This window comes from Zosterops lateralis (genome assembly GCF_965231275.1).
Source record: "Zosterops lateralis genome assembly, chromosome: 10".
NCBI lineage: Eukaryota > Metazoa > Chordata > Aves > Passeriformes > Zosteropidae > Zosterops > Zosterops lateralis.
The window spans coordinates 11,181,882-11,325,187 of NC_139770.1; the positions used below are offsets into that span (position 1 = coordinate 11,181,882).

At 45.3% G+C, this 143,306-nt stretch overlaps 3 protein-coding genes across 5 annotated transcripts in view; 2 read left to right on the forward strand and 1 right to left on the reverse strand.

The window, feature by feature from the left end:
- Positions 1-2,297, forward strand: part of CLDN16 (claudin 16) — a 7,536-nt gene extending 5,239 nt beyond the window's left edge. The window contains exons 4-6 of the mRNA XM_083869048.1: positions 947-1,138; positions 1,462-1,608; positions 1,687-2,297. Coding sequence (XP_083725174.1) covers positions 947-1,138; positions 1,462-1,601 — 332 coding nt within the window. The 3' untranslated portion in view covers positions 1,602-1,608; positions 1,687-2,297. The remainder of the gene's footprint in view (positions 1-946; positions 1,139-1,461; positions 1,609-1,686) is intronic.
- A 1,038-nt stretch (positions 2,298-3,335) lies between these two features.
- Positions 3,336-13,884, reverse strand: TMEM207 (transmembrane protein 207). 2 transcript variants are annotated; one of them, XM_083869047.1, is made up of 5 exons: positions 13,625-13,884; positions 11,757-11,794; positions 11,299-11,334; positions 10,706-10,842; positions 3,336-9,761 (listed from the first exon to the last, which is right to left on the reverse strand). In XM_083869047.1, the coding sequence occupies exons 1-5, from the start codon at positions 13,718-13,720 to the stop codon at positions 9,613-9,615; spliced, it is 456 nt and encodes a 151-aa protein (XP_083725173.1). In that variant the 5' UTR covers positions 13,721-13,884; the 3' UTR covers positions 3,336-9,612. The 2 variants fall into 2 exon arrangements, with proteins under 2 accessions (XP_083725173.1, XP_083725172.1); XM_083869046.1 differs by having other exon boundaries at positions 11,290-11,334; positions 13,625-13,881.
- Positions 13,885-37,254: 23,370 nt separating this feature from the next.
- On the forward strand, positions 37,255-86,169 carry IL1RAP (interleukin 1 receptor accessory protein; the record flags this gene model as incomplete). Of its 2 annotated transcripts, none has more annotated exons than XM_083869049.1 (11): positions 37,255-37,398; positions 54,299-54,366; positions 65,980-66,265; positions 67,013-67,205; positions 68,921-69,086; positions 70,028-70,099; positions 71,261-71,390; positions 72,315-72,463; positions 74,722-74,871; positions 75,730-75,873; positions 85,457-86,169. In XM_083869049.1, exons 2-11 carry the CDS (start codon positions 54,300-54,302, stop codon positions 86,167-86,169), a joined length of 2,070 nt encoding a protein of 689 aa, XP_083725175.1. In that variant the 5' UTR covers positions 37,255-37,398; position 54,299. The 2 variants fall into 2 exon arrangements, with proteins under 2 accessions (XP_083725175.1, XP_083725176.1); XM_083869050.1 differs by lacking the exon at positions 85,457-86,169 and adding an exon at positions 78,451-82,574.
- Between the last annotated feature and the right edge of the window lie 57,137 nt (positions 86,170-143,306).

Consider the following 143,306-nt stretch of genomic DNA (forward strand, 5'->3'; position numbering starts at 1 on the left):
AATTTTCTGTAGGAGGAAGGATCTTTATTTATTTGTATAATGCATCTTCTTCTGTTCACCACCTGCCTCAAACAGCACGTAGTTGATCTGCTTTCAGTTCATGTTTTGACCTGGTGTCTTGCCTTTGAGTTGACTGACTTCCATTTTCTGCTGTTTCACTCTAGAGCAGTTGAGGTTGTTGATATGGCAAAGACACCTTGCTGCAGGTCTCCAGACCAGTTGCTGAAGGACTAGAAAGTCCTGGAATCCTGGTTTGGTTTCTGGCTCAGTCACAGATTGTGTGACCTTGGGCAAGTCACTTAACAAAAAATCTCTGCAGCTTATCTCTAATAAAAGGATAATAACATGTCTTTCCCTTCTAGGTGATAAATACCCAACTAGCTGAGGTGCTTAGCTGTTACAGCCAGTGGGAGAATTTTAAATACAAAAATAAATACCCAACTAGGTACCAAATAATATAATTTGACTTTATGCCAATACAAAGCAGCTACCTCTTCCTCAGTCTAAGCAGATTTAGTAACTCACCTCAGCCACTGGGAGCACATGTAAAACACATCAAGAGGCTCTTTTAAGCATCTTCCATTAATTTCTCAAAGTTTGTCTGAAAAGCATCATACATGTTCTGAAAATCAAAGCACATCAGAAAATTAAATTCTGGAGACTACTGGCAGCTGAAAGGGCAGGAGCTTTCTACTTTTGCTGCAGAAACCTGAGTGCTGCCAGTGTGCTGGAGGTGTGTGTAAGTGCCAGGCCGTGAGGTGCAGCCTTTGCCTGGCAGCACAGGATATCAGCAGGAGCCGGGGTGAATCTGCTAAAGGCTGAGCACGGACAGGGCCCAAAACCTGCTGTCCCAGGAAGGTCTTCCCATCTTGAAGTCTGATCCAGTAGACAGCAGCTGTAGATTTGAACTTCATGGTTCTGTGTGTGGCCCCTCTGTCCCCTGCAGGTTTCCCTGGCATCACGGGCTCTGTGTGGTACGCCGTGGATGTCTACGTGGAGCGCTCCTCTCTGCTCTTCCACAACGTGTTCCTGGGCATCCAGTACAAGTTTGGTTGGTCCTGCTGGCTTGGCATGGCGGGGTCAGTTGGCTGCTTCTTGTCTGGCTCCCTGCTCACCTGCTGCATGTATCTCTTCAGAGGTGAGGAAGCACAGCTGAAGCACAGCTCAGGGATAGAGCCATTGCTCAGGGTGTGCTACAGGTGCACAGGGTGGGGAAAGTCCTTTGCCACGGTTGCTCATCTCCAGTGGTGATATTTTCAGCTGTAAAATGGGAATAGTCTTAGGCAGCTCTAGAAAGCACATCAAGGTCTTCATGTGGGAGCTGAGGTGTAAGGATGACATAAAATGCATTGTTATTGTATCATATCTCGGAGTGCTGCTTTCCCCAAATAATGAAACTTTGCAGCCAAAAGTCACCAAGCACTCATTAGCAGTTCCTATTTCTCTCCCTATGCCTCACAGAGACCAGTTCTGGAAGATTCCATTCTGCCTACTCCTTGAGGAAAGGCTATTCCTCAGCTATGACCGTCCTAACAAACACACATTTCCCGTCCTCGCAAACAGCCACCTCCAAAATGTACGCGGTGGACACAAGGGTGTGAGGAGGAGGTAAGTGCTCCAGAAAGAGCTCTGCTTTTGTTTGTGGAGGATTGCACAGAGACTCAAGCTTTTCTGGTTGTGATACAGATGCAGTTGAATTTCAAGGATCTACTGTATGCTACAGTGTTTGCATTATGAGAGCTTCAAAATACCTTTCCTCCAAGAAAGTAAACTCTGAGAAGATCCTGCTTTCTGGAATCCTCTTGTCCTGGGTGCTGAGGCCACTTGTGTGAGCATGGACTGAAATAACCAACACAAACTCTTTTCAGCATTTGTCTCAACACTATTGGTAGAAGTGAGAGAAATCAGCCATTCCTGAATCAGACAGCAGCGTCCTGCATGAAGATCCCCAAACTGCAAGATGGATCTGTTCCATATCTGGCAGCGTGTCAACAGAGTGTACAAAGGAGAAAAGCTTGGCAAACAGAGGGACTGACTGTCTGACCAATCTCTGGACCTGGTGCACTCAGCATGGGGTCTGCCCCTCTTACAGGCAGCTGGGGAGCTTTCCAGGAGATAAGAGCTGTGTTAAATGTCTGACCCTCTCTTTGGTCCATGAACCTCTGCACTGAGAAAAGATTATAAGTGCAGGTGCATTCTTCCCTGAAAAATACAGTCTTTCTTAGTCAGTGTTAAAAGGTACACTACAGATGCTCTAAACTCACTGAAATCTGGAAATTGCCAGCTTCATTCTGCTTAATAAAAACATTGCTTGGACAAAGTGAGTAAAGATCCAAAATCTGAACTTGTGCATTACAATATATCTACATTAGCTAGAAACTAGGGTAAATGATACTAAAATCTATTGTCCCTTTCCATCAAAAGATATTTAAACCTAGTTCAAGACTGCTGTTCCCTGCTGCAATCCTGGCTGCCATAGGCTGGATGAGGATAGACCCACCCAGGTCTTCACTAGGGTGGGGGAGGAAAAACCCTGTATGGCTTAACATGTTTCCTAAGAATGGATGTGAACATTTTTTCGTGCCTTTAACAGAGAGAGAAGTTGAGACAGAGTTTTCTTAGGGTTGGTAGGAACTGTCCAAATTCAGTTCTTTCTGACCATGGGTACCACACCATATCATAGGCACTGGGGGCTGAGAAAGGTCTCCCAGCACAGAGATTTGTCTGCTTAGGGGCAGTGGAGAAACAAAGGTGGAGTCTCAGCTGGGTGTGCGCAGCTGTGGGTGCTAAAACACTACCAGAGGTAGGCTTCCTCCATGGACTGCTCGATGGGGAAGCTGGATTTCCTTCTCCCAGACAGTAAGAAGTGAAACCTTATGTTATGTGGGCCACAGGGAGATGGGCTGGCTGAGGATGGAGTGAGCTGTATCCCAAGCAGCACTTCTGATAACTCCTATGATGGAAAAAGAAGGGCTGAGTCCTCTGATGGGTTATCCTGGGAGCAGCACCTTGTGCTGCAGCACAGAACTGACCAACAAGTCCAAAACATAACCCAGCCCTGACATGGCTGCAAGTGGAGAAGCACCCAGGGCTGGAACAGACAGGACAACAGCAGGTCTGCATGGCTCTGCTGGAGGCCCAGGCACCTCCACAGGGCTCAGACCACAGCACAACCATCTCAGCAAGAGCCCTGGTGGCAGCTCTGCTGCCCAGGCAGGGGAGGCTGGTGTCTGCAGAGTTTGTGCCTGCAGAGTTCATGCTGCTTGGGCTGGCAGACGTTTATGTCAGCCAAACTGAGAGCAGGTTACTGCCAACAGATGAGCTATATCAAACAGATGTAAACACAGTAGGAGAGGTGATGGAGGCTTTTTTACAAGGTCCTGAGAGACAACGAGTGCAAGAGTTATGAGCGATGTGATGAATTCACAGATTATACCAAGAATGCACAAAGAGATTTGGAGGTGACGGGAATTTTTGTCTGTTGTTGCAGGAAACTGCATGCAGAGCTTAGTGGTTGGTTTTTTTTTTTTCTTTTTGAACTTTTTAACAGCCACCTCAGAAATGTTTTCTGTGGGTCTTTAGGGCAGGAGAGCTGACACTGCTGATACTCTCTGCCAGGGCAGGGAAATTCTTGGAACATTTTTGGGTCTGCTTCTTGGGCTGTGTCCCTGCTCCCCTGCTCCTTCAGAGCCACACTGGGAAGGAGATGGAGGGTGAACAAACCCCAGAGGCAGAGCTGTGTTCAGTGACTGCTCCACTGCCCACATCGCTGCTCCTGCCCAGAGAGGCAAATGCTCCCTCAGCCTCCCTGAGGGAGGAGAGATGCTGCAGGCAGCCTCAGCCCAGCTCACCCAGCTCAGAGATGCTCCTGGGAGGAGGCACCCAGGAAAGACACCATCAACTCTGAATAAAAACTCCCCAGCCTATGCAGCCAGCACATTATCCCTCCCCACAAACTCTCAGGGATGCCTGCCAGCCTCTTGCTGCTGTTTCTATAGCTTTTTCTGAGCACAAAGGTTATTTCTTACTGGGAAGATTTATTTTCTGTGTAGCATAGAAGAAATGCAGGTGTAATTACAAATCTCACACCACTAATCTCTCTTGTTCAGCACTTGAGGAGAATTCTGTGCCTTTGTCCTCATGGCCTTCAGCTCGTTTTAAGGTGGTGGGAGCTGTTTTGTAACAAGCAACACGTGGGTCACACCAAGCAGTGGCTCAGTGGGCACTGAATGTCTATGCCCTGATAAGGGGCAAATATTAAGGATTAGTTTCTTTAGTCCCTCCAGCTCCTTGTTTCTCCTTGGGGAACACAAATAGAGCACACATAAACCCCAAATACTGCCTTAACTCATCTCCCTCAAATACACTTCACATGCAAAGAATTTATGTACAAATATGCTTTGCATATGAAGAAGAATATTGCGTCAACACTTGTGAGCCTCTCTTCTTCAGTATCTGTATAGAATAAGAGTTAATTCCTTAATCATACTTCTATTCTAGCCAAACTCTGTGGTAGGTTTTGAGGATCTATCTCCTGCACAAGACAACCAGGAAAAGGTCACAGCAACTCTTAGTTTTGCTAGGTTAATTTTTGTAACCAGTCCAGTACTGCATTGCTTCATTATTCAAATTCCGCTGACATATATCTGATGTTTTGTTCAGCTGTTAATATTTAATTGTTAATCCCTGTTTGATTTAATACTGTCACTGGTTTCATGACTGCAAGATTCACTCCACATTAGCTCATTATCCGGTCACAATGGAGATCTATTCTATTTTAATTGTATATTAATCAGCAAGAAACATCCCAGAAAGTAAACAGGACTTTTTTTCTTTCAAAATCACAACCTGTCCCTAAGGCTAAAGATGCATCAGGTGAGCTCAGTTATCAAGGTATTTCCTTTATACCTACCTAATTAATTAATACCTACCTAATTCCATTCAGCAGCAGCTCACTAGAAATTACAATAGACTGATTTTCCCCTCCTGATGGCCATTGATGTCTTACCAAGGCTTTTTGCTCAATCGAAATTTCCAGCTGAGCTGAGGCCCAGCATTTAATCCATCAGTTCCAATGGCTTTTTAGGTTTCTCCATATTTTCACCAGCTTACAAGGTGTATTTTTCTATGTTTGGGCACCTCAGTCTTCATTTCCCAGGGCATAGGGAGAGTCAGGGATTTAGCTGAGAGCTGAGAGCACCTTTTCTCCCTGTGTGCCTGTCCCAGGGTGCTTCCCTGAACTAGGACTCCCCATTGTCCTCTCCCCTGACAGCTCCGTGCACTCTGCCTGGAGTGCCTGGGATCTGTCTGGTTGCAAGTTGTGGAAAACAGTCAAGTGTTTAGGTAAGATCTTTGCTAAGTTGATTCCATGCCTTACAGATAGCTATTGATTTCCCATTTTGATACAGGCAAGTGAGGGAGACAAAAAGTGACATCTGCAATGGCTGTCCTTTTCTGCCTGCAGCATCTCGTCCTCTCCCGGCCTGGATCAGCCTTGCTCATGAGGGCTTTTAACATCTCCAGCTGTAATTAGTGCTCACTCTTACTGTGACCTTGTGAACTTGGCTATCTCCTACTTCACCTGCATTTAGGTTTTCCAAGATATGTTTTTCCTGCCTTTTCACAGACATTGACACATCATTTTGGTGAGAATTCAGTAGATCTGAACAATTATTATTTCCAGGAGGCAGGAGCAGGAGTGCAGAACTGTGTTTTTCTTACACATTGTAACATCAGTGGGATTTAATAAACACAATTGCCTTTGAGTGTCTCATCTCTGTAACCCACATCCAGGAGGTTTTGTTCCAAAGGTGTTTTGCCAAGTGACCTGCTTTGACTCCTGTGGGGGGACTGCTCTCCTGCAAGGATGCACAAAAGGCAGCAGCATAAATAAGACCAGCCCTTGGGCATGGGGGAGTGATTTTGGAGGCTCTCTAGACCTTTGCTGACAGCAACAAAGCTCAGACCTCAGCGTACACCTACAGCAATGCATCTTCAGCCACTGAAAACTTTGTCCCAGCTTAGACAAATGACTTAGAGTCATTTCATAAACGTTCCAAGAGAGAAAAGTAAAATTCCACCAAGAATGTGAGCTTTTCTCTCTCAGCTGGGGCTGGACTCCTACAGTTTTCTCTTCTGCATCTGTTAAATATTGTGGGCAAGTGATTAATGACTGAAATATTCTGTCCAACCGCCGTTACGGCAGCGAGAACAATTTTCTCCCTGCAGCTCCTGGGTTCCTGCTGTAAAATGCCTTTGAGCGAGGAAGAAAAGAACCAGAATTGTGCCATCTAGTGACCCAAAGAGAGCGGGCATCTGTCCCCAGCCCCGTCCTCATCCTCCCTGTGCAGAAGTCTTCAGCCCATAACGTAGAATTTTTGATGACAATTAAAAAGAAATTAATGAGCATATAAATTATTTTCCCATCTTTCATGTCCAGCTTTCCTGGCATTCCAAACTGATGTCCTGTTACGGCTCAGCTACTTCTGGTTTTGCTCTATTTTGCCTGAGAGCCACTTTATGACTTTATTATTCAGCTCTTCATCTGCAGAGGTGAAAGTCCAGCCTCGTGCCTCACCACATTCCTTTTGTCTTTTGCTTCCAGATGGTCACCAAGCAATTGGCTCCTCTGCACTGCTCCCATTTCCCCCCACAAGTCTTGCTAATGACAAGTTCCCCTACAAGCACATCTGCCTTCTAGTGGTTTTTGCTTTTTTCTAGAGCCATTTGCCATTTCTTCTCAAAGTCAGCAGGAAGTGTAAGTCAGAGGATGAGCGGCAGCCAGAGAGGCACAGCAGGAAAAGTGCTTTTCCAAGGTGAGCCCTATTCCTAAAGTGATGAATTTATAAGGAAATGGTTCTTTTTTCCTTGCAATTCTGGAAACATCAGCCAAACTGCATTAACTGCCCTCATTAAGAGCTGAGTGCTTATAAAATATAAATTACCCAGCAAAATCTGTGCTTGTGTAAGAAAGGGAACACAGGTCTGCAGAAACCTTTCCATTCTGCTGGAGAACACAGGAGTGAGGTGGCAAGCTGGGAAAAGCAGCTTCCATAGGGAATAATAGGTTGGTGGAGCCACCCAAAGTGGTTTTGTAGAAGGAAGAAACCCATCCTCTTCTCCATTGCAGTGATCAGGAAGCCAAGGACCAGGGCCCTGAGCCCCTTCTCAGGTTTCTCAGACCTTTCCCTACCCCAAGCCAGCAGCAATATCAGTTTATGTCCTCCCCAGAGTAGCCCTACATGAGCTCTTTTTTGCAGATACCTCCTGTCTTTCAGCAGTTTTTGGAAGCTCCTGTGGCTCCTGTCATGTTGCACAGGTACCACAGCACACAGGTTCTCCCACGCTGGTGGCTCCAGATGGAGCCTGATTTTGGGACAGCCTCTTGCTCGCTTTATCTGAGCCACTTGTCGCAATTCTGATGGAATAATTTGATCCTTTTTGTGCATAATTAAAACATCTCAAACATGAAACTGAGTGCACACGAGCAGCAGCGGAACAAACCCATTCCCTCGAATGTTTCTGTGTGCTGAAAGTCTTGCTTGCCCTCTGTTGGGTGGCTGGGGAAGGATTTTTCACCTCGGGAATGGCTGGTTCTTGAGAAAGAGGGATTCAGAGGGATTGGAGGCGTTGAAACCTGAGCAGTCCTCCCTTGTTAGCCTCTTCAGCCATCTGATTAGAAGGTGACATTCAGTGAAATTAAAGGCAGCAATTTATTTAGAGCCAAGCCATTAATAAGCAGGAGGCAGTAATGTTTTATGCAGCACATAATGCAGACAACCTGTGGAGTTCTCTGCCATGAAGGGGTCACCGAAGCAAACAGTGTGTAGGTGGGAATCAAGTGACAGCTGATTTAATGCCCACTAACAGGCTATGCAAGCTGCAGTGACAAACATAATCAAATCTCATGCTTCAGGGCATAAATTGAAGGGGTTGAGTGGTGGAAGCAGTTATGTACATGAAAGATCTGATCCTGAGAGATGCTGATTACCTGCAATTCTTACTAAGTTCAGCCAGCAAAAGGACACTCAGAAGTTGCTCGATTTCTCCCCTGGCTAAGTCTGTACTTCCTAATTTTCCTTATTAATAAATCCAGTAATATTTTAGTCTGCTGGCACAAACATTCATTTGGCTACAAGTAACATTTATTTCCTTTCACACAAGAGTCAATCATTTAAACTGCTTCTAAAATAAGATTTTAGGGAGATAATTTGCAGTGGTGCTAGCAAATATTTTTTTTTCTCAAAATATGTTGGAATTCTTTATCTAGAAAATGCAGTTATGTAGAATCATTGGGAGAATATGATAACCTTTAGTGCATTTATCTTCACAGTTTCCTTCCTGAGCATGGGAACCAGTGCTAACCTCACCCTACAGGTGCTCCATGAGGCAGGCTGTGGGCTTCCATTAATCATTTGGAATTCTAATCCCAGATGCACCATGGTGCTCTGGCTCCATGGGAGTACAGAGCATGGGACCAGGGGTGACATCACCTTCTGCAGCAAGAGAGGTCTGGCTGCACCCCCAGCCCTTGCACTGAGAGAGCAGAGGCAGGAGGTCAGGCAGGCAGAATACAGCCTCCAGTGACCTGCCCATGACAAACAAAGGGGAATCTTTGCTTTCATCTGGAATCCAGCTAAGGGGGAAATTCAGCATCTTTCTTCAGTAATTTGAGAACTAGTTAGGCCAATACCTCCAAGAATGACTTTGGTTGAGCTGATCCTGCTTGGGCACAAGGCAGTTTGGATGTCTTCTTAAAGTATTTTTCCATCCTGTCTGCAGTGATCACCTCAAAGAAAATGGCATTCTTTATCTTAATAGATTTCTGTAGCTAAGTACTAAGTACCTAAGCCCCTAATTCATGTCTGTGGGGAACTTCCATGTGCATCCTGGGCCATTCAAAGCCTTCTAGTCTGCAAAGCTAGGGAAAGAGTAGCTGAGCACAGTCGCCATGAAATTAAGAACAGCTCAAATGAGCAACCTCACTTTTTTTTAATGCTCTGTAACCAGCTCCTACCACTGCTACTCCTCCATGATTCCTCTCTCTTGTTTTCTCTTCCCTGGCCATAAATTTGCTGCCTTTTGCATGAGACAAATCTGATATGCTGTGCTAAATATTTTAAATGTGGCAAACAATCCTTCTTCACAGAGTGGCATGATTGCATTGGGATGTATTAGAACAACATGACTTTGCCAGAGGGTGTTCCTTGGCACAGTGCCGAGTGAAGGAGGCAGCCCAAGCTCCAGAAGTAACTATCAAGTAATTTATCAACATTTGGTCCTAAAATACAAGGGGTTGCACCAGCACAAGCAGCCTTAGAGAGATAAATCTAGAGGCTGAGCCAGAAACCCCAAATACAGACAGGCCTTTGAGGAAGCCTCTTGAAATCCAGAGATATCAAAATGTCAAGCTGAACTCCTGTGACAGTTTCAACACATACTTTTGCCATTTATTCTGTTGCATTTAGTGTTGTCTTTCAGGTTCAGATGAAATATGTGCTGCTTTTCAGTCTCCTGGCCAGCCTGTGGAAAGGGCTGATTTGATCACTCCTTTAGCATGATGGAAGGTCCCTGATGAACCAAGTAGGATCACTGAAAGCCAACATGGGGTGTCTAGAGCTTGTTTTCCTTCATAACATCCTCATAAGACGGAGGCAATTCAGTTCCCCCAAGGCTGAAGTGTGGGGCAGGAAAAGAGGAAATCTCTGCAGTCATGCAGGGGTTCAGGGATCCAGAGAATGGGCATGGAGCTGCTTCAGTAGCTGGGGAAAAAGCAAAGTCACAACTGTAGAGCAGACAGGCATGAAGGGCAAGTGTGGGAGTGAGAGGGGTGAGCCCAGGAGGAGCTGCCAAACCACTTGGAAACAAGAAAGGCATGGATGTAATTTTTGAAGGATGGCATCACAAAGTCTTTCACCACAAATTCCAGATACAAGAAGTTGGGACAGAGGAATTTGGGTGGGTTTGGGGTGGATCCTCCCTATGGAGACACTGTCTATGACCACCCAGAAAGCAGATAATACGTCCTCTGGGAAGGGCTCAGCCTAATGACAGGATTAGCTTTATTTTTCTTGGAGGGATGTTGTCTGGCTCAGCCTGCTGATGCTGCTGGCCATACTCCAGGTCAGTTCTGGATGCTACACAGTCATTACAGCCCAGTCCTCAAAATCTGGGTGCTCCTGGGGGAATGTTGAGGGTGGCTGCCACAATGAACAGCACCCACCAGGACAAGCTTTTGACAGACCCCTGGATGTATTAGCCAGTTGAGCTGGCTACTGGGGTGGCTCAAGTTAGACAGTTTTGCCTGAGTGAGAAATGAGGGACACATGCTGGAAAGAACTGCCTGACCCCAGAGCCTGTGGCTGCATGTCTGGGACTGCTGAGTGGGCTGGCAGTGAGGAGAAAATCCCACACATGTCCAGTGTTTGCCTGGCCAAGCCCCAGCTAGGCACCTTTGGGACACATGGACACACAGGGACAGCACCAAGGCATGGCTCAGTGAAAAGTGGATGTGGCTTCAGCATCCCAGCCATGGTCTGGACATATCCCCAAGATCCCAGAGCTGGCACTTCACTGCTCACCACCAGTACAGCCCCAGGCTGCATCCCAGCTCCCAATCAAGCCTGACTGCCTTTTACTGGGTTATGGATGGACCAGAGGAAGGGTACCAGGGCCAGCAGGATCTTGCAGCAGGGACAGCACTAACCACAAAAGGCATCCGAGCTGCTGAGGGCAAAGACAGCCATAGTGCGCCGGGGGAGGCTCCGCCGCTTCAGGCAGCACTGCAGGCAGCAGCAGATCCCGCAGGACAGGAGCAGGGCCAGGAAAAACAGCAGCAGGAACCTAAGGCAGAGGCAGCAGGGGAGGAACAGTACCGTCACCATCTGCGGGCAGCACCGACAGATGGCTGCACGTCTCCAAATTAACATATTCATTAACGCCTTTTGCAAATAGCCATTTAATGTTGCGGTTCCCTCACCAGCACACTGGACATGATCAAAGTCCCCAGAAACCAATGTCTCACTCCTGAGGGCTCAGCAGTGAGTGCTGGCTGGAAATTCAAACATTTCTCCCTGAAATCATCCATCGTTTTTTCCCCAGCTCAGTTGTCAGCGTACAGTGAGGAGGATATGGATAAATGATTTCCATTAGTTTGTAAAGACAGAACACAGGGACAGCCCAGGAGCAATGCTCTCTAGCTATCAGTCTTTCTTAATGCCTTTCTCTCCATATATCCATCAAAGAATATTATTTGCCAGTTTTTCCCCTTAAAGCAGATCCGAAACTTACCACACATACCAGCTGCTGAAGTTTTCATCTCTCTGTCCAACGCACCTAAAAAGGGAAGAATAAAAAGGACTTCCAGTGCAGCATGAGGGGGCTGCTGTACCCACCCCTGCACATCTACCAACACAAAGACAAGCACTATCAGTAAGCAGAAGATTGAGAAGTTTTCTTCCATGAAGGGAGCCCAGTAACAATTTCTCTATGTGGATGGGAGGAATGTAGATGATGCAATGTAGATGTAGATGATTGTTTGCCTTTCAACACTGGCATCGGCCACCAGTGTTATTGCTGAAAATCCAAAGGGTTCCCAACCTCCATTTCCTTCTTTGAAAAAAAACCCCAACCCTAAATGGCCTTTTCTTGGAAATGTTCATTCCTCTGCTGTGCTGGTGTGCCAGGGAGGAGCACAGCACCCCTGAAAGAGCCTGGGGTGGGGGCAGCCACGGGTGAGAGAATGAAGCCACACTCACCTCTCGCCAAGCTCACAGTCCGACCCAGAGTCTGCTGACTGAAAACACACATGTAAATCAGAGAGGGCAGGAACGCTTTGTTTTTTACAATTTACCAGTATAATTACTGTTCTTAGAGTGGGATGTTGGGGAGGAAGAGCCATGCGAGTGCTGGTCCTGCAGGGTTGAAACCAGACCTCTCCTTAGGGATCTGCCTCTGTGTGTCTCTGCTTTGAGCCAGCTCAAATCAAAACCAGCAGAGAGCCTCACCAAGAGCTCAATAAATTCAATAGCTTGCAGATGAAAGGTAGGCCAAGGAGAAAGCATTCCTTTTGATGTGAAAGAGGGAAAGACAGGAGTGGGGAAACACCAGCTGGAGTATGAGACCTGCTTATTGCACTAGTCTTTGCTGTTCAGATATATATGCTGAAAATTCCCCCAACCAAATTCTTGTTCTGTGGCTCATTTTTTGGGGGGAGCTAATTGTGAATGTAGCAGTAAATTGGAGCTGTTTTGACCAGAAGTGTGCTCTACCCAGCATTTTCCTGTTTTCAGATAGTAGTGGTGCATCATTCCCAGAGTCAGGTTTCAGGTATTGCAAATATGTGAACCTGAAACTTGTTTTTCAGGTATATTTTCTACTCCTAGCTCAAGCCAGTTTATTTTTCTAAGCCTTGTTGATCTTAGCCTCAGTTTCACATTATCTGTGCAAAAAGTAACCAGAGCAGTTCATCAGTATAATTGAATCCAATTCAATAGATTTTTTTGGCTGACTGGTGTTAGGTGTGTTATTACAGTTGCTCAATGTTGCTACAAAAGAATTCAGATCAGGTATAGAATTGTGATAACAGAGGAAAGCCAAATGAACAAGATAGAGGAATTTAGATTTATTTCTCAGAAAAAAAACCTATTAGAATGTAATTTGTAAATAATTACTTTGGATTTCCCTCTGCATATATCCAAAAAACTTAGGGATTTTTGACTTTGAGGCAAACTGGAAGGCTCTATTCTGAATTAGAAATTTGTATCAAATATGCATAACTGAAAGATCTCACTTTAAATCTCTAATTAACAGGTTCTTTTTGTTATGAAAAGCTCAAGCCAGTGTAAACAGAAAGAAATTCCCCGCCCCCCCCCCAATATCTCTAATATATCTGATCCTGTGCACACACTGTCTTTCAGTCCCTAGTTTCACCAGAGGTCTTTGGGTATAGTAAGTCTTTCATACAAAACATTATCTGTGAAATTTCACGAGTGGCTGAAACCCAAATGAGGAAGAATAGAGAAAAAGACAGAAGCTTCAACTCTTCCAGACACATCTTTTTAAAACTGAGCTAATTTGCCATGTCACACATGCACCCTGATGCACAATACTTTAATTCTTTTGAGTTTTTTTGCACTTCAACTGATTAGTAAATAACAAGTCAAAAGCAGATAGCTGATTACTGTGATTACATGTATCCTGAGTATTCTTCATGGCTGAATGACAACCTCCGGACTCTCTTTTATCATCCTTGAAACCAGCTCAGCAGAGCCACCTTAGCGTGGTTAAACTGCAGCAAAGTGCATCTGCTCTGAGGAATCTGTCAGAGCAGCCAAACACCCACCCATGCTGCTAAAGCCCCAAGCTCTTCCATTTCAGTTGCCACAGACAGAATAAAGGACAAAGGCAGTAATGTTTTCTCTGTATTAATTGGATTTTTTTTGTGAGCATTAAACCTTCCCCAAATTCATTAGGTTCACAAAAAAAAAATCCTTCACAAAGTAATAATAATAATAATAATAATAATAATAATAATAATCTGATGACTAAATTCTATAAAAGTTGGAATCTTCCCTCCACAAAATTCCTAAAAAATCAGCCTGGTCCCAGTGAAGGGTTTGGTTACCTGGAAGAAGGTTAAACACAGAACTCCAGTTCCTGCTGTGATCCATGAAGTTAAACACAAAGCTCCAGGTCTCCTCATTATTAGTGTGAGAAACATTGGGAGAGCTTTGTTTGCAGCAGCATTTTACCCTCTGTGATTTGGTGCTTTTAAAACTCTGCACATCGTGCCTGCAGCCAGAGAACACATTACCCAATGGCTTCCTGTGCCTCAGAAATTACCACGAGCCAGGGAGCCAATTTGGGTTTGCAGGGACACAAACGGCTGCCAGGAGTTAAAGGAACACTGATTTAAGGTCAGCACCTTGCAGTTGTTTCGTTATTTTCATAGCTGTTCACAAATTCCTGCTGCTGAAGCTTAGTTCCATATTAACCCATTTAACAGGATCTGCTACAAATAACAAGTCACTGGTGTCCGTGCAGTGGGGCCACACTTTCAGGGCTTGCTGCCTTCAGATGGAATATTGGCATTACAGAAAAAGCAGAGGTAGCCCTAACCATGTCCTGTGAACTGTGCCTACCACCTCAAACCTGCACCAAGGATGAGGAAACCCTGCCCAGCCTAGACAGCCACCACCACCACCAGTACTGCTGTTATGCAGCTGTCAGTGTTTGCCAGGAAAATGCAGCTGAAAAAACCCCATGAGTTCCCAGTGCTTCTTACAAAGGACACAAAATTTCACTACACATTCAATTCCTATAGAACCATCCAGGTGATGTGGTTAAACAGGGGTAGAAGATGGTTTGCACCATAGCTCTGATCCCCTCAGAAGGGACAATCCCAGTTTGTTCAGCAGTCAGTAATAGGTTGTCACTGAAGTTTACAGCCCGTGGCTGAAATGCACCATTAACTGTGGTTCTTCCAGATTTTAACACAAAGGGTGTTGCCATGAATATGTTTAGTCAACACTCCAGAGTTAAGCATTATGTTGGGATGCCATTACTCCTGTAATGATTGACAAAGCCCAGCTGCTCTTGAGATGTACCTCTGTGGCTTTGCTTCAGCTGAAAGGTCAAGAAGTCTAACCAGCTGTGATATACATGCAGAACACAGGTTTGTTATTTAATGTTCAAGTTTTGCATAAACCCAGGCCAAGCCCTGGTGTTCTCTAATGTTTACTTTCAGCTCAGCATTAATAAAAGACGAGCCCCTGAAACGATGCCAGCTGAGAAACATCTCTCATGATGGTGCTAAGTGCATGTGCTACACAATACAAATGGTCTGAACACGCTGTCCTGCTTCAGACCAATCCTTTCCAGTGTTGCTCAACAGTAAATTGCTAAACCAATTTCTTAGCTGTTTTCTTAAAGAAAAAGCTCCTGCAGTACAAAATTGTGCACAGCCTTGCTGGGAACTGTGTGACTCTTACAATTTCAGGCTTCAATGAGGTCATCCATCATTGAACTAATTTCAGTTTTCTTCCTCTCACAATTACTTCCCTCATGCCAGCACCCAGGGTCCTTTCAATTTAGAGCCACCAAATGGATCAACCTCAGTATTTCACGGGGCAGGTACCTCAATGAGCTCCTGGTACTGAAAAATAACATGTACCATCTGTTCTGGATCTATTTCCAGAAGGAAAGTGAAAGGATTGAATTCTATCACTGCTCAGTTCCTGGCCTTGAGGCAAACTTTGATGTTTTCTGCTGGTTGGATCCATACAGGGATTCCAAGGGATGATGGCAATTTGTGAAGCCTTTCCTGCACTCTCTGTAAGGATGTAAAGAGGAGAGAGAGTTGGCTTAAAGGGGGTCCATGAATAGCCCTGTCTTTTTCTTCAGGAGTGATTCCAGTACTGAAGAGAGCTGCTACTTCAGCAGGAAAACTCTCCCTGTCCATGATCAGCTGAGCAGCTTGAATACATGAATGTCATAAAGAGCCTCAGCACTTGCTCTAAGACAGCCAGGACTGGACACCAAAAACCCAGAGGAGTTTTGCACTGAAATTTATTGTGGGCTGGGTCCCTCCTGCTGCTCCCTGCCGGCTGTGGAACTGCTGCCTTTGGGTTCTGCAAAACTGAGACCCATCTTCTGGATAGCTCTGTGTCTGAGGGCTAGCTCCAGTCTGAGGGATTTCTACAGGCTTTTTGTCATCCTCCCATGAGGAGATGTATGCACACATACTTGCACACACACATGAAGATAACCTCTGCTCACTCCCCCTCTACTTACTGGATAAAAAGTTTGGTATGTCTTTCCTCCTCAATTATATTCACCTCATTGGTGCACTTGGGAGGCTGCTCCCTGATAGATGTTAACTCCTGGCCATTAGATTAACATGCTGTTATTTCCTCATCACCTTATGTCGTTGCTAGGTGACAAATGCATCTCCCAGGCAGCAACGGGAGCTACTGAAACATACAGCGATTTATGACTGTCCATTATCGCTTTCCTTAACCTGCCTGGGCCCTTCAGTGGGAAGATGTGCAGCTCTAGGATCACCCAAAGGGTCTTTTAGAGTTGCCACAGAAACCACCTCCACTAGGGGCTGGCTTTTGCTGGGTTTCATGAGAGGCATGAAAGGGAAGACAAGATAGGGAGACAGAGGAATTTGGGAGAAGCTGATTTACCTTGTCAAGTCTGAGAGGGCCAGGGTTGTGTCATGGGTCTGAATTTCAGGAAATGGGATCCAAATTGTATTTGCATGCACTAGAAGTGTTGGCCTATGTTTCATTTGGTGTCATACAAATAATTTTAGGCATGTTTTTAGATTGAGCCAAAAATTCAGGGAACATCCTGGGGAATTCTGGATTTTGGCAAGAGTGGGAGGCAATTCACTGGCAAACAGAAGCCCATGTGAAACACCTGGCATAGCTAGCAGCTTAGACTTGTCTCAAGCTTTTCCTAGGCTGCCTTCAGAGCATTTGGTGGTTGCTGGGGATGACTTTTGGGAAAGCAATTACCTTGCTAGATTCTGACCAGCCTCCCAGAACAGCCCAGAATAAGACTGTCAAAGACTCAGAAAGAGAAGAAGGAGAGTGGCAGCAGAAGAAGTGGGACATGGGACAGAATGCAGAACACACAGAGATGTGGAAGGGAGACAAGGAACATCAGGGCAGTCCCACTCTCTATATTAAGGTCAACTGACAAGGGTTAAGCATGTGTTCACTTCTTTATGCTGCAGTGTTTTCACATCACCACCACAATCAATTCTTGCTCCAGTTCAAGGCCACTGGGATCTCTCCTCTCCCTACCTGACTGCACCACCACGACCATCTTAGTCTCTGCTTTTGCAGCTACATCCTTGTCATCAAGGCTTGGTCAGGCTGCCACTATCCCTCCTGGCCTGTCCTGGGACAACTCAGCAGCCAAGTTCAGTTTACAGCCCAAGAGAAGAGAAGAGAAATGGGGAGGATGGAGCACTTCCTTTCTGCAATGGGAGAATTAAAGCAGCTTCAGTCTCATCCTCTGTAAATGGAAGCCACAAGGAGCTGCTCGTTCCCTACACACACACTGAGATGACTAAATCCAGCACTGGGGAGAGCTTTTTAAGCTAATGGCCAGTGCTGGCACGGGAACAAATGAGAGCAAACCAACCATGAATAAATTGAGGCTGAAAATGCAAAGAAGGTTCACCCCATCCAGAGCCGCAAGGTTGAGCGGCAGCTTGTCTGTGGGAGGAGTGTGGGCATGAAACTAAACAGCTCCTGGGACACAAGTCAGTGAGCTCCCACACGAGGTGTGACCACTTCAACAGGACTTTCTGACCCAGGCTGCCCTTTCCCCACCCCATGGAACAACCCTCTAACACCATTTGAGGTCCTTAGACCCTCAAACCCCTCCACGTGCACAGGAGTCAGCCAAGGTGGCCCTGGGCTTGAGCAAGTGAGGAAGGATGAACATTTTAAACCAAGCCCTGGTAGAGCTGGCACGGTCTGTTGTCTTTTAGAAGGATTATAACCAGTTGCTGGTCCCTGCTGAATGGGGCCCTTTGTGAGCCTGTGCGGGGGCTGCGCTGCACAGGGGGAAAGAGAGACTCTGAGCAGGGACTGAAATGAATGAGAACAAGGATGGCATTGTCCTGCTGCATCCTCCCCAGGAACCAGGCTTCAGAGGTCACTCCTCAGATCTGAGGCAACTGCAGCTACCTCGTTGTATGGGATGGTCCAGAGAGCCTTTTTGTGTGCCTTGGTGTATCAGTAGGGAAAATCCAGCAGAGAACGGGGTCAGTGAAGGTTTCAGCCTGGCAGGAAGGTGAAGAAAAAGGAATTTCCTCTAGGTTATGCATAAGAGATTTCTCCTACACATGTGTGCATATCCCATGCTGAGAACTACAGAAAACTGAATTCAATACACAGGTGTTCATATATTCATGGAAGCCAAAGCTTTAAAACTACCCAAAGTCCCAAGATTGAAGTTTTGCAAGAAATTGCTGTGATTTGTCCAAAACCTGCTGTTCCAACCTTTCAATGAACACCTGAAATAAATTCAATATTAAGCATATTTGTAATGACTGAGGCAGGATGTTTCTTGCTCTGGAGTTCTTGCACTTTGAGAATGTATATTTCCAGCAAACATTTTGTGTGTGCTGATGACTTTGGTGCTGGCTCTGCTCTCACCATTAAATACAGAAATTGGTGTGCAGTAATTTACTGAGAGCTGTGTTGTGGTGGGGCAAGGAGAAGCTGAAAGACTTTACAGAAGTGGCTATTTCCATTCCCCTTCCAAGTTGAGTTTTGTCTTTAAAACTTTAGTTGGATCCTAAAACAAAAAAAAAGGTGCCAAAATAACAGGATTTGGGTAAGCCTAGCAGTTGTTTCGTTGTGTCAGAATTCAGAGCTCAAAATTACATTTTAAGATCTCCTGCACCTGAGAAACAAAGGATAGTTGGGCTTCTTTTATTTCTGGCTTGGGCATGAGATAATTCTGAGCTTTGTCACTGACTTCCCAAATACCCATGTACATTTGCGTGTTACAGCCCACCTGGAAAAAGAGTTCAAGAGATCTTTCATGTCAATCTCTCCAGATACCACCTTACCTCACACAGAGCATGTTAGAAATCAGTTGAAAGGGCTGGATAACCCTCAAGAGTTAAGAATCAGAAAAGTAGAATTAAAGTCAAAGCTAATAATATTAAAAGTAGCTTGAAAAAAGAGAAAGATAAGGTATACCAGAAATACAAAGTCATCACCAGCAGAAATTTTTCTCTTTTAATTTCCTAATGTGAAATTGAAGCTGATTACAACTACTCAAACTCTGAAGCCTGCTGCTGTTTCTTTGTACTCCAACAGGTCCTCCCACTTTTAATCAGTTAAAATTGTATGTGGATTTAATCATTAAAAATTATACTTAGGCTTTAGTACTTTTTCATAATATCTCTTTTTTTAGTTGTTACTCAGTTGCCAGGGGCTAAGAAATTACAGTGAAAAAATTAAAAGCCTTTAGCATTTTCATGCCTGTAATTTACTTAGCTGCTGGATGTAAAAAGACAAAAGGAGAATAAATTGCTTGAAAGCAAATAGAGGCTTCATTTTCCCCTGCCTTTGAGTTACTGATATCACATTGGACACCACATGGGAGGTTTTGGCTGAGAAACTAGCATGAGACTATCTGGCACATCCTGAAACACATTTTCGAGGCAATTTTCCAGGCAGAACCGTTTAGTAATGAATGCTGAAATACATCGTGATGCTGGTCATTATCAGCTGGCACACGTGCTCCTTCAGCAGGAAACCCTGTGCTCCAGAGGTTTACCCTGCAAGAGGGGTCACAGGGACAGGGTCAGGAACATGGGCATGCCTCCTGTGCCCCCTGCAACACCACAGGAGCACCCTGTGCTGCATTCCTGAGTGTAGGCACCTGCTAACATTGCAGCCTAAGGCTTCCTCAGATGATCCAAATACTTATTTGGACCACACTCAATTGCTTACCAGCCTCCCATGCATCTTGAATTCCTCCTGGGTGCTCTTTCTGGGTTTATTTTGAATTGTTGGGGTCTCAGGTGCAGCCTGTCCCCTGCTTGGCAGGACACAGCCCACCTGGGCTCCTTGCAGGGAAGGGCAGTGATTTCACACCCTCATTCTTTGCAGGCCAAGTCAGTTCAGAGCAGGCTACAGCCACACTCCTGTGTGCCCAGAATTAGTGAGGCCTGATACCAGCACTGATGGATCCAAGAAACATGGGATCAGCAGGCTGCTCTCCAGCCTTCCTCTTGTGACAGATAACATGCCAAATGCTCTGCCTGGGAATGTGGTGAGCTGATGCTTGGGGTGAGATGCTGTGTACATACCCACCTTGTGCTCTCAAAGGATGTTGCAGCATCAGGGATCAGGGTAAGGATGAGACAATGAGGCTCCTCTGGGTTTGCTTCTCTTCCCCATGAGCCTCCAAAGCCCTGCACCATGGCCAGGCTGCCCTCTGGCAACCCAATTCAGAGCTCACCTCCTCTCCAGGCTGGTGCCAGGATGAGAAACAATGTCTGGAAGACCAGATGGAGAGCTTGCATCTTCCTCCCCACTCTGCAGGAGTTTTCTGCATGTATAAACAGAGAGAGATATGGGGGATGCTTCCAGGGCAGACAGGGATTGCAAATAAGACCACGCAATAGGAAGGCTTAGCTTAGCCCTTTCTCCCCCTCAACAGCTTTACTGTTTTACTTAATCTCCCACTTTTACATCTTCCCCAAGAATAAATCTGAAAAACACACTCCTGTTTATAATTTCAACACAAACAGCCAGGCTCTTCACACTCCTTTCTTTTAACTCACCCTTTGATTTCCCCACCAACTCCTGCTTCTGCTCTCTCCATTTCCCTCTGGCCAAGCAAAATTGTCCTAGCAACATGAATCTTCCCAAGCTCATTTCCCCTCCTTAGAGACCTGCTCAAATACACCAAACCCCCTTATCTTACTCTAAAGCAGATTTTTATAACCTCTCCATCTCCCACAGGTCTTTGCAGCTTTGGAAGCAAAAGGTGCAAACAGTCAGAGCTGCCCTTGGAACAGGTGAAGTTAATGTTGTAGGACCTGTTCAATAGGAAGGGAAAATTAACCCCTCGTCCTCACATGCTCTAATGATAATCTTTGTCTTCTAGAGCAAACAGACTCCAACTGACCAACTCCTTCCTTGTATTTGTGGGGTCCTTTTTGTGCTGCAACAGCATTTAGATGTGCAGGGTGCCATGGGCTGTATGAATGTAGGGCTCCTGATATATATGAGAGTTCAGATGTCAGAGAAGGGACACTTTCTAACTTCCACTTGGATGGCAATCACAATTAGATGCAGGCCTATTTTTTAAATCTCCCCATTACTACAAGGTATTACTCCTGCATCACCTCTCCACTGTGCTACAGATATTCATGAGCTCTAATCCTATGAGAGAGGAAGAAAATATTTATCTTCATTCCCAGTTGTGGTCCATGGACACATGGTTTGTGTGACAGAACAGTCTTCCAGGGTCTCAGTGGGAATGCTGGGGCTGGAATCCAGCAGTGCTGAGGTTCAGTTGTGTTGTGTGAAATATATCAGCTTCTATTCCTAAAAGGTTTCCCTGAGGAAGGTTTTCTAGAGGAACATCCTTACAGCAACACCAGTACAAACACTAAAAATCGCTGCTTACACAATCACCTCATCCCCTGTTCATAGACCTCTTCTTCCTTGATGTTCTCGTCCACACTCCCATGGTCTCCTTAGTCTTGCAAGTCCTGATGCCAGGGACAGAGACGGGCCATTAGGCCAGAATGGGCCTAATCCCATGAGATGCAGAGTTCCCAGAGCCTGCAGGTAGGGTGGATGGTGCTGGGTCATCCTTGGGGTGAAACCTGGGCAGTCCAGTCCTGCCAGGCAGGATGTTCCACCAAGGGCCCAGCACTGGTGCACAGTGGGCCTCGAGTGGAGCACGACCATCTGTGAATTTACTATTCCTTCTCAAATGCTAATTAGTTATTTACATAAAACTTTGGAACATTTTAATTAGTTGTGTTAATTTAGAATTCACAGAAGAGAGCTATAAAAGTCTATTATATGGGACGCTTATTCAAATGAAGCTTGAAATGGCACATGGTGATGTACTCACAAATCTCCTGCCAACACAGTGAGAAAAACGAGAGGGTGGCCAGGCTTTGAGTGAGACAGCAGGAGATTGGCATTTCTGATGCACTGGGTAAAGCTGAGAAGCTGGTCCTGGTTAGGGAGATGGTCTTTTCCCACTTGAGGTCTCAGTCTGACAGTTCCAGATTCATATTGTCCCAGTGTTGTTGCATATGATGTGTCCTCCTCCTCCTCAGGGGAGGATTAACAGTTCTCTCTTTTCTATCTTTTCTATCTGTCAAACTATTTTTTTTTAACTTGTAGGAAGTCATGATTAGGTTTGAGTTGGTTTGAGATGATTCAAATCAGGCTAAAAATGGCTGATGGCTTATGGAGCCAGAGGAATCAGATGGATAGACATCAGTTCATCCGTCATATATCCAAACCACACTGTTCCTTTAGGAGATTAGGTGATGCAAACTAATGCACTTCAAATACAGAGTTGCCAGGTCTAGAAGCACTCTTTGCTCTGCTTCAGCTCATACTCTGGGACACCACAAGGCAGCAAACATTCCTCCTGCTCTGCACAGGCTGTGACAGCACCACAGACAGCATTGCTCTGCCATCCCACCTGTGGGTACTGCATGGGCAATGAAGGCACAGTGTGCTGGTCCTGCCTCAGCTGGGCTTTTATTCTCAAGGCAGGTTGAAAAGGCTTTCCTTCATCAAGTTCATCTTTTTCACAGCACTAAACTCAATTAAAGCAAAGATGCCTGTAAGTGGCTGGACTGATAACTCTGTAAATCCAGCTATCTCAGGTTGCTACAGAATCTAAATTACCCCATCACCATTAATCCCGAGATAGAGAAATGTCCAAGCAGCTATTTAAAATGAGACACTCTGCCCCAAGATTTCATCTGGCAGAGAAAACCATTTTCTGTATAAAATACAGCCCACTTTACTTCTTGAGGTTTAAGACTTGATTCAATAAATCTGGAATTACGCTATGGAAAATCATCTTCCTTGATGGAAGATAAGTGCCAGCAACACATTCAGTTTAGACAGAGCTGCTGTCTGCCTGAAGAGCTTGAGGACAGCATGGAGCAAGGGAAACACAGTGGTCTATCCAAAACATTATGAACAGAATTCGTGGGTGGTGACATTAAAAGTGAGAGGAAACAACAAGCTCTTATGTGCTCCATGACAAAACACCTGTTTCTTGGTGTTCACAAGATGTCTAGGAATATTTTTATGTCATTTTCTAAAAAATAATAGAACAGTAGGAGCATTGCATTAAAACAGTTCCACTCCACTAAAATCAGTGGCTTAGCTGGGCTTCCTGTACTCCTCTGAGGGCCCATAGTCTGGTGTTTTGCAGACTGTTGGGCACATAATGCTAGAAAGGCCATGTTTTCAAAATGGAAAGAAGTTTTGGGCTGCACAGATTCCATGGGTATATATTATTCTGTGCAAACACTGAAAAATGTGATTCTGATAGCAGGGAGGGATCACAGAGGACTGCCATGAGAGGCAAGAGGAGACTGCCAGGAGCAAGTGAGCTGTTTGTTACCTAAGGATGGACTACTTCACCTGGAGATGAAATAACTAACCTGGAGATGTCTGATCCATCTCTGATGGCTTCAGGGGAAAGGATCGGGACACACCTCAAGACTGTGCAATCCCATGACAGTAATTTGTTGATGTGATGGAGGCCAGCCTGAGATTGTTCAGTCTTTATCAAAGAAGATACTTTGAGAATCATTGCCATTATCAAGGCAAATTGGAAATATTCTCTGGGCAAGAATTTGCTTGATAACAACAACAGAAGGGAGTGAAGCTGGAAGGTGCTGTCATCCAACTGGAAGGTAGTTCATGGGTGTCAAATCCTTTAATTCAACCTTTTAAAGCTCATTAAAAGATTTTACAGCGAGTGTATAAAAGCCCTGTGGAATCCAAGGCTGCTGGAAATTATTTAGGACAAGAGCCAAATATAATTCAGGAAAAAAATTGGACATTGCAATGGAAAATTTGCAGAACAATATTTTTTGGAAAGCTTTTCTGTTATGATGCCTAAACTAGATTCACACTAACAGAGGTGCAGAAGAAACATAACTCATAATTACTCTCTTACTTTCCTCTGGCTGTAGTGGGAGCCAGGACACCAGAATTGTGCTCAGCAAAGCAATCCCTATTTCCAGTTTTGAGCTCTTACTGTTTATTCAGAGCTCGCCCATTGACCCATCTTCCTGTCACAAACTGATTGAGTGCACATGTCAGAAGGATTGCCAGCAATCGACATCAATCACTGCAAAAGAAAAGGGAGCTGGAGGGTATAAATCAAGCAGCTTTTCACTAGTGACTTCACTGTGAAGGAGCTGGAAGTCCTGGCAGGCCAGTGGCACATGTCAGGATAGTCCAGAGGAAAGACAGAAATGATGGGGGAGCTCAGTCAAGAAAAAGTGCCCACAGCCCTGCCTCAGCCTGAGCATTGATCCTTTTCTCCAGGTTCCTAAAGGGAGGCTCCCAGGGTGGGCTTGGGATTGTGGGCACAGCATCACCTCTCTGTGCATGAGATGCACCCCAAACCCCACCCCTACTGCCACCAGCCCCCAGATGTTTGTCTGATTTCTCAGCATGAAAACCTGCATGGAGGAGCAGCTTATAGGAGGCAGGACATGCTGCCTGTCCCTCTGAGTGGATGGAGCAGGTTCTGCTCCATCATCACCAAAAAATGAATAGGCTTAGTCTCAGAGTCTTTCATAAGCTGGATTAAAACTGTGGTTTTAGTTAAACCAAGAAGAAAAGACAGAGGAGAAATGATAAAAGAGAGTTTGGGGTGTGGAGGTTGTGCTTTATTTTGTTTCTAAGTTCAGTATTTACTGCATGAGAGGAAGTGGCCCGGCATGGTATAAACTGTGCTGGAGTGAGTTTGTCCACAGCATCAGGGCTGTGACACCATCTCCCCATGTCCCAGCCCTGAGGGCTGATCTGTGCCTCAAGTGTCAGCTTTGACATCTCCCAGCCTGGCCAGGACTTCCCAGGACTGCAGGCAGGGTAAAAAACCCCAACTTTCATAAAGGGGCAGGTCTTTCCTCATCAGCTCAGAGGGATGAGTAGATCTACTCTACACTTCAGAAAACAGTTTTGTAAGTCTTGTGTACCCAGTTGATGAAGAACTGCACTTGGCAGATGGAAAATGCTCAACACATCCTGTAAACCTTTCCTAAAAGGCAATCACAAATTATTCACTCTGATTAAGTTCTTTTTTTTTATTTTTTATTTTATTTTTTTTTTTTTAGAGCATCATTTATCAGTTTAATTTAACGTTACTTCAGTTGCCAAGGAGCCATGATTGCAAACCTCCACCAAACAGGAATTATGAACACTAATGTCTGGTCATCTAATTGGAAAATATTACAAAACTCCAGCTGAGGTCTACCCTCTCCAGCCACACTGCTCAGTGAGACATGGAAATGTTCTGTATTATATATAATATCACTGTTTGTTAGTCAAGACTTGTAACTGTAGGAGAGAACAGCAAAATCACAAAAGGCTCAGTAGAAGAGACTTGCAAATTAGTCTCATTACTCTTGAAATTGAACTGCTTTCCATGCTCCTGGCAGAGATACCTCAAGGATACTGAGATTGCCTGTGTATTGCATTTCAGATCATGATCATTCTGCTTTACACAGTAATGTACTAAGTCTCCATCAGGCCAGTGATGGGAAGGGGGATGTTTACTTAGTGATGTGTGAAATGATGAATAAATCTTCAGGAATTATTTTGGGGGAGACGGCAGTGAGGGAAGAGCTTTATTACACACCCAGCTCACCACCAACTGCAGAAGTCCAGAAATTTTGCACATCCTTCAAATAATGAGCATCAAATGGAAAAAAAAAAAAAAAAAAAAAAAAAAAAAAAAAAAAAAAAAAAAAAAAAGGTTCAACACTGGTTCAAATTTCTGCACTACCAAAAATGTTCCTTCATTTCAATTAAATCTTGACCTATTTTTAATCAAAAGAGCCTGCTGTTTCTTTCTGCCTCAGAAGACTGACATTGCCAGCAGGATGCTGCAGTCTCAGGTCCAAGCTCCCTGGGGGGTGGTGGAGGCTTTCCCCAGGGCCACAGGGTGCGGGGAGGCTCTGCTCCATGGGGCCATGGACTGCACCCCATGGTGTCCAGAGCCCCTCTCCCCACTGCCATCCCTGCAGGGGACACCTGGTGTCACACAGGAGGGCTCAGATGAACCAGCAGCTGGAACCCTAAAAATGAATCAGGCCCTTCAGCTCCCAGCCCAGGCCGGGCACAGGCTGGGTCACTGCACTGGGCCCACTGTGGGATCACAAAAAGGGACCTGAGTTGGCACTGAGAGGGACAAGGCAGAGACATAGGTCAGTAATTTTTCTAGATGAATATTTTCAAAGAAAAAAAAAAAGATAGAGCAAGGGTTTGAATAAGCTCCTGTGACATAAATAATAAATAAGCACTATAAACTGTATATACAGACATATACACGTACATGCATGCATTATGGAGAGCTCTTCTTTACTCATTAATTCCCTTGGGAGTTAGAAAATCACAGCTAAAAACAATCATTTGTATGCAGAGATAGACTGCACAGAGAGACAGAATTTTCTGTTCTTACCAAGACAATACTTTTTGGAAAAACCCCAACAAATTAATGTGAGCCATACTCAATAATTTTGTCTAAACAAACAGCAGAAGAGATATTTTAAAAAAGTAAGGAAATAAAAAAGCTCTTGGATTTTTATATTCGTAATTTCATAAGCTTTGATTTTATAACAATGTTCTCAAGACCTGAGCAATTCAACCCTTGTATGATATTTCTAAAAAACTGAGTGTTTATTGCACTAGCATGAAACAGGGGCAAGTACTCACCAGAAAAAAAAGGGAAGAACTCCACATATTTAATTTTAAGGGTGTTTAGAACAATATTTCCACTTTTCTGGTTCATTACCAAAGCCAAAAGGTTCCCAGTCCTCCCAGGGAAACTCGTGTGTCTGACAAGTGGGCAGGTGAGCCCTGAGCCAGCAGCTCTGCTTGTCCCTGCCACTCCCTGCTCTCACCACCAGCCCTGGTGGGCACAGGCAGTCCCACTTCTGCCCCAGCTCTTCCATTTCAGGTTGCATCTTTAAACCACAAGCCATGAATCCTTGAGCAATAATATTTGATCTGATATAGCATAATCTGCTGAGCATATAAAAATTGAGAAGATTAGAATAGTGTCTACCACCAGGAGTTTGGTGATACTGGCTGATTAAAAAAACCAAAAAGTTATTAAAAATATATATATGTTTTCCGTGGACATTGGGAGGATGAGATGCTCCCTTAACACTTGATGGGACTTTCAATCAGTATTTCTTGCTTTTTCCTGGCTTTTTGCAGCATCCCCTTGACTTTATTTCTGATCTTGAACACTGAAGGTTTAATCAATCCTTGCCCCTCCTGCTTCTGGAATCTAAGTGGTTCAAAGCACTTGTATTTACTGAATGTCATTAGGCCATGGTGATGAAGTAGCTCTGTTTGGATCTTTAATCCACTCCCTGTTATAAAAAACCCCATAAGATAGAGCTGTCTTTATCTGGAAGCATTTTATCAATTGAAGCCCTGGACACTACTTGGAGGGGAAAAGGACTGATCTTCACATTTCTCTTGGCTAATCTTAAGGTTAATAGAAAGAGGACAACAGATGGTTTGTGAATTATTGCTTCACAAATTAAACCTCCTTTCTTTGTTGAAGGCAGGGCTAGGATGTTCCTTATTTTGTTACAGAAACCAGCAGTAGTTGATTTGATCCAAAGTACCACCAAATTTTATCTACTGCACACCTGGAGAGTTGTTTCAGGAGGAGATGACAGATGCTACCAGCAATAACAAAAGCACAAGCCCTTTGGATATGTAACAGAAATGCAAAAGACTTATTTAGCTTCTTCCAGAGGTACAAGCACACCTGGCTACAGCAGGAGAGGAAAATTGGAGAGCTGCTCCCTGGGGAATTGAACAGCTCCCTCTTCTGCAGGCAGGCATGCAGGAGGCCAGTGGGATTCACAAGCTCTGCTACTGGGTGTCCGTGCTCTGCTTTAGGCAAGTCTCTAGTAATCCCCTCAGCTTGGTTTTTTGCTGTATAGAACAAACCCCAGAGAGGATTTGAGCCATGGTTTTTCAGAAACCCAGTTCCACAGAGCCACAAAACTTCACGGTGCCAAACACTCCCATGTTAGGGCTTATCAGGAGTTAACTAATGATAATATCTGTCATAAATACTTTTGGGAATGGCAAAACATCAGCCTGCATTGCAGTTGTGCCTCATTCTTTGTAAATACATGATGAATATTTTGAACAAATAATTATTACACTTCAGACTCTCTCCTTCAAGATATTCCCCAGTGACAATTTTTGCTTCACATGGAAAGAAACTGGTTCTTCATTCAACAAATTAAATGTTTAACAGAATGGCATATTAAGAATCATAGAATGGTTTGAGTTGGAAGAGACCTTAAAGATCACACAGTTCTAACACCTCTGCCATGGGCAGGGACACCCTTCACAGGAGCAGGTTACTCTGAGCCCCATCCAACCTGGCCTTGAACACTTCCAGGTATGGGGCTTCCAAAACTTCTCTGGGCAACCTGTGCCAGATTCTCACCACTCTCACAGTAAAGAATTTCTTCCTAATATTTAATCTGAAAGAAAGTGGTCCCTCTATCTGCCCCTCTACTGCCAGGCCAGGTGTGGCTTTACCAGGTGGGTGGAAGGGACCCAACAGTGCATCAGGCAGGAACTGCCCTGAGGCTTCCCTGAACCCCCAACAAATAATCCCACAGTTGTTTTGCCTTGAACATCTGGAAAACTATTTTGTTTGGGCAAGTCACCAGTAAATGTTACCTTCCATATATGTACAAGAGCACTTAAACTTTTCCTTAATTTGCAAACTCCTATTTAAGGTTAAACTCATGTTTAAACAACAAGCAATTCTTCTTATTTTAATTAAGATTTATACAGGTTCCCATGTGTAGATGAAGCAATGAAGTCCTAATGAGCAGAGAGTCTAATTATGATCATTCTGTAATTGAAATAGTGGTGTGCCTCAGAATAAGACTGTTATGTTGCCAGATAATGGACTAATGAGCACTGAAGAAGTAGTAAAAAAGGTCTGTAAAATACTCTTGCAGTTCTTATGAGGACAGGCCTACATGTGAACCCCTCCATGTAGTATTCAAACATGTATAATGGAATATATAATGCAATATGTCCAAAGATTTATATCAAGGTGTTGGAAGTGGCTGAAGGTCAAGGGCGTACCAAAAGCAATGGAGTTAATTATTAATGTGAGACAGAAGAAAATAAGCCAGAGACAGCTGCATGAAGTGAGACAGATTAAAAATATAAAAAGGGAAGTCAGTGGGAGGCAACATTTGGAAAATGATCAACATCTACCACAATATTGGTCCCATCGGCTGAAACCAGCTCCCTCCATGTTCTGATTGATGAAATACACCAGAGCCCAATATTTTTTCTCATCTAAATGACCAGCTCTAATCATGAGCTCTACACATTGCTGCTTTCTTCATCGTTCAGCTGGTCAGGAAAGAAAAGATAATTACAGAATGTTTGTTTAGTAATTGTCTGCTTCTATTTTGGAGTTTGCTTGTGGTGCTAACGAATGCGACTCCATTATGTCATTTATCATGTGAACAGTCAGGTTGAGGAACACTTTAAATCAGGAACTATTTTGGCTTGCATGAGAAATAACCCCACAGAACAACTGACAGCATGTGTGAGCAGAAAAATTCCATGCCTGAGAAGGATGGGGTCGGTGATTTCACCAGATAAAAAGCATAAGGAAATATCTTTTCACCAGCAGAGCAGAGTGTTTATGGAGAAGGGAGGAGTTGTACCCCCATATTTTTCCTCACAAGATTTGAAGTTATTTACCTGGTTTGTTAGGTAACATTTGTTTTCTTATTACCTTTTCTCCTATCACCCTTTGCAAAGGAGAACTTTCATTTCGTTGGATGTGCTAAAAATTGTACTTTGAACCTGACTTAAGTACAGGTAACACAGGCTGTAATTATATCTCCGGTGTGGCAAGAGCAGAAAAGTGCAGCTAAAGGAAAGAACCAACCAGACGTTACCCACGGATATATCTGGAAAGCGATGGGGACTCACAGTTTATTTATAAACAGCTCCCTCCCCACGAACCTGTGTTCATATCTGAAACACTAAATTTCCAGTGTTATATGGTAGCACCAGGTACACAATGTTTTCCTGACTTAATTCAGCCCAATCCAGTGCACTTGTCCATTAAGGTGGGATCTCACACATATTTCCTACCCAATGGACAGGTGTAATTCTTGGTGAACCTCAACATGGTGGCTTGGGCTCAGTCAAAAGGCTACTAGGGGCACACAGCCATATGAGAACGTAAGAACTGGAAAGTTCCTCCAGGGGTATTTTTCAACCTCAGTTTGCTAGCTGACTTCACAACTGTGGGTTGAGAAATGCCTCTGAAGTGACTGGCCAAAGAAAAACCCCCATCCATTTAATAGGGTGTCCTCCCAGTAACAGTGGAACAGAAGTTGTTTGACAATACTTTGGGTAATGTCTTGAAGACTGTGGATGACTAATAATAGCAGCGCCTTTTTTTCCAGAAATATGAAAGTCATAAAAATGATGGTTTAGAAGGACCAAAACTATTTATAAACTGAAGAAGAATTCAGTGAAGAGTTTTGACTAAAAAGGAGTGGAGGGGAGAATTTTAATGTGCTTGAAATAGAAGTCAAAATCTTAAAGAAAAAAATGCAAATCTGAAGTATTTTAAGTGGTTTAAAAAAAAGTTGAGTGGCTCAAACATGAAAGGACACCTTTTGTTTCAGATCAGATGAAGATTTTATGTTTATCAGGATGAACAACCTTGATTCAGAATGTCCTCTAAGTTCAGCCTTCTCAGGATGGGCAGAGGACTCCAGCTCACTCAGGATCTTTCATCCATGCTACACACAGAGAAATGGTAATACAGAGAATGTTAACCAAAAAAAAAAAAAAAAAAAAAAATTAAAAGTTCTCAGGAGCATTGACTTCCATCATGGGGTTTATTGTTCGTTTCCTTTTGGCCAATTGCTCTCTTCAGAAATGTCTCCGGCATATTATGAAGAGTAAGTATTAAACCTGAGGAGGTCGTTTCACTTGCAGCCTTGTCGAGAACATCTTTACATTGCTGGTTAACGACTTGTGAACTCCATTGTCAGATGCTGCTCTGCGACTTTGCATCTCCCAGCTGATGGCTCTGTGCCATCAGCCGAGCAACTGCCGGGGCTCGAGGGCGCCTCTCGCCCTTGTGAAATTCGAGTTCATTCTTTTTCTGCTCCCCGCGCTTTCTCCCTGCAAATTTATGACTTGCTAACAAATGCGTTGCTCTTGATTCCCTCCTCTTCAGTGATCTTTAAGATCTCTCGTTTCATAAGGAAGAGGCAGGTGGGAGATCTGCTTCCAAAAAAGAGAAGTTTCCATAAGCCTGTCTTGCGGAGTAAGGCTGCCTGTATATCCATCCAATTTCCATTGACTTAATTCAGTCTTTTTTTGTCAAGTTGCATTGCAGTAATTAACTGCCCAAACCCAAGTGTTTTCCTCAAGATGCCCACATTCCTGTGAGAGCTGGAGCTTTTTACCCACACATGCAAGCAGCAGCCTTTCGTCATTCTCCATATAAATCGAATACTTCCTCTGCTTGCCTTTACAGCTGTTCTCTGAACACCATCCACAAAACTAATGCAATATTCCTGTGGCTAACCCATTCCTTCAAAAACCTTTGTCCAGGCATGTTTTAACCTGGGAGGCTAACAGTATTTTGTATTTTTTGCACCTTTGCAGTGGCACAGGGCTGCATTGCGCTGATCTGGCACCTGGGAATCAATAGCAGTCAGGGTGGGAGGAATTACAGCAGGAATTCCCAGTAATTGTGCAAATGCAAATTAATTACTCCAAAATCCTCTCTAATGTGAATCCAGTGAGGTCAATAGAGGTAGAGCAAAACTGGCCATTCCGCTTCACCTGTTACCCTCATTTCTATAAGGATGGATAGCAGCTATTAAGAGAAAGGAACTTTCAAACGCCTGGAAATACACTGACCTGGGAAAAGAGCTGCAAGGATGCCAGAAATCACTCTCTGTGCAGATGGGTATTTTGCCTAACCAGAGCAATCAGCATTGCCAAAAACCTCCACCAGTGTGAACTGCTACATCTCCATTAGCAGTGCTGATTAACAGGAGCAGAGGGTCCTGCCCTTTGGTTAAAACATGCCAGCCTGTTACAGGGGAATTCCCCATTTTGCCAAGTAACAACTTCTCCCTACATCAAGGTCTTGCTAACCTGCCGCTGCCCTTTCCAGAGATTGTGTAAGGTTTTCTGCAGTTTCTCGAGTTTGCTCCTAAAATCTTCTGTTGCTTGTGAATCTTTTTATGAGCGACACAAAAGAATTGTTTTCCTTAAGAAATCCTTAACATATGCACAGATAAACTCAGGGACTAAAGGTTAATGTTGCTTCATCACTGCTGAAGTGAAATCAAAGATTTTAAAAGTCATTCTGCAGAATGATCTTGCATTTTTAGGGGAAAATAAACTGTTATTGACTATAATAATAAGATTTTGGAATATGCTAATGAATTTTTTTCATTTACCACACTAGATGCTCTCTTTTTTCCATAACCATTGCAGTTTGTTATCAGACAGTTATCCAGAGAAGCTGGATTTTGTTCAGAAAAAATGACTGTTGAAAAATTATTGAAGCATCAAAACACCTGTATAAACTTATGTCAAGACAGGGGGAACCCTTACAAATAGGTAAGATAAAAATACACTGTATCAAGCCTTTTATCGCTTTTTAAAAGGTCTTTTAATTGGCTCCATTTACCCAGGAAAGACAGTGTGTTAATTCAGTGCCTTTTCCCTTCTGCAATGGTGTCAGCAAACCATCAGCCAGAGAAGCCAGGAGTTTGATATCATCTCCAGAGACCACTCCCTGTAGAAACACCCATCAGTAGGGAATTGCCTTGATGCCAAGGCAGTATTCAGCCTATCAAGCTTTATTAATCTGCTGACAGCTTGCCACTTCTCACTGGCATCACTGAGCAAGCGAGGTAAACTGCAGCCTAATTAATGGCCAGGCTAGAGGCTTTCTTCAAAGACTGACTGAGACAGATGCTGGTCTTGCCCAACAGAAATGCCAACACAGTTTAAGTGCTCCTGCAACCTCCACAGTCAGGCAATTTATACAAATTTGGTGTGTTTGAATGCACTGTGCAAAAGGATGTTCAGGCATCCTAAATACAAAGGGTGTCCAGTGTGTGTGTACTTTTGGGTCAGACACCTGCCAAAAGCCAAAGCCTTCACCAGGATGAGAAGATATTCCTCTCCATAACTGCTTTGAAATGCTTTAGTTTGTATGAAACACAGATTCATAGGACTGGAAATATCTCTGGCCTTAGGGTGTATCAAAACATGTGTGACAGAGATTTAAATGGACTTGGATGCAAGTCATATAAGGTCAAGTTTCCATTTAAGAACCATTTGCATTAGCAGCCCTACCACCGTGGTAACACAGGGGAAGAGACACTAACGATATTTAGCACATTAACATGGACAAAAGCTATTTGCTACATCCTCAGGAATAAACACAGACAAACTCATAACAAAGCTGTGCTTCCAATCCCTCCCCATTGTGCAGGGCTCTTACAGAGGCTCACACAAAATGTCTCACTGGGCAGTGAGATCCAAGATCTGGTTTGGACATAGTCAATACAGCAGAGAACACACAACCTCTGTCAGTCAGGGTCACCTGACACACACAGCTGTGACTCCTCCTGCACTTCGGTGAACAAGCAGCTCATACCTGTCTGAAAGCCACCCCTGCCTGCTCAGCCAGGCACAGGTTCCTCACTGCAAAATGGTCTCAGCAGAAAATGTTCAGCTCCATGTGTGGGTAACATCAGCTCCCTTGACAGAAGCAGATGGGAGGTCCATGTGCTGCTATGTCAGAAATATCTGTCATTCTCCCATTTTCTCTGTGTCCTGTATCTTGGGTTATCAGGCGTGCTCCTCTCAATGCCAGTTAAAAGGCAGGTGTCAAACACAGAAGGCACGTTCATTTATAACTACACAGACTATAATTATATGTAGTCTAGGGCTTATTTCTTGAACTAGGAAGGAGGAAAAATGGGTTAGGTGGGTGTGAGTAACAAGCAAGAACATGTCTTTTAGAGGTTATGAAACCACCTTGATCTCCCAGTATCAGAAATGCTGGCTAAGAACAAACAAATCAGAAAACTGTGCAGACTGAGAGTTGGGACAAAAACAAGGGAATTGGGAACTGACAAGGGAATAGTAACAGATTGAGGCTGGGAACTTAGTATTGCAAGCAAAAATGGAGGAGAAATATGAGGTCACCACTACAGCTTATTTGCAGAGAGATAAGTGCAATCCTGGGATTGCCAGGTGAGATATTTCAGTGAGAAATAGGGACTTTAATGTCAGTGTATGAAGCATCAGTGAGACCTCCTCCCATTTAATACTCTAACCACTTTTGGTAATCCATATGAACTTTGAGATTAATTGGAACTACAGCAGATGGAGGGAAGAGGTCTGAGGTGAGCTGAGAGTCATTTAGGAAGGAAGATTGAAAAGCCAGTCTTGTGTAGCTCAGCGAGAAGGGGGGACAAGAACCATCTCCATAAAAACACCTGAGTAAGGAGAAGTGAGCAAAACAGCTACTGAAATGAGAGCCAGTGCTGGTGCCAGAACAGCTGGGGAAAGGCTCCTGACCAGCAGGGACATGGACAGCCTGGGAGAATCTCACAGAAGGGTAACAGGCAAAACCACAAAATTGTTTCAAGTCATAGCATGGTCCTTTCATGGAAAGGACCATAAACATCATTATTCCTGGCACAGCAGGGAACTGGGCTCTGTGATCCAGGATCCTCCTGTGCTTGTAACTTTAAATTGCCTAACGGGACTAGAACAGCAGCAAAACAAAGCCTTTGGCCACTTGTTACTGGAGGTCTGTGGAATATTTTCACAGCAGTTGCAATGCCAGAACTCCAGTGTCCTGGCTCAACACCAACACATTCTTCTGCTATTTAAGTCCCCCCCGTGGTTTCACTTAGTAATGCTACTCTTTGCTCCCTGTCCAAAAATTGTGGAACAATTCTGCCTTTTTGAGCTTGAAAATGTTTTCTATTTACTGAATTGCTCTTCCAAACGTAGTGTAATTCACGCTAGGGTGTAACTGTGTTGCATTTTAACCTGCACAGAAATAGCATGTGCAAGTGTGGAGAGAGGATGGGAGAAAAAATAGCAACACAAAAATATCATTATGACAACACTGAGCCCAAGTGAGAAGTATTACCCTTATTTTACAGTAGGAAACTTTTGATTTTTTTAATACACAAACAAAAGGGTTTGAAATCTTTCCTGTGAAAACACAATAAGGTGTGGTTTGGGGCTTTGCTATCAGATGTAGCTTTTAACCAGCCTCTGGAAATTTGGTCTTGAATCTTATTTTATGAGCCTTTCAGTGAAGTCTAAAGTTGAATTCTGGCTTTTGATCAAGATCAGAGAAAATGAATGACCCTGGCCTGAAGACCCTAATTTGCAGTGGCAGGCTTGGAGTTTGGAACAGTATGAATTTCCCAGGGGGTGTGTGTCAGTGACTATTAACCTGCATTACCAGTATTGCAACAGTGCCTGGATCCTCCCAAACAAGAATAACGACATGTCCTGTCCCAGATTTGTATCTAAGGATGGCAGGTATTACATAGAACAAGGAATCATCATTATTATTATTATTAATTCTTGTAACAATCACCAGACAGCTGAGATACTCCCACAGCTGCATTAAGTATCATGACTAAAATATGCAACCCTTTTGTTATTTTCGTCTTCTATGAGAAAAGTGGACTGTCGTATTTCAACAGACCATTTTAAGCACATATTTCTCAGTAAGTATGTTGGAAAATACAGCTCATAAAATGTGCCTTGCTATTCCAGTTTTGTCTATATTCAGTATTGCAGCCAAGTTAAACAGACACCTAAAGTAGCTCCAGACAAGATTGGGTCCTGGAGCACTGCAGGTCGTATGGAACAAAACCCACACTAATCTACCCTTAGAGTGGAGCAAATTAGTCTTCACAGAGCTCTGCCTTAACAAGTTGCTTTAATATTTGGATGGAATTGGGTTAGAGATGGCTTGAGTAGAGCTGATTCTAAGCACAAGCCAAGTAGGCAGATTTTCAAGGACATTCACCACCAGGACACAAAAGCTGCTGAGATAAGAAACTTTCTGCCTAATTTTGCTGTGCCAGAAGCCTGGGAAGGGAAGGAGAGAGAGGTACAGGAGGAGAAGTTCTCCTGCTGGAGCTGCAGGAACAGCACTGGCTTCCCACCACAGCTCCTTCCCAGCCAGTGGCACAGCCAGGCTGCAGCTCCTCTTCCTCAGGGTGGGGGGAGCTTTATGTGTGCCCACCTTGGAGAGCTGGTGGGGCTGCTGAGGGCAGGGAGCCCCTGTCACACAGCCTTGTGTGCAGTGGTGCCTTGCAGAGGGATGGGGAGATGGGGGCTATCAATGCCCAGGATGCCTTGGCCAGACCCTGCTGCCCAGGACCCATTTGCTGCAGAGGAGCTCCATGGGATGGGGTGAAATTTGGTCTCCCAGATATCCTGGAATCACCTTCTGAGGATAACAACTGAGGTGTTGGCCTCAGTCCAGGTGTTGTAGCCAACAGTGCTAAGAAGTGCTGCAGCACTTTGAGCTGAGCAGACAGGAGTTTCCTTAGCACTACAGGCTTTGTGTCCAGCCATTTCACCCTGCTGTCAGCCCGCCAAGATGTGATAAAAGTACCAATAAGGGCAGGTTACTCACTGCCAGGATGGAAGAGACTCCAGGCCAACCTGAGAGGACAATGAGCTCTCCTGGGCAAGGGCACTCCCACACTAGGGGCTGCACTTGAGATCGCTGGCCAAATTCTCCAGGAGCAGGTGTTGGCCCAAATCTCTGCAGATTTTTATTCCACTCCTCAGACTCCCTGACACTGCCCTTGCAGTTTCAGGTGCCCACTCCTCATCCATCAACAATTTCAGCCCCATCAAGGCTGTATCTGTGCCAGTGACAGAGCAAAATCGGTGCCACTTCTCTGGAACGAGGTGGCATCAGAATGTCCAGGGAGACCTGGGAGGAGATTACCGGGAAGGAATCCCAGCACCGCGGAGAGAACTGGAAACTTTCCTTTCTCAGGGGCGGGTGATCCTCAGCGCTCAGGGGCTGCGGCAGCGGCAGGGCTGTGGGTGCCAGCCCGCTCCACCCAAAAAGTGTCCAGAGAGTCTCCAAAGGCTCTGGGCCGGCTCCAAGGGCTCTGGGAGGCTCCAAGGGCTCCGGACACCCCCCGGCCCCGGCAGCTCGGGCAGACGGGACGGCTCCGGCCAGGAGAGGGAGCCGTGGCCCCGCGCACCCGCCTGGCACCCGCCTCCGCCGGCCCGGCCCGTCAGCTCGGAGGGACAGAGCGGAGCCCGCCCCGGCCCCGCGCCCGCCGCCCCGGCCCCGCGCCCGCAGTGACCGCCCCGAGCGCCCGGGAGCGGCCGGGGAAAGGAAAGGGGCGGGCGGGGCGGAGCGGAGCCGGGGGCGCGGATCGGGGACGGCGGCAGGAGAGGAGGCAGGAGAGGAGGCAGAGGAGGAGGAAGGAGAGGAGGCAGGAGAGGAGAGCGCGGCGCGCCGGGCAGAGCTGCGCGCTCCCCGCGTCCTCAGGTGAGCCGCGCCGCGGGGTACCCCGAGGTCCGCCCCTGTTCCTGTGGGCGGGGGCGGAGGCAGGGACAGGGGACAGGGGACAAGGGACAGGGAGCCCGTCCCGCCCCGCCCCGGCCCTGAACTTCCCCGCACGCGAAGGGAAAGTTTGTGTCGGAGGAGGCGGATTCCAGCCCCGGCGCGGGGGGAGCCGGGCCCGGCGGTGCTGCCGGCAGCGGGCCCCGCTCCTCGCCTGGCACGGGGGGAGCTGGGGAGGAAAGAAGAGGAACCGCTCGGGAGAGCCCGAGGAGCGGCGGGCGAGGGAGGACAGGTGGGCACGGGGAGAGCGAGAGTGCGGGCCGGGGATGGGGAGCGGGGCCGGGGATGGGGAGAGGGGCCGGGGATGGGGAGAGGGGCCGGGGATGGGGAGCGGGGCCGGGGATGCGGAGCGGGGCTGGAGATGGGGAGCGGGGCCGGGGATGGGGAGCGGGGCCGGGGATGCGGAGCGGGGCCGGGGGCAATGGTGCCGGAGCTGCCCCGGGGCCGGGGATCCCCGCGGACCTCGGGGTACCCTCGGCCGTGCCCTCGGTGTGCGGGGACCGAGCCGGGCTGCGGGACCGCGGGTTTGTCCCCGGCGCTGGCCGTGTCCCCATCCCCGACATGCGGAGGGATTCGCTCGGATTCGCTCCCGGGGATCTGGGTATCCCTGGCTGGAGCGCTGCACGCACCGAGAAATGCAACTTTAATTTTCATCCGGATTGCAAATTCTTCAGCCCTCTGGTACCCGCTCTGTGCTGTCAGACGGGTCTCTGGGATGGAAGCGGGGAGGGAAAGGCGTCAGGCTTAAGCCGTAGCAGGAAATAAAGTGGAAGAGACACGTCCGAGAAAACAGACTGGGAGCGATGAGATGCTGGCAGCAAGATGGCCTTTGCTGTGTTTGTTGGGGGCACTGCCCCCTTATGTGAAGCAGTTTGTGGAAGGGGGTGTAATCTGGAGGGAAACTGGATGGTTTCCTGGAAAAGAAGGGAAAAAAGGAAACCATCAGAGCTTCACTGCTTCAGGTATCCCTTTTCTGTGCCAGTGTCGCTCTCCCCTGTTACAGTGGCAGTGCTTGTTCCTCACTCTGGGCTGGTTTCTTGGAGAGTGCCTGTACAGTGCTTGACACAACCCAATCCTGATCTTGGGCCCTTAGGATGTAACAGCAAACTGGATTATAAATGCCCTCTCACATGCACACTCTTTTCATCCTGACCTCTGCTTTGTGAATAGCTGGTTACAGTGCTCGGATAAAACTCTGGTTGGCTTTACAGATCTTTTTTCTCTTATAAAATGATGGATTTTGCTCCATGCATTCAGCTTTTTGTCCTAGGAAAGGCTTTTCACTTCTGGATTTGGGAGGTTGCAGCAAGCTCCTTATATTTAAAAGAACCCCTATCTCCTTTGTAATTAAAAAGTGTAATTTTCCTGACATTCCATTTTTAACTGTGCCCCTCTTCAGCAAGCAGAGCTGTCACCCAACATACACTTCCATACCTAGAAGGATTGTGAGGTGTTATTTATTAACTGTACTGTGGAGAGTCCATATCTCATAACTTAGAGGGTCATTTATAACAGGTTGCTTTTGGCAGCTCTGGAAGATTTACTTGCTGTCATGTATTCCTTGCAGGAAAGGCATCCCTTTTTTTCATGGAGAGCATCACTCCAGCCCACAGGCTCTCGGGTGGGCAGGCTTGGTGCTGGAAAGGGTCCTGCTTTCTGTCTCCATTGCCTGCCTGTGGTGAGCAGGAGAGGGCAAGCAGAGAGGATTAAACCCTAATACCCAGATATTCTTCTTCCCTGGAAGCAGGCATGGTGTTGTTGCTGGGAACACCTTGTCTGGAGGAGCAGTTAGGGATGTAGGGTAATGAGGGACATGGAGAGTTAAGCTTGTGAAGACTTGGGGTGGTGGAAGCCTGCAGGGCACTGCAGTGGCTGGGAAATGTTAGGCTGGGAAGGTGGGAGCTGCCACAAGGAGCTGAAGGAAGGGGTTGGGGGGTGTGAGCTGAAGGAGGTTGTGTTTCTAACTCCATTCTCTGTGCCAAGCAGAGGGCAGGGCTGCAGCCACACAGCCCGGGGATTGCTTTCCATGTCTCTGGTTGTATCTCCAGTTCAAAGTGTCTGCATATGATATGATGCTTGCTGATGTCTGTCCATGCCTCCCCAGAAGCAGAAGGTCCTCTGATCTTCCAGGGTGTGGAAGAAAAGCTTGTGTATGAACACTTCTGGGTTCTCCCCTTCCAGACTCTGTTGGTCTGTGCAGGTATTCTGCATTTGAGCATGAGCACAGAGTGCAGTGGGGATGAGCACTGCCCTGATCTGGGCTCCAGCAGCCTCATCCCCAGGGTCAGGCAGTGCTACCCCAAAGCACACACAGATAACAGAGACTTAAGAGGGTAGAGAGTGGTGTAGCAGCAGGCTGGTTGGTGCCTGGATACTTGGAGGTGTGGGAAATGCCTCCCTGCCGGCTTCAGAGCTGTAATTTTAAGGTCTAAAATAAGCATTCAGGAAGAATGAGGCAGAAAGATTTTGTCCCAGCTTTATTCCTTTAAGACCTGCATGAACCAGATGCCAGCTCTAGGGAGGAAGTATTATACTCCTTCAGAATAAGAGGCCAAAATTTGAGATTTTATTCCTTCTTCTCACTTATGTTTGAGTTTCTCTCTTGGTTATTTTGGCAGCCTCATGATTCATATTTCTTTCCCCATCTGTCCTGGGTCCCCTCTCTTGTCAAGTGTCCTCCCATTTCAGCAAGACTCTGACTTGCAAAAACTTGCCACAAAGCCCTTGTGACTGGTGCTGTGGGAGAGGAGGTGCCCCAGCCTGGCTCTCAGAGTGCAGGTTGCATTGGCCAGGTGGACAGTTAGGAAGATTATATCAGCATGGGAATGCATTCATGTCTTCTTTATTTTTTTTTTTTTATCATACAGTAACGGGGACTGCTTTGGGAATAAAAATAGAAATAGGGAAAAGCCTATATAAGCTGAAATCTGTGAACAGCGCCACGTTATCTGGGAACTAAAACACGTCCTACAGCGGAGCTCTGCTCTCCTCCTTCCTCCCCTCTCTTTCTCTTGACACAGCTCACGGATTTCAGTGCCCCCATGAGCAGAGCCTGTCTCCCCTGTGCTGCCAGGCTGGTGCAGGCTGGCTGGTGGCAGCTCTGTACCTGGCGGGTGGGAGCTGGAGCATCTCTGGCTGGGCAAAGTGGGACAGCTGCAAAGGCAGAAGGAGGCAGAGCTGGCTGTCAGGTGTGCCAGCCTTGAGCTGACCCCTCTGTACACCCTGTCTGCAGGTGGGGCTCTGCCATCCACGGTTTGTAGCTGCTTTGTTCCGCTCCCCCATCAGCAAAACGTGCAGCTCAGATTCACTGCTGAACTGACAAAGCAAAGCAGCTTCTTCTTTTGGGAGGTATTTTAGGATTTCTCCCCCTCCAGCAGTGCTTTTGCCACGCAGAGGGCTAATCTGACGTCTCTCACTCAGCCACAGCACTGGCCCGTGTGGGGTTCTGCACATGACTGAGCCAGATGAGCTCAGAGGGCAGGGACAGAACTGGTTTGGGGAAATTACTTCAAATGGTGCCTAAGCTTTAGGGAATTTTGATCTTAGCCAGTGTGTTTACTGTGTTCAGCCTCAGAGATCCCAACAAGACACATGCACAGAACATGAAAATCATAAACTCAGAGTCTCATTTTGCAGAAAATGAAATACAGGAAAAATGCAGAAAATGGATGTACAAGGTGTATGTATTTTGTTATAGGGTTCTCTAAAAATAGTTGCTTGTAAAATGGTATCTTCACTACAAGTCAAGAATCGTGTCTTTAGTCAGTCCTTTGTTAATTTAACAACTCCCAGTTTCATCAAATGGGACTATATCCCTAGGAATTCCTCTGACACAGGTTTCCCCTGAGTCTGGATGATTATCCAATTACAATTTAAAGAAAATTACAGCAAGGATAATTGGCTAAAGATAGAACTATCTGAGAGCGTTAGGGAAAGAAGGAGAGAGTGAGAGAGTGAGAGCTTCACTTTCTCATATGAATAAATGAGAATTATTCCAGTCTTTAACTTTTGCAGTGAGTGGATTCAAGGTCCCTGGTGTTTGGATCTCCCTCCCTCTTCTCTCCCTTCCTCTACTCTGTCTTGTTATGTGTCAACTTGATATTTAGATGAAAAAGTTATATTGATTCTCATGGAGTCTTTTTCACATTTACATGTGTTAACAAAAAAAGACTGTTAAATGCTCTATTTGCAGCAGGGAATAAGAGATTTCCATGAATCCTGGGCTCAGTCGGGGAAGTGGTAGGTGGCTCCTTCTCCTGGGAACACTAGGAATAAAGTGCCAGAGAGCCATTAGCTTGGAAATCCCACTCAGAGCAGGGCCGTGAGGAGCTCCCAGCTCTCTGTAGGTGCCCACAGAAGGAGCCCATCACCTTGGGGCAGGAGCACTGCACAGTCCAGCCCTCCCACCCCACACCCATCACGGTGTTGAGAGCCTTGAGCTGCCATGGCAGAGTTTCCAGTTGGTTCAGAAGCGTTTGAGGCTGCCTTCAAACCCACTCACTCTTTCTTTCTCCTTGCTAACAGCTTATTCAGGCAAGGCTGGGCAAGCTCTGCTGTTTAACCCTTGCAGTGCCGGCTGTAGCCGTGGGTCAGGGGCTCTCTGGGTGAGGTGGCAGCTCCAGGTGCAGCCTGGCAGTGCCAGGGTCAGGGGATGGAGTTGGGCTCCCCATGGAGCTCCCTGGGCAGCTTTGCTGTGCTGCAGCTGGAACATGAAAATACAACGTGAATCGTTCACTTACACAAACACTTAAGAAGCCTCTTCAGCTTTACTAAGCCAAGGTGTTATCAGAATTAGAAGAGGGCTTTAAAAAAAGGGTAAAGAAAAAAGAGGTTTTAATACCTCTCTCTTTATCTGGGAAGGCTGCTGGGTTTGCTTTTCTATTGTTTGTTTGTTTTCCTCACAGTTTTGTTTAATCCCTCGTGTTACTGAAATAAAAGTGTAGTGGACTATCTCACCTCTCTTAGGCCTGATGCTGTTTATTTAGAGGGATGAGAGATTTTCCCAGTATTCTGAGGAAGATCTTAGATATTTGGTCAATTTGTGTGTAAAAGCTTGCAACACTGTGACATAAATGTTTATCCTTATTGCTGACAGGATGTTGTAGAGTTGTTTAACTGTATATTTGTAACAATTATGTTGCTTGGCAAGAAAGACATGTTTTCCTCTCAGAGGGAATTTTGGTTGTTTGTTGTTTGTTTGTTTGTGTTTTTTTGCCTTTTTCTGCCTGTGAGTTGTGGTTATAGCTGCCTTTCTTTATCATTTTACTTTTTGTTTTAGATGTAAATAAAGAGCTAATTACAGTTAATCTCAGTGCAAAGGAATGAAATTTTAAAGAGTGAAAAATAACTCCCATCTGTTGGATTTGCAGTAACATTTTGGGGTTTGCCTTCTACTTGGAAGGGTGCCAAAACTTATCTTGCTCAATTTAAAGTTTTCTTTGCACTATTTAAACTGGATTTTTAATAATTTATAAAAACAAACAGAAACGGAAATAGCTTTTCAAATTATGTTTGGTCATGTTCTTTATGTGGTGGTTGCTAAAATGTGAACAGCTCTAACTGAAATGAGTTCAAATCCCACCACCAAGTTCTATAGGAACAGGTTGAAGACCTTCTGGAAAAGCATCTATTTTTCATGTAGTGTATTGCATTTATCTGTTTCCTGCCTGCTGGGGCTCCATGTGCCCAACTAACCAGCCCCAAAATTACTTGTTCCATGGGAACTGTTCCTTAAGTAGTTACTATTTAGGATAGGCTCAGAACCCCAGTTTTTTGTGGTGGGTATGTGTTACTTTTAGCCCCATCAGCTCCAATGACTGTTGAGCTCAGGGAATTAATCCACACTTTGCACTCATTTGTTATCTTTCATCTCAGCATCTCTAAGCACTTTAGAGATATTAAGATGCACTGCTGTGGTGTGAGATGGGGAGAGGCTGTTCTAAATGTGGCTGGGGAAACAGAGGCACAGATTTCAGAAGCTTCTACTAATGCACTCAGTTCAGGGGACAGCCATTTATAAGTTCTCTAATGCCTGATTATCAGGGAGGCACTACAATTTTTCATGCACTGCATTTGGTGATTGATGCCTGCATACAGATTTCATGTATATTAGCCAGAAACTCATATTTCTACCCTAAACTAGAGACTGTTTTAAAATCTTCAATTTAGAGACTTAAAGGAGCCTAGTAAATGGCAGTGTAAGGAGTCCAAATTCCTAGTTATTTTTTCTCAGGTTAGTCCTGTTGCAAAAAGTAAAACCTCACCTCCCTCCCACCATAGTAACATCGAGGGCCCCACATACATGAATTTATTAGCAATCTGTTGAGTCAAACCTCTGAGATGTGTAAAAAATACTTAATTTGTCAGTAAGAGCCATGCAGATTCACCCTAATACAAATAATTGGATTTGTTCTGTTGAGAAATGGCCCCCTCTTCCTTCAAGCACAGATACTTCCCAGCCCTTGTTTTTAAGAAGGGATCTGGTTAGTGGGAGGAGGATGTTGCTGTCCAGCTGGCAGGCTGTGCAGGTCTTGAGGGCACCCAGCCTCTCTGAATGAACAAAGATGTGCTGCTGGATCCCAAAATGTGTTGCTCTAGCAAAGTGTGCTGGTTGCATTTGAGCTTGGGTGAGTGAAGGACAGAACTCAGACTCCACTGGAATAACATCCTTGTGGACTGGGATGGGATTTCCCCCATATCCATTCTCTTGAAAAAATAGCTGCAGTCTCAATGCATTTACCTTTCTACTCCTTCCTTGTCCTTTCTCATGTTGTTATGTGGACTTTTGGGAGCCTGTTTAACTCTGTCTTCTTGAGAGATTTCACACACACAGACTCCCTGACCCTAGGCCATGGAGAGATTTTCTCCAGGCTTGTTGCGTCTTCCTTTTCTCCTATTGCACAGGGGAGCTGTACCTTGCATTTCAGCCCTGTTGAATACTCCAAGAGGGTAATGTTTGCCCCTTAGGAATTTTTTTTGCCCCCTTATCTGACAGGTGCAATGACTCTAGTTGCTGACATGAAGTCTCAAAGAGCAGGAGGGAAACTCAGCCCAACTGTGTTGGTTTTGCACAGCCTGGCTTTTGATGGTGGTTAGGGGGCCACAGAGGTGGCTTCTGTGGGAAGCTGCTGGAGGCTTCCACCATGCCCAGTGGAGCCAGTCCCTGGTGGCTCTGAAGATGGACATGCTGTTGGCCAAGGTTGGGCCAATTGGAGAGGTTGGTGGGACCTCTGTGATAACGTATTCAGGAGGAGGATCAGGACAGAGTGGGGCGGGTGCAGCTTTTTCTTCCAGTCAGAGAAGAGGAGGACGTGAGGATATGTGAGGGAAACAACATGGAGACACCAAGGTCAGTGGAGAAGGAGGGCAGGAGGTGCTCCAGGTGCCAAGACTCCTCTGCAGGCTGTGGTGAAAGCATGGTGAAGGGGCTGTGCCCCTACAGCTCCTGGGGATCCACAGGGATGCAGAGATCCACCACAGCCCCTGGGAGAAGTGCCCATGCCAGGGCAGGTGGATTCCTGGAGGAGGCTGTGATCCAGTGGGAGACCCAGTGGAGAGAGGGGGCCCTGCTTCCAGGGACCGGCCTGTCCTTGGAGTACTGCACCCCATGGAAGAGTGACCCATGCTGCAGCAGTTTTGGGAGGGCTCTCTGTCCATGGGAGGGACTCAGGTTGCAGCAGTTTTGGGCAGACTGCTGCTCATGAGATTGGAGCCATGCTGGAGAAGTTCAGGGAGAGTTGTCTCCCATGAGAGGGACCCCATGGTCTCACAGGGGAAGGTCTCCTCTCCCTGAGCAGCGGAAGAAAATCCTGGTGATAAACTAACCCAAAAACCCCCATGCCCTCTCTCCCTGTGCTGTTGGTGGGAAGGAAGGAGGGGGGTGGGGGAAGAAAGGTATTTTAAGGGCTTACTTTTGTTTCTCATTATTCTCTTCTGACTCTGCTAGTAATAAATTCACTTTGTACCTCTAAGCTGAGCCTCTTTTGCCCTTGGAATGTATTTTCCTGGTCCTTATCTAAACTCATGAACCCTTCATTATTTTTTCTCTCCTCTGCCCAGCTGTGGCAGGGGAGGGTGAGCAGCTTTTGTGGGTGCCTGGCATTGAGCCAGTGTCAAACCGTGGCACCGACTTCCCAAAGACACTCAGTGATTACTTCCTCTCAATGCAAAGATGAGAGCCAGCCCAGGGCTGGGGTCAGCACAGATTTGAGAATAGGAAGGCATCTACTTCCTGGCATTGAAGGTGCTCAGAAATGAAAATTTCAGAGGCTTTGCAGATTTTTGGCCCATCGCAGCAGGACTTTAGTGCATAGCAGTATTTCCTTGTGTCTCTGCACCTCGTAGCCTTTGGAAATGTCAGCAGTGCATGTATTGCCTTTTGTTTGTCATTCAGCTGGAGGAATGAATTTCATTGCCCTTGTGAGATCAATCATATTCTCCCCAAATAATTAATATTGATGGCAGTCACAGCATACTGCTGCCTGCAGCTCCATCTCTGCCTTCCCACTGTGTAGGTGCTGTGGGTCACAGAGCAGACTTTCTCAAAGGAGGCTCCTGGACTTAAAATTTCAGGGTGCTGTTCTTTGAAGGTTGAATTTCAAGCTGCATTGATGGGGCCAGTGCAGGCAGAGCCTGAGCAAGTTCCCTGTGATGGTGCAACTGAATATTTGCAGAGGGAAATGTTAGAGCCATGGGGAGCAAAGGGAATACACATCACAGGGGGGAAGGATTGTCTCACTCTTACTTCTTTTCCTCCTTTTTTCTGTGTGAACACAGCTTTTTCTAGTCCCCTTTGCAGAATGCAACTATACTATGCTGACCAGAAGGGAACAGGTATGCTCTGATAGTCACCAGGAGGACCCAGTGGGTGGGTTGGGAATGTGGAGGCCTGGAAGGACCTCCAGAGAGCTGCTTTTAGGTGAGGGGCTGTCTTGGGGGAGGCTGGTAGCTCCTGGGCTTTCTATTTTTATATTTCTTTAAATTGATTGATGTGTAAAGCACACTTAGAGCAGCCTGTTTGAGCTGCAGGACAGGGATTGAAGCATCTTGATGTCTTATTCTTGTTTGCTTTTACTTATAAGGTTAAATGGGATTAAATTAACATGATTAATATAAGTACCAGGTGTGGAAATGCTGTGTAGCCCAAACTTGAAAAACTCATCTGACGTGCTTTTACCCTTGAATATGTTCCTCATCCCAGCATACCCAGAGTCACTTGAGGAAATCATTTTCTTGTGCCTCGGGAGGAGCTGGGGCTTCCCCACTAGCAGCAGCATGGGTAAACCTGATAGTGGTGCTGGAGACATTGCAGCTGCCTGAGGAATTTGTGGCACCACAGGAAAGCAGATTCTTGGGAAGTCAAAGACAGCGATGATGTGTTCTGGAGCATAGTGATGCTTTGGAGGATTTTTGCCTGTTGTACCCCTTTCTGGAGGAACAAGAAGGGAAGGATGTCTGAATATAGAGCAGCCATCCTGAGAATCTGGCCCTCAAGCTCTTAGTGCTGTGAGGGGAGGAGAAGAAGTGAAGGAGCAGGTATGTAGCTGCCAGCAAGGACCTGAACTTAAGAAAATAAACTCTTTGAGTGTTTTTGACACTCGGAGCCTATTGCAGGTGGTGCTGAGCAGGGCTGGGTGCAGCCCCTGGTGTGACAGGGGTGATGTGGAGTGGGGCTGCAGGGCACTGGTTGGACCAGGCTGAGCTTGCAAGGAGACACCTCCTGGGAAAGCTGCTCTGTGGTTTGAGTCCTGGGCCTGTCCTGAAAAAGGCATTAAGCCCATCTGAAAACCTGCTCAAATCTGCATTGCCTACTCTGGATTTAGAGATTTGCGCTGAGCTGGCTTGGGGCTGCTGCTGTGCAATCTGTGGATGTGCTGCTGTGTCCACTGGGGCAGTGGAACAACCTCCTAGGGAGGGTAGTGGAGCTGCTTACATCCTAAAACCATTTAAAAGGTCAGGAGGCAAAATATATGAATTAAATGCTTGTTGTCAGATGTCTCCAAGTGTTCCATGACAGTTAATTGGAACTTTTGCAGTGACAAGGGATCTAACTTTGGACTCCTTAAGTCTTCTCAAGGTCTTTGAGCCACGCTGATTGCAGATTTCTTTATTTCTGTGCAAAGATGAGTTTCTCAGTTTATTTTGTGGTAGCACAATATGTGTGTGTTTCTCAGAACTCTCCCTTCACTATAACATAGCCATCCAAAATAGAAGCATTGTGTCTGGCTTCATGGAAGATCTCAGCTCTCTTTGAAGCACGACTGGAAACTTTTCATTCCCTGGCTATTCACACATAAAAAATAGACTATCCTAGCTGGATACCTTTTGCTTGAGCATAGAAGTGCTCTTGTAGCTTAGTGTTTGAACTGCTCGGTGGCCAGCATGGATCCATTTGTAATCTGTGCTGTTTGATTTTATAGCTGTGGCTCTACTTGCCCCTCTCCAGCCCACTCCACAGATCTCTAGGCAATAGTCCCAGCTGCTTATTTGACTTGTCCAGGTGTGCATATTTTGTAGAGGTGACAGAGAGCTCGTTTATTTTCGATGTATGAAATGCAGTCTGCTCTGCCTGCTAAATTGGTGGCAGAGTATAATCAGTGGCACCCTGGACTCCAGCAGAGCAGTGTGCAAGATCTGTAGCATTTCTGCTTTTCCAAGTCCTGACAGGACCCCAGGAGAACTGCAAAGGGAAGCAAGGGATTCCAAATTTCTTCAGGTACATTTTAAAGCAACCCCTCCGCTTGTCTCTGCATGCCTAGGTTGAACTTTTTTCTTTTGAGAGGGGGGGAAAAAAGCTACTTCCTCTGAATTCTCATTGTTCGTGTTAAATCTGCTGAGCCAAAAGGATTCCAGGACATGGTATCTAAATGCCAATAGCAAAGCACGAATTCCCTGCCTGGAAATCTCGCCTCCATGTCCCAAACATTGGCACTGGCACAGGCAAATCTTGCACTACCAAGGAAGCTCCCAGGAATGACTCACTGTGAATGAAAGTCTCCACACTTTTCCCCGAGCCTCGGAGCTTGAGGGGAGGCTGCTGCCAGCCCTGCCCTCGGGAGCTCTTGGAAGGGCAGCCTTGCTTCTGCAATTTGTGCTGCTCTGCTGAAGGAGAAATAGCTCGGGATCACCTCCCATGGTGACTCTGGAGCATCACACTGCTGAGCTTGTTCATCCCCATGTTGGGAATTTTTAAAAATGTCATGATTAAAAAGCCATCAGGCTGCAGCCTGGATGTGCAGGCAGGGAGCCAGGCAGGGGCTGTGGTGGGTGACAGGCAAATGGAGCCACCTTGGATGCCTGGTGTCATGTCCTTGGCTGGCAGTGAGCTGGCTGAGCCACTGCTTAAGAAGACTATTTCCAGATTTCCTTGTTGTGTGTTTAGTTTTGGTTTGGTGTTTTTTCCCTTCAGGGTACTCAGTAGCCCTGGGTGTAAAGCTGTGTGCCAATGGCCAGGTCTGGCCAAGCAAAGCAGAAAATCCTCTGTGCTGGTGACAGGAGACAGCTCTCACCAGGGCAACTTTCCATCTGACTCCCACTAGTTTAATTTCTTTTTTCTCTCTGCAAAAAAAGGTGTGTAATATCTGTTGTGATTCTAGCTGTTGAAAAGCTTTCAGGCTGCTCAGATTTCAGCATTTCCTTTGGTTCTGATGACATAAATTACTTCTGTAATAGAAACATTTCAGAACAAATTCCTTCCAGCTCACTCTGCTGTCAGGCATGGTGAGTGCAGCTATCCTGGCTCAGGTGGGACTCCAGCATTGATTTTAGAGGTCCCTGCCTTAGATGTGTCACCAATAGATGCAGTGGCTGGGTCACACCTATGGCTCCTGTGATATCCCTCATTTCAGGGCAGGCTTCAGCTCTGCTTGATTCCTGCTGAAATGTGCCTGGCTGTTTGGGAGCTGCTGCCACAACAAATCGGGCTCCCTGCCCTCAGGAGAGATGTGAATGTTTTATCTGAGGACAGCATTGGGGGCCCTCTGGTCAATGTGCCTGTGTTTGAAGTGATGAGTGTGGCGTAGCATGCACGAGAGCAGGGAGAGTGCTGCAAGCTGCTTTTGGTGCTCATCATCAAACTGCTGCTGGATTCCTCCCTGCTCTGTTCCTGGAAGCTGTCTGGGGATGAAAATTGTAATGAATGTGGTTATTCCTCTCGGGGAGTAAAGGCTGGACTTCCAAAACCCATGGCCTGTCTTTCTGCCCAGGGGTCACATTCTGTTCCTCTGGATGGCTGTCCCTGGGACTGACCAGTTCTCCAAAGGAGGGGCTCTCCTTTGGGCAGGACAGAGAGGAACCATGGACACCACAGCCAAGGGCAGTGCCAGGCAGTGCCCACGTGGCCTCTGGAGGAGATGCAGGGTCAGAGAGACACTGTGCAAACCCTGGCTGAGTGGCACCAAGATGGTTTATGCTACAGTAATTCCTCCTTTTATCTGACTTACTCCTGCACATAGTAAAAAGCAAAAGTGTTTCCTGGAGGGCTGAAGGGCCTTGTCCCATTTTCCATTAGTGTTTTTACTGTTACTTTTCTGCAGCTGCTTTTTCAGGCTTCCCTTTGTCTGCCTTTTGGATTCTTTGAATTTATCTGAACTGTGCACCTATTTTTCCCCATAAGAAAACCCAGCAAACTCTTGGAGCAGCCTTCCCCAGTGCTGCTGTGTGGTGATGCAGGGACCCAGGGCTTGTGGGCACACTGATTTGGAGCAGAGAGCTGTGCCCCTTTCCTGAGCACCAGCTCTGCTCTGCAGCCTATCAGTCAACCTTCATCTCCAAGTCCATGTGGCACAGAACCAAAGCATTTCCTAAGCTGGCCCACTCTGGGTTTTGCCAGCCTTCCTGTGTCTGCATCCCATTTATTTGGGATCTCAAATGCTCTTGAGTTGAGACAGAACTACAGAAGAAAAAGTAGTATGTAAAACCTGCTTTGGCTGAAATTATTTATTTCCTCTTTCCAAAACTGCTTTATTTTACATTCCCTTTCAGTCAGAGCACTTAGTGACAAGGTTCTGAAGGGTGCTTTTGTTCTGCAGGCCGTAATGTGACTTCTCAGTGAAAAGCAAAAAACCTATCAGCTCTCCCTAGAGGCCTGTGCTTAGGAGGGACAAAGGCATTTTTCTTGGAAAATGCAGCATTGTTCTGTAGAATTGGTACAGTGTCTTTGAGAATAGGTGTGCAGTAGTTACTTTGAGTGCAGTTCTCTTTGTTAATTACTTGACATCTGTCTTTGGTTTTATAATTGCTTAGAAAGTGCGTGGGCTTTACAGGGTCCATGCTGCTAAAGGCAGGAGGGAATGATGCTTTGCTGAGGTCTCTTTGGCAAGGGTATTTAATTAAAATAAATAAGGGTGTTTTATATAAAAATATTCTTTTTTTTTTTTTTCTGAAATAAAGTCCACTTGTAACCAGTGCTGAAAAAATCAAACCTCTCCACCCCTTTGATGTTAAGAACATGAGCCACTTCCATGACTGTCCTTCTCTGCACCCTGTTTTTTTTTGCTCCTCGGTAGACAGAAGGTGAAAGTTTGAAGAAAAAAGTGCTTGCGAAGGAAAAGGGACCAATTTCTGATTTGAAACAAAGTGAACATTTCAAGTGAAGTTCCTTAAAAAAATTTTAGCAAGGGCTGTGATGGATCATTTTCCCTAACTGCTCCATGAATTATTATTAACATGTTAATTTATGGAGACATTGAGAACACCTCGGAGTATATTGGTCTCGTGAGAAGTTCCTGGAGTGCTGAGGATGTATCAGAGCTCTCCAGCTGTCTTCTGGCTGCTCTGATTTCCTGCTTTCTAGCTGAGGTGTGATTTCTGAGCTGGTAAGCTCTCCTGCTCACTGATTTTATTCCTGGCTTCCTTTAGCATTTCCTTTTATTTTTATTTGCACTGGGTGTATGCAGTTGGGTGAAGCCTTCTGCTGCAGCCTGGGTCTGCACTCCCTGGCCCCTGGCTCATTCAGTTTCAGCCACAGAAACTGGTGTTTTGGTGCAGTTCTACAGAATTGCACAAGAAGTTCATCAGACACCACTGGAATTGCATCATGGACAGGAAAAATGGCAACATGCTCTCTCCTGTCACGAAACACAGAAGCAGGTTGCTGGGAAAGGTTGAGAAAACTCTTCTGTTCCTGGCAAGACCAGGGTGGGTTGTAGTCCTGTGGTGTCAGGTTCTTAAGGACATTGCAAAACCCACCCCTCTCTGCAACAGGATGCCATGCTCTTCTCCTGTGTCACCACAGGACTGCTGTGGGAAGACCTTTTTATTTGGGGGATATCACAAGTTTGGGGCTATTTGGTTTTTGGGTTTTTTGAGTAATCATGTGCCACAGGAATGGAGCTGGGCTGGCAGATGTTGGCATGGTCAGGGCACCCAGGGAGTTGTAATGCCTCCCCTTGACCAGCCCTTGACTCTCTGTGTGTCCCTTCCACGGCCCCTTGCATTTTGCGTAGGGTGGGAGCAGCCAGGGCTGTGGTCAACTGTGTCCCTTCTCTGTAATGGAGAAGTTGCTGTAATCTGACAGGCTCTGTGTCCCTCTGTCTCCACTGATAAGATCTCTGGAAAGCCTGGAATGAACCAGAAGTAAATCACTCTGCTTATAAGCCTTCTGATTTTATAGCTGGGTAGAGCAAGAAAGAAAGGATTTTCTTACTAGTAGGCAGAGCTTGGAAATCTTGGTTACCTTGCTCACGGGAACAGAGACCTGGTGTCTCTGTGAGACAGTTGAAAGGAGCATGTTCCTGTGAGCATAGCTAATGGATGTAAATATTAGTTCGCTGCAGAGTTCATGTATCACCAAGTGAAATGTAGTAGTTTATTTTGGCCTCAGGCCACACAAATGGCCTTGCTCAATACAAGGCAAACTCATCCAAAATCTGTAGTTTTGCCTGCTTGCTTCAGGGCTGAATTCAGTCTGATTTGTGCGAAATAGAGGAGAGAGTCACTGGAAAATAAGGGTGAGTTAGGACACGCTGTGCATTTAGCTAATGACAAATGGAGAGGGAGCCATGAGGGATCTTTATTATGGGAATGATTCCCCACCACTGTTTACACCCCCTCTCTTCAAGCATCTCAATTACCAAAAGTTCCTAAATTCCTACCAGAAGTGCAGCATGTTGGATCTCTCTGTCCAATCTGATGGCATAAAGATGTTTTTATCATTCTTCAGCATTTCCAAGGGGTAGGTGTACTTAATGTTGTTTCTTCCCTATGGAGTCTCAAGTAGCATTGGAAACTGTTGTAGGTGGCAATAGAGAGGGGTTTGATAAGCAGCTGGCATTTCAATTTGGAGGAAGGTGGTAGGGGATGATCAGCCCTCTCAGCTGGACTCCAGGGAAAAGAAACAAAACTCACTTTCTTCCTTGTTTCTTGACCATTTTTGAAAGCCTGATGGCTTCAGAGGCAGTGTGCAGCCCTTTCCATGGACTGTGCAGGGAACAACAGGCATGCTTCAGCTTTCCTTTGTCTCTTTGAGATGAGCCCAGCAGAGGGAAGGCATCGCACAAAGGCTTTTCAGATGTAAGCACTGAAAAGGAAGGATTCAATATCCGCTGCTGGGTTTTGAGTAGTGCAGTTCACGTGTCACATTCTTGTTAATCTCTGCAATCTGTGCAATCTTAGGTGTTCTCTGCTTATGTGCAAAGCCCTTCTGTGTACTGCATATATTCTGGACAGGTTTTTGAGGGACATGTTTAAGGGAGCTCTGTGGCTTCTCCCCCCACACTTTTAATGCACCCTGATGGAGCAGGTTTCTCTGTCATCTCATGAGCACATTCCTGACAGTATCACATGCTCATTACTGCATCTGCCTGGCAGAGCTGAGATGCTTTGATGAAGTTCAGCCTTTTAACCATCTCTTCTCCCTTTGTGATCTGACAGCACCCAGGAATATCAAATGTGACCTTAACCCCTTTAATAAGAGCATCTAGTAGATGTCAGTTTTCATGACTACCAGCTTATAAATTGCATCCTGAAAAACCTAGAAACAGAGGGGAATTTAATTCCAGTGAGTGAGCAGCTCTGAGAGCCAAATGCCAGATACTGGAGCGGGCAGCCAGTGAAACTCTGGCAGTGTACATTTATCTCAAATTACAGGAAATTGTGTTCTGTAGCGGGAATGGAAAAGTTTGGGATTGTTTTTTGCTTATCACTGCTGCTTAGAAAGTATAAGCCCTTGTTTAGATAATTTCTGAAAAGTGTACAAACCTGGTGCTTGCTTACCCCTGCGAGTTCCAAGGAGAGTTTGACTGGGAAGAGCTGGTGAGGCCCTCCTGTCTTGCCCCCACTGCCTGCAGGAGCAGGCTGAGGCAGGCTCTGGCAGCCAGCCCCTTTGCAGGTGACAGGCAGCAGACCTTGCCAGTTGTGACTGCTCTGGTGTGGCTGTCCTGCCAAGGTGTCCAACACGTGTTCAGTGCAGATGTGCCACAGCCACCGCGAGTGCTCTGTGCACTTGTTCTTAGAGGTGAGCAGAAGGAGGTCTTGGCAAAGGACCTTCTTTTGGGAGTCACAGCTTGGGATCTGTAGCTCCTAAATGTCTATTTGACTCCTTGTGCTCCCTGATCTAGACTGTCCTGGTGACTGAAGTCAGTGAGCTGGGCTGTCCCCTTCAGAGCCATCCTCTCCCAGGCTTGGCAGGCTGCCTGCAGGCGGAGCAACACTGCTGTGCCACTGCTGTTCTTAAGGAATCTTAATGAAATAACACAGGGATGTGCCTGTGTTAAATTAAAGGATAACTGGGTGGATGGAGGGATAAACACATGTACTCAGAGTTAAAAAATGGCCTGCAGTGATAAAACAGTGTCTAATAACCAGGTCTGTGTGCTTTGTCTCCCAGGATGAAGATGGTCAGTGTCCTGCTGGTTTCACTCTGGCTGTCCATGGTCACCCTTGGCAGAGGCTCAGGTAAGGACGTGGCATGTGGTGGACCTGCCCACTTACTGTGCAGAGAATAAAACTATGTGCAGTGAGTTTTGGGCATTTACATACAGTATTTCTGGATTAAATTGATGTGTGTAAAATACTTAAGCAAAATGCATGAACACAGTGCTAGTTCTGGAGGGGTGTTGTACAATGCTCTGTGTAGAGACAACCAGTGTGGTGTGAACAGGTGCATTAACAAATAGCAACAGCACCTTGACCTAAAAGTGCTTTGCAAACTCAAGCTATCCCCTTTGTCAGTAGCATGATTGTTACTGTGAGCAATAAGGGGTGAATCCAGGGCCTGGCCCATGGAGCTGCCTTGTCATTGACAAGGCAGGAAGGACCCAGGCTTGAACCTGAACTCTGCTATCCCTGGCTGGATCCGGGAGAGATTCAGCTCTCCAATTCTGACTCATGCCTTAGCAATGCAAGGGGAGAGGGGAACTTCTAGAGTAAGAGGAGCTCTGATACCCTTCTCACTGAGTCACTTTCCTGACAGGAAATATGTTGTCATGCTCGCAGCTCCTCTGGCACTCGTTCAGCCCAGCTCTTGTGAAGAGGCAGATTGTGCATGTCTCGGCTCCGGACTTCCTATTTGGGGGTGGAAGGAGACAGCATGATTTGCAGGAGGCAAGTGGAAAGGGGGAGGGAGGAAAGAACAGGAGCTGGTTTTATGGGGGGAAAATGTTCAGAAATAAGGGCTGTGCAGGGGTTTGATGAGTCCCCCCATGAACTCTTGTCCCTCTGCAATGCTGGAAAATAAGCAGTTACAATACACCCCGAGCAGATGAACAGCTCTTCTGTCATTCTCTCTTGGACCACACTGAATTATTGTGGGCCAGATTCACAACGTGCACTTCAGCAAGGTTCATCTCAGTGCAGTGTTCATCACAGAGGCTGAAGCCTGAGAGGTCTTTCTCCTTGGGCTGCCCAAGGGCTGCAGACACTCACAGTAGGCTGTGATCTTTAGTGGGTGATATCCCATCCTGGCTAACAGGGGCTGGGTGGAAGTGGTGAGCAAAGGAGAAACAGCAAAGAAGGAAGAACACATGGCCTGGGTCTCCACTAAGCCCTAGGTAGTAGGAGTGTGTGGGGAAGGAAGGACCCAGCGACATGGATCTGCTGCTGGCTGGGAAAATCCCTGCTTTGCTTGTGCTTCTGGACGAGCTGTTCTGCTCTCCACCAACGCAACATCCTCCTCCTGCTGAGGCAGCATTACAACACCCCACGTGCAGTCATCCTGGCCTTTTGCAGAAATGGGAGGTAGGTGCAATTGAATCAGGATTGCCCAGGAAATGTTAGAACAGCTCTAAAAGCTGACGCAGTTGGCTGGGAAGAAGCTGATTTCAGTCAGGTGAAATGAGCACCCTGGCATTTGGGTCACACAAGCTCGTTCCAATTGATCTGGCAGAACCAGAACCCTCCATGCATTTCTGCAGGACATTTAGTACTTTTTAAATATTTCTCTTTTAGCAGAGATTTGCTGGACAGGGTGGCCAGAACCCTTGTAGAGTGCTGCGAGAGTGTAAGTCAAGGGGTGATACATGAGACACATGATCAGTTAATATACACCTCTGCAAATCCCCTGCATTTAATTTCCTGCAGGTCTGTGGGTGTCAGACACACTCTTCAGTTCAGAGCTTCCTTTTTGTGCCATGGACTTCATAAACCGGTTTGGGCTGTCAGAATGTCCTTTGTTATTCATAATGGGCTTGGATGGCTGTTTGTACTTGGATGGAGGGGCAGCCGTCTGTGCAGCCCTCTGTTTCACTGCAGGGTTTCCTGGGACTGGCACCAAAAGGAGACTGGAGCTCGTTTCACCCTTGCAAAGTCATAAATACCAAGCAGTATGGGAGACTGGCCTTGTTCTGGAAATGTTACAGCATTTGGGCTTGCCTTTCTTTCTTGCAGCAGGGCATGTAGGTGGGGGAGCAGAGCTGAGCTTATCTGGAGTGAATGCAGAAGGGCTGTGCACAGTCTGCAGCTGCCCTGGTGGTCACCTAACATACCTTGGAGGCAGGTAGCTCTCACTGGGGAACCTGGCTCCTGGGATACTTAACATGTGTGACTTGGTAGGGATTTGTCATTTCAACTGAGTCTTTTTCTGTGCTTTGACTATTAAGTTGTGTAATGCTGTATTGTTGGGACCAGCTCTCTCCAGCCCCCAGGCTGGACTGAGGCAGGCTGGAGGCAGGGATGGGAGTCTTGTTACTGCCACTTTTCCTGCCTCTGCCATCCTTCCCAGTGGAGCAGTCTGGTCAGCAATATGACCAGGGACTGCCCAAGCCAGGGGTAGCAGCTCTGCTGAGTACCAAGCTCTGTGAGCTTACAGTGGAGGTGAGGAACCAACACTTGCTAAATTTCAGTTCTAAAATACCAGCACTGCTCTGGCTGCAAGTGGCCTTTCCATCCAGTTGAGCCACTATGGCTGTCAGTCTCTCTGGCAGTGTGTCAGAAAGCTTTAGCATTATGCTTCGCCCTGCTTCCTACTGGAGAGGCAAACCCACAAACTTTATTTCCCCTCCAGATTTTGCCTACAGCACTGTGGCTCTAAACATCTGTTCTCGGGCTCTGCTGTTTCTGCTGCGTATGGAGGCTGGTGCTGAAACAAAATCAGTTGCTGAAAGGGAGGTGCAAGCTGTACGAGAGGAGAAATGTGATCTGAGTAGTGTAGAGTAAAAGGCGTGGAACCTGAGACTGAATCGGTGCCTGAGTCTTCTGTTGGCTCACGCTGAACGTGTGGGCAAATCTTTTCCTATCATTGAGATTATACATGATCGGCAGGGCATGGGTTTGAATTCCTCACCTGTGACATTTTGGGTCAGTGTTTGCAGTGGTATTCAAGGTCTTCTGCTTTCCTTGCCTAGCTGAGCCATCCCTAAGATGGAACTCATGTTGTAGGATGCTTAATGAACCCAGATGTTCTGACAGCCGGGGAAGGATAACAAAAACTGATGGACCCGGGTCTGGTCATACAATAGTTTCTTTGGCACTACTGAAGTCATATAAATATACACTGGCTTAAAAGAGATGAAAAACCAGTCGGACAAAGAACATAACAACCATTATGAATACAGAATAATGCTATCTTCTTGTTTCTGAACAAAGCTGGCCAATGTTAGATACTGACTTATAAATAAGATGTAGCTGTAATTGTGCTTCTTGTTCCATTTTTTTTTTTCTCTCTGCCAACCAGGCTGCTCTCTCATCCTCCAAGAGTTCTGAGTTTTTCCAGGGTGAGGACTGGGGAGAAGACCGTGGTTGGGAGTATTTTCTTAGGCAATTGCAAAAGCAGAAGAATATTGCTGCCAGGAGAGGAGGAGCAGCCTCATGCTGATTATCTGACGGACCTATGTAGTGTGAGCAGGTACCTGCTGTGCATAAATAGCCCTTTGGTGGGGGGAATCATCATGTTTGCATAGGAAGTGTCTCTCTAGCTCCCCAGGGGGCTATCAGACAGGCTGTGTGGTAGCATGAGCCCAGGACTGGGCCAGAATGATACCTCAGCATGGCAGGTAGTGGCTGGAAGGCAGCCAGGAGCTTCTCCCCTGGGAGCTTTATTTCAGGCTTTGCTGTTATTTCCTGGGTTGTGAACATGTCTATTTACACTCCCCCATATCAGAGGCTTTCAGCTACTTTGGTTTTGTCTGCTCTGAAGGACTCCAAAGTGCCAGATGTCAGCAATGCTTCTGGGTTGAGGTGGTGGCTGGAGCAGTGGAGTTCTGGCTGCAGTGAGAAAGAAACAGAGGTCTGGCTCCAGAGGTCAGAGCCACTGCCTGCACTGTCTCTCCCCAGTGCTGAACTGCACAGTGTGTGTCTCTCTCATGCTTAGCAGAGAGGCAGAACAGTTACTTTTGGCCAGGGGAAATTTGCAGATTAATAAATTACTGTCTGTAAAACACTTTGAAGATGGAAAGCCCTGTGCAGCTCCTCAGGATTATTACTATATGGCTCTTATTCTACTGATAGGCTTCCAGTGGCCATATTTTCCTTATGATTTGTGACAGCCCCAGAAGCTGAGAAGCTTATTTTAGTGTGTAAAGTCAAAAGAAAAATAGATTAAACTGCATTATTGTTTTCTAAAGAGACTAAATCCCTCCCCCACCATCATCTCCTGGGATTTCCTGACTTCCTCCTACTCTTCCAATCTCAGCTTCTTGCTGTCCTAATTTAGGACGTGATTTTATAACCATCCATACCCATCTGTGAGCTATTGTGGTTGTAGAAGTTTATGGCACTTGGGGGCATGAAGTCATTAGACACTGAGGGTGTTGAAAGGTGCACAGCCCTGGGGTGGATGGAGATAAAACTGTGGAGCAGAGCTGACCTGGGTGCAGACACAAGCCTCCCTCCACACCAGCCAGAGCCGTGCCCGCCGAGGAGATAAAACCTCACGTCTGCTTCTTGTCAGCTGAGGAAATGGGTTGTGAGGGGTGAGCTCTGTGCTGGCGTCATCATGGTGTGACCTATCTGCATAGAAGTGCAGGAATGTGTGGAGGAAAGCAGCCCTTTTTTGGGTGTGTTGCTGATACGGTATTGAACAGTCACTTTTGCTCCCCTGTGTGTATCAAATAGGGCAATCAGGAAGCTGTCATGTCCCCCTCCTGCAGCTGCAGAGTTGTGCTCTCACTGTCAGATGTTTTGTGGCACCCAGGTGACTCAGCTGGACTCTTGGACCCTTACAGTGCATTTTACTGCCTGCTGTGTTTGTTTAGCTCCCATCCTTGTCTGAGGACAACTGCTGCAGCATCTTTGTAATGCAGACATCCCTGTGGGATGGACAGGGAAGAATTGCTGACTGTATTTTAAAGCAGGCAACAGAGCACCTGGCTAAGTGCAGTAACTGGGCTGTGTGGGTTTAGCTAAGCAAGCCTGTAGGCAGAGCTGGGAGTTTAGTCTGGACCTTGCTATGGCCCAGTGTGGTGTCCCAGGCACACAGGAGTCCCTGCCAGCTTAAGCACAGCTCAGCAGTGATACTGATCAGGTCATGCTGCCTCTCCTACAGATGACTTTGCAATGGGGTGTTCCATTTCCTGTACCTCTCCTCTTCCTATGCTGCTCTGCTTTTTCACGTAAAAATTTTTCTCAATGAAGTGAAATGGAAAGTAGCTGTTTGCTCTTCTTCTCCTTCAGGGAAGCAGTTCATGCCCCTACCTTTATCGTTTTGATCTCAAATTTAAAGAAAGCCTCCAGAAAAATATGTCAAGCTTGCTAGAGACATCTGAATGTAATTTTTTTTTTCTTGGCCCAGTTGCTGGAGGTAACCAAAATACTCTGCCACATGCAGTAAACAGTTTTATGCACAGATAGAGAGTGAAGCCACAGAGCTCACTGTGGAGGAGTTCTAAGAGACACAAATAACGACTACCCCATGTTACAGGCTGTGCTTGATGAGATAAGGCAATTCAGAGTCAGAAGCTTTGGGCTCCATTACAGAATCATCATTTTTTGGATGTCTTGCTTTGGCTGCTTCCCTGAAGCCAACAGAAGTTTATGCAGTCAGCTTGTTTATCATGACTTTGGCAGAGGCAGGTTTTCACACCTGTTTAAATTAGACATTCAGGGTCTAAAGGTAACCAACTGCAATGTACAAGTGCTTTTCAAAACAAGAGCCATTCTGCAACAGAAAGTCCTTTTCCTTCTTCTTTTCTCAGCTGTCCTACCCATTCAAATGATAAAAGCACTTGGGGAGAGAGAGACTCCATCCTAGTGTGCAGCATCCAGATGAGAGGCTTCTGTGGGGGCATCACAGCTCAGTGGGAACATAGGATGAATATGATGGAACTTGGGAGAAGTGTAAAACCATGTCACCAATGCCATCACAGCAGAACTACATGGATGGGGTTGGGCTGTGTAGGAAATTTGTGCCAGGACTTCTTCCACTTCCTTTGCTCTACTGGAGAGGCTGTGGGAGGAAGGCAGTGAGGTTATGAGAGGCCTCTTTGGATGAGTTTCCACTGGAAGTGAGATTATAAATTTCTGCAGAGTTGGCACAGCTTCTAGGCTGAGCCTCCAAGGCAAAATTCAGCTACAACCAGTTTTTTAGGTGTTCTGTGGCCCCTGTCACTGCTGCAGAAATAGTGAGAGCAAACAGTGAGAGCCAGCTGATCTTGGCTGGGCCTCACCCAACTTCTATGTCATCCCCGCCCATCTCAGCGTATTTTGGTTTGTGTCTCTTCTTCCAATTAAGGGCAGAGCTTCTCATTTGTTTTGTTCCATTCTTCTCTCCCTCTGCCCTGCTGTATGGTCATATGGGATACTGCTGAGCAGAGAACAGAGCCAGGGAGCGGGGAAGGATCTCGTGCTGGGTGGAAAAGGCAGAGTGCAGACATAGTGGGAAGAATGGATGTTCCTGGCACTGGCATAAATGGGAGATGCACCCATGTGTGGTGCTGGCCACAGCTGGTGCCTCCTGTGCTCACAGCATGGCTCCTCCATTTAGCCTGGCTTCCTCTGCTTCCTTCTCACTGACTGAGCCTCAAAGATGGTGGTGAGGAATCTTTTTTTAAGGTAGTAACAATTAATTCTGGTTTAATTGCGTTGTGTGATCAGCTTTCTCTGCCTTATCGATGCTGATCCGTCCATCACGGTAACGGGCTGGCCTGGCTGTGCCCCCTGGGTGGAGGCTGACTCATACCAGCTTTGCTTCAAGTAATACAGCAGGGACAGATAAAGAAAGTAGAAGCTGTTGAGATATGGCTTGACAGCCCCAAAAAGCCAACTGTGTCCTGGTCACAGCAAAAGAGTGTGGCCAGGAGCTCAAGGGAGGTGATTCTGCCCCTCTGCTCTGCTCTGGTGAGACCCCACCTGCAGTGGTGTTCAGCTCTGGGGTCTCCAGCACACAAAGGACATGAATCAGTTGGAATGAGTCCAGGGGAGAGCATGAAGTTGATCAGAGAGCTGAAGCACTTCTGTGAAGGCAGGCTGAGAGAGTTGGGGCCCCTCAGCCTGGAAAAGAAAAGGCTCTGAGGAGACCTTCGAGCCCTTCCAGTACAGAAAGCTGCAGAAGGATTTCTCACAAGGGCGTGTAGAGATGGGACAAGGGAGGATGGCTTTAAGCTTAGGGAATGTAGGTTTAAATATATTATTAGGAAAAAATTCTTTGCTATAAGGGTGGTGAATAGTGGAACAGGATACCTAGAAAAGCTGTGGATTACCTGTCCCTGGAAGTGTTCAAGGCCAGGTAAATGAATCTTTAAGAAATGCGGTCTAGAGGGAGATGTCCCTGCACCCACAGCAAGGGTGTTGGAACTGGGTGATTTTTAAGCAAATCATCCTATGATAGTACAGCCCCACCTGATGCTGCAGCTGAAGTGTGAGGAACAGGGATCATTCAGCTGGCAGCACTGATGGCTTTGTCTCCTGCTGCCACTGCATGGTCCCACTCTGCATGCAAGGCAGGCCCCCTCAGGGCACATGAAATCAAGGTGGGCATCCTTATCCTCACCCTTCTGCTCTGCCTGCACTTTGTCTTCCAATTCTGGAGATGGGTGTTTCTTTCTACCATGCAGCCTCCCTCTAGCCTGTATGGTCCTTACCCCTGTTCCTAAGCAGGGCTGTGCAAACAGGAACATTTCTTGCCTTTTTCCTGCATTGGCTGTCCCAGGTAGGTGTTACGGTCACAGGCTGCCTCGCTGTGTAATTGCAGAGCATTCAGCAGTAAGAGGGGTCAGGGTATCTGCAGTGCCTCTTGATTGGTGCTGAGGACAAGGCTTCTTTCAAAATCGTTTTGCAGAGGCATTTTTAGGAAGGTGCATTTCTGGGATGGTGTATTTTTAGAGGATTTTACTCTGTCCCTCAGGTGTGTGTGTAGTGCTCCATTTGCTGCAGCATAGAACAGACATGGAGTTGGCTGTAGCTCCATTCCTCACTAGTTTCCATTTGTTAGGGAACCTCTGGAGTCACAGCATGAATGTTGATCCCACTTGATTAATCAGGAGCTGCTCTTAATCCAGCAGCTGTTTTGTGCAGGAAACGTTTCAAGAGAGAAGAAACTCACTTCTGAGGCTTAACCAGTGAAAACAAGTGTGAGTTACTACAAATGGGCACAGCACCACAGAAGTTACTGCTGTTTCTCACAATTAGAAATGGGTCCTTGCATCTTCTTTCCACAGTGCTCCCTCAAATATTGTTGCTGGAATCGAGATATATCAATGTGTGTATTTTTTTTTTTCCATAGTGGAACTGCTTTATGCCAATGAAGGTTCAGTCATGCTGTTTTTTTCAGGGTATCTGCAGTTTAGACTGACACACAAATAGTTGCGTGCTGATGTTAGCAGCAAACAGGCTCTGAATATCCAGTAGAGCTTAAAATAGTGGAAGGAGCACAAAATGTTGTGGGGAGCTGTTGGATGCAAATAAAATTATAGCAATAATAATGTGGGTTTCCCTTCTACTTAATGGATGCGTGTGGCCATGTTGTCCCATCTGCTGGGCTCTGCTGCAGAAATGCCACCACAGCAAAGGTTGCTGTTGTCACAGGGAGAAAAGCACCACCACAGCTGAGGAGGAGGCTCACAAAGGTGTGTGTGAGGGGTTCTCACACACAGTGAGGTTCTCACACTCTGCAGTTCTCACACATTATATCAGGCAGAGCCTGGCTATCCTGGGAGTAAAACACCCCAAAATGTAGAAATAGCAGTGTGACTGTCAGCATGGCACAGGGAGGAGGGAAGCTGTGCAAAGCACCATGATTTCTGTCCTCGGTGTTTTATGGGTTAAGGACATTTTGCTGCAGCCTGTGGTGTTCCTGCTATCTCTGCTCTGAGTGATGGGTCATGGCAGAACTTCCTGAGCCCTTGGAGTCGTGCAGGGTGGCTTTGCCCTGGCAGCCAGGAGGAGTCCTTGCCTTGGGAGGGAGGCACAGCCTGGATCTCACACTGCATGGCTGCTCCTGTGCTCTGGGTGTAGCTGTTTCATTACCAGCAGTAATGTGCTGTGTCTGGGGTTCAGCTCAGAGCTTGCAGCACCCCAGGGCAGGGCACATGTGGGGAACCTTAGCAGCACCTGTTTGCTGTGACTGTGTTCCTGAAGCCAGGCCAACTCTGAGACAGAATCTCCAGGTACAGCTCTTAGAGTAAAACAGTAACAGTCTGCTCTTCCCAAGCCAAGAAGGCAAAGCCTGGGCATTGTTTTAGAGAAATGTAGGAAGAAAAAAAAGAAAATAGTTGTATTTATTTTCAATAACTCATTCAGGGTGAACGGGTAAGTAGTTTTACAGTGCTGATTTATGGGCTGTTGCAAAATGCAAGAGCTGCTCATGATTGCAAATTTCATTGATCTTGACTCCAAGAATTTCAGTACGGTAATGTTTTATATAGTTTCTTCTCTCCCCAGTCCTGCCATTTGAAGTAATAAGGATGATTTGCCTTTATGCAGCCCAAGAGGAGACGCAAGTCAGGTGCTGGGAAGAGAACCTGGGCATCCTGATTTACAGACCCAGGTCTGCTCCTTTCAGAGAGAAAGCCTTTCTTTACAGAAAAAAAATGCCCTGTCTCCATGAGTAACAGTCCATGCTTTATCATGCAGTTAGCAGGCAGTCTCTGCAGGCTCATTTGTCTCATTAGCACTCTAAGGACACTTGACCATGCCTGGTTCATGGCCACACTGGCATAAAGCAGCATGCTGGTTCCAGTTTGCCCTGATCATGGGGGTGATGGATCATTATGCTCCTTCCCATGGTGTGAGGCTTCCGACAGCAGTTTGAAGCCTCTTTGATAATGAACCTCAGCACTGCCTGTGGTAGCAGCCATAGTGTGTGATGCTGTGCACTTTTGAAAGATCTATATGTTTTTAGATGATGAGCACTCTCCAGATATTTGGGGTTGGGGTTCCTCTGAACAAATGCTTGTGTTCTGGGTAGCTTCAGTGCCTTTTCTTAGCCCAATTCATTCTCTTCTTCCAGAAGTATCACTCTGTCATATGGGTGTTTGGCATACTGCAGGAGGAGCAGTGCAGCTTGCATTTACATTTATGTGTAAACCCGCCAGAAAACATTTCTATTCTTACTGGCCCAGATTCCTCTTGCCCATAACTAACCATTGCTGAGCCATAGGAGTTAGCATCACTGCCTTTAAGTGCTGCAGGCCTGTCTTCTCAAAGGTTCATCTCTGCCTTTTTTTAATTAAGTATGAATTTGGGGGCAAGCTACATCCCACTGTCTATTTAGGGAAGAATAAATGCCAGAAATTCTGCTTTGGGCCTGTGAAGTCAGTTCAGAAGAATTCAGAAGAATTGGGCTCAAAGAGCATATTGTATTCTGTTTCTCTTCTCAGTCTGAGTTCTTCTAATATCAGCAAATGGGAGAGGCTTTGCAGTGTCGTCTCTGGTGAGCCTTTGTGTGATGTGCTGAGACACTGCTCCCAAGGACTGCTGCAGGCAGCACACCCCTCTCCTGTTTGACTCATTTTGGGTTCTCAGACGTCAGGCTGCCCTAGCAAATGCCTCCCAGCAGCTCCAAGAGAGGCACTGGGAAGTGTGCCATGCTGTCCTCTGCCTCGTCAGCGTGGGGAGACAGGAGGTGCAGTGACAGCAGCTCCTCCATGTGTCTCAGTTGGCTCTGACAGTGCAGGGTGCTCTCAGGTTTGCTGACACCCTGGTACTGTGCCTGCTTGCACCGAGCCCCTGCCTGCCTGGACATGCTGATGGGTAGGGGGAATGGAGTGGAAAAGAGTCCTTGGAAGAGAAATGAGTTTGGACTGTGCTTTTTGTCATGAAACTGTTCACTAATAACAAGATTTTTTTTTTAAGTAATTAAAGAAAAAAAGCTCTCTACAGCTTTTTCTTATGCTGGCTGGTTTCTATGTCAGTCCAAGTCTGCTGTGAGCCACACTGAGCCACTGCCTGTTGTTGAACTGTGCTTGGGGTTTGCACCTGACCACTGCCTGGGAATACAGGCATATAATAAGAGAACCTGCTGCTACGTCCTCCATACTGCCCCTCCTGCCCCCCAGCTTCCAGTTCTAAACTTCACTATCAACAGTCTTTCTGTGTCATTTATTACTGCTTGTACTCATTCTGTTATCCTGGTGTGCACAGGTGTCACATGAATTCATCACAAGAAAGACAGTCCTCCCTTCTGGAACCCACAGTCCAGTTTCTTCTGGCAGGGAAAATGACCCATAGCTCTAAGGGAGGGTTGATGTTTGAGTTCGTTTTTTTTTTTTTTCTTTCTATTTGAGCACAACTGTTTCCATCTTTTTGATCACTGTGTATGGATGCACACACACCTCTGGCACTGTTGTCATCCAAATTTCATCTTCCTGCATAAGACTTCTGTGGTAAATTTTCTTGGAGCTCTCTAGGAAGCCTTTTTTTATGCAGGAATATTCTATTCTATTGTCCTGATGAAAGATAAATAGCTTGGCAGAAATGTAGGAGGTGTACAAATGAAAACAGAAATTTCCAGGTTCTCTAGAAATGAACACAATGTTCTTCCTCTGTTTTATAAAAGCCCAGTTTGCTTTCATTGAAAACACTATGGTTTCACCTCTGATTTTAATGGGGGCAGGACCAAGAGCTGTGGGGAGCATGGGCAGAACTGTTTTCCTCCTGCAGACTTGCAAGCCTAAGGCACCTTGTTCTTCCTGTGTGCAGAACGCTGCGATGACTGGGGTGTGGACACCATGAAGCAGATCCAGATTTATGATGGGGAACCTGCCAAGATCAAATGCCCACTTTTTGAGACCTTCTTGAAGTACAACTATAGCACAGCCCATTCTGCTGGCTTAACCCTGATCTGGTACAGGATTGCTCAGGACCGGGACCTGGAGGAGCCCATTAATTATCGTCTCCCTGACAATCACATCAGTAAAGACAAAGACACCCTTTGGTTCTGGCCCGCTCTTCTCAATGACACTGGGAATTACACCTGCATGCTCAGGTAGGTTGTGTGCTGCAGTTTCTGTACACCTTCAGTGCAATCAAAGGACTTCTTTGGAGGTGGGGAAATTATCTGTTAGCACCAGATCTTTCTGTGGGGAGACGACCATTTACATAAGCATTAGTGGGAAAAGGATGTTACAATTATAAGACCGCTCAGTGCTGAGCCAATTTACATGGCAATAATGCTTGGAGCCTTGCAGACACTAATGAGCATGGCTCTTCTTGCTGCAAGTGTCCATGAAAATATTATTGCTGAGCCCATGGCAAAATCCACGGGTGCTCACCATTAAGAAGTGATCTGCATGTCTAGAGTAAAAATAGTTTCAGATGCAGGGGTAATGTTTTGACTGCACGCTAATTTGGCAAAGATTCATGAGATTCAGACTTCTAGGAAATTAAAAGCGTCTCTAACTGGTGCAAAATGAACATAGCATCTGCTATGCACAAGAGCACTTTTTGATCTTACTCATGTTGTCTTTTGTCTGTGTCTTTGACCTTATGATCTGCTTTAGCAGCGGGGGAGTGGATGTTGCTTGTTAGTCATCTTTATAGGCTTTTGTGAGCCTGTGTGGCCACCTCTGGTGGGGTTTTCTTTCCTATTTATAAATGAGTCAGCTAAGGCTGTACATACCTCATCAGCGCTATGATGCTCGTTATTGCAGATGTAATTTTTATTTCATTTCACTCCACTGCTGTAGGAGTAAACAAGTTTCAACTAATCACTCCTGTTCTCGCCCACCCTTAGGAACACAACCTACTGCAGCAAAGTTGCTTTTCCCTTGGAGGTTGTTCCGAAAGACCAGCACTCTTGTGTGAGCCATTCCATAAAACCCACAGAGGAGATGTTCTACTTGGAGCACGCCAATCAGAAGATCACATGCCCAGATATTGATGGGTTTTACCCTGCCAGTGTGACGCCAACTGTCAAGTGGTACCTGGTAAGAAGGACTTACTTGGGCAGCAGGGAGATGCAGTGGTGTCTGTGAAAAAGCAGGGTTGGCATGACAGTCATGGAATTGCATTTCAGAGTGTCCCCAGTGATGATGCTGGCAATGAAGCTTTACTAATTTTAAGAGCTCTGCTTCCATTGAGTTCAAGGGTATAAAACTGCTCCTGGAAAGGAATTGAGAGCTAACACTGAAGCTTTTTTTTGACCAGTGCACACAAGTGAAAAATACTCCTAGGAGGGATTTAGGTGGCTCAGTTCAGTTATGGGCAGTGTGCCCTGACCTGCTGTGTGTGAGCCTCTCACTTTCCTGCAAAGGAAACTGCCATTCTTATCCCCTCTTTAAAAAACCCCACCTGTAAATGAAAATTGCATCCTTTCCAAAATCCTCTAGGGTCAGGAAGTGAAGTTGTACATCAGGGTCTGCAGGGACAGTGGGTGTCCTGTTTGACACAATTCAGCAAACCTTTTCTCTGAAGACTGAAACATCTCTACCCTACCCTCTATACTTTTCTGGGTATTAGACTATCTCCAGCCATCCTCAGGCTCTTGCCTACAGAATTACTGCTCAATTTTTTAAATTTGATTTCACTCTTTCTCTCTAGGTGGATGCCTTTAGTCAGTAGAGAATAAGAAGTCTCAGGGGACATAAAGTCTGAGAGTTATGGGAATAAATTCTTTAATGACATCCTATAAAGTGCTTTTGTGTTTCTAGAGAGAAGATTTTATATAAATGAATTAATTAATAAGGGAAATTGTAAACAAATGTATCTGGTGATTAAAAAAAAAAGGACCCAAAAGGAAAACCCCACCTCTAAAACCCTTCAGGAAAAAAGTTCTTGTATCAAGAGGAGCTGTTTCACTCCAGTAGTTTAAATGCTTTACTTGTATCATTCATTGAAATTCACATCTCGCCAATCAATTAGCAGAATGAAACAAAAAGCCCCTTGGAAGTAATTTTTCAGGCAGCAAGTCATCCCATGCCTAATAAAAATCATTAAAAATGTTATATGACCCCTGTCTTAAACTACCCCATTAGGATGTATCTGATTTGGAAATGTACCATTCAAAAATAATCTCTTAGAAAATGTGCACGTCTTTGCGTTTTATGACAATCAAGATGTTATCTGCATAACTTCTTTCTGAAAAGGGATCTCCGGCTTGGTATTTTGGCAGTTTTCCTGCCTTGCCTGACAGAAAGAGAGGAGTTATTAAGGTTTATGTACTACAGATTCTCGTTTGCTATTTGCAAATTCTGGGGCCTCATCCCCAGCTGAAGTCAGCCGGGAGAGCTTGATTAGTCCCAAAAGATGGACATCAATGGGGTACATGTCCTTTACTCTTAGTATCCATTTGTGAATATGTCATCCTTTTCTTCTTATCACTTTTTACTTTTATTCTTCACTCTGCTGAGGTGCTCACTTTGATTGCCAAGGTACTTCTGGATCAGAGATCTCTCCTTTATAAAATTGTCTGTGTCTTAAGTGGGATAAAGCTATTAGGGTGATCTGCTTCATCACTTCATTTTCAAGGTGAACATAGCAGTCTATACTCCAACATGCTTAAAGTTCACGGTATTTAGGTCTGACCTACATCATGATCCCAAGTGTCATATTAATAGTTTAAAATCACATCTTTGTAGTAGCATTTAAACCAATAGCTGTACTTTTGAATCCCAAACTCAAGTATTTTTCTGCCTGATTCCAGGACTGCAACTCGGTGGATGGTTTCTATGAGCGATATCCCCAGGGGCCCACGCTTGTCATTGGCATTGTCCGCAGTGCGTATAAAGGGAATTACACTTGCATTGTGACATTCAAGGACCATGGAAGAACCTATAATCTCACCAGAACCATAAAGATGAAGGTGGTGGGTAAGAATGGCTTTAAAATGTGTAAAATGCATGTGGGTAACTGCAGAAAGTGGTAAAAACAGTGGTAAAAAACAGTGGAAGAGTTTGTTGTAGGATCCATTTGTGGTTGTATTCAACCTGTGTTACCCAACTGACGTGGTGCATTTTTTCTTGCTGGGGTCAGAATTGTGTGACTGCCCAGAGCATACTGCAGTAGAGGTCTCTCCACCACCATGTTAAATGCCCAAAACACAGACAGTGGCCTGGCTCAGGCTGGTGAGGTTCAGCCATGAGATGGCCAGGGGTACCCTCTGCTGGCATGTGAATGCATAATCTTGGCATTCCTGCTGGTGGTGTCCTGTGCCCTTTGCTCATCACTAATTTTGGGATTGTCACTTTATAGCCAACTGGTCATGATTTTCTTGGAATCCGAAAGCCATTTGTGCTGAGGTTGAGGCTGCTAATTAGCCAGGCAGAGCTCCAGGTACAAACTGCTTGTACACATCCATCCCAGGCACAGAGGCTCAGCCTACCTGCCAGGGAATTGTAGAGTTTAAAAACCTAGTGAGCTGTAGGATACATTCTGAGTTCCATGGGAACAGCTGTTTTAAGGGTCAAAATAAATAATGTTTGTATTTTGTTTTTTAGAAGCAGCAGTAAAAAAAAAGAAACTGGTGCAGGTTATGCCTTGTGGGAGATGAGAAGGTCATGGGGCTCTTCTGATGTGAGAGGCTAAAACTAGCTTACTTAAACTTTTGGGGAGGCTCAAAATCTGGATCTGGCCCTGAGTTTGGGGACCAGGATTAGATTTGTGTGTGCATGGAACTATGCAGCAGGAGTGCATCACGAGTTGAACTGGGGAATGTGCGGTGTGGCGCAAGGGCATTTGGAGCAAGGCTGCAAAGATTCCAGGTTTTCATGAAGTGTGGGTCCCCATGGGGGCTCTCTGTTGTCTCCTGCAGGATCTCCAAACAAGGCCTTGCCACCACAATTCATCTCTCCAAATGAGAAAGTTGTGTATGAACTGGAAGCAGGTAAAGTCCAACACTCGCAGCCTGCCAGTGGGACTGGGAGACCCAGCCAGGCACAAAGCTCTCCCCTTCCATTGCATCCCTGGTGCTTTCCCTCACAGAGCACATGAGCTGCCATGGGTTGCCTGGTAGATACTGTGAGATGCCAGCTCTTGATGCCAGAATAGGAGAGCACAGCTTTAAAAGCTGATTTTTTGCAAGCACAACTAAAAACAGCTAAGTCAGGCATGGAGATACAGAACTGCAGCTGCAGAAGCAGATGAAACAGGGACACTCAGCTGCTTAGGAGAATTCCTGTAGGACCTTGTCTCAGCACTGGCCCTGGCTGTGGTTTGCTCCCATCCTGTCTCATTCACCCCTAGAATAGCTTTTGCCTTCTAGCCAATTCTTGCTCATCTCCCTTTTTTTGGCTGATGACTTCCTAGTTAATGGCAGCTCTCCTTCTGCTGACCTCGCAGCACTGGGTAATGGGGTACCACACCCTTTCCCTCACCCCTTCTCTCACACCATCAGTTTTGCCTAATAGCTTTTTGGAGCAATTCCCTATATCAAATGGATTGTGTCCCATTACATTGCTGTAATAAATGTGGTGGCAATGATGATGATTAGCACCAGAGTCTTTACTTTAAAGAACAGCTCTTTTGGCTCAGAAGGTCAGATTTCATCCATAGTCCTCTGTAAGATAAAAATCACTTACAGTCTGATCACCAAAATATTCACAGTCCCAAATCTGATCTTGAGCAGAAGTCAAATTCCTGAAGAAGTATTTCCAAACCAAAATGCTTTTGTGGGGCTTGATCCTTCACTTTGTGGCATCTGTCCCCTGTGAAGTGGGATTGATTAGCACTGCTCATCTTTCCAAGGAAGTGATTGGCATGGAGCATGTTACTTTGGGTGGGTCACTTGGTGCAGTCAAGGAATTTGTAACACATTTGAGAAGGCAGGATGGTTTTTTCGATTTATCTGTCTGTCACAAATCATCATGTCCAGGGATGTTAAGCTGTTACTACAGTTCTTGTCAGAAAGTGGATGTTGGCCTCATTCCTTCCTGAAGGGAGGCAGAGCTTAGGCTGGTAGGATTTTGGAAAGCACTAAAGTAAGGGTGGTGCTGTTCCTGCACTGCAATACCTTTTCTCCTAGAAGAGGATGGTCCTTTCTTTACAGGTGATGACCTTATCCTGCGCTGTGACGTTTTCTTCACGTTCCTGAAGGATTCCCGGAATGAGGTATGGTGGACCATAGATGGGAAAAACACAGACGACATCACAGACCCCAAGATAAAAGTCACACAAAGGTAACATGCAACGTGAACCTTCATTTCTATTGAATCCCCTGGGTCCTGTGTGGGTGCAGGCATGTGACAATCCCAATGGAGTGTGTAATCTCTCTGCTAATCAGAAGCCCCTGTGTCTGCACCATGCTGTGATGAGCACCAGGACCTCCAAAAGGAGGAGGCCTCCAGACCTGGATAGTGTCATATTTTACAGATGGATTTGAGGGAGTTTTGTTAACCAGTTCACATCTTCATTTGTTCAGGTCCTGGTAGTGATGCCAACAGCTGCTGCTGTTGTGGGACTTCTAAAACAGGGGCAGACAATTCTATTTAGAGGAGTGTTCCCAAATAGCATAAGGGATAAAAGTATTTCAGAAAAACAGAGGCTGAAAATAAAAATGTAATATTATAATAGTATTGATTAGGAAGAATAGAGATTCAATCACATAAATAACCCAAATGAGGATCAAAGTCCCATTTTCTGGATGCTGAATTACAAGTGGAAGGCAGTCACTGCCCCAGTTGATTTGCAAACCAGTGCAGAAAAAGGAAAGGCAAAAGGAAATACTGTATCCTCATTTTGCAGACGGTCAGTTCAGGCAGAGAGAGACAAAGTGACTCATCGAGGACTGCATAGGGAATGTGACGTGAGCTCTGAATCTTGAGTTCATGAGATTGTCTTGTTTATAGGCAAGAACTTCCATTTCCTCTAAAAGGCAATGTGGCACAGCTGCATTGAGAAAATTATGAGTGGTAAATATTAAGGAAATCAGATAAAGGAATAGCTGCAGCTGTATTACAATCTGAAGTGTATATTGATTTGTAAATACCAAGTTATGTGTTTTGGTCTTTTTAAAGGAAGAGGTTATATCAGGAAAAGGAATGTCTGTCACTAAAAACTTGCTGCACTTTCACATGTGTAATGCTCTAGTTTCTGTTTTACAGTGAAAGTATTAGAGATTTTGATGACAGAAATCTGGTGAGGACTCTAACAGTTGCAAAAGCCACGGTGGAGGAGCTGAAGCGGAATTACACGTGCTATGCCAGGAATGCCAAAGGCGAGGAGCACAGCCAGGCCGTGGTGCACGTGAAAGGTACAGCACCTGTGGGGCAGGGAGGGTGCTCAGGGGGGCTCCTGCTGCTGCCTTGAGCCTTGCCCTGCAAAACAGTGAGGGAGCAAAGAATTCCATCAGGCCTTTCTGCCTGACACAGCCTGTTCTGTAGGCACTGCTGTGGTACTGCACCACAACTTGGAGGCAGGGAACAAAGGGCCCTTCCACAGGCAAGTTCCTGGAAAGAGAAAGGGCAGATCTGTTGTCCTTATCCCATCCATGTACCATGTCCCTCAGCACAACTGATGGGACAGGCTGTTTGAAATGATTTCAGGTTATTTGGTTGTGTGAGGGTTTTGCATGACACAACAGCTGCCAGCTGGCATCCTCCAGAAGACAGTCTGCACTCGTTGGCATTGCTCAGGGAGTGAGACATTCACACCACGGTGCTCTCTGGTTTTACTCATTGCTGTCATGATGCTGCAGTCTAGATACAGCCACCTCAGCATGGATGGCATAGACTGATTCAGCTCTGTTCTGTGTGGGTTTTTCCTACGTCTTTTTTTCATCAAAGATTTTGTTCCTGTTTCCCAGACCCACCTCTCAGTAATAAGAGCTATGCAAGGCTTCCTGATTAAGGCGGATTTTTCTGCCTTTTTATCAGCCTCGTCTCGAGCTTCAGCACCTGCTTTTACTGTGAGCCAGACCTCCCCTCTCCCACAGGGAATGCTGCCATGCCTTGTGTAGCTCACACCAGACACCTTCTTCCCTCTACTCTGCATTATAAGCATGGGAAGGCTCATAGAGGTCTTTACTGGAAGATCTTTTTCTTCTTGGTACTTGTCCTCCTTTTTTAGTCTCATTCCATTGAGACAAACCTTTTCTGGATTGTTAGGGAGGAACAATAGACCACACACATAACTGAGAAAGGCTGAAACCATCTGTCACTGTGTTCATACTCCATATATAACTCTTCTGGGGTGATAATATTTGTACATGTAGCAGAAGTGAATCTGAAATACTCAGATTCTTTCTCCATATATCAGTGACTAAATACTGTTTTCTAGTGGACCGATCTGTACTATCCTCCCTTTTCCTCCCCACATCTGTTCTTGGTTACTTGACTGGGTTTGCTCTAAGCAGACATGGTTGCCCACCACTCCTTCTTCCTGCTCTGTTCCACAGCAAAGTCCAAGAACCATTCCTAGCTGCTGCTGGCAGAGCAACCTTATGCTAAACTCAGTGCAGCCCATGCCACTGCATATCCTATAGAAGCATCAGGCCAGAACCTAATCCCTCAGCTCCTGGCTTACAGTTTTTAGCAAGTGGCTCTATATGTTGACTCCAACTCTTTCATTACATTAGGTCATATACATTGTTTGCTTTTTCTGGACGATTTCCCTCTCCTTCTCATGTACTTCTGCTGCTCATCACCTAATGAACATTGATAAATTCCTTGCATTTTCGATTTTGTAATTCAGCTTTATTATAAACTTATTAAATACTGGAATTTGGTGGTGTTTCCACTCCTTGTTGTTCTTTTATTGTGCAGTTTGCCAATTTGCACATCAACTGCTACCAACAGAGTTGCCCAGGGATATGGTTAGAATTTTTCTGTCCTTAGTACAAAGAAGCAGCAGTGGTTTGACAGACAGTGTATCAGTTGGAGGGGACCTGTGATGTTCTGGCTTGATGTTCACAGGTTGTCCTGTTTGTTTGCAAGCATTTCAGCTTTTTTGTAAGGAACTCTGATTCTTCTTTCATGGTGGGAAAGAATCAGGCCATGGCTAGTTGTATCCTGGGTGTCAGTCTGGGACAAGCCATGAGACCTGTGTCTGTTTGATAGGGAGGGAGAATGGTAACCACTGGCTTTATTTTGCTGCAGATGCTTTATCTGGAACTCTTAGAAGTCAGAGCAGTTGTGTTGCCCCAACAGTTTTTTGGTACTGCTGAGAAGGTCATGTTCATGTTCTGGCTTTGGACTGTGCAGGTTTCTACCACCAACAGGTTATTCTACCACCTGGCTGCTCCCAGGGGCTCACTCAGAGACAGAAGTCCAGCTATGGACTTGCTCTGCCAGCATAACCAGTCCTAATAACCCAGAATGGGGCTCCAGGGTGGCCACTCATCACATGTCCTGTCAGAGAAGCCTTGGCTTAGCCACCTTACCCTGAAGGGTCAGCTTGGCTCCTGGCTGTTCCTCTGTGGTGTTTGGCTGCACGTGACACAAGCTTGTTCCTGCCTAGCTGAAGGTCTGACCTGTTCTTCAACCTTGACCCCCTGTTTATTTTTGTACTCAGTTGTAGCACCCAAGTACACTGTGGAGCTGGCCTGTGGCCTGGGGGCCACCATCCTGCTCGTTGTGGTGCTCATAGTCATCTATCACGTGTATTGGCTTGAAATGGTCCTCTTCTATCGGGCTCATTTTGGAACAGATGAAACCATTCTAGGTAAGGAGTTAAAAAGCTTTCATTTATTTATCCTGCTGCAGGCCAGGCCCTTTGTTTTCATACAGTAATTTTCCTATAAGCTATTTTTAATCCTCTTCACAGCACGATGACATTTTGACCTTCCATTTCTCTATCTACACGTAGTTGTGTGGGTCACTGCTCATTAGAACAAGAGGAGTCAGGCTTTTGGCTCAGGGAAAAGGAGAAAGAAGTCCTCTGTATTCTCTGCAGAGCTGGAGCATGGTCATGCCAGGCTCCCCAGGGCCCTGCCCTGCTGATCTAGCTGTATCATCCAATCTAGATTGTCAAGATATGTCATCAGTTTTCAGTAAGTCCTTGATTTCCCTGGTGACTCCATGTAAAGGATTCATGCTCTGATCCAGAGTAATCTGCTTTAAAATGTGGGAAGGCATCCAAAAGGATGGATGTGGAAATCACCATTCTGTCCTCAGTTCTTCCACAGCTTCCCTGTGTTACTGGGAGTTCATTGCTAGGGACTCTGAGGTGAGATTTCCTCCTCTGGAGGAGGAGGAGGGTGTTTGAGCCCTTGCAGCTTGTGGTGTGAACCTGCCATGGGGATGCTGCAGCTCTCGGAGGTGTAGGCAGGGTGCAAGTCTCTGTCTAGTGGGGCTGCTTGTGGGGATAGACAGCGAGAGGGAGCAGAGTCAAAGATGCCAAAAGACAAAAGAAGCCTGGACAGAACGGGTTGGGCTGTGGAAATCTACATGCCTTAACCTGCAGTGCCTGGGCTCCAAGTGGGCCTTCCTACCTGCTTCTCTTGCAAGTGGAAGGCCCATGATGGGCAGTGTCACAGGTGTCCCTTGTGCCATTTGTGTCTCCCTGTGCTCCCATGCCCAGATGGGAAGGAGTATGACGTGTACGTGTCCTACGCGCGCAACGCGGAGGAGGAGGAGTTCGTGCTGCTGACGCTGAGGGGAGTCCTGGAGAACGAGTTTGGCTACAAGCTGTGCATCTTTGACAGAGACAGCCTCCCTGGGGGAAGTGAGTATCTCACAGGGGGCTGTGCTCCATGCACGCCCTCTCTTTATTGTTCTTTGAGGTATTGATTGTTGATCGCAACAAGCCTATCCACTATCCAGATTATCTTCTGGGTTTTTTGTTAATGAACTCTTTATGGTGTCTTCTAATTTTTTTTGCTTCCATGACAGTGTTGCAGATGCTCCAGGCCACCAAAACGGTAGCTGTGGGGATGGTGGTTGGTTGTTCCAGTTGCTCTTTCTAGAAGTGATGTGCAGGAATGTCAGCATGGGGAACTGGAAAACTGACCTTCATGCAAGCCCTCTGAGCTGCCTTAAAAAATGGGATAAAGTCAAAGCTAGAAGAGGCAGTGAAGTATTATACAGGATCAGCTCACAGAGAGTGAATCCTTGTAAAAACCAGGAGTGTCTACTTCAGGAGGGAGTGGAAGGTTCCAGAATTAGTGAGAAGATAATGTCTGTCCCATTCATCCTCGTTAATTAGGGAGTTTGTGTGTAATATGCCATACAATTAAGCTACTATTATTAAAAGTACTTTGTTGCAGGTAGTGACACTCATCTCTTTCAGTAAGATGTAGTCCTTTTTTACTGTTTTGAGATAAATCATACAAGGTACTAGACATAGTGTCTACTTCAGGGAGACACGGAATCACCAAGAAGTTTGTGAAGCTATTCAGATACATATACTTTCACACAAGTTCCACAGCAAGGGCACAAATCTAGACAACACTCTTGATTTTCAGTTTTTTGAAGGCTGAGTTGTCTGTATGATCCTGATGCCTATTAAAAGTTCAAAGTCTGAATTTCTGCCAGTGCAGACCGCCCCACTTTGAATTCATGGGCTTTGGCTCAGGACCTCACTGGTGACAGAATCTGTGCTGAGAAAGTCCATCGAGGGGTCCCTTTTGAGTAGGAACTGGAGGAACTGCTGGATTCTCAGCCCCCTTCCCTGAAAAGGAGCAGAATCATCTGGGTTCTGTTATTTTTCTCTCCTAGATTGTTGCTGGGATCTAGAAGCACCTTGAAGTTTGAGGGTAAATAAATATGTATGTCTCAGTGAGACAGCTGGAATCCTGGTGCTGTTCCTTCTTGAGGAGAGCCTGAATGACATGGCAGGGCACCTTCCAGGCTCAATGTGCTTGATGCCAGTGACATTTTCACCACATGTCCATCTCCCTCCTCTTCCCTCTTCTGACCCTGTTCACCTTTTGAGGGTGTCATTTTCCTCCTAGCACAGCTCTCCTGGGCTCTCTGTCCTTCCCCCTTACCCCCAAATGTTCCCATCTCTGCTGCCCTCAGTCCCTGCCAGCCTTAAGCCAGCGCCAGCCCTGAGGAGCGCTGCCAGAGTGGTTTGTCACTGCACTGCTGTCTGTGATGCTGCTGGGGCTTCCCCGGAGCTTCTTAGCCAGGATTTGACTAATCTCCTTCTCAGGAAAGCACGGCGGGCCAGGAAATAGCTTTTGGCAGCTGGTGTCATGCCTCCAGAGTGTGCATCTGTGTCATGGGTAGAGAGTTATGTTGTCCTTGATGAAGAAACAGTGGGAGATGGATTATCCCGTGAGTTAGCTGACAGGAACTAATCAAATGTGCTCGACAGCTAAATGAAGTTGTCTGTCAGCATTATTTTACTATCCACTGTAATTTCTGACCAGTCAAGAGTGTTCCCTTATCAAGGAAGTGTGGGAGATCCTGCAGCAGAGGGCACAAGCTCTGGGATTCACACTTACAAGGGATTTTCACATTAATTACAGGAAGGTGGCCAAGGACAGTCTACCTGCAGATATTAGAAAATGAAAGAGGATCCACGGTTACCATGATATTTCTCAAGCTCAAAGGGTGTCATTTTTTGGACACTTCACTAAAAGTCCTCAGAGTCGGTTCTAAAAATGCTCTAATCTGCTTTCATAGATGACAGCAGCAGGAACAGACAGATGAGTAACAGGAGTTAGGAGTTAGCATTACCAAAGCAAATGATCTCATGACGTGGGGCGGGTGTAAATACTTTGTGTGAGGAAACTGAGGCAAGAGGAGTGAAGGGAGAATCCAGAGTAATTCTGGACATCTGCCAGAGAAGAATGTAAGCACAGACATTCAGGCTTCCTGAAGCCTCTTCAAGGGGAGTCATTCCCTTGAGTTCATGTGTTATTCAGCTGGTAGTTTCCCTGCTTTGCTCCAGAGAGCCTTTTTCTCCTCTCACTACAAGGAAGCTAAATCTCAGCCTGACATCAGCAGCCCTCTTGGCCACAAGGCATCCCCACAGCACTGGGTGGTGTCACTGATGTGTAGCACAGTGACTTTTATGTGTAGCTCTCTTGGTTACCTCGGTGTAGCATGGGGAGGAGGAAATGCATCTATAGGTAGTCTGGAGCTGATGGAGAGGATGTCACTGTATGGGGTAGTGGAAACCAGTCCTGGTGTAGGAGGTTCTACCAGGAGTCACAGGGTTGGGAAGCACCAGTGTAGTCCAGAGAGGACCTCCAAGGGATTTACTGTCCCCTTCAAGAGGCACCTGGTGTCACAGCAGCAGCTCAGCAGCATGTTCTTGGGCATCACTAACCACCTCAATGTTTCTTTCTCCCAGTTGTCACAGACGAAACCCTGAGCTTCATCCAGAAAAGCCGACGTCTGCTTGTTGTCCTGAGCCCCAACTACGTCTTGCAGGGGACACAGGCCCTGCTGGAGCTCAAGGCTGGCCTAGAGAATATGGCCTCCAAGGGCAACATCAAAGTCATTCTAGTGCAGTACAAAGCCATCAAGAAGAGCAAAGTGAAGGAGCTGAAGCAGGCCAAGGCGGCCTTGAATGTCATTAAATGGAAAGGCGAGAAATCAAAGTTCCCAAAAGGCAGGTTCTGGAAGCAGCTGCAGGTGGAAATGCCAGTGAAAAAAATTAGCAGGAGTTTAAGCCTTGATGGGTTGATGAATTTCCCTGAAAAATGTTTGACACAATCAGAAAACAAACCAAAAAACAACACAAAAATCCACAAGTTAGGCCAGGGAGTGGGGAGGAACTCAGGGTTTTTTCCATGAAGGACCGTGTCCCAAGCATTTCAGAGGACAGTCACATTTTCCCTGCAGCTTTGATATTGCTCTGTCAGTAGAGAGACCAAAGACGCAAACACCTCCTCTCTGCAAATGTATATCATTGTTATCACCACACAAGCCCTGGGCTTAAGGTCTAAATTTGCTATCCAGGTGGGATGCATCCAGCACCTTGTGATAGCATGGCCAGTACTCCTAGATCCAGTTCCTATGGGACCTTCATTAGCATCCAGAACAGAGCTTCTTTCCACTCCTAAGTTACTTCAATCCTTTCTGGTCCTCAGTCCCTGTTGCAGAGGCTGAGGAACAATTTGCAGGGTGGCTCCTGTGTAGAGCCTTTCCTGCATGTCATGGGTCTGTAGTCCCAATCACTTTTGGGATCACAGACCCTTGCTGCACTGTGAGGAGCGTAGGCTCTTGAAGCTCCTTATCTTTGCTCCCCAAATTTCCTTTGAAGCAGATGCATCCATTGGGAAATGGCTGTTACAGAAGCATTAAAAAAAATAACCACAGCTTTACTGGGTGCTATTTTATTTTAGCACCTTCAGTAAACAGTGGTCAGTCTCTGGGACTCTGCAGTCTCACAGGTACCCCAGATCCTTCAGAGCTGATTGTAATCCAGGGAAATCTCTCATGAATACAGGCCATGGAGCATGTGAGAGATGTTTCTTTGTAGAGTAAACTCAGGGACTTTACAAGCACTACAAGGAACCCCAATATACTACTCAACCTGCCTACTGTCTCTGCCACTGACTGGGGGAAAGCATCATGCAAGGTGCTTCCAAGGTCTTTGGGATGACACTGGATAGAAGTCCAACTCAGAAGGACACCCCACAAACTTACTTGAACTTCCTAAAAACTACTAGTTCTGTCCATGTAGGTAAGACTACAAGGACAGGCTGAGAAAGCTGGGGATGTTCTCCCTGGAGAAGTCTCCTGGGAGACCTTTTTGTGGCCTTTCAGTGCTTAATGAGGGCTTATAAGAAAAGTGGGGACAGACATTTAGTAGGGCCTTCTGCTATTACCCCTTTAGGGAACAAGGGGTAATGGTTTTAAACTAAAAGAGGGTAGATTCAGACTATATTTAAGGAGGACATCTTTTACAATGAGGGTGGTAGAACACTGGCCCAAGTTGCCCAGAGAGGTGGTGGATGCCACATCCCTGGAACCATCCAAGGTCAGGCTGGATAAGGCTGTGAGCAGTCTTGTCCAGTTGAATATGTCCCTGCTTACTGCAGGGAGGGTGGCCTTTGAAGGTTCTTCCCAACCCAAATTATTCTATAGTTTAATGAAGACCCTGTCTTCAATGCCTGGATATGAACAATGTCGCCTTTTCTAATTCAAGGCTTAGGTTTAAACTGGCTTTGGCTTTACAAAGCAAGTCTCTCCCTATCTTTATTCCAGCCCAGAGCTGCAGAACAGAGGGTATATCTCAGCTTCTGCAACGTTTGTACAAAAGGGAAGCATAAAACCCTGCTGTGTAGGTGTCCTTGCTTCAGCAGGAGAGGGCATGGTGAGTAACCCCCCTCACAGAGTTCATGCTGAGGAGAGGAGTTTCCTCTCTCTTGTAGGACAGAGAGGAAAGCACAAAGCACAGTTGGGCCCTGGAATTGACTGGTGCTATGGTTCACAATGTTTTCAAATAAAACTTCAGGCTCTGGGGGTGTCTCCATACTCCTGCAGCTCTTAATGTAGGGACCTGCCCACTTAATTGTGGCGTTTAGTACTACATGCACCAAGTACATGCTTATTTTTATTGGTGATGCTTGCTCCAGAGTCATCTTTGACTCATGCATTTGTTCTGTTGGTGTCCAGTGGGTGAAGCATAAGCATTCATAATGGCACTATAAAAGCACTACAATTAGGAGTCTATGCACTGTTCACCCAGCTGAGCTGGGATCTTTGAGAGCATCCCAGTAAAGGGCCCAGCCTTAAAGGTGTGAGACTTAATCCTGGTATCAGGGAAACCTTTTGCCATTTGCATTTTATGATTACTAATGTTATTCCAGGGCTGCACGGAGCTACAGGCCCCATGCCCTTAGTCAGGTACTGTATGTTGTGTTTAGGAATTGTACCCCACATTTCAGTGCTCCCCCTGAAACCATGTGCCCCTCATTTTCCCCCTCTCCCTCCCCCTGCACAGGGCAGGGAGAAGAATGGGAGGCACAAAAAGTAAAGATCCTGCCGTGAGATAAGAAAAAATTACTGGAAACAGCAATGAGATAAGAAAATTAACATTAACAACAATAATACTGGTGATAGAGGGTACGAGAAATGAACGATTCCCATGGAAAAACCCTTGACATTTGACCATATCCAACCATTCCTTCTGCTGCACTGCACTGGCCCAGCTGCACCTTGCTGGGACTATTACTCTCCAAAAGAGATCCACTTCCTCCCACCCCTTACCAATGCTAGGTGGTATAGAATAATTTCAGTGTCCTGGACATGCCCCCTGCTGACTACTGCCAAAACTAACCCTGTCCTGGCCGGAACCAGGACACTGTACAAATGTGTAACAAATAAGGCTTCTTTCTTACCATCCTCTTCATCTTTCCCACCCTAAGTAAGCTTTGATTTAAGTAGGTAAAATTGCAGTCAGCTTCACTGGAGGCAGTGGAGCTCCTCATCTGTTAACAGGTGCTTAAAAGTTTTGTTATGAGCTTTTCTACTGTGGTAGTCTATGAAGGGACAGAGCTCCTTCCCACACTCCAGAAAACTTCATTTTTAAGAGATAACACCCAAACCTATGCTTGGCTTTGTGAACCCATTGCAACCCTGTCATTTTGCCCAGCTTCACCTTCTTGTTTGTGTTTTAAGCATCTCTGTAATCAGCTGCCAGATCTGCAGGCAGAGGGAAGGCCCTGAGGCCAAAGCAGAGCTGTGTTAGATTCCCATATGATTTAAAAAAGATTGACTCCCAAATATTCATAAATTGAATTGACATCCCAGACCTCACTACATCACATCTCACTTCTGGCTGAGTTACCAAGAGAATTTATGCTGATGTTTTAGTAAGTCTGATTATTTTAGGAAGTTAAATCCACCTCGTGTATTTTGCTGATTCTGTTGAAAGAGTTTTCCAAATAATTAATAGACCTGGACTTTGTCAGGCATACACTGCAGTGGCCTTTGGTTAACATTGCAACCCCAGAACAGGGTTACTGAGAAACATCAGCAGAGCACCCACAAGGCAAAAGGTGAGATGGTTTGGAAGGGGCTGAGACGTCAGAGGGAACAGTGTGGAAGGAATAGTCCTGGAGCAGGTTCCACCCACCCAGGAGCTTTACCACTGGCTTTGCTGGGGTCTTTCAGGCCAGGGGTAAACCCCCAGTCCCAACTGTAAAGCAGACCTGCAAGTGCCTCAGATACACCTGTCATTTCATTCTATGCCACATGCAGTTTCCATTGTGGGATTCTGTCATAGCATCCGTCTGAATCAGTTGATTCATTTGAGTTTCTGTGCTCTAACCTAACATTTATCAATATGCAGCTCATGCAAAGTTCCTCATTGTTTTTTCATTGGGAAACAGCGTGGCACAAATTGGAAAAAATATCTTCCCTTCCCGTGCTGTTTGATGTTGTACAGCTGTTTTAGAGTTTTCCCTTTTCTGTATGTTTTTGCCTTTGTGTGATTTGGTCTGTGAAGTGTCAGTATTATTTTATTTTGCTTTTCAATAAAACATTTTCATTTTTGCATTTCAGTCCTTGTGCATTTCTCATAAGTACCATCTTCCCATTACGTCTGCAAAATGCTGTTAAAGAAAGATGACTGTGTGTAGTCCAAACATCAAGATCATTTGGGGCTCCTCCTTGGAATGGGACATTTTCCTGGCTGTTTCATGCTGTGCCTGCAGAGGCACCTGAGTTCCCAGGGCTGTCCAAGCAGAAAGAGTGACACACAGCATTCAGATGTCTCACAGCAGTGGCCATGCACACACACAAAGTCTCTGATCGGAAGAGTGCTCACTTGGCAATCACAAGGCAGAAAGATGGGAAAGCAACATAATCTCTTTGCTTTAAAGATCAAATCAGAATTTTAGAAATCTGCCCAAACCACAGATATCAAACTGACTCTCAGACTACTTTGCCCATCAGCTTCTAGGTTCAGTCAGCTTCAAATTTTCTCATCCAAGTCACTTTCTTGCCCATTTCCCATGTTTGCCTGCCCACAGGTAAGTTGAGATACAGCCCAGCACTTCTAGACCACTAGCAAAATGAATAGCAGTGATAGTCTATGGATTTGAGGTCTATGGGTATGAGATCTGTGACCATAATCCTTATAGTCTCTTACATCTTTGGGGTGCATTGGGGAGACACAAGTAAACCAATAAAAATATGCGGTGTCTTTTGCAAACAGTAAAATTTTTTTTTTCGTAAAAAGCAGATAACCAAGAGTATTGAATCCCCATGCCTCTGCAGTGTTATTGCTGCCTGTCCCATCCAGTGCTGTTTCACTGGGAGGGAAGATCCTACCTGTATACTGTGAAGTGTCTGCTCAGGATTTTTCCTGAGCTGGGTAAACATTGCAAGCTGAACACCCCAAGGTATCCTGGAGAGCCTATTCTAAATACACCCCTTTCTCAAAATCAAATATATATTTGGAAATTTGAACACCTTCCTTGCCAAAAATGAGTCTCAAAAAAACACGACTCAAAAAAAAAAAAAAAAAAAAAAAAAAAAAAAAAAAACACCAAAAAAAACAACTCAAAAAGTGTTGCAAATTCGAAATTGATAAAACCAGCACTGTCACCTCAATTGAAACATTTCATTTCAGCAGCATCAGAGTCATTCATCTTAATTGAACCTGGGCTTTTTAAGCAGGCAGGTGACCTCTCAGGGGTTGCTCCTGCTTACATTTTGCTGTGGTTCTGTGATTCCAGTTTCAAAAAGAAAGACCTTTCAAATCAGCAAAAGAGCTTTTTCTTTCACAAACTATTGAAGCTTAGCTGTTTTCAAAATAGATTTCAATCAGTTGTAGAAAAGTTTGAATGAGGTCTGGACTTAGTAAATTGGAGATGGCTGCCAATTCTTTATGCCTTTGAAATAGGGTGGTAAAAAAGTGTCGCAGTGGTAAGTGACAATTTTGACAGAACTGATTATCATCTACTTTTGGTTGTGATGAATCAGTGTTTTCCTCTATGTGTTGGGAGTAACCCTTTCCCCCCCAAACTTTTTATACAAGAAAAAAAACCCTCAAAATAATTTGATTTTAATTCCATTATTTTGTTAACCAAACAGTGCCCTACTTTCTACATTAGAATATTACTGTACGATCATTTTTTCCTATCTTGGTTTCCAAATAATCTAGTGACAATGAGTTTTACAGCTAGTCACACTTCTTTGAAAAGTACTGCTCTTATATTGAAATAAGGTGCATCCAGATCCAACACAGTACACCTTCTGCTGTGAGATAAGAGACAGCCAAGTGCTGGGAGAATTAAGAGGCATTGCCATTGCAGGGAAAGAACAGTATTTTTATTCATATAAAAGACCAGTGTTCCACTGTCAGGGAAAGAGGAGAGTCTCCTCAAAGCCTGAGGAATGTAGGCTTCAGCAGTGTGAAATGGAAGGGAAGCAGGAGGTATCTCTTCTTCCCAGAACAGCTCTTTGAAAGGCATTCCTAGAGGCATTCCTTTCTCTCTGAATGTGCAAGAGCTCTTACTGTAATGATCCTTGTCCTGCTTGAACACCAACTTGTCCTTGAGTCCCCTCTCATCTCAGGCACCAGCACTTAGTAAGTGTGTGGGTTTTAAAATTGTTTTAGTTTTATTACTCAGCTTTTGTTAGATTGCTGAGTGCCATAGACATATATTTCCCATCCTTTCCACTGCTCACCCTTTAGCCACTACACCTTCAATATGCTTTCTGCATCTCAAGCCACAGGTAGAATTACAAGGACATCCTTCAGGTTTGCTGCTTTTCAAAATTCATAATAAAAGAGATGTTGCTCCTGCCTGGCACAATTCCAGCTAAGCTTCTTGCTGAGCTTTACAACTTGCAATTAATCCCAAGAAATGCTTTGAAGGACAGTGTTTCCATGTCCCATGATGCCTAGGGGAGCTGGTGGAGGGGTTTAAGGCTGACATTCTTGCTTTCTAAATTTGGAGGTTTTTACTTAAAGATGAGAGAGCCTGACAGGGGGCAGGTGGGTCAGCCCCTGCAGTTCGAGCTGGGGCAGGATGACACAGTTGCTCTGATCCCCTGATGCACAGAGTTGCTCGAGCTGTGGGCAGGTGGTTCCCAAACAAGAGCAAATGCCTGCAGTTCCCTGGGCATGACTGAAGCTGTGCAGGGCAGAAGTCAGAGTACAGTCATGGCATATCCTGGCTTCTCATTTACCACCTCAGCCTTCTCAAAAACCCACTGCACGGCAAAAACGTTGCCAGCAGGAGTGTGGGCAAGTTGAAGGTCACAGCGCTTGTGCCAGGTTTCCCTCTGTGGGCAGAGGGATCTGTGCAGGTGTGCCACCAAACAGCTTCCTGAGCTTTTCTCTCCCCACTCCCTTCTCCTTGTGCACCCCAATTCCTCTTCCCTTGTGCTCTTAGATACCACTGAAGCCGTGTTCGACTTCATCCAGAGGAGCCGCAGGATGATCGTGGTCCTGAGTCCTGATTACTTGACAGAGAAGAGCATCAGCCTGCTGGAGTTCAAGCTGGGCATCATGTGCCAGAACGCCATAGCCACCAAGCTGATCGTGGTGGAGTACAGGCCACTGCAGTGCACCCACCCCAGCATCCTCCAGCTGAAGGAATCCGTCTCCTTCGTCACCTGGAAGGGGGAGAAGTCCAAGCGCTCCGGCTCGCAGTTCTGGAAGGCGCTGCGGCTGGCCCTGCCCCTGCGCAGCCTGAGCGCCAGCGCCGGCTGGAACGAGAGCTGCTCCTCGCAGTCCGACATCAGCCTGGACCCCGTCCAGAGGAGAAGGAGCCGCTTGAAAGCGCAGCCCGAGCCCCGGGGCGCCACTCCTGTGACTCTCACTCGCGGGGGGACGGGCTCGGCCTCCGAGTCCAAGGCCAAGCACCGAGCCAAGCGCTTCCTGACGTGCCGGTGTTGCGGGACCTCGTGCCCGGGCGGCAGCAGACACACGCGGGCGGCGGCGGCCGAGCCGCGCTGGGACAGCCATCCCTGCGCCCCGGGCCGGGCCCCGCCACAGGCCCTGCAGGGCCGCGCTCGGGCCGAGCCCCCGCCGGCCCCGGCCCCCGCCCTCGCCCTCTGCCACTACAGTGACCTCTCAAACAACAACGACTTCTACGTGCTCTAACCCGCAGGGCTGAGGCAGAGAAAGAAACTCACTGCGGCCTCAGGATATTTTTATGGCCACAGGCCGGCACGGTGCCATGTCAGTGCCAGGCCCGCATGGAGGACCGCGGCAATGCCACTGCCGGTGACCTGAGCCAGGGACCCGCGGCCGTGCTCAGAGCGGCGGCTGGGGGCTGCCCGCCCGGGGCTTCTCCTGAATTTAAATTGCAAAGTGGAGCTGAAAATGTGTTTCTCTGGCGTTGCTTTTCCCACACCGTGGCTGTGTTTGCAGCAGGGCTGCGCTGGGGTCGGTGCAGGAGGGCAAATCCTCGGCTGGGCCTGGGCGGGAGGGAGCGGGGAGAAGCCGTCCTGCAGCAGTAACCTTTGGGGAAAGGCCAGCAAGCCTGCATTTTGCAAAGGCTAAAACTTTGCTAATGAGGGTAATGGGAGCCCCTGCCACTGCAGTTATCTACTGTGGTCTGAAAGAACTTGCTCAACAGTTTTAAGACGAGCCCTTTCTCTCTAAATAAAATCGATTTCTTTAACTGGCTGTTGTAAAAAGTTCCATAGGAACTGGTAAATGGTGTAGCACTGTTCACCAGGCAGTGCTTGGAGATATGGTCTGCCCAAGCTGGCTGAGGTCTCCTCCTGTTCCCAGAGCTTGCAATGGGCTCCTGGGCTTGGTCCCTATCCCTGCTTCACCGTATGATGGATTTGTTGTGTCAGTTGAGTGGCCTTCCACACAGCAGGAAAGAAAACCATTACAGGGAATATGATTAAAAAAATTCTCTGAGTAGTCAATGAGCTCAGGGATAGGAGCAACACCTCAAATGCTCACAGAAAACCTCCGGTGCTAAATCTGAGGGGTCAAAACTCAACCACACTTCATTAAATAACCAAAAGAGTCTTTGAACAGTCTCCCTGGGGCTGCTGTTTCATCAGTCTGTTGAGCTGGCTGTCAGCAGTGTTTCCGACTCCTCTTCTGCACTGAAAACTTCATTTGTCTCATTCCACATTGTGTAAGGGCTTATCTCCCCACCAAGGAAGGGTGCTAATCCTGGGAGTCGGTTGCTTGCCTTCAGCTGATGCTCTGGCATGACAGACCTGCTAATACACTGCATTTCTTTTCTTTCCCTGAGACCAACAAAGGTCTCCTTCACCACTCTAGTCAGTCTAGTAATTGTGTATAAGGTTGACAAGTAATTATTTTTCTTCTGCCTTGAAAATATGATCTGAGCCCTTGGGGTACAGGGTCTGGTGGCCCCCAGGACCCCAATCTGATGGCCTCAGGTGACCTTGCTGGAGCTGTGAGGAAGGAGGGGGCCACGTCTCACTCATTTTAATAGTGCTGAAGTCCAGTTATAATTCATGTATCACTTTCCTTCCACAGCAGACCCTCTTCCTCAGTTTTGCCCTGACTTTTTTGATCCTTTCCTTCTGAGATCAAGCACAGCTGACAGCTCTCCTGTTACAAGCCTCTGTGAGCTGAATCCTAACAGCCTTTGCAACAGACTGAGAAATAGAAACCAAAAAACCTGGTGCTGAGTCAATATAAATAAAACAAGGGCAGCAAAGCCCTACCAACTCATAGGAGTTAAAAATTCCGACTCTGGAGAAGTTTCCAGGTGTGAGTTTCTCTTTAATTTCTTTCAGAAACATTGTAAATTGCTCAGAAAAGCTTTGTCCAGATGTGGCCGTTCTCAGTGATCAGAGGAGAAGCAGGAATGAGATATTTGGAAAGCAAGCTGCTACATTGCAGGATGTGCTGTAAGACGTAATCAAAATGCCATGAAATGACTCCAGTTGCTTACAATTAAATGTGAAATGGTACTGTCAGTGAGTCTGGTAGTGCTGAAAAGTGCAGCTACAAAATATAAACAATTTGTAATCAATCAGCCTCCAGAGTCAGCATATTTGTTATTTGTTGGCATTTAAACAGCTTTTATTTACAGACTTTGCCTTTATTTGAGTGTGGTATTGTCTCGGTCGACTACAACAATGCAAATATAGAGGAAACAACAGCTGGAGCTCCTCACAGATGCACAAAATGGCCAAATGCAGCCTTTTGGGGCAAAGTGTCATCTCTTCATGAAAGAACAAATGCAAACCATTGCTTTTCCTGATGCTTCAAAAGAGCCAGTGCTATTTTACCACTCCTTTTCTGACCCATCAAATGGATCCAGGGTCTTTTTTGCTCTCGTAACAAATACTGAGACATGATGGATTCCAGGGTGTGCCCCCCAAGGCCAAGGTCTCAGAGGCCAAAGGCACATCAGGGATGTCTGAGCAAGGACATGGGAGCAAACCTTAGAACCAATTTCCATTCTGTTTGTCTCTTATGCTAAGGAAGTTGTTAGAAATACTCCAAGTCCCAGCTTGATGCCCTACTTTAGGACCAGAACAAACTCGTTGCAGAGTTGAATTCTGCTCTCCAATAATCTGTTAAAATCTGTTCATGTCCCATCTGACACCGACTGGTGCAGATGGACTGCAGTCACTGCTCTTTTCTCTGGTACACGTGCATTTGCCAGTTGAATACAAAAGTGTAATAATTTCCAAAGTTAACTGGCAGCACAGTATTACAACCTCCTTCACCCCACATAGTTCTTTCAAAAGAACAGTTCAGCAGGAGCAGAGTTAATATATATGTAGAATTTTTACTATATCTTAATATAAAAACATTCATACAAAGTTGAATATCCTACCTATGGCATGCAAGGGTAGAAGGCTACCAGGTCATTATGTGCAGAGCCATTTGTACAATATTTCCATTGCTACCTAGAAGTTTTTAAACTGTGGAAGGCTGGTGCTGTCAGGAAGACACTGAACACGGGTAACTAAACAGTTAGGGGACACAGACAAGTCATGGTCCATCTGAACATCATCCTGTCTTCATTTTAATGACTGCAAAGGTCTGGTACCTAAGAGGTCTCTCCCTAGCAAGTGCCACTGGACATGCCAATAATGGGCTGCTCCTCACATCTGAAATGCCGGATGAATTGCTAACCTGCAAGAACTAAAAGAAACTCTCTTTCTAACATCAAACAGATTTTTTTTTTTCTCATCTGTTACACTAGATGCTGATCTCTGAGCATCTGATCTAAGTGTATTTATAGCAGACATTTTCCCAAACAATGACAAGATTGTGAAGGAACCAACAGATGCCAGAAACAGGGGAAAAAATGCTTCAAACCTTTAATCCTTGCTCCACATTTATATTTTATCTTGCATGGCTGATTCACCACCAGTATCTATGAAGAGCAGCACTGCCTCTAGGATGATGTTTGCCCTGTGTGACACACCCAGCCTAGGAATATAACCCAGAACCATGTCTAGCAGGGGAGGGCAGACCATATGAGGGTGCATAGGGGGATATAGGTGCTCCCTGCTCACTACCCAGGCATTTGGCCTCACCTGGCACCCAGAAAAATGTTCTGGAAATGCACAAGTTATAACACTATGGACCAAGTAGGCAGCAACATAAATGTCCCTGCAACTGCTTGCCTAAATCCATGTGAAAGAGGTGCCGGGGTTTGACTCTTGTCCACGTGGGTACCATCACTGGCCATGCTGGGGAAAGGCTGTGAGTCTAAAATAACATCATAAATCCACCACATGGGCTCCTTTTGCAAAGATGTTATTGACAAATAAAGATGCTGCAGAATGGTTTACAGAAGAATATAATTTGAATCCTTCATAGCACCAGACACAGTAATGGCCACACATCAGGGGAGAAAGCATTTACACTGATAGGCCTGTAATCAGGCTAATGATTTGTACTTCACTAAAATGTATCTGTCACAAAATCATTTGGCTTGAAAACACCAAAGAGTTTTCCAACTCATCAGTATTTGTTCAAATGAATAATCAGCCTCAGCCTTAATATTGTGTCTGATTGTTGTGTAACCTGGTTTTCCCAGGTGGGGTAGTGGTTCTACTCCTCTGCTGCTGCAAAGAGACTTTTCAGGTACTTTTCTGTCTGTGGGAGTACTTGCACACTATTGCCAAATCATCTGACAATCCATTGCCCACGAAAGAATTGTTTTCCAAAAGGTTTTCTTCCTTTTCTTTGCTATTAATAATTTTCAGACCGTAGGTGGCAGAGTCTCTCTTCTGTTGCCTGGGCTGCACAAGGAAGTGAAGTTCCTGACCTGAAGTTGTTCACTGCTTCCCACTGACCCTCTTCTTCATCCCACTGCATCTCAGTGGGAAACTGGACTTGATTGCTTGTTGCCTCCAACACCTTTCCCAAAGAAGTGCTATGGCTGAGGTGTCTCCCAGCATTCCACTGGCATACTCTTAAATGAATTTTTTGTTGCAGTGCACTGTGCCTGCTTGGGGCCAGTTCATCAGGCAAGGCAGATCACGTTGCATGCTTGGTGAAGCGGGAAATAGCAATGACAGGCAATCCTTGTTCCATCTGCTGTGGTTATTAGCAAATGATGTTTTATTTATCTCCAGATCAGCCATGAAGATACTGAGACACTGACTCCCATCAGAAACTTGTTCAATAACGAGCTCTTACCTTCTGAGATCTATAGGTTAATGGATGAAGAACCAAAACCCTGCTATTAATGTGTGAAGGGTGATGCTTGCAAAACATTACCACATCTATGTGCCCACAGTTACCAGCCAAGCTGGAAGTACTATTGATGGAAAAAGGTCATTTGGGAATATCTGCTCCCATTGAGCCATTTTCACTGGCTACTTTTGATTACAGTGACACCTTGAAATTCCACATGTGGGCAGTTCCATATTGACCAGTCTGGGAATGAGCCTGCAGTGAGCTACATAGATTCACAAAGAACTTGAGTTTTCCATTCACAGCAAATCCCGTTTCTTTGATGTTATTTTTTTTCCTCCTCTCCTGTCCTCAAGCAGAACAAAATCAGCCCAAGACAACATCAAAGTTTTCCATGAAAATGGAAGACGTGTGATTGCTATTTAAAATTATATTTTATTTAACATAAACATGTTTTGAAAAGTTTTTAAACAGGCTCAAAATGTGCTATACCCAGAGTGTCAAAATCAGTCTGGTATTTCACTTCTGTTTTGCTTACAGCATGCTTTGTTAAGACTAGTGCCTTTTAAAACATTTCAACTTGAATGAAAACAACATTTTCCTTTGGAAAGCAGATTTCATGATAAACACATCAGATCTGCATTGGTTATCAAAGTTGCCCTTTTCTGCATATTGGCCCAGCACTCTCAGTTTTCAGTATTTGCAGTTTCCCAGTCTGCTGATTTATTAAAGATTTAGGTCAGTGATGTCGCGAGCTCCCTAACCAGCCCTCTAGCAATTGAAAAGCCTCAAACTATATTCTTACAACTTGCTGGAAAAAAATCAACATGTTTGCATATCAGATTGTATCAGCTCCTCAAATCGCACTCATGTTTGTGTATCAGGTCCAAGAACTTGGCTGTGGATAATACCTTACTAGCTCTCTCCTCTGTACACTGCCAACACAAATGGGGATGTCTCTGCAGACAGCAATCCATGCCTTCTGCTTTGCTCTCACTCCTTCCATGTATACTGTTGCCAGTGAAAGAAAATTCTGCTCCATTCATGCTTACATTTTAATTGCATGCTCCTTTCTGGAGGCAAGCAAGAGTAACATCTATCATTTTGTTTCACATCTCTGCCTCGAAAGCATCTGCTCCATTTGGGGATGCAGGAGAGAGCAGCTGCTGGCTCCCATTCAGTGTCAGCCTCCCCGGAACATGTTCGTTTACCTGCATTTAACATCAAACAGCGTTTCAAACTCACTCACTATCCATTTCAGATCTGCATACATGAAGAAAACCCACCCCAACTCAGCCAACAAATATCTGGTATTTCCCCCTGATACCCACATCTGTTTTGGCTGGTACTGTCAGAGTTCTGTCTGACCCAAACAATAGTTTTGGCTCATTTGCCACCAAGCTGGACCTGAATGAAGAAAAGTGAGGGTATCTGGGCTATGTCAACATGTATCTATTACCCAGCTTCTGAAATAACCATCAGGCCCCTTGCTAGGCTGCTCTGTTAGTTCTGTGTCCTAGTTTTCTGCTGACTTGGCTTCCTGCTCCTTTTTCCCTTGAAGACATCAAGGCTACAGTTTAATAAATGCCCACAGTGTCATCAGGACCCATTCCTATCACTAATTTTAAGCATTTATTATTGCTTTTTGGAGGGATTAGATAAAAAGATCTAAGTAACTGGGCTAAGTTACCCTTTTCCCTGGGGACACCTTGCATTTCTGTTTCTTTTTTGTTATCAGTGAGCCAGACCTCTCCCACATGCTGCCTCTCACTCCTGCCAAGCTCCTACACACAGACATAATTGGGAAGATGCCCAGAGCTTGCTCCAAAGTTAATGCTTTGCTCAGTCCAGCTCAACTGCTTGCAATTCCTCTGACATGAATTTTATGCCAAGGAGGACCCAAGGTCACCACTTTGTAAAACTAGATCAAGATGATTTAGCTTCCCATCTCCTTTTCTAATTTAGCTACCCCTCTGTCTTGCCTGTCTTAATCTGAAGCTTCCTGATAACCATTGCCATGCACACAAGCAGCATCCAAATATTTCCAGCTGCTCTGCACCCTGGCCTGACTATTGGAGAGAGACAGACTTAGCAGGTGGCTGGGGCTCACCATCTGGCTGTACTCCATCCCAACCTGCTTGTTTGCATTCTCTCACTTATTCTTCCCTGAAGTACAGCAGCCTGTGTCCTGCCCTTACACCCCTCTCCTCCATCAGTAGCCAGATAATCCAGTCTCCAGCATATTCTTCCTCTCCATCCTCCATGGCCAAGGAAGTGTGTGCCAGGTGCTACACAGATGTCAGGGGACTCCTTCTCTAAAGAGGCTCTACTCTTATTTTGTGCAATCCCAGCTGTCTGAGAGCACACTTCCTCAAGGTACACTAAATTTGTTCAGTTTGGCCCTGCTTCCAGTGCAGAGGTCAACACAACAGAAGCTTTGGGGCACTGACTTCATCAGCAAGCCTGGCCCAAGTCTGTGTGCAGACTTCTGTCTGCCAGTTACCAGCAAAATGCTGTTTCTGCTGGGTGAGTGGCTTATATTTAGTCTCTAGTAGGTGATCTTATGAAAGGATATGGGACAAGGAAAGATGTGGCAGAGAAAGTAGATCACATCATTCTAGTTAAAAAAATGTATTCATCCTGGCATTTCCAGTTGTACATTTATACTTCATTTATACTTTTATTTATGACAGGGTTATTTCTTTCTTTCTCTCTCTTTTTTTTTTTTTTTTTTTTTTTTTTTTTTTTTAATACATTACTTGGCAGGCAAATAGCAGCTCTCTATTATGCTACTACAAAGTGAAACTGTCAGCACTCATTCCACAGACCAAAGACAACCTTTATTATTCTCTGTTTAGCCAATGCTTTTACAGAAACTGGAGTAAGGAGAGAATTGCCCAAAAGCAAGCTTTAGGGCTTTTGTTGAGAATTCCTTGCTGCCTGGCTGACACCTTAGCAGCATTCCCCATTGTCACCTTTATCACTGAATTGGACTTACTACTTCATTATTTGATTTTTGTTGCTTTCCTCTCAGGTTGGCATTTGGCCTTTCTTTCAAAATAGCTTGTGCTGCAACCTCCCTCCTGGTATAACTAGGGAAAGTTTGAAGCTCTTGCTATCTCTCATTGTCTGCAAAAGCAGAGCAGACTGGATTAATATTAGATTAGTTACATTAATATTTTCCTTCATTTTTGAAAGATAGAAGGCACCAAATAATTAAGTATCATTGCTAGTGAGTGCCAGAGAAAACCTTTGCAACAAGTCCCACCTGCAACAACTCCTTTACTGCCTCAAGCAGCTGTCTTCAGGTCACCCCATTAAATAATCAGTCAACGTTTATTAATCATATCAACTGTGTCTGATGAACACAGCTAGACAAGCAAAACCTCACAGAAATGTCTGAGGACTGGGGATGGATTGAGATATATTACCAGAAGGTCACCAGAGATCACTTCTCCTGTAGATCACTATGGTAAATTATGACTTATTACTTCCCTTGATAAAAGGTTCTGAAAGGTGGATATTTGAGTGCTTCCAGATCCCTTAGTCTAGGTAATTGCCCCTGGTTACAATGCAGTCTTCATAGCAGAGAGAGAATTTTTTGCAGCCATTAAGCTCAGTTTGAAATATGACTTCTATGTTGTCTCTGTGGAAAAACTGAAGGAAAATATGCTGCTGCTTCCCTGCCAATTTCAGAACAAGCTCCTTTGGGTTTTGGGGATCCAGATTCCCAGGAGCTGCACTAGACAAGATTGCTCACTCACGCATCCTCATGTCCTATTGCATGCCAACTCTATATTTTAACTAGTGAGCTTAACAGCCTTCAGTGTTCTTGCTCCCTCTCTGTGTTTTTGTGAAGTTAACCCTATTTATGAAGCTCCCCTACACTAGCAGTTGCAATGCACAGTCTGTGCTGGACAATCCCAATCTGGATCAATCCAGACCATTTCTTTTCCTCTCTTGATCCCCTCCTCCCAGCTTTTTACTATTCCTTCTCTCCTGACCTGTTTGATGTTGAAGAGATATACACAGAATCTTGCCTGGCACTGCATTCATGACTTGGTCGGCACAGAAATAGTCAGAAGATCAGTAATTCTAAATACATGGAATCCATACCAGTGGGCACCTTCCCCGCCATGCCATCAGCCATAGCCAATGTCTGACACATTGCCAGTGCATCACACTTTCCTGAAGTGCCTCTGAGGTTGGAGGGAAATTGTGAGTAGGTTACTTTGTCCTGATCTGCATTTTCAGGGATGTTTGGGCTTCTAGTGTAAGGATTAATGTATGAGAGTGAAGGGTTCATTTTGTTTTTCCCTTGTAGCTGGAATCTTCTAGCAACTGTTCTTCCCTGTTAACCCTTGCTAAGTTTGCACTCATCTATAGAGATTAGTGGTGTTTTCTACAGCTGGGGTCAGGCAGGGCCCTTCAGGTGCAGAACAAAAGGCAGGTTATGCCCACAGGGAACACAACCAGCAGTTCCCTCTGCACGAGGCCCATCAGAAGGTCAGGAGATGCCTTGGAAGTGGCCCTTCAGGTAGGCTGGCAGCTCAGGGATCATCCTGCTCAAGGCACTTGTGCTGGCATCTACCTCTTGTGTGCACTGGGCTCATTGATATTTCTGCCACAGCACAGCATGCCTTGCCACTCTGATAAGGCAGCTCTCTGGGGACATCTTGCTTGCTCTGGACACTCCTGGGTGGAGGCGTCAGCTCTGGCCGCGTTATCGTGCACATCAGGAGCGCTGTGATATTTGCTCTGTGCTCCCAACAGGAGCTCTGCTGGCTCCCCCCACCTCCTTCACACACAGATACACACACTTCAAGCTGTCCAGTGTATTTCAAGAGAGCAGAAAGTATTTGCTAAAAATATTTATGCAGAAGTTATTTATGGCCTGGCCCACATCAACCCTGTGGCAGCCGTTACACAACGCGGCACAAAGGAGCCCTTATCTGGAGAAGCACACAGCCAATTTTGCAGTCCACAAGTCACCAAGAAGCAATTCCAGTGGCTTTTCAATCAAATCAAGAGGCCTGGATATTCAATTTAGATGTCAAGTCTTGTCAAGCAGGCTCTGCCAAGCTGCTTTCTCATGCTTCCCAATTTGAAGGGGACTCTGGTAAGGGGGATCAGAAAATGCTGCACCATTTCAAGGTATGGCAGCTTTTTCTCAAGAAGCTGGAGGTAGGCAAAGCAGATCTCTTTAGATGGAATTTGATTCAAGATTAGAATTATTTTCTCTCTCTTCTTGCTGTAGAAAACATCTCAGTAGCCTATAGAAGGGAAAGGAGACTTCCCCCTTTGCTGACACTGGGCACGTACCCACAAGGCTGGGCAGAGAATCTAGTTCACAAATGCACTCTACTGCTAGAGCAAGAATTTAGCCAAGGTGGCTTTTGGTTAAAACCCTAATAAAGGTACGGGGAGTTTATAAACTCCCTAATTTTTTAAAAAAATTACTCAAAATTCAGTGCAAGGCAGATCCAGACTTTTGTCCTGAGCTATCTCTACCTTCATATAGGTTTTTTGGACTAAATTTATGATCTGCAATGGCCTCATGGGTGCTGATTTTTAAAGATCCATACTAAAACTCCCAGCCTCATCTGTTATGGTGGGGACATGAGACATGAGCTTGTGCAGGTTACAAAGCAGGAGATGCTCTCGCTCTAATGAAACTGTTTGGATGCAAATGTACCAGAGGAATGACAGGAATATCAGCACTTCCCTGCACAGCTGCTCAGTGCCATGAGATAGAAATGATTACAGCCCAATTCCTCAGTTAACTTATGAGGAGGAAAATAATTGAAAGCCAGGATCTCAAATTAGGATCACACACATCAGTTCCCTCTTCTCCATCAGGCCACTAACCTTCTCAAGGAATTCAGATTCATTTGACATGCTTGTTTCATCAAACCCCTGGTGCCAGGTCCTTATGGTTTCCTTGTGCATTCAGTACTAATGATGGGATGCTCTGTAACCACTTTCATGTCCTGGATCTTGGAAAGGCTAATCCCGGAGCCTCTCTTGCCCTCTTCTTAAGATAAGTATTTTGCTTGCCCTTTTCCATTCCTTTGAGACCTCTGATGCTGTCTTTGCCTCCTCAAATGCAATCACTAATGGTTCAGAGGTTTAATTAAGCTAATTCTTTCTATAAGCACTCCAGGGGGAATTTCAGCAGCCCTTGCCAGTTTGAATACATGGAGTTTTTTAAAGTCTGGATATTTCTTGAAATTATTCTTTCACTGTGCTCCTTCACAGTAACCTATTTCATTATACAATTTGCCTTGTTGGAATTTACTTGTTTGTGGAAAATAGAACAGGATTAATTTTGAGTCCTTCAGTTTTAATAAGCTTTTTTTCAGATGTTTGCTCTTTTCCCCCACAAAGCAGTAAGTCAGTAGCATCTTTTGTCATAGCCTATTCCTCTTTCCCTTGCATCTTCAACTCCCTACTTTTGGATGACCAGGCCAAATTGTTGCCTTCTCAGGACTCTCATTAAAAAAAAAAAAAAAAAAAAAAAAAAAAAAAAAAAAAAAAAAAAAAAGGAAAAAGAAAGAGGGACACAAAGAAACCTTCAGAGTCAGAGAATCAGGTGAGATATACATGCTGAAAACACCTGTCTACTCTTGGGAAAACCTTCATGGGACTGCAAGAGTTTATCAGCAGCACTTGGGTACAGGTGAACAACTCTGAAGAGAGTTTGTGCCCTCTTCGGCATTTACTAATTTTCATGTTGTTAGATCTGTCTTGAGAAGATTTTAGCAGTCTGACTAAACTTGTCTCTGTGTGTTACCTGGGTTCCCCAGGCTGAGGGGAATGGCATCCTCGGAGCTCCCCCCAGGGAACCTCAGTGCTGCCTCAGCTGTCTCCAAGTCTATCCCGTGGCTCTGCAGAGATGGAACTGCCTGGCAATACCCATGTTTTTGCCACAAAGGACACAACTCTACATGAAATGGGCATGAAACTGACTCACTTAGGTACAAATATGGGAACTCAGAGAATAAATACTTCTGATTAACCCATTCTGTTGCTTCCTGGCACTCCTGAGCTGGTCTGCAGGAGGGCTGTCAGCTGTTGCTGTTCTGAAAAGAACTACACCTTCTCTTCCTGATGGTTTTTCTGCCTCTTGGAGGTGTCAAGAAGAGCTAAGAACTCTGATCCATGAAAATCAGGTGATTCCATTCTAGCTTTTCAGGTCTAAATCAGTTATGAGCTACTAAGATCAGTAGCAAACTAACATGCAATAACAAACTTTATTGCCAGAGACTATCAGACATCTGCTGCTGTGGTTTTCCTTCCTCTGAAGCACTTGGTTATTATCAGAAGCAAGATCTTGAACGCTTGGTTATGGAGTTAGTCACACCTATGTCTCTAAAGGGTCAAAACCCAAGAAGTTTTTAAAAGCCTCAAAAATCACTGTTTTAGCCTATCAGCATTTTCCAGCTGATCTGACTTTGGAAGGGCTTGTCTGCATTCCTGTTTAGTCCTCTGGGACGGTAAAGCCAAGCCTGGATAGACACCTGCATGTGCTGTAGATGACCGTGAAAGCAGGTAAACAATTTGCCCACATGAGAGCAGCCCATGTGTTACAGATACCTTTCGGGTGTGCCGGTTTTAAAGCCGGTTTCTAAGTAACCTGTGAGAGCAGGACGCTGCTCGGAGGAGGCACAGCACCTCTCTGCAGGCCATCTGGTGGCTGCTGCGGAAAGAGCTCAGACAGTAGCACCGAATTCATACAACAGCCCGTCTTTTGGCATGCAGGCATTGCAAGTAATGGTTATTCTTGGAGTAAAAAAGTTAAAAATCAGGTAAGACCGCTCTTAATCATCTACTGGCATGAATCAAGCCACTAAATCCATGTCAGACCCTGGCACAGACATGTCAGCAGAGTTTGGGCAGCTGTAGCCTGGAAAAGCCTATCAGAAAACCATTTGTGAAAGTGATTTTGGTGTAGAAAAACAAAGAAAAGGAACATCCTTAAAAAACTACAGATGCTAAAGTGAAGCTCTGAGTATCCAGTATGGACGTGAAGCTGACAGAGAGTGGTTTCAAACATGATTACAGACTTTGTGTGAGTCTTTCCCAGTTTCTTCTAAGTCCTGCAATATGTCCAAGCGATTTAAAAACCCAAGCCTAACATTTTTCCTCTGCCAACACTATCCCAGCTGATGACATGGCTTTGCAAAAAATCCTATTTAGGATTGAGTTCTTAAGCACACTGTAAGTATAGTAATAGTCTAATGAAATATGTCTAGAAAGCAGTGACTGAGCAAGTCATCTAATGCAGCCTCTCCTCTTTCATTCACAAACTAGCTTTTGCGGATTTTGTCCTTTTTTTGTTGTTCTTGTTTTGTGTGTTGGGTTTTTTCCTTACTCTAGTCAGTGGCATGAGAGAATGCTTCCAGCCTGCCTGAAATATTCCTGTTAATCAACCTTTGCATAAAAGCTCAAGGCTATTTCTGGGCTTAAGTTTTCTGTTAAAATTCATTTATGTTCCCCGGGCTTTTTTTTTTTTTGTTGAGTGAACATTAGATCACAAAATGTCTCTCTTGTCTTAGTATTTGTGAAAACACTCATATCAAAACATCTAGACTGAATTTGAGTTTCTGTAAAATAGTTTATATACAAATACACAGGAAAAGTATTTTTCAATCACATGATAATAATCCTATTTGTGGTCACAAAAACTGGCTGAATGAGAGTTTCCAAATGGAAGTTTGATTTCTTTTAATTTCCGTGATACTAAAGAATTTAACTCCGTTTGCATTCTTGGGTTATCTTGGGTTGTAGGAAAAGTCTCTCTAATTTAGCAAAGACAGACTAGCATCTTCAAAATTGAAAATACAAGAATTTATTCTTAAGTTTAAAGGAAAAGTTTTCTCTACAGTGTTTTCCTTTGCTTGCCATATAGCACAGCAATTGCAAAAATCTAGATATCTATTCTAATCCCTCTCTTCCCTTGCTACTCTTTAAACAAAGATCAGTGTTGTTATTTTTCCGAAAAAGAGCTCTTTTAATAGTCACACAGACTTATCTCACAGACTATCTTACAAAGTCTATGGCCCCATAGATCACAAAATATGAGCTCATGTTCTGATGAATTGTCGATTGTTTGCAAAGAGTTTTTAGGCAACATGGCTTTGGAAAGGAATTTGGAGCAACTATTTTTGCTTCCATTATTCATCCATTCCTTTTCCCCCCAAATAGTCTCTTTTCAGTTCCAAGGCATGTGCAGACTAGAAATAGCATCAGCCCTGGGGGATTTTCCTTTACCAATCCCTTGGACATTCATTTCCCAATTTAGGGTGTCTCTTCTCAGCTTTTCAGAATAGCATCTCCTTCCCTTGCTCCATCCTGCATGGACAGCAGGGCTGCCCTCGGGAGAGAAATATTCTCAACTGGGCCAAACAAAGTCAGAACAACCCTACTGCTTGTCTCCCAGCCAGCAGATGTAGCTGGACATGAATTTTATTGATGGGAATAGATGGTACAAGATTTCCTGGTTTATCCTTAATAGTCACTAGAGGGCAAAGCAGGTCTCCATAAAGCAAACCTGCAACCCACAGGGGAGGCTCCCTTGCCTTTGTCTCATGACACTCCGGTGTGGTTCTGTCTGCAGGGACAGAGCTGGACAGTCCCAGCCTGATTGCTGACTTACTTGATTTGGAACATACTCAAGTTTGCCCACAGATGGCAATTATCACTGTATTTCTGGTTTTGGACACATCTGTGATAATGTTTTGCTCATATAAGAGCATCTTACAAGGTCCTTGCAGTGCAGCATCCATCCAGTCTTGCATCTTGCTACCTTGAGATGCCAAGGGTAAAATACACTGAGCTGTTTTCCCTTGAATGTCCTCCCAGCCAACAGTGGCTTAGATAATTCAGGATGCAGAGCTCAGACCTTTGTAGATAACATGCAGTGCATTCTTTAACTTCTGATTACTTTTTTCATCCCAGTATTCCTTAGGTATTGACAGTGTTCTTGCACTGAAGTCATGAACTTTTCTTGGCATTGTGTGAAAAAACCACCTCCTTTGGTCTCTCTTGAACATGCTGCCTGATTGCTTCACACCATGCCCCCCCAGGCTGATATCAGATGCAGAAAGCTGCAGCCACCCTTCATCCTCAGCAAGCCCATTGTGAATTAAAGTAGCTGTGCCATATTCTCACCTATTATTTTCTCTTCTGAGGTAAAAATTCCTAATGTATGCAGTGGTTTGGACATTGCTTAAGTCATTCATCTTGCATGGCAGATCAGAAACCTACTCTAGGAAATCAGTGTGAAGCTAACCAGGGAAAATTTGACTGAGAGAGCATAAGAAGACCTTGGAAGAGCAAAACATAGAGATGACAACTTCAGGGCAACAAAACAGTTTTCTTGGCATGGCTGCAGCCTCAATATGTGAAAACCCACCTAAGCCAGGATAACAAGAGGTGCCAATGAAGCCTGAAGTATCTCATGTGTAGGAGTAAAATCTGTTGACATTATTCCAAAAGTAAGCTGTTTTCATGTTGGTGTGCACTAAAAGGCCTTTGGAGAATGTTTATGCAGCAAGAAGCCCTGACTCTTTAAACATGAGACTTATGCTGCTGAACTTCCTGATTCTTAGCATCTTGGTGAATATTCAGCCTTCTGATTTAAAATCAGATATGTTTTGTTGTTTCAAAAATAAATGTTGGGCTTCCAGATCTGCTGCCTGGAACATACTTCAATCCAAAATGTTCCAAATTTGAATGAAACACTTAAAAACACCTTCCACTGTTCTCATGGACCTGAATCCCATTTTTCAACCAATTCAGCTGTAAGTTTTTGAGTACTAAAATTTAAATCCATGTCTGCAGTCACAGTGCTCTGCCAATTACTATGTCCTTCTCATGTGGAGAGTGGAGGTTGCTGTGGGCCAGCCTACATGGCAGGGAGAGTTGGGCTGATAGCACCTGGTGCCACAGAGGTGGATTGAGTCCCACGTTGAAAAAGCCAGCCCTGAGCTGACAAGGGATTCCATATGAGCAGTAGGGTTTCCCTTTCCAGAGTGCCAGCCTGTTTTTTGCTGTGCAGAAAGGCTTTTCAGTCCACAGATGTGATGGCAAAGCTCAAAGAGCACCTCAGGTTGAGTCAGTGTTCCCAGTTCTGAGCCAAAATCAACAAAACTTGTGCTTGGGCTTGGCTGTTGGGAGATGATAATTTCTTTTTGAATTGTGGACATGTCCTACATGGAGCCATTTAGCTGAGATCTTCTATTACCCTGAAATGAGCAGAGAGGATGTAATGGTCAGGGAGGTCTATGACAATCCAAAGGAGATTGCAAAAGCCAGGACTTTCCAGTCAACAGGATCCCAGATTTGCTCCAGTGGGCACCCAGCTCCAAGTGGTGCTCTCAGCAGAGACTGGTGAATTAGTGGTGAGCAGCACATGTGGTCCAGATTGTGCAGAATCTGCTGAACCACTGACTGGAGCTACTGTGCTTTGGGGAAAGACCAATTCTCCCAGCTCACGCTGAGATTCTCATGAAAGTCAATGGGAGGATGTCTTTTATTTTAATGTATTGATGTTTGACATTACTGCAGGAAGACAAGGATCTAAGACTCAAGGGTTTTTTTACTTTTACCCATTTAAAGTGAGGTAGCTGAATGCCTAGCGTGGATTTTTTTGTGTGCAAAGCAGCCACAGCTCACACTGAGCACAGGGATAATTGTAAGTTCTCATCACTTCTGGAAAATGGGCCATTAAATAGGTCATTAAGTATAGCATTAGCTGCCTCATTTCAGCCATCCAGGCTGAAGAAATTTGGCTGTTGCAAGGCAAACAGAGACTCGGATTGATGCTGGGTGCAGGCTGGCCGGCCATGCTGTTGTCTCCTGCTGCACCACAACGGCACAGACAATCTGGGAGCCTTCAAACAGGTGCCATGAAGTCCACACTGGCATTGGATAAACTCCTTTCTCAGGAGAAACTAAACTTTTTCTGAAACTCTGTTTCCAGAACACAGAGGAGATCCACAGCCCCACAGGACCTCTGAAAGTGGCAATCAGAATTTTACACTTTTAGATCATTGATTCACAACTAGTTCAGGTTGGAAGGTAATTTAAACAGTGGCACTTGGTATCCTGCTGTGGAATGAGCTGACTTTTGTCCTTTTAGGAATCTCTTTGTACACAGGAGAATGCCCCTGTGAGGTACCCCATGCAAATGGTCTCCTGTGAGCACAGAGGTGGCCATACCACCTCAGTCCAAAGATCCAGCTCTTCCAGTGTGCTGTTTCTACCAGTGGATCCATGGATAAACGTGTAAGAGCTTGGCAAGGACATATGAATCTCCCAAATGCAACTATTTGCAGTTTAGGAAGGGTTAGAGCCAGAGGGAGTTTCTCTGTCTTGAGCAACTCTATACATTTCTATTTCAGGGAGTTTTTGTCCTCCTCCTTCTCACACAGACCTAGACAGGAACAAATCAATCTGAGAATTGCATTGCAGAGAATAGATATGAAGAACAGTTGGAAACAGAAGGAGAAAGCAAGCCAGCTTTCCTCTGGCTCAATTCCTCCTTGATGCAGCTGTAAGGAGGCCCTTTCCCAACATGCTGAGTCTCTGCCACAGCTTTGGGTTTGCTAAACCAAATTTGTGAAGAATCAGGAACATGCAGAAAAATCATTAGTGGGTTATTTAGCATGAATGTGAGCAAAATAAGCCAACAGTGGGACTATGGGATGACCCCACCCAAACCTGCACGTGTTCCATAGGTCCCGGAAACAAACGTGAAGGCTCAAATAGCATCATTGTGCTACAGTGAGCTCTCCTTTTTGAAACATTTAGTGATAAATGTTTAAACAGCTGCCCTCGTAGGATTCAGGGAAGGAGAGCAGTAAGGCATTGTCTTGTATAAAAGCCACAACTGGACTTTAGCCAGAACTGAGGAATTTGTAGGTGGCATGAGTATATTTTTCATGCATTTTGCTGAATCCCCTGCATGGCGTAACTTTCTCCGTGGGAGACTTAGCCAAACAGTCTGAAGAAAAGAAAGAAATGTGGACAAACCAGCTTCTGTGATTTATTGCCTCAAAGCCATTCAGTAGAGATTGTCCCAGCTGGTCATAAACTGGGTACTTATTTCCTACTTCAGTGGAGGGGAAGAAGGGTACTGGATGCACATTTTGCCCAGATAGAGATCTCTATTCTTTAATTTACCTCACACACTTAGGACAAATGAATAGTAGTGTTGATCATATCTCATGATTAATTTTTTTGTTTATTTATTTATTTATTTATTTTCTCAGTCCTCTTGCGCCCACCTCTTTTTTTTTTCCCCACTCCCTTCCAGATGGGATGTTTTTAACGCTAGCTTTATATGTTACTGGAGCGTTGATAAGACACATAAATTAATAACTTTAGTAACCACAAGTTACTAAATTACTCATCTGGTGCAGTCCTAGAGAATATGAATACTTGAGGACTACTGTGTTTTCCATGCCAAATATCAGTTGAGATTACAGATCCATTGATTAAGACCACTGAAGCCCTGAGTGTGTCTGCATTAGTGTTTCAGTTCAGATCAGAAGCTCTCTGTAAAAGTAGTTTGGTTTGCATTGTGGTGCCATCTTAAGGATGCTTGAATTACTGTCCCTTTGAAAGAAACTTGTCTGGAATATATGGTTCCCAAATCCATTCCAGGCATCTCTGGGAACTGGACTGTGGATTACAAGCATTAAAAAAGAGGCAAAAAACCCAACAGCAAAGCCTCAAGCAATAAAGCCGTAAAATGGATTCACTGTGGGTATCAAGTCTTCAGCAAAAATCTTCCTGGTCCTTGGCTCTGCTCCTCTTAGTTCAACCTATTTGCTAATGCAAATGTAGTCTTAGAAAATCTACAGGTGATCCTCAGTGAATTTGAAGGCTTCATGGCTAAGCATTTCCAGCATAACCATAAAGTAAATGTACAAAATTAAATTAGTCCAGCTGTGTTGTGTGTTGCCTGTCTGCCTGCAGGTTCTGTGATAGTTTTTCTGTTGCCACAGGTAGGAATTGTTCAAAATATCAGTGGGTTTTTTTTTTTTTATTTCCATATAGATAAAATTCTTATTTCTACAGTATAGTAAATTGTTGGGGCTAAGAAACCCTCATTGGAAAGGGAGCAAATCTGTGATTCTTCTGATGGACCTGTGTGTGCTATGGGACTTCAAGAGCAGCTCTGAATTGTACAGAATTCCATGCCAGAACATTTTCTGAAACCCATTTATCACCAAGGTATCCATCCTTTGGGGTGTGATCCTGCCCACCCACCGCACCAGCATCCCAGCACTGATGATGATTAATTCTTCAGCCTTGGGGACAAAGATCCGCTGAGCATCACACAGGTGCAAATGCTCACATCCCATCACGTCCCACAACCTTCCTCTGGGCTGCCCCTTCAGAGGACTTTAATTAAATCCCTCATTGATCTCAGCCTCCTGAGGTGCAGTAACTGCAGTGTTGGAGGGGCACAGTGTGCAGGATGGGGGAGGCTGCACTGGTGGGAGTGGGATTAGGTGTTGTTCTCTTGGATGCCTGTGCAGTCACTCTCTCACCTGACTGCATGCTTTGGTTTTTTTTCTGGTGACAAAGAAATGAAATCAACTCAGCTGAGAGTGATTGTTTTTAGAGGGAAGGAATGGAAAGTGAGATTGTCTGACACACACACACACACCTAATCCTCACAAAGCTGCTGTGCAGGCAGGTGCATGGGCAGTGATGGTCAAACAAGGTGTCCTGCTCCCAGCTGAGTCAGAGGATGTGGAGGGCAAAAAGCAGAGGCTACCTCTGCCACCTCACTATTCCCAAATATTAAACTCCCCCAGAAGAGAGCTGCTGGGTAACTTTGTTCAAGTTTGGCAAGATCTCTGAGCTTGCACTGGCAGTTTGTGAAAGGTTCATTTGTTTGTTCCATGGGGCTTTCCATAAAAAACTGAAAGCAAGTTTCTTTGTCTTTCTCTCTGTCACAGACACTTGCACACAGGTGCTAACACCCCCACCTGCTGATTTCCACATGCAAGGAATAAGAGACAGTCACTTTACCTGCAATTTTCTTACCCCTAAGCAAGGAAGTTACCAGGCATATTTAGAAGGAGATTCATGATGGTGCTGTAAATCAGGACCAGATTTGATGTCTAGATCTGCAATACGTTTTTTGTTATAAAGATTTTGTAATTGGAAAAATAGAAAAGGTTATGTAAAACATCAGCAGTCCTGATCTTTTGCCAAACACCCTTTTGGCTGAAAGATTGCACTCTATTAAGATGTGTTACTTCTTCAACAACCCAAGAGTTTAAACATTCTTTTTGCACGGCTTTTAAGGAAATTGTGAACAATTAAAATGTAAAGGATTAACAACCCTGACAAAATTATAGCCTATTGAATTTACTTTGTTCTATTTAAATTTTACCTCTGTGAGGCCTCATACACTGAAATGCTGTGTCATCAGTACCCAAGACACTCATTTATGTTTTTTTGTTTTAAATGTGTTACACTCTCTCTGGTGTAATCTGCAGAGGTCAATGCATGTAACAGTTGCCCTTTAGTAGATGTCTGAATTTGGGGAGAATTTCTCAGTAGAAGCCTTGTCCTCTTCTTGGCCACTGTTTTACCAGGCCTTTGTGGACACAGATATCATGGAAAGAAAAGTGATACAGAGATCACAGAGAATCAAGTGATACAGAGAATCAGCCAACTGTCCTTACAGACATGAGATCTACATGTCTGTATGGAAATTCTTTCCATGATCTGCATGGAAAATTCTTACAAACACAGACTTTGAAACTCAATGTAGGGCTTTGGGATTTAAGGGCATATTTGAACTTAGCAGAAATAAGCGACTCAGTGAATATGAATAGTCACAGCCTCCGTGTTTGCAGCTTATGTATCACTTCTGCAAACACAGTGGCTTATAACTGACTGAAAGGAGAAATACATCTTGCAACACCCACCAGCTTCTGCAGCCTGGGTGATTTCCCACCTGAGCACCTTAGTGGTCTATTTTTATCCTGTGAAGAGGTTACAGCACCTTGCTTGCCATGATTTCCTTTACCTAACAGGTGCTGGTCATACTTTATTTTGCAAATGAGGCATTTCATCAACTATCATGAGAGTTAAGAATTACTAGAGCTGAGGAGGTGGGGGTGAAATGGAAAGAAAGGGAAGGAGGGCAGAGAATGACTTTGCAGACAAATCCTCCACACAATTGAATCTTTGTTGGCACAGAAAAAAACCCCACACATCAGAAAAGTCATGCTTCAGTTCTCTGCTGTTGCATTATCTTTTTTTTTTCTTTTGCTACTTCAGAATACCTACAAGTATGCTGCCCTCCTTGAAGCCAGCTCCTTGAAAATGAAGTGTACATTTCAAAGACTGTGTACAGTATAACTCTTTGTGTTTGGCTTGGAGAAATATTTGTTAGGTGCAAAGGAAAAAAGGAATTTAGGTAGTTGGTAGTAAGCAAATGTTCCTCCAATACCTGCTCAAAATACGTTGAATCTAAGGACAGATCTTGGCCATGCTGGACAAGTTGCATCTTTTGACATTAGAAGAGAGTTGGAGCTCTTGAGAGGGAGCTGCAAAATTGGACACCCCCAAAGCCTGTGAGGCACACATGCAGAGAGGGATGTGTGGGTTCACATGTGTTAGGGTGGCAATGTCTATGTGCAGATGATGGTGAGGACTGGCTGCCTCAGCTTCTGTCGCCAGTCCAGGGCAGGGTCCTGAGCTCCTATAGCACATCTGTGCTGCTGGTAGAGCTGCCATGAGCTGGTTTGAAGAGTGCTACACCCACAGTGGAGCAGCAGTGAAAATATCTCATCTTGTCTGGCACAGAGCCACTGGAGCAGTGATAATGGGGAAGTCTGGGACACTCTTAACTTCCCAATTGTTTTGCTCTCAGATAAAAGCAAAACATTCTCGGTCATTTCCCTGAAGTGGGGCCATAAAGAGCACATCTTTAACATCAGTGATGGTTAAAATTGGATGAGGTTGTTCCTGTGTTATGGCAATCAATTCAGCCACGTTAGGCACTGCTGCTGTCAAATGCTCTGTATTGGCATTTAATTTCCTGTAATCCACAATTAACTGACATTTCCCATTCAACCTCCTATGGCCATACAGGAGAGTTATGTGGGGAATGAGTGGGAACAACTATTCCATCTTCCCTAAAGTCCAATATCACAGGGGAAATCCCTTCTCTGGCCCCCAAAGGGGGGTTTTACATTAGTTACCTTTGAAGGAGATAGTGTGGGGGTGGCAGCCTGCAGCAGGTGAAGTGATGAAAAATCCAAAGCAAAAGTTCACTGCCTGCCCTAATCATCAGTCCAAGACCTGCCCTTTAAGATGTGCAAGCCGAGCCTCTTTATTACCTCCAAACTTCTTTGAGCCAGAAAAATGTTGGAAAAAGGTGCACAGGTGGGAACCCAGGGCCCAGAGGGAAAATTGAAGACTGCACAAATACTGCTGCCAGTTTGGGTTACCGGTTGCTCTTACTGGTGAAAGAATGAGAGGAGGTTTTTAATTCCAAACTTGACAATTTGATAGTAAATCTCCCCCCCGGTTTTTTTTTTTGTTTTGTTTTGTTTTGTTTTTTTTTTTTCCATTGGATGCACACATGACCCCAAAGCTTCTAAAACAGGGCTTCTGGTGAGCTAGGAGGAGAAACAATGGTGAATTCACCCCCCAGGTGACATGTTCCACCTGCTCTACGCTCCCCAGGCAAACCAGGGAGGACAACTGATTTGGATCACCTTTTGTTTGCTGAGCATGTACAGATGAGATGATTAGCTCAAATAAGTGGGTAGGACTGAAATTTCTTAGCATATATTTGTTCTGTCCTCATTTCTTTTTCTTTGAACCCAGGTGCCAAAGCACGTTGCCACGATGAATATACGAAGACCTTGGAAAATCAGAATTAAATATATGTATTTTTTGTAAGTTGAGACATCATAGAAAAGGGAACTCTAAATCTAGTGTAAATAGCTATCAACATACTTCTGTTTGTTTTTCAGTCCAATTGTCTAAGTGTGCTATACCTCATGTTTTAAAATATTACTTGAGCTGAGCTGATGCCAGGATGCATCTCTTTTCTCTCAGGATTCCTAAGCAGCACGTACTCAGCCAAGGAGAACAGGATGGGCACTTGGGTCTGGTGTCCAAAGCTTCCACTCACCACCCACCCAGCACTATATGGCTGGGCCAGGGGTGAAACACATCAGGATTTTGTGTCTTGCTTGGGCACTAAACAGAGCAACAGAAAAGCTCTGCCATGCTTTTGTGTTTTGTTTTGTTTTCCTTTTTGTGTTATTTTTTGATTTCCACGGTGTCATAATTCTCTGTGACAGTTAGCAATTCCCTGGGTATATTTTGGAGTTAGCTTAATAAATGTGGGGTTGCTTGAGCCAGGACTAGAATTCTTTCATCTACATTCAGGGAAGCTGGAAGACTTTTCCTAAGTTTGTTTGAACTTAAAAGAAGTTCAATTATATGCATGCAGAAGAGGTACCTCAGTGCTTGAAATAATTTCCAGGGAATGATGATTTCTCACAGATTGTTTGACTTTCATCATCAAACAGTAAAAAAGTCACTCAATTTTTTTACTGATTTTGGCCTGAAGCTGTCCCACAGCAGAACTGAATATTCCAGGACAAGTGATGATTTCATCATATAATTCCAGACTAAAAACAATTGTGCCTTCCTTTGAAAGGAGTAAAAAAACAATTATTATTTAATTTTGAAAGACAATTTGGAAATAAGAAATTAAAATGTTGAATATAAAAATTCTTCAATGATTTAGAAAAACATCATTCTGATTTTGGCTTTTCTACACTTCTTTTCCATTTAGATGAAAATGATTTTTTGGTTGACAAGTTGCTCAGTTAAAAGCTCCCCTCTGTCTGTCTGTCTTTGTGCTCCTCTCCTGTACAAAACATGCTCAGTAGAAGGCACAGGAACGTCAAAAGCATCATCTTATCTGTTCAGGCAAAGCCTGTATCCTGGGTCCATGGGCTGAAAGATGCAGCTTCTGGAATCAAAGTGCTCCTTTCTTTGACACCCATTACAAAGAATTTCCAGTTTACACAAGGACAGCAGCTTTCCTGCCCAGGGACCTCTGAAGTGAGGTGTTCCTTGCTTTCTCCCATGGGAAATAGAGGAAGATATGGCCAAGGAAATAAAATCAGCTGAGGTCAAATCTAATTAAAACTACATTTTCCATTGCAGGAACAATCAGGCTCAGAAATCAGTGTTATTTGACATCACTGTGGTCAAGAATACCACAAGATACAGGAAGAGTCTTGGACTTGAGATGAATGTGCATCTGTGTCTCTGTCTGGACACACACACACACACACATCTCCAGAGATATCCTAAGTCATTCTAAGGTATTTGCACATAATAGTAAGCCTTCTGCCACCCTGTTTGTGCCCCAAAGATATTTAACCCTAACCTGTACTAAAGATCTAAGTTCCTGTTGAAGTCTAGGAGCCCAGACAGGCTGAAGGACCCTCCTGTTGTCCTGCTATGGAGTGTGGGTTATTCCTGATCAGTTACTGTGGCTGCAGTGCTGCAGCTCTGACCAGGGGTCTTCTGAGCCAGTCTTGATGCTCTTGGAGATGAAAATGTGCAAGCAAAAAGCCTCTGCCCCCACAGAGGCTCATTTTTGGGTCGTGGAGGGCCAGGCTGCCTACACAGGCATCATGTCCATAAGGCAGCAGGTTCCAGTGGAGTTAGGATACCTGGGACCTGCCAAGGATTGCAGGAGCATGTCCGATTTGCAAGTTTCATAGCCATTGGGAAGCAGTGAGTCAGTGGAGGGATCTGATAAATTCTTTGTTAGAGGCTTGTTCCAGTTCTAATTAATCACATTCAATAACAATTCAATTAGTGCCATGAGTTAAAAATTACCAAGTTAGCTGCACATACTGAGATAGACACATTCAGGGCTGAGACAAAAATAGTCTGGCAGAAATGAGAGGCATTGAATAAGGCAATGATCTCCTGGGACATTTCTGGAAATTGTTCATGGCTATTGTCCATGTCCTCATTCTCCAAATGCTTCTGGTATTGCTTTCCTTCTCTGACCTGGCCCTCCATGGCAGATCTCACACACATTTTCTCTTGCTAATGGACAAGAGTGGAGACCACTGGTGGGAGTGGGTGCTGTGGTTAAAGAGCAGACTGGAACCTCTCTTAGAAAGTCAGTCCCACTGCTGAGAGTTCTCTGTACATAAAACAAAATGAAAAAGCTCTGGGAAGATTAATACAGACAAAACAACAAAAGGAATATAATTGGATAGAATTCATCTTCCTGAGAGCCAATGCTCCCAGCAGTTCCACTGCCAGCCCTCAGGCTGCTGGACACCACACTCATGTCTACCACGAGAAACACACTGAACATCACAATCCCTTTGACTTCTCCTATCAGCCATTTCTTCATGTATTAATTTCAATTATTAAAGTGGCCAGTGGCACTGCTGACAAAAGTGCCATCACAGCCCATAAGCTGCTACTTCTACTCGTGTTGGGGCCCTGATTGCACCAAGGCCTCTTCATTGTCCTCACCAGCCTCACCTCCAGCCACGGCCCTTGCTCATCAACCCAGGAATCCTATTTAGGCTCAGACTGGGCCACAGAGCTCTGGTTTGAGCTATGCTGCAGGACTGGGGGATCTGCAGTTTGGCCGTGCACTTTCCTGGCCATGAATCCCACTGATCCAGACTCCAGTGCACAGACTGACTTCTGCCCTGGCTCTGGATATGCCTTAGTGCTGTGGATCCACCTGAATCTGACCTGTGCTTTGACTTCAAACCTGCCTCATCACTGGGGATTCTGCAGCAATCTGAATCCTCAGCTGAGCCTGGCTGCTTTCTGTGGCTGCCTTGCTTGGGTGTTGTGGATGGGCTCCTGCCTGGTGAGGCCCAGTGCTGCCAGTCAGCTCTTGCAAATGTGCTGAGCACCTTGAAACCAGAAGATTTCAGTGCAGTAGCTGAATTTCCTAAATCAATCAATTTAGCCATGGAATTGTCCAGGCAGTTTCCAATGTGGTAAGTGCATCAGAGACATATATGCTTTTACTTTGAAGATTTCCTCTCTCTTCTGACAAAACTGGATTAAGAAATATACTGGTCCTGCACCCCAGGCAGACCTTGCTTTGGAGAACAAGGTGTTGCAGCAGCCTCTTTTCAGCCACTGCCTCCTCCACACACTCCTTAGCTGGGTGCAGTGCAGGAATTTGGCCCTTGACAGGACCCTGAAGCCAGCCTTGGCACAGGGAGTGTCAGGTCTGTGACCCCTGCAGATGTCAGTAGTAGATGAATAGGCATGACCAAGACCCCACAGTGTGCCAAGTTTGTAAACTCCTTTTGTCAAGGGCTATCTTTTCAGTGCATATGGAGCACCTACCTTTGTGTGGTTTTGGTCATGATTCCAGGTGCTGCTGAAATGTAAATACTTACTAGAGTAATATCCAAGCTCCAGCAGCTTTTGTTTTGCTTTTCATAAGCTCACATACCAGAGAGGGCTGGAATTCAGGATTTACCAATAGACCCTGCTCTAAAGGGGATGCTGTTGTCACTGGCAGTGTGTAAAGGTGGGTGAGGTATGTTAGCAGATAGACATGGTTACTCTTGGGAATAAATAACTAGGATTGCTTCTTTGAATGCCTTGGGAAATGTTTAACTGTCCTGCCTGTTGAAAATACTTGAATTTACATAATCCATTAGGTTGAAATGATCTCTCAGATCATCGAGTCCAACCTTTGATCAAACACCATTATGTCAAGTGGACCATGGCACTGAGTGCCACATCCAGTCTTTCCTTAAACACCTCCAGAGATGGTGGCTCCACCACCACCACCTCCCCATCCCTATGTTTAATCACCATTTTTGTGAAGAAATTCCTCCTAACGTTCAACCTGAACTTCCCCTGGTGCAGCCTGAGACTATGTCCTCTTGTCCTGTCATTGCTTGTCTGTTAGAAGAGCCTGACCCCCACCTGGCTGCACCCTCCTTTCAGAGAGTTATGGAGAATGAGGAGGTCTCTTCTGAGCCTCTTTTTCTCCAGGCTAAACACCCCACAACTCCCTCAGCCACTTTTCACAGGATTTGTGCTCCAGACCCTTCACCAGCTCCATCGCCCCTCCCTGGACTCACTCCAGCACCTCAATGTCCTTCCTGAATTGAAAGGCCCAGAAGTGGATACAGACCTCAAGGTGTGGCTTCACCAGTGCTGAGCACAGGGGACGTGTTGTCCAAGTTCCCAGTTCTTGAAAGAGCTGTGGGGTTTGAAAAACTAGTTTTTGTTTCAAAATCTATTTTGTCATGTGATTTAAATGAGTTATTTCAAGGGGGAAAAATTCCTTCAAATCAACCTATTGTGTTCTGAAATAAAACCAGAGCCCTTGCTGTGCAAACAATAGGGGCTGCATTGCCAGCATCTCCCTTGCCTCAGCTGCAACAGACCATGCACTTTATGCTGCTCAACTGGAATCCAAACTGTCGTGTCTGAGCCTTCAGGACAAGCTGGTTAAAGTGGTCTGAGATCAGAGAACAAGGCTGGGGGCTGCAGTCCTCCAGGGAGAGGAGGAATCTTGGGTTTCAGGATGTCCTGCTGGTTTTGGTAGCTGGTAACACAGAGGGGTTATAGCACTCTTTGGTGTGCTCCTTCAGGCAGGGCTTGCATGGCCATCCCAGGTGATGCCAGTCTTTAATTCAGCACCAAAGAGACTAATATCTCAATCTGTCATATCTGACAGAGTTGCTTTGTGAGGGAGCTCATTTTTCATGAGCTACTGTTTTATCTCTCTCTTTCTTTCCCCATTTTCTTCTGTTTCATCTTCCTCTGACTTCTGTTTTAATTTTTCCCTCTGGCCAGCCTGCCTAATCCTTTTTTTTTTTTTTTGCTTGAAAGTCTTTTACTGTCTGAAAGCTGAAATTGTGGAGCATATGGGCACTTAATGCAGGCCACCTGCATGCATCCAGGGACTCTACACAGTCCATGAATTGTTTGCTTGACAACCTCAGTGTAAAATGTTCTGCAACCACAAAGGGCAGATACGAGACAGGCTGCTGCCAAGACACAGTGGAAACCCTAAATTGTTGTGATTCCTTTCTGTCCTGTAAATGTTGTTTATTTGCATAAATTTGGAGAAGCCTCCTGGATTGCCTCAAAGCTGCAGCTGTTTCACTAAATTAATCTCAACCACCTCAACTGTTTTGTGCTGCAATTTTGCCAGCACCCACTGCAGGCACAGCTGTAGGGCACAGCAATTTGTTTCCATATGTTCTTCACACAGCACATGTAGTAGCACCCAATGGTGCAAAATGTTACTAGTGGGACAGATCCAAAAATTTTAGATCTATTTATTAGGTGCTTGGAGTCTGGTCTTTTAGCAATTTTGTACAATTTATGCAATGGAGCTTCAACCTGCAAATACAATGCAAGCAGCAGATAGCTGTAATTATGGTGGTAATAAGTGGTGTTTCAAAAGTGGTCTCCTGGCAAGATGTCCAGTGTAGGCTGTTCTGCAAGCCATTTCTCCTTTATTAACTGTTGCTAATTATGTTTTCACTGTGAATGATCCATTAACTAGCTTAGCATGGCAGGGTTGAACAAGAAAAAGTATTACATTTGCTCAGAGAATAAGAAAAAAACCATAATTCTTGGCTGGGTCTCTCACTGCTACTTGCTCCCCTCAAATATGTTCCTTATCACTGTTTATTGCCTTTCAGGCTGCATGGGCTGTTTGGCTTGTAAAAGGAGCATTCAGGTGATGTCATCGGTTCTCTTTCTGTAGTACAAGTGATTCAAGGTCTAAATTTTTTATTCAAAGCAACTCAGCTTTTGCTAGATGTAAAAACATTATAATGACGGCCAAGATGTGACTTGAATTTTTAACAGGTAATAATGGCATCAATCACCCACTTGAAAGGTGGAGTTGCTTTCAAATAAATCTGGATACAACCTTTCCTGGAGGTACTCATGAAGGAATTGCTGCAGGATTCTCTTATAACAAGAACTTATTTTACAGAGCTTGGATACAATTAATTATCCAGAAAAGCAGTGGCACTAGTGGGTAATAACTTTAATTGAAGACCAATGTCTGTATGAACATATACAAGCGACAGGCCTAATCTGATTGGGTTTCAACATCCTAATAGTGTTGTAAAATAGTTACTGACTAAAACAGACTCTATGTGTTTAAACAGATGTGACTATATGTTTAGATAATCCCCATCTTTGTCCACTGAACAATTTAAATAATTAAAAGGGAACCCAAAGGGAATATGGATTTATGAAGATGCTTTTTTTGTAAAGTAAGAATGCACAACATATTGTCCTCAAATCCAAGGTTCAGAAAACAAATGGATCTTTGAAAATATGTCATGGTAAAAGACCATGAGGAAAAGATATGGGTGTTAACCAAGCCATTAAAAACAAGTGGTGAAAAGACACTGTCTGCAGTTCAGTTTAGCAACACAACTGGGAAAAGAGCAGCCAGGCTGAGACTATTGAAGACTGTCAGCACTGTCACAGCAGCACATGATGAACAGCAAAGGATTTGGAAAATCTGCATGAGCTGCATGAGCTCCCCCATTGCCAGTGTGCTGATGCTCCACACAAAAGACTCCCTTGGAGTATCTACAGAGAGCGCAGGGAAAATGGGCAGTGTGAAGAATGTCTGGGAAAGCATGAGCAGAATTCCAGTGCTGTGCTGCTCTGGGGAAAAATTACAGACCCTCCCAGTGCACCTGGAGCAGCTCTGGCACTGTACCACTCCTTGACTCAGGTGTATTTCTGCAAGAGGAGTAGGGAACATGGTTATTGCAAATACCTAGTGCTATGATTCTTGTAGTTTTATTCCGTTATCCTGATATCTTTTATTCTATACTTAATTATTTTGATTAAACTTGTGTACTTTGCTCTTTTCTTGTTATTCTATTTTAAATTCCTAGTTAAACCCTCCAACTTGTTTAACTAAAGGCTAAATAGAGACAGGAGAAGTTAGGGATTGGTAAAAAATTGTCAAAATTCTTATAGATTAAAGAGGTGTGTCATGTGTAAATATACAACTGCTTCTCCATTGGGGTGTCACTCATGGCCACAGGGCAGGTGCTCTCCCTACAAGGGTGAAGGCAAGCAGAGGGCATCCAGATTTCTTCTTTGTCCTCCACTCTGCAGGGAGAGGTGGAAAAAAAAAGCTCTGTGGACTGACTCTGTCTGGAAATCTGGAGGAATGGTTGTGTGCATTTTAAATGGCCTTTCAGTGAAGTAGCTTGGGATGATGAATTCCAGATGGGAAAATACTGGGAAAGGTGATTTTGAGCAGTGCTCTTCCACAATGATGCAGAGAAAACTGTTCTTAGCTAAGACTCTTTCACCTTGTGCAGGTGATTCCAAAATCAGGAAGAATTAAGGACATGGAGAGTCACTTCCCATCCAGTTGTCAGATGAGTTTGATAGTGATCAATCTCCTCCACATCATCTATCTGTGTCTATTTGTGTATAAACATAAACTTGCAGGCTGACTGGGACTGTAACTCTGAACAGTGAGGCAACAGGTGCACAACCAGACCACTGCAAGATGTGTGGTGCATTTATGCCCAGCCTAATTTGGCCTCTGGATCAGAAATAAATGGTCTGTTATTGCGAGAATTGTTCATTGAATATAGATGTACTAGCCTAGCCCCAAAGATTACAGTTTGCTGAAGGATTCTGGTTTGGATGAGATTAGATTAACTACAGAGTGGTTTTTAAAGGGTATTTTTCCTTTAAGCATGATGAGGGTGTTGAAATGATTGATAACCATTTTAATATAACTAGAGTCTGAGAAAGAACTTGGTGGATATATGTCATTTAAGATAAAGGTTTCAATGAGATTTGCTTTTAAATGCTTTCAAATGTATAATTTTTTTCACAAAATCACTTTTTGAGCAGCTGTTCCAGCTGGATGGTGAATCCCAGGTAGTTTCATACCCTGCCTGCACAGTAGCACATACTGCAGCCAAACCAGGGCTGCACTTGTGCAACTTGTGCATTGCATCCTGCATGTCTGTGCCCTACACTGCAGCTTGTTTTAGCAAGAGAATACACTACACTGCTCTGGCCAGAAGATGGCAATGAGAAATGAGGTTTTACGCTTTGTTTTTTTTTTTTTTTTTTTTTTTTTTTTTTTTTTTTTTTTTTTTTTTTTAATCAAGTATTGTACTGTGATGCTTCGAGCTGATCACAGTTTATATGTCAAATCTTTCCAAGAAGGTTTGTTTTTTTAAATAATTATCTCATAAGCTTCACCTCTACACAGATGAGGCCACCACTGGGTTGTGTCTGAGCACATCCAGCAGGAGGGAATGTAGGTGGCAGTTTAAAATCAATTTTCCCTTAATTGATCATTCATATCCAGTTTCCATGGACTGCACAGTGGTTGTAAAGCCCAAAAATGTTTAACAGCTGTGTTTTAAGGACTTTGGAAAGACCAGATGGCTGAAGATTCACTTGAGCACTGGGGCCCAGGGTAGCTACTCCCCTGGGGCTTCAGCTGACAGATTTTTAACAGTGTAGGGGAGATTTCTTAGAATATGTTGATTTCTAAAGTAGGAATATAGTTTTAACACAAGATTCATTACCAGAGATTCCTCAGCACCAGTGAAAATGAAGCTGTGTAGTTGCCCTTCAGGAGCTGGAGACACAGGAAAATTATTACTCACCTGTTCCAGGGACATGAGAGTGTTGTTCTGGTGTGGCAGCTCTGGCTCCATCACAAGATGTATCCCCCAGAGCAGTTTGTGCTGCATTTCTTCTGGTTTCACTCTCACCTCTACAAAGACCTTGGCTCTTCATACAAGATAAGAACTTCGTGGGAATCTTCAAAAGATGATGTTTCCCATTAAACTCTTGCTATTGTCTTTGTCATGCTGACTCCTAATACCCATCACAAAGTAGCAGAGAGGCGTTGGCAGAGACAAACTCACAGTGGTAAAAGAGGAAATTTCTCTCCTTCAGTATTTCCATGATTGAAAGCTGAGGACCCAAAAGCAGCTGGGTTTTACTACAGGGAAATAACTCAGAACAGAGCAGTTCTTCTGACCTGAGTGAATGATTATTTCAAACTTCCCCATCAAACAGAAATGACAGTAAAGTGTTTGCAAACTTTGCAGTTTCCTTTCTGATCCCCAGAAAGTGAGATGTGTTTCCAGGAGGAAAGTGGACAGCAGGAAGAGAGCAGGAATGGACTGAAGAGATCAGACTAGAAGGGAAATAAAGCCACCAAGGGGACAAGGTCAGAAGTTAAAGAGCCAGGCTGTCAGCTTGCCTGATTGCCTGATCCATGTTAATTCCTTCAGGTGATCTCTCCAGATAAGAGCTCATATCCCACCATTTCACAGTCCTGCTGAGGTTGTTTTAGCTACACAAACTGACTGTAGCTCCTGGACCTGCTATTCTGCATCTCCTTTTTGGGGCAGAACAGCATTTGAGGCTTTCCCTGTAGGATAAGGGAGCTTATCTGTGGTGTGTGTTGTGCACCATGATGGCAATTTAAGTGCAAGTGATTAATTTTAGCTTCCTTGTTTGCTCTCAATTCAGCAGTTACAATGAAGACTCTCCAGTGTCCTCTGCTGTTCTTTAACAACTCAACCAGACCTAGTGTCAACAAGGAAGCAGCTAATCAAAGGCTGCTGGCGTAAATGATCAGAGCCAGGACAGCACAATGAATGCCTCCACAGGTGCCCCATGCCCACTCTGTTTGTCTTTCCTTGGTTTTGCATTAACCTGGCACTGCCATCCTCCTCCCGTGTGGGCTGATGGTCACAACCCTATCCTTTTATGGGACTGGAAGTATCTGAGCACACCATTTTCTCTGCTTGTTATCGTTTGCTGGGGCTGAGAGTTAGATTTCTTCAGGGACAGTCTGCAGAGGTTATGTTTGTCCCCAGTGGGAAAACCTTGTTTAAACAGTCCAGATTGGTTGATTCATTTCATGGAACACCTCCTGACACCCTAATTCATGCCTGGGGAGGCTTGACTGCAGTGGTATATGGCAGGATGCAACATGAATGTGTTCATTCTCCTGTGTCACTTCATGCTGAATTGTGATTTTTTGGAATTACTCTGTCCCTCAGTGACTGCTCAGTGTTGGGATTACAGAAGCAGATCTGTGGAGCAATCATTGTTTGTGGTGAAGGCTCAGCCAGCAGGATGATGGATGTGAGGCAGAGGCTGAATATTTGCTATGATAGCTGGGCTGCCTGTCAGAGACAAGGATGACCATTCATCCTCTCCTGCCTGTTTGCAGGCACCACAGACTCAGTGGGGACAAGGGGATAACAGCTGAATGTGAAGGTACAATCAGGAGTTGTGTGGTTCAGGGTGTGTGTTCAAGTTTGCCCTTCTGTGGAGACAAGGCTTGTCCCTGATCATCGACCCTGGCACATTTCAGCTGTGGCTCTGTGCTGCTGGGCTCTTACTTTCCTACCTTATGTAAGACTACAGTGAAGAGGAAATTCTGACCAGGGAATTTCTCTGCTAAGGAGAAATGAGCAAAACCAGAGACAAGTGCAAAATGCCGCAAATATGGGTTCATTGATAGAAAAATACCACAGAAAGGAAAAATACTATAATTTCTGTCTTCATATTTTCCCTTTTTTTTCCTCCCCTGTTTTTCTCTAGTTTCTGCTTCTTTACTGTTTATATGCCTCATTCCAGCCTTTCACATGCAGATGTACTTTGGTAGGAGGTGCAGAGACTCTACTGGACTGACATGAGTCCCAGTCCAGCAGGGCACTTGCTGAGAAGTCTGCTTGAAGTTGAGTCTGCAAAAGTAATTCTCATCTATGCAGGACTTGCACAGAAAACCACCATGGGTGGATGCCTTCTTCAATTTTTTTTTTTTTTAGACAGAAGTGAGGTGCCAAGCAATCGAAACCTGTTTACAACATGGCAAGTAATAAATCAAGGCTCTGATATTTTAAGCAGTGGATTGTGTAACATTCATAAAGGAAGAATAGGAGTTCTGCCAGTCATGCTGGTTATTCATCATCTTCTCCATCAGTTTAGCCAGTCTCAGGTATTCAGGTTGTCCCTTCCTTCTTTTTATTTCTTAGTAAGTATTACTTTATTTTCTAGGGAGCACAGAAATAAGAATAAAGAATAAACATAATGATGACAAATGGTTGCTTTGGCCTTCTCTGCGAAGACTGTGATAACCTTGGTCTGGTCTTTGTGTGCTCCTTCTGCCTTGCCATATGAGTTCACTGAGGTGGCCCTAGACTGGCAGACCTCCAAACTGGCGTGTGTCTGACATTGTTCAGTGGGAACACTCTGTGCAGACCCAGGCACGCTCCTCTCCTTGGCATCAGAGAGGAGAAAACAAAAGGCCTTGGTTCCAAGTTTGTTGGCTTTATCAGCGCACATGGTTGCCTCCTCCGTCTTCCAAAAGCTGTTTCAACCCCAAGACCAGATCATTGGTATTATCTGACAAATCCCTCTTCAGTTGCCAGCCATAGGCAGTTGGCTTCCTTGGAGCTGATGAGTAATGCTTCCCTGCTGCAGGCTGGTTATGAGTGTGGAGAAACAGCTGAACATCCACAAATCACTAATTATTGTCTCTGTCCACCTCCTTGCTCAGCTTAAGCAGAGCTTTTGTGCAATACTTATTCTTCCAGGGCCTTTGTCTGTGGGCAGCTTGATCTTCTAGATGAGAGAGGATGTGATGGACAGCAGAAGATTTTGAGAAGCCTTCCAGTTTAGTCATAAAATGTATCACAAATATGTTCTATTTCAAAACCTTTGACACAATTTTTTTTATTTTTCTTGTTCCAGTGGTTAAAAAAAACCCCAACAAAACAAGCAAACAAAACAAACAAAAAAAAACCCCAAAAAACCAAAACCAAAACCAAAACCCCAAAAAAAAAAAAAAAAAAAAAACAAACCACAAAACAACAACAACAACAACAACAACAACAAAAAAACCCCAACCACAGAAGGTATAATGTCAGTGCCCAACATTCAGCCCTGTTTTCAGCTTAGCTTTAGGGAGAATCAATCTATAATGGTAAAAATTGTTTCCAGATTTCTCAGGTTACTATGAGGGATGAATTACAGTGGAATTAAAGAATAATGCAGTCTGAGGAGGGGTTTACATTCATGATTAGCTAGTGCCTGATAGAAACTGTCTGAGAGGAGAGGCTTCCAATTGTACAGTCTTTTTCCTGCGTTGAACCCATTGGTTGGGTGACCAACTGGGAAGTATTAAGTTGGATGTAAGCGTTTGGTGCCTCTGATCTGTGTTAATGGGGGATAGCAAGAGACAAACTATTATTCCACTCACATTAAACATTAAACATGAAAGAGTTGCATTAAAATGCCCTAGGAGAAAGGAATTACTTGTGTCTTTTTGATCAGTGGGTGGTTCTTCTAGATTTGACACTGGCATGTGTCTGACTTGGTGCACCCAACTATATTTTTGAACAGCAGTAGGAGTTAAATTATCTTTTCAAAAGGGAATGAACACCCAGCTGGGGTTAATGCAGAAACATCAACAAATGACTCTGCTTTGAGATGCCTGGGGAATAGCTGCAATTTCTGGATTCTGCTTCCAAATGCTTTTGGATGAAAGTAGAAAGTGTAAGGATAAAAGCAAAAATCCATAGTCCTGTTTTATAGGGGAAAAATGGAAAGTGGTGGATCGTGCTCCAGCTAATGTTGGCTAGCCCAAGGCAGGTGAGTGCTGACAGATTTTTACTTGCACATAGATAGGACATGAAGAGATGACTGATCAGATGTGGATTTAGAATCACTGAAATACTGAAAATCTGAAGGTAGAAAGAGTCATAGAGAGGTTTTCTGTTCCACATTCCAGCTCAAAGGGGCAACTTCCAAGTTGAATTGGCTTGCTCAGGGCCTTGTCCAGCCACCTGCTGACTATGTCCAAGGATGCACATCAGCTACCTAAACCCTTGCTTTTGTCTTTATTTAGCAAGTTATGTATCCTTAGTTGTTTCTGCGTAGCATAAAGAGAATGGGAAGACAAAGGCCAACATAAATATCTCTGAGGGTTTCCTAAAAGGGACTTGAAACCCTTCAGGAAAGAAAAGAACAATAATGTTGATGCTCAGGAGATGAGTTTCAGCTTCAGGGTGAATAAGAATCAAAGGGAAAGATGTCCTTCCCTTATAGCTAAGTAAAAAAGTGCTTAAGAAACCAAGAAAATTAAAGTAAAATAATCAAATGCCTCTCACCATTCAGTGCTATTTTTCCTCCATGAGCATTGCATAGCTCCTTGCTTCCCTGTCTCTTGGTTTCCTGTTGCCTTAGAGTCAGAGAAGAGAGGTCTTAGGGAAGCACTTGAATTCCATTCTCCACTTCAGGGCCTGCCAGGGAAGGCAATGGGCTTCCAGCTGCCCTGGACAAGGCTGGTTTGCTGACCCCATGGGCTAGTGGCCAGTACATTTTCTTTGTTCCTTGTAGCCTCCGTTGGGATGCAAAGAGAGTGCCAGCCATGGATTTCATTAATTCCACCATCAGTAGGTCTGAATTCATTGCCACTAATACAATGCCTTTTTTCTGTGTGCTGTGCCAGGGGTATTTTTTTTTTGACACCATGTGTGACCTCCTGTTACTTCTCAACAAATGTTGGCAGGCACAGCATAGCTGGCAGAGCAAAGCAGCACAGTGTGTCACAAACTGCTGAGTGCATCCATGCTGAAATGAACAGCCAATTCCAGACTGCACTGAAAATTAAATCAATAAGAGAGAAAAACATGCCACTATTGCTCCCCTTTAGTCCAGCTTTGACTGCTGCTTCCCATTGCAGTAAAGTCTTCTGACTTGGACTCAGGCAATATCCAGGAAAAGGTTATCACAGAGTTTCAGAGTTATATTTTTATATCTCTTCTATCCTTCTAAAACTTCCCCAGACTTCTGTAAAACAGGTGTTTCTAAACTGTTCACAAACGAATTAGCAATTAATTCCTTTCTCTGAGCTGATATTCAGATTCTGCTTTCTGATTTTACAGGAGACCTTGACCTGTTCAGATAATATATAACAAATAATAATTGTAGTGAATGTTCATTGTTTCCAACAGTGGATAACCCACTTTTCCCATCTTCCTTTCTTCTTTGGGGTTCTGTGCCTCTCCCCTGTTGCTGTGGAAGATGAGAGCAGGGTGAAGTGCTGCAGTTGGTCACAGGCAGTTTGAGCTTTGCTGGTGACAGAAGTAGCTGCCGTGGCTTAAACTGCTCAGGTGCAGGACAGAGGGCTGGGTAGTGTTGCAGAACACGACTCTTGGGGACACTGGGTCTACTTCTTTATTAATAAATCACTTTCATGTGCTAAGGAGCAGCTGTGCCATCCTAAGGACTTGCCCTGCACCAGCCATCCTGTAGCCAGCCCCAGCCTCTGTTTGCCTCTGCTCAGCTCCCCTCTCTGCTCAAGCCACACCAGAGGGCTCAGACCCTGCTGTCAGCTCAGGCTGTTGTGGGTCACCCAAGCCCAAAGCTCCTCAGCTCAGGGTGGGTCATGGATTCAGCCCTGTCCCTCAGGGTAGGTAACACACAATCACATCTGGGTTCCTGTCTTCTGACAGGGATTTATTTTGAGCAGTTTTATTTTATTATGGTGCATTTAATTTCACCTGTTTTAGGATGACCATGGTAGGAGGCAAATGTTCATGGGGCAGGTTTCTGCTGAGACACCCTCTGCCCTCTGTCAGAGCTGTGTGTATAATTTTGTGTGCTCAGTATGGCACACTGGACTGGAGAGTAGGGGAGTATGTTCCCTGCCAACAGGCCTCTCAAGATGGCAAGGCAAAAAGAAATAGCTTCAATACAACTATCCTGCAAGCCTGGTTCTTCAGTGGATTGTCATTTTTTTGGCACTGAGGAGAGCATTTTAAGCTGATGAGAAAATGCAATAGACTGATTTACTTGGATGCTTTCAATGTTTCTTTGATTTTAGCCAGGGGAGCCCAAAGAGGGGGGTAGAGAAAACCAAAATATAATGCTGCACAAGGCTTGTTTGTATGCACTGGGGCTTGCAGACATTCTCTGAACTTGTACCTGCCTGTGGGCCAAGTGGAAAAAGAGGGCAGACAGAGGGAATTTTTGCTCTTGGTCAGATAAACATCAGCCCTAGGTGAGGCCATGCAGCTTGGAAGAGTTGAGAAAAGTGTGTGTAGCTGATACCTGCTCCCTCTGCATTCACCCTGTCGTGTGGAATTTCTGATTGTCATTGGGCCTCTGGCTCACTCTCCTCTTCCTCTCCTTGGGGATGAGTCTGTGGAACTGGGCCCCCCCAGGTGGCACTGATGAGATGAAGTGTCCTGCGAGCAGGAAGATAAATCTAAAATGATAGAAATAAACCCATTTCTTATCTTTTTATGAGCAGATCTTGCTTTTCTCTCTGCTAAAGAGCCCATTCCAGAGGAAAGCAAAACATAAGCAGAGAGACCCCATTAGGTGCCTTGGGGCAGTGCTGAGTCATCAGCAGGAGCATCCCATACCTTTCCAGTAGAAGCATCTCATTCCTACTCTATTTTCTCAAATTGGCTGGTCTCTTGTCTCCTTGATGTCCCTTTAAAGACTTCAGAAGGGGTCTGTAAGCCACTGGGGTGACACTAACTGTTCCTCTGGCTGAAGTGTTTTGATGGCAGAGGATGGGACGGGCAGAAATGAGGACGTGAGCATGAACAAGTCCTGACAAACAAGCAGTGGTATTGGTGGCTCTTGGAAATGAGGAAGTGTGAGCTATCCTTGTGGCCCCAGGGCTGGCACCAAACCTTGTGCAACAGAAAGCCACAGAAAGAGAATTGCAGTGGCAGTTCACATGAGAATGGTGACAGTGACTCAGTCCCTGGTGACTGCTGCTGCAGCTGAGCATGAGCCCATGTGTTTGCAGTTGTTATTCTCATAGAAAAATGCAAGTCCTGGAAGACTTTAACTTTCAATTTGCAGTGCATGGAGGGAAGTCATGTCCCTGTTGTGATGGGGAGCCCAGTGTGGCATCTGTGTGTGTGTGTTTATGTGTCTATATGTGTGTGTGTCTGTGTCTGTGTGTGTATGTGTGTGTCTGTGTGTGTATCTCTGGAGCAGTGACACACAGCATGGTTGTTTCTCATGTGGCAGCTGCAGGACCTTCACTATAGCACAGAAGCCTGGATCAGCCTTTGGATAAGGTCTTGTGTTCCATCATGCTGCTGCCTCTAATTATACTCAGTCTTATCTGATTAAATGACACTGGAATTTACTGGCTACTTTTTTTCTCTGCTGCCTGTGTCATTAATATCCAGAGGCCCAAACTCAAGAGCATCTGCTTTTGCTGCCCTTTCATGTTTCTGGTCACATCTTTTGGAGAACTAGTCCAAAGGTTCAGGTTGGCAGCTTCTCCCTTCTTGAATCATACAATAAAAATATCTGGAAGTGCTTCAGGTTTCTGGAGTTGTGGTACTGCTAGTCTTCCTTCTATGAATTCTGGATTAAATTAGGACTTGCTTTAGAGGAAATTTTAGGTAATGTCTGCCTGTATTCACAGTTCAGTCGTTTATTTGGGTGTAGCCCAGTAGTCTGAATAGCCTGTGATTTATTGTCACCAGTGAAATGAAACAGAATCACTTTCTCTGATTTATATCCTCTATTGTAGTTAAATATTTACACAGTATCAAGATCTTAGTAATTGAATGGCTTACAGATAGGCAGCAAATGTTTATATACCTCTGGAATGGCCACAGGGCCATTGAGGTAATGATATTTCATTTTGAAGGAAAGTCTTTTGCTAAGAAGAAACTTAAAGCTCTCTCAGCTCCATTTTATTCTTGGGGTACGACTTAGTCATGCTGATTTCAGTGGGTTACTGCAATTCTTACAGACTGTACAAGTGACACAGTTTAGAAAACCACTTTTGTTGAAATAAACCTGTTGTAGTGGAGGAACATGGGATCTTTCCCCCAGCAGTGTTGTTGATTTCCTCAGGTAAGAAGGCAAGAAAAATTACCAGGCTAATATCACTCTCTGAAGGAAACTGAAGCTGGCAGGTTTAAACAATACCTACCAGTATTAAGTCAGTGTTTCTCCATTCACTTGCAGAAAGGTATCACTAAATATTTCATGACCCATAGGTAAACAAAATTAGCCCTGTTTCCTGAAGCAAGAAGTCATTCCTATGTGTTTTGTTTGATTCCATCTCTAAATGAGGGAACTGGAATTCAAAGCAGGTGCAACAATTATAGCTGAGTTTGAATATTGCTGAGCTGATCTTTGCCTTACAGTAATATTCAGATCTTGGGAATGAGCTGACCTGGATTACACTGTTGGTGAAGAAGACTTGAACAAGAATGTGTATTTCTTAGAAAGAGGAGTTGCTTGTGTCTTGGAACTGTGTGGTTTTATAATCAAAAGAGATGTCATCTTTTCTTAAAACCAGAGTCTCCATAGAGGCTTTCCATAAGCATAGATTTTCCTTTTTTTCATCATTTTTTGACATTGTCAGATAATTTTGAGCTCCTGGATTTCAAATTGGACTAGATGAGCAAAAAGTAGGAGAGCAGCAGAAAGGTAGTTATTACTATATTCTGTCTCTTGATTACTGAAAATCATTTTAGCAGCTTTCATGTAATTCCAGAGGGGATGTTGGAGAAAAAACCAGAAACAATCAATGTATATTTTAGGTCCTACTTATAAGTGTAATTTGGAAAAACCTTTTAGAATGTGGGAGGCTGTTGGGGATCCTAGTCTGGGGGAAGGAGAATAAAATTTACTACAGAGTGATTAACATTTGTGATATAATTTCCTATATAATGGAGACCATATTCCTACCTGGATAGTCTAAATAATCCTATAACAAAGAGTGATGATTATTTTAATTCTGTAGTAACAAATGTTTCTGTAGAATCAAGCTTAATACTGGCAGCTTGATACTCAATCAAACATGCAGTGCTTTGGAAGTTACAAAAGATGCTCTTCTCAAAGGCCACAGGGATTTCTTGGTTTCTCTGTCCCAGCTGGGAGGCAGTTGATAACCTCTTTATTCTGTATCTGGGATAAACTGCAGTTCATAACACTGGCAAAGGGGAGCTTTCCAGTTGACACTTCCTCTACATGCAGTGATATATAGGGAGCAGGATACTCTGAAATTACCCTGCCTTTTACCCAGCTGCCTCACAGCCTGGGCAAAGGAGCCCAGCACTGTTTGTACCTGTCAAGTGTTATGGTCATCAAAGATGTAGCCCCGTGAACGTGGTATTTCTCCTTGCTTCCTCACCCCGAGTCGTGTCGTCAGGTGAAGATTACCTCGAGCTCAAAGCGAGCTCATTTCTGTACCCGATGCCATCACGTGTGACAGCGTCCTGCAAGCCCCAGTGTCTGCTGGCAACGGGGCAGGGCTGTCGCAGCTGTGGCACCACCTTTGGGTGGGATATCGCGGGTCTGTCTGCTGGGGACACTTGCTCGCCCTGACGCTCTCGCAGCCCGTGCCCGGAGCGCGGCCGAGCGGCGGTTTCAGCACCTTGGCCAGGGCCGGCGGCTGCGGCTGCGGGCGGGTCGTGCCGGAGCCGGCAGCGCCTCGGCGGGCACCGACACCCCAGATGTGCACCGAGACCCCCCAGATGTGCCCCGAGACCCCCAGATGTGCCCCGAGACCCCCCAGATGTGCCCCGAGACCCTCCAGATGTGCATCAAGACCCCCCAGATGTGCACCGAGATCCCCAGATATGCACCGAGATCCCCCAGATGTGCCAGCCTGCGGCCATCGCCCCGCAGCGGCAATCGGCACCAATCCACACCTCTGGGTATAACTGCGCTGCTGCAGCCTCGGCTCTGCGGCTGCTGCTTTTTACACAGCTGGGCTCGCGTGGCACATCTGGGACACTGACAGCACATCTGGGGCACGTGTGCGTTCTCTAATGGGCTGTTAAGTCCCCATTCTGCACAGCTGGAAGCTGGCTTTGATTATATTGTTTGTGCTCCTGAAAGCATCACAAAGCTCCCAGTTCCTGTCCCTGTGTTCTGTGATCACTAACCGGGAATAATGTCATGGTGAAAGATGTTACACATGCAAACATTGTTTAGTAGAGGAATATTTAGAGTGATCTTTGACTAAGAATAGCTTTGGAGGCAGCAGTTGTTGGGAGTTTCAGCTAACCATACCAGTACTACAGCTACACTTCTAGTGGAATTAAAAAAAAAAATAAAATAAGGAAAATGGAGACCTCAGACCTCCCAGCTCTTCGTGCTCATACTGATTTTTATTATCTGTTCCTTTTGAACTATTATTATACTGATTTCCTTGGGCTGCACTGTGTTTAAGTATTCAGCCTTGAAATAACTCAGTGATGCACAACTAATGAAGCAGAGGAATGACTGGAGAGATGGCATTTTAGGTGAATCACAGCTCATTCCTCAAATTATTTATAGACTGCTCTCTCTTTATGACAGGATGTCAGCTACCCGGCAACAGGCCAGAGTGTTTATGAATCATCTCACAGACTTAGTATGGCTTCTAGATGAGGGCAAAAGAGATTAAGGAAGGCTCACTTTGTATATTTTCATAAGCAATAAGCCATCTCCATTCCAATGAAAAATCTCTCTGGTCCCAGCTGGTGCACAGTTACCAATAAACCTGCTCATGATCAGAAGGGAAAGTTAATAACTAACACAGCTTTCCTTTGTTGTCAAGTAGAGCTGAGTAGAGGTCTGAATTTTTTAATCAGGCTTTTCTCTCTCATCTCCAGTCTCTTTATGTGACGCCTCAGTGCCATTTTGAAATTCATCATTTCAGAGTCAAAATCAGGAGTACTCAGAGCACTATAATGAATCAGGTTGTCCTGGATCAGGATGCTGAGCTGCCTAGGAAGGTGTAAGTCTATTAAGTGAAAGAGCCAGATGCTGCAAAAACAACAGACTAAGAGCACAATATTTCCCTCTGTCCTTGCTGTTTGGTAGCATGGCATCTATTCCTGAGTCAAAGCAATAATGGTTTACTGCAATATGCTGTGCAAGCCCAGGCTGAAATGAGCACACCTCTGGCTGCCAATATAGTTGGATATGGTATCATAAAAACATGGCATGTCCTTGTGTGAACATTTGTGATTGTAGGAAATAAAAGTCCCTTTCAGTCCTCTGAGGAGATATGTAGGTGCCAGGTGGATGCTGTGCTGTGTGAGCAACAGCTGCATGGCTTAATGGGTGCTAAAGAGGGCAGAAAGAATTGCATCAATTGGATGGTAAGTTTTATTAGATATAACTTAGTGACAGTGGTAAAACTGACATTTACATATAATCATGGCCTTTGTAAATCACAAAAATCATGAACATCAACATATTAATAGTTAAATTAACTTCCATTTCTGTTAGTGTACCTTTCTAGAAGCATGGATTATTTTAAATTATGCAGCTGCACATGTTACATTCACATAACAAAGCAAACTTCAAATAAAAAAATAATAAAAAAATTGTGTTAATACAAGGTGAATATTTACAGACAAGGAAGTTCACTGCTGCTCAAAGAACCACTCAGGGCCCCATGGCCATTCAAGTCATAGTTCCCTATCTTGGAGTTTTATGGGCCTGGTACTGATCCTTGGCAAGAGGGAACTCTCTGAGTCTGCAGCAGCAAGAGTTGTGTTTTCTTGTTAAATAGCTATGAACTGGTCCAGTGGTGAATTCCAGAGAATCCAAAGCAGAGAAACCAAGTGTAAAACCAGAGGCAGTATCAGAACCCAGAACTTTTACCTCCTGGCCCTCATTTCCAGCTGCCTGTCTCTGCAATCCCTGGCTAGCTAGTTGTGACGGCTGTGTGAAGAACTGGGGTTTGTTTCCAATTTTGCTTTCATTGCCATTGATCTCTAGCTACCTCTGGGACTTAGGAATGTGTCATGGGCTTCCCTGGGCTTTACCCCAGACATTCCATGAACAGCAGGGTGGCTTTGAATCTCTTTCCCCCACTGGGAATGGATACAAAAGGACAAACAGGGAGGATCAAGCACAAAACAAGATTGAACACCCATTTCAAAACTCCATGTAGGCTTTGTACAGGCAAGGCCTTCTCCCTGACATCTTTTCAGGCCAAAGAATTGTACCACATGAATGCAGCTTCAGTGCTTCCAGGCCCAAGGAAATCATGGGGACACAGCAGTTTCAATCAACATATCAAACCAGCACCAGCCCAGCCAGTAACTGTCCTCACATCCCACCATGTGACTGTAGTCTGCCATGAGATGTCTTCAGCCTCTTACTCATTTTCCAAATCTATTATATGTGTAGGAAGGCAGGATTTTCAGGCTGTTTAGAGTGAGGTATGCTGAGCAGTGGCTTTCTTTTGGCAAAAGGAATGGTCACTAGGCTGGCTTGCTTGCTGTGGGTTGGTGTTAGACAAACTGTTTCTATTCTTCTTAATGTAACTCAGGAAATATTGCTTCAAATGGTGGTGTCAGGGTAAAACAAATCACTCTTATTTATTTGTTAAAATGCTTTGGGGATTATTCTGTTTCCTTTCCAGTGTGCTCCCTCTGCTCCAGTGCACAGAAGCATCATTACCGAGAGAACTTTGTTCAAGCAGTTGCCTGCACCAGAATTTTAAGTTTTCATGTGCACGTCAGAAGTACCCATCAAGTGACAGGAGCAGCACCAGAGAATCCTCTACCCAAATGAACTCCAGTAAAGTCAGGCTCAGAAAAAAATCTCTCCAACAGGAACTCAGCTCCTTCATACAGGCTAAGATTCAGGAACCCACAGGAAAAGAAGAGGATTCTTTCGGGTAAATTACCCCCTCCCATTCATAATTTATTTGCTATGAGACAAAGGGTAAGTCACCCCTGTACAAAAGGCTGGTAAAGGCTCAAGCATCAGTTTGTTCCTACCGAAACCCAACTTCAGGATTGTACCAAAGATCTGATATTTTTGTTCTGGCTCTCTGCAGGAGAAGTTCTCACATGCAGTGATATAAAAACGTGGAAAGGAAATGTCAGGCAAATGGAAAGTTTTTCTCTCTCTTCAGAGAAAAAAAAACTTTAAGATTTGTTGGCAGGACAAAAGCATTTATTAGTGCTGCTGCCTCCATAGCATTAAAATTCATATGTAATAGCATTCTATAGTGTTAGAAAACCTAGGCAGATGTTTCTCTACTTCTGTTTTACAGCTGCTTTGAGAGATGTGGCATCTACATATGGGTTGGGTGTGGTCCTCTGGCCACATTGTCTTATTTCCAGTTTGCTGTGCATCCTCCACATCACCCATACCAGGGGTTCCCACCACAGACTCAGGCTGAGTTCAGGCATTTTCTACACTACCACATACATCAACAAAAACTCCAGTGACAGGAGTATCTTCTTCAATGTTCTCTTATATAGTGGGGCAAGGGGAGAATAATAGAAAACAAATGCATTGAGAAAAAAATTAGTAGTTTGTAGGACAGGATTTTTCTTCTGCTTTCACTGAAAAGCAGAAAAGTGCTACAGAAACAGTGGTCTTGTCTGACCAGTCTTCATCAATCAACCGCAATTTTATGGACTACAGCAAGCCCCAAAAACAAATACTTGTATTTATTTAATGAGCATTATTTTGTTTGGGGTTTTTGGGTTTTACTGAGTTTTTGTTGTGGTTTTATTTTGCAGTGGTTGTCGTGTGGGTTTGTGGTGGTTTTTATTTTTTTTTTTTGGTTTTGTTTGGTTGGCTTTTAATCCAGGGAAATAATGCCTACAATCAATGCTTTCAAATTGCCTGTTCTGGAAGTCTGCCATAGTTATTTCAAAGTAACCACCCAGAAATACAGTTTGTTTATTTAGAAGTCCTTTGGGGAATCATTACTGCTCCTGATGGAGTGTCTCAAATATCGCAATTCTAAGGCACAACAGGCTATTAGGAAATATTTTCCTCCTCTAAAAATAGAGGAATATCCACTTTTCTACAGGAAAATGTGCCACTTAAAGAAAATCCTCAGTTTTGGTTAGTTTTACTTAAGTCCTTCCTCAATGTCAGTGGCCCCATTCTGAAAGCAAGTATAACCAAGTCAATCTATTTTGATACTTAGGCATCAAACTACTGTAGAACAGAAGACAAAGGTAACAGAAAACAGTACTGGTGAGCTTCCTTCATGTCCATTGACTTCCTATCATTAAATCATTCATATCATTTAGTAGCATTACTAAAAGTCAACTCCTGTGTAGTACTAGAGTACCTCCTCTCAGAGAGTTTTAAAGCACTCTCAAAGTAGTGCTGGTCTTACCCTCTGTCCATCACACTCTGGCAAACACAGAGAGGCAGGAGCTGACATTGAAGGCTGTGGTTCCCAAAGACCCACTCCAACCACTAAGTGAAAAAGCCTCCCCAAATGTAAACTCCCTTTATTGACACACAAAATACCTTTAAAACATATTAGTAAACACATCAGTCTCTTGATCACACTTTAGGAAGATTCCCTGCAACTGCCAAATCACTTGTAACTAAGGCAGCCTCCAGGCACTAGAAGTAAACCCTGTTTTTATTTTGAGGCATCATCAAAGAATGTGACAGCACCATGGAACTGCAGGTAGGTCAGCTTTGTGCAGCACCTAAGGCAACCATGGGTACTTGTTAAATCCAAGGCAATCTGTGTAGTCAAGAGAGACATAAATCACTTAGAAACTGCTGATCCTCAACCTCCAACCTATGCCTTCTTTGTTATCTGTGGATATCTGTGAGAAAGGTGCTATTTTCACAGGGAGACAGGTGTATTCCCAAAGTGGTTTCCAGCTGGGTGCATGTGAAAGTGATCATTAAAGGTGAAAGCCCTCCAGCCTGGAAACTACCAGTAACAAGGAAGAGCTGACGACAAAAACCCAGGAAACAAGTAAAAGAAGGTATCTCAACACAGGCACAAGAGAAAGGAATCCAGTTCGAACATCCGGGGCAGAAAACTGTCCAAGTGCAATCTGGAGTCACATCTGTGAAAATCTGCGAGGGGAATGAGGAGTGGGTTAGTGACAGAGTAGCAGTTAAGCCCAAAAGGGGTCCTTTTTTCTGCTTGAACCTGTCTGATGCACAAGGTAAAGTGTGACTCCTGCATCCCCTATGGCTGACCCTTGATCCAGTGCATCACTCAGCCTGCTTGGGCACCCAGGTGAATCTCCACCCGCCGTCGTCGTCCCTGCGCACAAAGGCCTGTCCTTGGTGGAAGCTGTGTGTCCTCACATTGCTGTGGGGACTCAGGGACGTGGTGAAGGCCACCTCTGTCTTGTTGGGTGACAAACCACCAGTCAAATAAGGCAACCCATAGGCTGGGAGGGAGGGAACACTTGGCACTGCTGAGGAGATGCATGGTGCTGGAGAAAACTGGGGAAGGAAGGGAGAATCCTCACTACACGGATGGGTGCTGCTACTGGCTGGAGGCACTTGGCTGCAGCTGAACAATGCTGCTGCTCCTTCCCTGTGCTCATAGTCCACTGCTCCCCCAGGGCTCAGGCAGTACGTGTCTCTTCTGAGGTCTGGGGACAGGGCACTGTAGTTAGCTGAAGCTTCATCAATGGTGTTCACATCTTTTAATCCTAAGGTCTGCAAAACCCAGCTGTCCACAGCAGGGCTGGCTTGCTCTTCACAGGCAGTGAATTCATTGAAGAGGTTCCTTCTGGCTTTGGAAGCATGAGGAGTTTCTTGAGGAACAAGGCAGTGGTCCTCTTTTAATCTCCTCTTGGTACTTTTGAGGATAGCACAGGTTTTCTGCCCATAGTCAGACAGTAGTTTCTATTAAAAAAAAAAACAACAAAACAACAGAACAATGTCGAGAAGATTAAAATTTAAATTTCTAAATTTCTAGATACCTGAAAGCAACATGTTTCTGACCTCAGATGCACAAGATGGTTACTACTTGGTTACTACTGTCCTTACAGAGACATTTTCTTTCACCTTCCTCTTAAACATATGGGTATGATGAACTATTTTGTACCTTTACAGTGTCTGCACCAACTCTGTGCCTGAAAGAGAAGAGTGTGACCATGTCAATAAGACCTGTGCTTTGATGGCATTCCCAGCCCTGGGCTCTGTGCTCAGCTTGGCAAGTGAGCAGGGCACAGGGGGGCAAAGTGACAGCCTGACAAAGAGGGAGAATGCAAAGGATGCATGAGGTAACTCAGGCTGGGACAGGGGTGATCCCAACCAGGCAGTGCTCAGAGCACTGAGTGCCCTGCACTCATCAATTCACCTCAGTTGCCATCATCCCAGAACAAGGGCCCTTCAGGCATCCTTGGACGGTCAAAGGAAGGCAAGAATTAACAAGGAAGGTCCCCACCATGTCATGAATTCACTGCTCAGACACCTCCCATGACAGTTCCACACTGGGCCCTTCTCCACGTGACACAGGGGGTAGCCGTGTCTCCCTGCTGTCCCCAGGGAAGGAAACACTTTCTGCTGCCAGGAGCCAGGTCTGGCCGTGGCAGGGAAGACATGTCACACTATCAACTCATCAGCAGGATGGAAAAGGAAAGTCTCCTATGTCCTACAGTCTTTATTACCTCATGCCCAATCCACAGAGCTGAGCAAATAATCAATAGTTCAGTTTCATGGGGAAGGCTGGAATAGCAAAAAATGTCTTTAATCTGATGAGCTATTTTTGTTTAGATGAGAGACAAAGAATCCAAATGTTAAAAAAAACCCCAACCCTTCACACTTAGTTTAACAGAATGTTTTACCCAACTTGAAGTGTTAATTTTGTATTTCACTATTAAAAACAAAAAACACACACAACTTTTTAATTAATAAACTATTAAAAAAATCCTTATCAAAGGGATAATTGACAAAACAGAGACATTCAAAAACATATATTCAAATTTGAACTTTTTACTAAAAAAAAAGCATTAGAGGGAATAATTTTACCTTGCCTATATAATCTTAAGTTACTTATAACTAACTAATAAATTGAACTTAATTATTCCAAGTGCTATACCATCTCCACAGTCAGAACCTGTCAGGATATTATTCCTGGAGGAAACTGTCACCTATGTGAATTTAAATGTGATATGGGTTCCACTGCAGGTTGTCCACACACTTAGATTTTCCATATATTTTACTGGCCTGTACCTAATCAACCTGTTCCTTCTGCACACATTTGTATGACAGGTTTGAACACAATACCTTGGCTTTTTCTTCTAAACACTTAATCAGGGCAGAATTCAGGTATTGTCGGAGGTTATTATTTTCTTCATGTAACCTAGCAAGTTCCTCTTCCTTCTGAAGCAAAGTATCTTGAAGCTGTGGAGTAGAGATACTGATGAATAGGTGTTGACTCTGTAACTTAATAGCGATTGCCCTCTAGTACAAGCCGCTTGGATTTGATGATCTGGGTGTTGCTTTGTGAGCTCAACCCACCCCCTCCAGCCTCTTGTCTCTATAAATCTAAGTGGCATGACTGTTCAGTTTTCACTTTTGACTTCCTTTAATCTTTAAGTGAGTGCTTGAGAAGATTACTCTGAAAAAACCTGCAACCGCAGAATAATAATAGAAAAGAATTACAGGTAGCAGCAGCCAGAAATGGTCACGGGCATGACAGCAGCTTCAGGATCTCCTCTTGAGCTGCAGCAAACATCCCTTTGCACCCCTCCTTCCCATTTATAGCTGGCTGGTGCAAAAAAGGAGGAGGAGTTGCAAACTAACGATTTATGGGGGTAGAGTGCAGAAGGAAAAAGCATTTGCCATTTTTTATGATACAGCAGTACTCAGTGATCTCTTCAGTTGTGGACCCTACGGTGCCAGCTGTGGTACATATAGAGAGTTGAGATAACCCCTGGTCTCAAAAGCTGAACAGGAATGGCAGACACCTAACACTTTTCCATGGGAAATCTAAGTGTTTACAGATAAATTTTTGGCTCCTCATCATAGCTCTGGAGGCTTCTTTTGGAGGAAAAAGAATCTTCCGCCAAGGACCAGAGGCATCTGCTGAGCACAGGCTCAGTCAAGAACAGACTTAAATGATTGAGGCAGAGTCAAAGAAGGAACTACACTGACATCTGGAACTACAGTTTGATTCCAGGGACCTTTAAGTTAATATCTGAATTTTCACTGACTTCACTGTGTCAAAACATCATTCTGAATACTTGATCAGAATCATCAATCTGGAGTTCTTTCATCTAAGACAGTTCAGAGTTTCTCCTGTCTCATGTTGGGATTTACAAAAAAATGAAAGGTAAGAGAAAATAAAGTAACAAGGAAAACCTGCTAGTCAAAATGATTGCTCTTCCATGTAATTAGGCAATTCTGGTGGAATCATTTTCCATGAAGTTAAACCTGGTGGAATCAGGAGGATACACACTACCTATTTTTAGCCAACAGCATGATCAGAGCCTGAGGGACCCCCTGTTCATGCCCCTGGTTTTCTTTAGTGCCAAGGCTGCTGCTGCTGTAATATGATGTAAGGAGGAGGAATGGATAGGGAACCCCACATAGCTGGTCCAGTTTCACAGGACAACATGGGGGAGACACATACTTCACGTAAGGAACAACAGTTTTGTGTCACTTCCGACATCCCTGCCAGTGACAGGGACATGCCATGAGCCAACCCAGGAGGTGCCACACGTGACATAAAGTTCGGGAGCCTCGTGGGGTGAACTTGGATGCGCTGGGGGACGAGGAGCCTTTACCTGCTTGTTTCTGTAGAGCTGGGAGGACAGCTGGTCTCCCTGCCACGCCACGTCCTGTGCTCCGAGCTGCGGGCTGCAGAACTGGCCTGCGGAGCAGAGCGAGGTTAGCCCGGCCCCGCACCGCTCCCGGTCCCGCTCCCGGTCCCGTTCCGCTCCCAGCCCGGCCCGGCGGCAGCCGAGCGCACTCACCCGGCGGCCGAGCCTCCCGCCGGCCCTGGCTGTGCGGCGGCTCCGCGGCGCAGACGGCGGCCCAGGTCTCCTTGGAAACACCGGCGGGGGCGGACCAGGGGCAGGCGCAGCCCGAGCCCCCGGCGAAGTCCGGCTCCGGGCACGGCCGGCCGGCGCTCTGCGGAGGAAAGGGGCCGAGGCGATGGGGCGCTCGGCGGGGCCCCGTCCCCAGCCCCGAGGAGAGGCGGTGCCGGCCCGGCCCCGGCGGGGCAGCGCTCTCGCCGCCGCTGTCCCGTCCCGTCCCGGCCGGGCTGGGCTCAGGTGCCGTCGTGGGGCAGCCCCGCCGCCCCTGCCGGGCGCCGCCGGCCCCCGAGGCAGCGCCCAGCCCTGACCCGGTGCCCGCTCCCCGTGTTCCCGGTGGCACCGCTCCGTGCGCCGAGCGCGGGCAGTGCCGCCCCGCCAGCCCCCGCAGCACTGGGGCTCCGAGCACAGCTGTGCCAGGGAGGCGGCTCAGTTCCCTGCAAACCCTTGGAAATTGCTACGGTCCTGAGTGGGTTTAGGGTGAAGGGAGGTCCCATGCTGTCCTTGGCCACCACGGGTGTTCGACTCAGCTCTAAAGCAGCAGCACAGAGCCAGCAGAGTCACCTCCTGGCTGCTCGCACTCTCTTCTGCCCCTGCAGTTCTGCAGGAGTCCCAGACTGCAAAGGCTGGGGTTGTCCCTGGAATCACCCCTTCTCTCTCCTCCAAGTAAGCCTCATCTGCAGCAACTCTAAATATCTGCAAGGAAGGCAACGGCAGAGCTTGGAGCCTCAGTCAGGGAGTCTGCCCACCCATGGGAAGGCAGAGCAGCAGACACTGCATTGGCAGGTAGAGGAGAACCCTCTTTCTTCCCCATCTTAAGAGGGCACGAAATCTATTGCACTCCCCCAAGGGAGAGACCAGCTTCTCCTCCTCCTCCTCTGCCTCGAGGTCGAGAGAAATGCAAAGAGCACTTACCATATTAGTGGCAGAATGAAATGCAGGTCTTGGGAGCACGTTTCTGTTAAAGCCCCAGAGAGGTTTAAATGGCTCTGAAGGAGGGGGAGAGGGGGGAGACCGGGGAGGCGAGTTTAATCTAAAGGAGCTCCCAGTGACGCCTCAGAGCTCTCCTGAAACCCAGCAATCTGATTTGGTGTAAAGCTGTCAAACTTGTGACGTGAATAAACAGCAAACTTGCTGAAATCAAAGTCATTCTGGTCCCACAAATCAACACAAGGAAGGAGGGAAAAGAAAAGGAGGGAGAAGTAAAAAAAAAAAGCTTCCACACACTTCAGGGCAGCAGTGAACTGGTGCGTCTGAGTTTCACTCCAGGAAATGAACAGGCATCCAGGGGAGCATCCCACATGTTCAGAACAAGGCTGCTGGTGCTGCTGGTGAGTTTTTTGATTTGTTTTGTTTTGAAGCCTTGTTTGCAGTTGTAAAATCCAGCAGGAAGAAAGAAGTTCGTCCAACCTGCCTGGCTGACAGAGTGGGTTTTGCCCGGCTTCTCAGAGGTGTGTAGAAGCAAATATGATTCAGAGCACTTCTGTGGACAGTTCTGAGGAAGACAGTGCAGGTGTCAGAACAACAGAGTCTGCAATGACAAGCTCCTGCAAATGTCTCACTATATCGAGAATGTTTTCTGTCAAGCCCCAGGCTTCCAGAAGATGTCAGGATATAAATATAGCAGTGGTAAAAGATTTACTACCATAAAGGATTTACTACCATAACATTGTAAAAGCCACAAATGGGTGTGGAAAAGCAGAGATTGTCTCTATATAGTCACTTCTAATTCATATCAGATTTATGTAGCAATCAAAATCCATGGACAAACTTGAATTTTTCCTGGGGGGGGGAAACAAAAAAATCAAACCAAAAATCTTCACTGAAAGTCTGTCTTTGAATAGCATAGGGGATGGTGGGAATAAAGCCAATAGCAGAGCAGTTGTTCTGCCAGGATTCTGCCATGGCAAGGGCTGTTCCAGGTACTATCCTGACCTGTCTGCAGGCAGCGAGGGTGAGGCTGGGCTGAGGGCAGGCCGTGCTAGCGTACTGGGATGGTCTTTCCTTTCTCCCCTGGAGGATGCTCAGTGCTGTTCCCCAACAGCAAGCGTCAGGGACAATACCTGAGGGACAAACCAAAGGGGCCATTTGCCTTCCACTCTTTTATTACTGGCTATTTTCCTAGGTTGCTGCCCAAGGTAAACTGGCAGCTATACCAAATTAAACCGCTGCCATCTCTTGCCTTTGATTTTTTTTTTTTTTTTTTTTTTTTTTTTTTTGCAACATAAGCGTTTTTAAAAGGTTTCACACTCTGAGCCTACAGTGCCTGGGGTCACCCTTTAGCTTTCTTAACCCGCAGCACATTTAAAAACTGCTGTGGTAACCCACTCCCTTCAGATGCCAAGCACTCTGCACGGCTGTCATCAGGAGCTCTGTGACACACTCCTAACCCGCGCCAAGGCCCAGCGCAGCCCCTCGGCCGGCTCTGGTCCCTGTTCCTCCCGCTGAGCTGCCGCAGGGCGCTGTGGCACCGCCGGCCCCTCACAGCGGGCACAGCCCCGGCAGCACCGCTGCTCCGGGCCCCGCGGGCGGCAGAGCGCTGGGGAATGGCCGGGGGAAGCGGGTAGAGCCGGGAGAGGAGAGAGCAGGGGCGGGCAGGCTGGAGGAGCCCTCAGCGCCCAAAGCAGCTCCGTGCGAGAGGCGAACGCCCCGTGGATCCCGCCGGGCCCCGCCGGCGCCTCCGAGCCCCTCAGAGCCGGCCCCGGGCCGCCCGAACCGCGGCCATGCTGGGGCTGCCCGGGGTGGCGTCATCAGCCCGCGCGGGGATGGCGGCGGGGGAGCCGCGGTCTCGCCTGAGGGGCCCCGAGTGCCCCTCTCCCGGAGCTCGGACTGTCCCCCTCCCGGTGCCCCGACCGCCCCGCTCCTGGTGCCTCGACTGTCCCGCTCCCGGTGCCCCGAGTGCCCCGCTCCCGGGGTCCCGAGTGCCCCGCTCCCGGTGCCCCGAGTGCCCCGCTCCCGTGGTCCGGACTGCCCCGGTCTCGGTGCACCCACAGCCCCGCTCCCGGGGCCAATGCTCCAGGCAGCTCGGGAGGTGCCCGTCCGGCCCCTGAGCGGGTGAGGCAGGTGCAGAGGAGGCTGCGGTGGGTGAAGAGCAGGGATGCAGCAGAGAGAGGAGAGCTGGGTGTCTGAACAGCACATCCAGATGATAATCCAGGGGAGCAGCTCTGTTATGAGGAGAGAGTGAGGGAGCGGGGCCTCCCCTTAGGGGATCTCATTAATGCAATGTAAACATCTCAAAGGTGGGGATCAAGAGGAAGGTGCCAGACTCTTTTCAGTGGTGCCCTGCGGCAGGATGAGGAGCAATGGCCATAAACTAGAACACAAGAAGCTTCACCTCAACATCTGGAAGAACTTTCTACTGAGGGTGGCAGGCACTGGAAGAGCTGCCCAGGGAGGGTGTGGAGTCTCTGTCTGTGGAGACATCTCAAACCCACCTGGAAGCCCGTGGGCCCTCCATTGTTGGGTCTGCACAGCTGGTGTGGTGTTGGCTGGGGGCTCACAGTGCTTGGCTTTCTCAGCTCGAGGAATTCAGGTCAACTCACCAAGGTTGATATGCTGGGGAGTGAAAGGTGGTATATGGGTAAAAGACAGCCAATTCAGAGCTCTGATAGGTTTGGGGAGATACACTTTGGGTGACTGCCAAAGAAAGAAAAATCCTGTTGTAGGACAGAAACACCTAATTTTGCAGAATGGTGCATGATGATGGAAGAGGTTAAAGTCACAGTAGCAATCACACATTGATATATATCTGTGTGTAAAACAAAACTAAGTAACAATTATCTGTTAATTTTCCTATTCATCTGGAGCTCTTACCGCTTATTGCAGTTAATGATGGACCTCTTTAATTGGGAATAAAGTTCTGGGGCAAAATGTTTATCAGGACTACAATATTGCTTCAGTGGAAATTTCACTTAGAATGTCATTGCAGCTCTTCTCTGAAGTTCTGGGAGCACACATTTAAGTGGATTGCAGTGTGTTAATTACTGTATGTTCTTTGTACCAGTATTTTCTTTTGTCATTTCTATTTTTTTTTTTTTGTTTAAACAACAGTGGTGAAGCTAATCCTTCAGATGAACATTAAAAACAACAACAAAAAAACCCCCACAACCCCCCCAAAACACCAACCAAACAACCAAAAAACCACAACCCCCCCCCCCCCAAACAAACAACCCAAACCCCAGATTTTTTCTGGTTTATCCCTTTTTTTTATGTAAAAATGGCCTTAAAGTTGCATTTCCATCATAGTGAATGGGCTCTCAGAAGGGAGGGAACACAGAAGAAAATAATACAGATAGTTTAATATGAGTTTTATGCCATGCTTAGAACAGTTACAGTGCGGGTTATTTTGCATGCTGACACCTGCCCTGGTGTCCAAACCCGCCCCAAATCCTCTTTATTTGTCCTGCCATATTACTACTACAGTGTTTCTTATCCATGTTAAGAGTGGTTAAGTGAATCAGTGACAAAGCTGAGGCTCATTTATAACTCAAGATATTAACCTATAGACAGGTACACAGAGGTCCCTGGCACTTGCATGAATCTCTGATCATGCTTGTGAACCAAAGGTGTGAGAAATTAAATCTGATGAGACTGATTTGCTAAAATGCTTTTGAAAGGGAATTTATACAGATACAGGTTCTGGCTGTTTTTCTGATCAGTCTTCCTCCTTGAACGCAGGACTAAAAGGCACTTCCCAAATCCAGTCCCCTGCTGTTGAGACATTCTTAAACTTTTCAATCTCCCTCTTAAAACTAATTAGGTTATTTTCCTTATGTTATTCCCACTGTGAGGCTACACCGTACTCTGAGCTCTGATGGCTGGACACTTTCTAGTTTCCAGGCTGAATGTATTCATAGCAGGTATAATCCCTTTTGTCCTTGTGCCAAACTCTTGCTCTAGTTTAGACACTTCATCTCCCTCTCCAGTGTTTAGCCTTGATGTCTTTGCAAAGCGCTGTCACACATTGTCTTTTCCTTTTTCTTTAGGTCAAAGAAGGCAGGTTCCTTTACAATATTTCCTAACCTTATGAACCTATCTCAGAAAATATTCCAGCTGATATTAACTTGCTACTCAGATGGATGACCAAAGTTACTCAGGTTGCTGTGTAACACACCATTGTTTGAAGAAAAGCATGGGGAAATCTTTCATATTTTTCTGGTATATTTTAGGGCACTCTTTACCTTTCTTATCAGTCAGTCACACCAGTTACTGGTCTTGAAATCACTGTCAAGTAGCAGCGAATACACCCATGGGCTTTATTTCCTGTAAAATGCAGTTAAGTCAAACTGAGTGCTGTTGGGCCCCAGCTCTCCCATGCTGATACTTTTTGGTACTGTGGAGTTTCACAAGAGTTTAGAATAAAAGAAAAAAAAAAAAAGACTAAAAGGTGGAAAAACTGCACAACACCTTTCTGGGTTTACCTGCAGTTTCTCACAGGAAGAGTGGTGAGGTGGTGACTAGAGAATGGAATTTATCTGAAAAAGTTGAAGGTTTTCTACGTACATTATGACACTTTTTATGTACAGAATATCCTTACAGGTGAAATGTTTAAGAACCATTTTTGAATAGCATCTGTGTCATGTGTTGTGTCCACAAGTGCTCCCCCATCTGTTATCACCCCTGCTAACAAAAAAATCTTTGGTCTCTCCTGTGGATGTAGTTGTTGTTTCAAAAGGAACAGCAGGTCCCTGCTTTGAAGAGAGATCTATTAGGTAAGCACAGATAACTGCTTGTGAGGATCCAGGACTAGAAGAGACTTGCTCTTGTGATGCTGGTACTGCTTTTTACTCTTCAAAATTTCACTCCAGTTTCCAATCTGACTTTGTTCATGGACATTTGTGGCTTTTTTCTGTTTTACCCTGTGTGCCATTTTATGTGTTATAAACAACAATCTATGCTGTGTTTGTCTGGATTTGTGTAATTGTTTTTCTGTTTTGCCAGCCGTCTGAGAAGCAGTCCTATAAATTGCACTTAATTATTTCCCTAGGTACAGAAATGAGTTTTCCCTGAAGTGGAAAGGCAAATGGAAAAAGTGCCAGAATGTCATTGAGAGCGAGAGGATAAAAATATAATGAATTTTATTCTGGGGTTTCCTTTTGAATGTTTTTTATTAATTCTATTGGGTATATTGACCTTTTGTCAGAGAAGGACACTAATTGCACTGCTTTAGTATCCTATGGACATGTTCTCTCAGAACTCATCCCAGGCTCTATTTATTGCCTATTTCTTGCCCTTTCCTTTGGCTGGAATTGTATCATAAAAGAACTCTGAGGCCCTGATCTCAGGGCTAGTTTTTCATGAGTTGATGGGTTCTCCTGAAAACTGTAGGTGAGAGTTCATTACTATTGCCAGTCTGATTGGTTTATGGAAGAGAAATATGTTCTTCTCCTGAGTCTGATGTTGTACAGTTTTATAGCAGCACTTAAATGCCTGAAACTTCAGGACATCACCCATTTATGGTATATGCCTAAGTCAGTCTCTGCATCTTTGTTTCAGTTCCTCATCTATCAGTCAGGACTGGTGTGTCTGCTTAGATTTCACATTGCTGTAATAAAAAATGTCCTCATGTAGCCCCTGGCCAAATGAGTCCCTTTGTTCTTGGCTGAGACCAATTGCCTCCAGAAGAACAAATTAATTGTGAACTGATAATTTTTCATGACATTTGGGGGTTAATTGGATGGGAGGTTTAATATAAACCATGATGCAGTTATGGAAGCAAAGCCTGTTCTTGGCTGGCAGCAGCAGCCCTCATTGATGTCCCTCATTCCAGAGGTTCCCACTGCACTGAGC

What these genes read in the sequence shown, in the direction of transcription:
- TMEM207 (XM_083869046.1), bottom strand. Translation starts at nt 13,720, where the DNA reads ATGTTTCTCACACTAATAATGAGGAGACCTGGAGCTTTGTGTTTAACT. An exon ending in TGTGTTTAACCTTCTTCCAG is followed by an intron (nt 11,795 to 13,624) that starts GTAACCAAACCC and finishes GTGTGTTTTCAG; the next exon opens with TCAGCAGACTCTGGGTCGGA. An exon ending in TTCAGCAGCTGGTATGTGTG is followed by an intron (nt 10,843 to 11,289) that starts GTAAGTTTCGGA and finishes CCTCTGCCTTAG; the next exon opens with GTTCCTGCTGCTGTTTTTCC.